At 37.1% G+C, this 144,179-nt stretch overlaps 2 pseudogenes across 1 annotated transcript; both read left to right on the plus strand.

Annotated features, from left to right (window-relative positions):
- The first annotated feature begins 19,133 nt into the window (after positions 1-19,133).
- LOC149154327 (uncharacterized) lies at positions 19,134-63,325 on the plus strand (annotated as a pseudogene). Its single transcript, XR_016263387.1, has 2 exons — positions 19,134-19,615; positions 63,039-63,325. The product of XR_016263387.1 is annotated as an uncharacterized LOC149154327 (transcript).
- Positions 63,326-73,703: 10,378 nt separating this feature from the next.
- Positions 73,704-76,204, plus strand: LOC149154328 (LOB domain-containing protein 1 pseudogene; annotated as a pseudogene).
- Positions 76,205-144,179: the final 67,975 nt, after the last annotated feature.

Consider the following 144,179-nt stretch of genomic DNA (forward strand, 5'->3'; position numbering starts at 1 on the left):
ACCACCACGTTCTACATTTGGCCTACCATTCACCCATATTACAGTGAACCATTTCTGTCACTTCATCTGCCTCACCAACCCAACATGGAGACCAACCAATGGGCCCCCCTGCCCTCAACAAAAACACCATACCTCCATATAGGTCACCATTTTCATGAGGCACCCATTTCTGTGTCTGTATATATAAACCACCTTCATATTATTTTGGCAAGTGTACAATTTTTTTTTTACGAAAAGGCTTCCCACCCATATTTTCATGTCTTTTTACACAACAACAGTTTCTAGTCACCCTTTTCCAGAGCTCACACATCATATACATTCATTTACCCTTTTCACACTAGTCAAAACATACTTACACCTACCTTGAAAATCCAACAGACTCTAGGGCCATCCATATCAACAAAAGTATTTTGACTGCCAGAATTTGCATAATAGCTCTGAGCTTAGGCCAGTTGACCATATCCATTCATATCGTCAACCTTCATTATAATTCCTTGTCCGACCCACACTATTACAGTTTGTTTTTACCTTATATTGATTCCGCGAATCAGCATGTCGGGTGGTTGATGCTTCTCTCCTATCGACTTCAACACTCATATTCCTGGATCGAGGAAGTACCTTGGATACTCCCCACTTGAAGGGATATCCTCGAGTGGAACAATGAAAATCACTATTTCCCACTGATGTCATTGGTCCCTCTGACATTTTGTAACAACCCTGGTGAAAATTCCATGTAATGAAACTTACTAAAGGAAAAATAATAACTACGACTGATGGGAAACTTATTCCAAGCTAAATGTTGGGCAAAATCATATTGATAGGGATCACTGGTGGTTGATTAATGGCTAAGGAAATTGGAAAAGGAAATTTCAAAGGCTTTTGAAAGGAAAAATAGCATTTTGGCACATTTATTTAAAAAACTAATGGAAATTAGGAGAAAATGGAGGTGAAAGGTCACAGGTCGCATGTGAGAAGGAAAATAATGGAAAATGAAGAAAATAGAGGCCTCATAAATACAAAGGCTTATGAGGATCAGTTCACAGACTTTTGTTAGTTCAGGTTTAGAGCTCTCTCTTTATTCTCTCTCTCATCTTCTTGGACACTTAGAGTTTTCTTGGATCAATCTTAGAGGAGTGTGGCATACTTGGAGTTTTGGAGAATGAAGGCAAAGGAAGAGAAGGAAAGTGTAAGAGGACATCGGGATCAATAGCTACAATGGGTTTTGATTGTAGGTACTGAGTTGTATGTCTATTTTCATCACTATTTTTGGCACTCATGGCATATACATGTGGTTTATTGGTCATGATTTGTCATTGGTATGCAGGTTTTATTAGATTGATAGTGGATTTTCTTAGCCTTTCCATTTCCTAGATAACCATGGTGTTGTGGGTTCATTTCTCTATTTTTCTGGTTGGTTCTCATGTTTCCTTTAGCTTGGGTTTAGTTACTAGTTACTAGAGCTTTGGTTGGAGAAACACTCTGAAGCCCTTTAACAACTTTGGTTGAGTTACTAGTCTTGGAGCCTTGTTTGGACAAACTCTCTCGAGCCCTTGGTTGGTTGAGTTAATAGTCCTGGAGCCTTGGTTGGACAAGCGCTCTAGAGCACAGAGGCAACTGTGGGTTGAGTTACTAGTCCTGGACCCTTGGTTGGAACAAACACTCTTGAGCCCTCGATGGCTTGGGTAGAGACCAATCCGGTGATGGTTTGTGATGTTTGACCATGAGGTGGAATCACTATTCTATGGGTTGAGGTGGTTTGGCCTCTGGAATTCTTAAATGGTTTTGATTGATGTGTTTCATGAGATCCCACATTCATGCTTGGAATATGGAACGGGAGTGACTGGCTGAAGAGAGATTTGGCTCAGCCATGTCTATGGTCAGGTGCTTTGTGAAAGTCCTGAACCCGGTTGGCCTTTCCATCATTAATATAAGGTTATTTCTCCTTGTTAATTCATGAGTATTATACTGGTTTAAATGTGGATTATATGGCTGTTGTTTCCTTGGTATTTATGTTGTTATTATGCTGGTTATGAACATGTATTATGATAGTGGCTATGTATGGCTCTCATCATGTTTTTACTTGTAAATGAATGAACAATGTATCTATGGCCTAATAGATGAAACTGCAACTAATGTCTTGAGGCATCAATGTTTCTTAGTGATTCTCAAATAAGTATGAGAATCCTATGCTCAGTTCCGTTGTTAAGACCTGTAGCTTTTATATTTGTGACATGTTTGATGAAATGACTGTAATGGCTAGTAGGGGTCTAGTCTAGTCCTTGTCAATGTTTTCGTAGATGTTGTTGGGCACAGGAATTGCATTTGAGAAAACTCCTCAACACTTAATTGTCAACCCGAGGGTTTCGTAAAATTAGAGACGAAGCACAGGCAATGCCAGAAATGGTATGAACTTTTCCTCTCTCTAATCCTACTTCTTAAAGGGAATGCTTTGCATAATCAGACATAAAACAATTGGAAAGGTTATTGACACCAAAGCAACTCTAATGCTAGAATGTAAAGGACAATTTGCAAGTAAATCAAGTAAAGAAATTCCACACAACAGAAACAATCTTAAATGCTATAATGAAATTCTATGTTCATCTTCAGATGGACGGCTAAGAGTTTGACAAGTGGGCCCTTCTATAATTTTGTCTTCCTTCTGATCTTCCTTCAACACAAAAAACCTGTCCTTGTACTGTTGCAATCTTCTTGCACTAGTGTAGGTACAGTATCTCTGTGGAAAAGTATACATGACCTTCCTTACTAAAGACTTATTTCTTAGTGAAGGTTCTCTAAGCCTCAGGGCTTAGAGCACTCTGTTTCTATGACAAGGGACTAGCTCTTTCATCGAGGCAGAGCTTCCTCCACCCAGTTTCCAAATTACTTTTGAAAGGACTGAAAGATGTGTTGAAAAAAGATTGCAATTGTAAATGAAATTCTGAAGTAAATTATCTATGAAAAAGGAAATGCTTCAATTCATTAAACCTTGCAAAGGAAATAAACTTCATGAAATAAAAGCACTTCAAAAGAATCAAATGGTAGTCTAATTGTTTTACATGTGTTAACTAACTTTAGTAATCCATTCAAAAACGCGTATGTTCTTTGCAAGTATAATATGTTCATGGTAATTTTATGCAACTGCTTCTAGATCCTCTAAAGATGTACTTTTAATACTGAAGATAGTTACTAAGTTAATGATTCATTCACTTGCGTAATAACTGGAAATAATATGCAGAGAAGTGATTCACTGTTCACTGTAAATGAATTATTAAACCAAAGTGCAGGCAACATCATGAACTGGTGCAGGAAAGAGTTCCTTGCACAATCCGATCAAAAACGAGTTAAAACAGAGATTAAGAGTAAATGAATTGCAAGAAAGATAACTCATAAACAAAGTAAACATAGCTAACTCTTAAACCATGGATTCATTTCACACGTTAGCTACAAAAGATATCTTAAATGAGAACTTGAGATATAAAGATTCAAACTATAGCATCACGCAACTGCAAAAGAAATATCCACACCTTCTTTCTGAATAATGAAAGTGAGAGGGGCAAACGAGCTGGGTTGGCTAGGCCCTAGCCGACCAGCTCGTTTCCCTTCTAAGGAATGAAAAATATTAGCACTTCAAATATACATCAAATATAAATTAGACACTGTGTATGAAAATCATGGCAGTTCTCTTGTATTACTTAATTCGGAAAATATACATAACAGAGCAGTCCAGCCCCAGAGCTGAGGCGATAACTAGATTACATAAAACAAAATTACAATCGATGGTTCCTACCTAGCCTCCTCCTACCTATAATCTATATCATATATATCCTTTTGGCTCTAGCCATTTTCACTAATTACATACATTTATTGTTTAGGCCTTTCGGCCGAACAGACTTAGAAACCGAAATTACAAACTTGGCCAACAGTTATAATACACATGAATTTCGCTTGGCCGTAACCCAACTTTGGAAAATAGTCCCTGATTACGTGCCACATGTTATGCTGCTTCAGTTCATCAGTAGCTAGACTCAGATTCAAGGATCGAGACCCGTCCTCATGGAAGATTTGGCTTCTCGGAAATCTCAGACAGTCTTCGTGGCAGTGCAGGAATCTACCTGCACTAGTCACACTCATTCATAATTAATACTAAGTTCCATGATTATTCTAGGAAATTGATATGAGTTACAAGAGGTATGTAAATAGGCATGAAATCCATATAAAATGATTAATAAAGTGTTATAATAAATCTTAATACAAAATATGAGCATGTGTAGGAATGGGTAACTATCTTGTACTAGTGCAGGGAAGAAGGGTCTTTTGTTGAGATAAAACAGAGGTTGATTTTGATGAAAATGGGGTAGAAAATAGGGAAATTTAGGTACCAACATCCTCCCATCCCTAAGTTGTTGTGTGTCCTCACACAACATTTTACCTTTGGAGAAAACCTTAAAAAATGAATGGCTAGCTCCTCAATCCTAAACTTCAATGTTTATTCCTGCCTTTACTATCTTTGGCTTCTTATCTCAAGCTTTTCGCAGCTGCTTAGTCACCTTCTTGAGGCATCTATAGCATTTGGAACACTACAAGAAAAAAGGTCATTGGTGAGGGTCATGCCTGTGACGGACCTTTAAGGTCCGTCACCAATGTCACATATGGTGACGGTCTTTAAAAAAGCGTTGTTGTAAGTGTATATAGTGATGGTCCTTTAAGGTTTGTCACTAAAGCCATTTTGAATGACACTTTTGGTGAGGGTCCTTAAAGCCTCGTCGCTAATTCTCTTTTTGGTGACACTTTTGGTGAGGGTCGTTAAAGGCCCATCACTAATTCTATCTTTGGTGACACTTCTAGTGATGATTTTTTATTGACTGTCACCAATGATCTTTTTGGTTACTTTTGGTGTTGGTCAATAAATGTTCGTCATCATTGATCATTCCAATGAGTTTTTGATGAAGCTTCATGCCTGTGACAGACCTTTAAGTTCTGTCACCAATGTTGCATATAGTGACGGTCTTTAGAAAATCATTGTTGTAAGTGTATATAATGATGGTCCTTTAAGGTTTGTCACCAAAGCCATTTTTAATGACACTTTTGGTGAGGGTCGTTAAAGGCCTGTCACTAATTCTCTCTTTGGTGACACTTTTGATGAGGGTCGTTAAAGGCCCACCACTAATTCTCTCTTTGGTGACACTTCTAGTGACGATCTTTTATTGACCCTCACCAATTCTCTTTTTGGTTACTTTTGGTGACAGTCAAAAAATGTTCATCATCATTGATCATTCCAACGAGTTTTTGATGACGTTATGTACGTGTTACTATATTTTTTGTCAAAAGATAACGATTTAAGACCATTGTTGTTGAGTATTTTTCATTATGTGTCCAAGATCATAGTGGTTATAATAGTTAGTCAATTTGTTAAGAAGTAATTAGTTTTTATCACTTCCCTCAAGTCATAAGAATATAGTTTTCCAATGAATCAGCACATGATTCATCTCTATTAGGTTTATTATCTAGAAAATTTCCTTTAAATAAAGTTCCAATAGTGTGTGTAGGAACCATATTATTTAATACATAATAAAGCTCTGTCAATTCTCTTAATGAGAGAGACCTAGCACTCCTCAACACTCATGGAACACCTTAACATGCTTTGGAACAATACACTAACATTCCTTGGCACCTCGCATGTCTTGGAACATCTTTGTACCTAGAACATCTTGCCATGAGTAGGACACCCAAGCACATGTTGGCATGCCCTAACATAGCATATCACTCCCCTATCATGTTTTGGCATGCCCTGTAGTCCCTAACATGCCCTGGAACACCTTGGCATAATATTGCATTGACAAACATTAGCACTTGGCACACATTGGCATTTGGCATGTATTGGAACATATTATTAGTGTGCCTAGCATGCCCCTTTTGAAAAAGATAAAGTCCCGACTTATTAACCCTCTTATGTGTTCATTTCCTTACATTTTAGCTTGGTTATTCCTTTTATTGCCTTGAAACTCCTTGACGCATATTGGCATACTCTGGCACCATGCACATCCTAGCATGTCTTAGCACCTGTCATGCATTGGCACTATTTGGCACATGTTAGCACACTCCAGAACTACCCAACACACTCTAGCACTTCTTGACATTCCCTGATATTCCCTGGCATACCTTACCCGTGCTTAGCATACCTTGTCACTCCCTCCTTAGCATGAAAAATAGCACTCATTGACACTCCCCGACACACTCTCACATTCATTCACTTCCATGCATTTTAACCTAGTGTTCCCTTGTGTTGTCCTAGTACTCCCTAACACTCCTCAACATGCATTGGCACTCTCTAGAACACCTTAGCACTCTTTGATATGCTCTTCCACTTCATAGCATGCATCACACTCCCTATTGGTACTTGGCACATGTTGGCACTTGGCAAGTCTTAGCATGTTTGGCATGCATTGAGATGACCTGGTATGCTTTGACATGGTTTAATATTAAATTTATTTGAGATCAATTATTGGAAACTAGATGAGAAGAAATAGAGGAAGATTTTGCACTTAGAATGCATTGACACTTGCCACTTGGCACCTATTGGCACCTATTGGCATCTAGTGTTGGTGTGCCTAGCATGCCCCTCATGGAAAAGGTAAATTGATGACTTATTAACCCTATTATGTGCTCATTTCCTTGTAGTTTAACTTGTTCCTCCCTTTTGTTGCCTTGATAGTCCCTGGCATGCATTGTCACACCCTTGTACATCTTGGCATGCCTTAGCACTTGGCACATATTAGCTTGTTTGACATGTCTTCGTATTATCTAGCACATGTTAGCATGCCCTAGCATTCCCTAACACACCTTGGCAGTCATGATCTCACAACTAGAATTACATTTTTCCATGACTTGGGAACCTTACATTCACTAGAACACCTTGGCACTCCCTAGTTGTCATGCCCTCTATTATCCTCCATAATGTCCCAGGCTGATGAGGAGATCGACAAAGGTAACCACAGACCAAGATTTTAGTTTGGTAGCTAGCCCTACCAAACCAGAGAGGGCTCTCTCTATGAAATTACAACCAAGAGATGACTGGAATGTAAAGTATTTTAGGCTAGATAGCTAGGCTCAATTGGGTTTTGGAAAATTTAAGGTTTTCTTGCTGGATATGGGAGAAAAAACAGGTAGCTAGGTGAGAGGATTAAAGAGTTACAACAACAAAGATATAAAGGAGAAAGGTATCATTAATTTTGTGATGGATCTTAGGGTTTTTTCAGTGTAGTGTAGTGTTTAGAAGAAGCAAAAGGTCTTAATGAGCATGAAACATGAATTCATTAAGCAAGAAATAAAGTAATGCATAATGATTTTTCCATCTAAACAAAGCTTTATGCAAAGAATTTTGTTTATAAACTGTAAGGAGAACCATTGAAGAATTGATGATTGGAAAGAGAAGATGAATATCTTTCATATAAATCTATAATAGAGAAAAAATAACATCACAAATTTACTGCACATCAATTCCTAGATAATAGTTGCAAACTATGTCCTTCGATTTCCAGAAAATGTCCAAGTATAAGCTACAATAGTTCACTCCTCTGAAATCCAACCCGTTCTATCATTGAGAAACTGATACATAAATATCAAAACAACATATCCCCACTCTCAGGGGTTGAATCCATGACTCTAGGAACTGTTCCATGAGGTGTTCTACACAAACCCTAATGTCTAGGGAAGTTAAAAACAACTTCTACAATTAACTTTGACTCCAACCTCTCTCATAAATGAGGTCAAAATTATATCAAAACAGCTTACAAAGACTAACCACCCAGTATTTACATTTACTTTTATCCATCACATTCATCTACTTCACCCTTTTGACTTTTATCAAAGTCAAACTAGGAATTACAAAAAATTACAGAGTGAAAATTTTACAAAAATCTCAGAAATTTCCAAGTGTGTAGCGAGCTGTTGGAGGCCATTTGTGAGTGTCTTTCTGAAGTCCAAATCCATATCTGAAGCCTTTTCTGGAAATATGGGAGAGTGTAGATGTCTTTAGAGTATTTGTGCACTCAAAAGGACCCATTTTTGGCTGAGATATGGCCATTCTCCCAAGGTGTCTCCAGGTGCATAGCGAAATGGAAAAAGAGGGGCAGAAAGGTGATTTTTGGCCTCTTTTTTGCAAATTTCTCAGAAACTGAGCCACAAACTAGGAAATTGGGAAAATGGGTTTTGATAGGGGGTCATAATATTTCCAACAATGCTGAGTTTCCATCATTTTCAGCCTTGAGGAAGAAGCGCAACGTGAGTTCGTTGTGCTCCTAAACAGAAAATTGCCAAAAAATTGCAAGTCTGCACCAAAACACAAAAATTTCTCCAAATCCTCCCAAAATTTGTCTAGAGATGCCTGATGAGGTATGTTTTGAAATAATGGATGCATCAACAAGAAAATTTAACTTACCATTCTCCTCTTGCCTAATTACGGTTTCCTTGGTTTTTCCTTCAACTGCTTGATTTTGACCTTAGCAACCTGATTCCTTGTGTAATAATGGATGTCCATTTTATTTTGTAACTTTTTATCCTTGTTGGCCTTGAAAAGGAGCTTCTCAAGGTGTCAAATGAATTTTTCAAGCCAAAACTCATTGTCTTCATTTATTTCCATGGCAATCCTCTCTTCAAAGGTCAATTCTTCCATTAGTGGCTTTTGTTCTCTTTCCCTTTGAAGTGCCTTCCTAAGACCCATTGTCCTTGGACTCTTCCTTGCCACATGTCCTTCATGATGCTTAGTGTCCTCATGGTCCACCATTGCCTTGCCTTTCATCTCTTGTTTCTTGGCTTTGAATTGCTCTTTCTCCATGACTAGCTATTTTTCCTTAAGTTGATTTTTTTCTTTCTCAAGGAATGAAATGATGAATTTGGCCCTTTCCAAATTGTCATTGAGCTCCATGATCTCAAAATCCTTTTCTTTGATGACTTGTTGCGGTTTTTGATGCTCATCATGTGCCTCCAAGTCAACTAGGTCAAAGTCATGCTCAATGGGCTCCTCATCATGCAAAGAATCCTCATGATGTGATGGTGATCCCTATTCTGCTGAAGTAGTAGGCTTGGCCCCTTCCTCAATTTGAGGATAAAACACAAGTCTTTTTCCTCTCTGATATGTCTTGGCCACCTCAGGCCTAGGTGCCTTGGAAACCTCATCATGATTTCCTGATGACCCCACCTCCATGGGTTGTACTGACATGGTTTGGTGGTGGCTTGGTGAAGTGGTTATATGCGTTTTCAAGGCTACCTCAATGAAGGTGTCCCATGTCATGTTATTATCTTTCAATTGATGGAGTACTATAACCTTTATCAGACTATGGTGAAATAGGCTGGGATAATGCACTTTCCCTTTCTATTTCATCTTTTCAGACATTTTGGTTAGGCTCCTATACAAGTAGCTGGACAAATTTAGAGACTTGTAGCTATAAAGTGCATGAGCAGTCTTATGTGGTATTGATATAGCATATAAAATCTTCCCTCACATGTGAAGAACTTCATGACAACCTTCATCAATGGTGCATATCTCTCCAACAAGTATCTGAATGGGAAAACATGTGAGTGAGCTCCTTTGTATTGTGATTTCAAGTAGGGTTTGTACTCTTCTAGGTCTAGTTTCATGCCTTTGAACCAATTTTCACCATGGTTTGGTATGCATGTAGCTTGAGATATGGCATCCATTGAAAACATGAAATCATTCCCTGCAATGGTGATCTTTTCTTCCTTCAAGGTGAGGGAAAATATACCTGTGAGATGCTCATGGTAACCTACTTCCTACACTCTTTGACAAAACCCTAAACAATTGACATCTTCAAAGCATTTCATGACAAATGGGGAGGAGGTGATTTCATTGCAATTAGAGGGCTCAAACCTCAGTATCTTTCCCCCTTGTTGTACTTCCTCTTCTCTGATGGTGATGAGTGAGGCTCCATACTTCAAACCCTAGGTGAAAGGCAAGCAAAAACAGTGAAATTTGTTGTTGTGAGGGAATGAGGTGGTATGATGGACTTAGTAGTTGCCTAAATTTGTAAGGAAATTTAGGATGGTAGGGGTTGATGTCAGTGAGTAGGGGAAAAAGGAATTTTGGGAAATGAGTGAGGGGAGGGGGTGGAAAAGGCCAAAACACAGGCCTATCCTAGAAAGAGATAGGGTAGATTAGGGTTTAGAGGAAAATGATAGAAAATGAGAGGATAAGGCTTTGTGATGGATGGAAATGGCGTATTAGCTGCAAATAGAGGTGTAGGGACAAGGAATTTAGGCTTTAGGGCAACAACTCATCATTTGAGTATCAAAACCATGAAAATAATGTAAACCCTAGAAGAATAAGTATTTGATCATTTGCTTGACATATGAGGCAAAGGAGGGCATGATAATGATTAAAATTACTTGTTATAGAGCCTAGAGGATGAAATGACTGAAGAGGAGCTTTGAAAAAAAAATTGGTGGTCAAACAAGTGATGTCTAGGTGCGTAGCGAAGGCTCTCTGTGCACAACGAGAGTCATTTTTTTCCAGTGAGGGATATGGAATCACAATTTTTTGCAAAGGAAAGGGAGGAGCTTGATGCCAGGGTGGTAGAAAAGTGCAAATGAGTGTGAATGAGCTCCTCCATGTGCTTTTATAATTTTCTTTTGGTGTCTAAGTGATTAATGAGGTAGGATGGACCACCTGACCAATTCACTTTCTTTTTTAGTTTTGTAGCCTTAGGACCTCTTCTTATAACTTTAGAACCTTACAAACATCATTACATCTAAAAACATAAATTAGATTTGAAATCAATTGTTCTTGAACAACTTTAGCTATTGCTACTCCTCATTTCCTGGATTTATACATGAAATGACTAATTTTGTGACCTTAACCCTATTGACCTAATGGTGACACTGAGCTAAATGGAGACCATGATGATGTGACTGAAGTGATATTAATGATATTTTCATGATGGTAGTCTGAACTGAGTGATGAAAGTGACTGGCATATGAAATTCTTGAGAGAATGGAAATAGCCCTAGACACACACTCTTATTCATTCATTTCCATGTATTTGAAACTTTTGATCCTTTTTGTTTCGTTGGCACTCCATAACACTCTGTAGCATGCATTTGAACACCCTAGCACTTGGCACATCTTGGCATGTTGCCTTGGCCTCTAGCATACCTTAGCACTACCTACCATACCTTGTTACTCCCTTAGCACACCTGTATCTCACTGACACTTCCTATCACAAACTCTTATTTGTTCATTTTCATGCACTAATTTGACCTAGTGCTCCCTTGAGTTTCCCTGGCACTCCCTAACATGTCCTAACACATGTTGACACACCCTAGCACCTAGCACATCTTGGTTTCATGTTTCTAGCAATCTAGCATGACTTAGCACAACCTCGCATATCATGTCACTCTCTCCTTAGCACACTTGGAACTCGCTGACACTCCCTGTCATACACTCTTATTCATTCATTTCCATGCATTTTGACCTAGTTCTCCCTTATGTTTCTCTGGCACTCCCTAACACTCCTTAGCACACATTGGCACACCTTGGCACTTGGCACATCTTGGTATGCTTCCCTAGCACTCTAGCATGCCTTGGCATCAATGCATAGCATACCTTGTCACTCCCTCCTTAGCACACTTGGAACTCGATGATTGTAATGTTCTGAACTAGGAAAAATAGTGCTATGCAAAGTGGACAATAAAAATAACACCTTAAAATTAAATCAAACCATCAAACCACAAAATTGTCTGGCATGTGTTAGCATGCCTTTTCATTCCTTAGCGCGCCCTAGCACTCTTTAGCTATCATGCCCTCACAACTACCCTTACATTTTTCGCAACATGGGAACCCAACAAAATCCTACCTCAAATATAACAAAAACTTAGCTATAACAACAACTTGAGCAAGTTACAATTACTACAACTAGACTAGGCCTTGTTCACCTAAGAACTTCCTATAACTCATCTTAGGCTACTCATGTATAATTTCAACTTATCCAACTTAACAAGTTATGAATACAAGGCTCACGTCCAACCGTGGTCGTAAAATTAAACATTAACTAAGCAACAAATTTTACATCTTGACATGCGATAACATCTGGCATGCCTAATAATCCCTTCGCACTATGTAGCACATGTTAGCATGCCCTACATTTCTTGGCATGCTTTGGCACTCCCTAGCACTCCCTGACACTTATCACACCTCGTACTTGCTAGATAAAACTCTCTATCACACTCTTATTCACTAATTTCCATGCATTTGAAACTATTGTTCCCTTGTGTTTCCCTGCAACTTGGCCATAACACTCCCTAACATGTGTTGGCGCCACACCCTGGCGCCTGGAACTTCTTGGCATGCCTTAGCACTTGGCATGTCTTAGCATGCCTAAAATGCCTTAAAAGTTTCTAGCATGTGCTAGTACTTCCTGGCATTCCCTAGAACACCTTGGCAGTCCCTAGCTGTCATGCCCTCATAGATAGCCTTACTTTTTTTGCGACATGGGAACCCAACCAAGGCATTGACAAAACAATGTTGTGCCCAACTCAAATTCTCCCTCTGTCTGAAACTACTTTTTACATGCCTTATCAAAACCATAGGCTTGCCTCCTACAAGTCCTATTTTGAAATTATCCTAACACACTTCGTCCTTGGGGCACCTGGAATTCATTGACACTCCTTGGCACATTGCACTCTTATTTGTTCATTTCCAAGAATTTTGACCTAGTTCTCCCTTGTGATGCCTTGGCATTGGCTAGCATACCTTTTCACTCCCTCCTTAGCACACCTGGAACTCGCTAAGAATTCATTTCCATGCATTTGAAATGATTTCTCCCTTGTGTTTCCCTAGCACTTTGCCCTCACACTCCCTAGCATGCATGGATAAAATATTTACAAAATTTGCCCATATCCTACTATCTAGGGTTTGGTTTTTGACTAACTAAAAATGTGATAACTGAAGAGCTAATCATGGGATATGATACAAAAATCGTCAAACTTAATTATCAAAATAGATTTTAGGTCAACCAAACAAGTTGGAGGTCAACCAAGTCGAATTTCAAAAAGTTCTAAAACCCTGTCAGCAATTGTGGCCTAGCGAAATTATGAACAATGGGTCTCAAAGTCCCACCTATAACTCCAATAAAGTAACTGTTGTGTAAAAAATGAGAGAGTCTTTTGTTTTTGGGTATGTTATGAACAAAATCCTCCTCCCGGTTTCAAAAATACTTTCCAATTTGTTTAGCATCCAAGCTTGAAGTTGGTCACACAGAAACACAACAAATCCTAGCAAAAGCGCAACAAATAGTTCACTTGAAATTTTGATGACTTGAATGAAGTTTTGAGTCTTTCTGAAGACCTATGAAGAAACTTGGAGATGTCCACTACACCATGGAGCCTTTAAACCATGCAAAAACATTATGTTAGCCTCTTCAAACTTGATTCCAAAACTGACTATCCAGAAGCGCAATGAAAAGAGCAGGATGGAAGACAAACTCATATATCTTTAACCATAAAACTTGTGAAAAAATGGAAGGAGGTTATTGTTATTTGTTCCATGTTTAACAAAAACCTCCTTTGGTTTTCCAGAATTCATCTCCATTTGGTCATAAATATCTTTTGAAAATGATGATAAAAACATAGTCAAAAGCGCAACAACTCTCTTATAGAAATTGTATTTTGGGCATATCTCCCAAACGGTAAATCCAAATGGGCTGAAATGTTTACAAAAAGTTAATATAATCATAATTCATCTCCACAAAAAATTTCAGCCCAATTAGAGTCACAAATCGTGAGAAAATCCCAAAATGGCTGTAGATGATGATGGCTCATTTCTCGAAAATCATGCATCATTTTGAGCTGAAATTGAGTGGGTGTTTTCATTTCATCCCCATTCATCTCCTATAAAAATTGCATGGAAAATGGGTGTGAGGTTTAAGAGATATGACGAGAACATGGTGACTAGGTAAAAGCGCAGTGCAAAAGAGCAGCAACTTAGGGGAAGGGAATGAGAGGGAAGGGAGGTAGGAAACATTATGGGAAAAATATGGGGGATACATATCTGTGTTAGGAAAATAATAGAAGTGGAATTTCTCAAAAATAGTGAGAAAAGGGGGGGAAAAGGTCAAAACACATACCCAGGGTAAAAGCGCAACAAATTTATAGGGTTCTTGGTAGAATAGGGAAATGAAAGGATTTTGATGAGGGGAATGATGGAGAATGGTCAGTGAAGGATGATGAAGGAGGTATAAGCTTAAAATGAATTCCTTTGACTCCTGAATGAAGTTATGAACCATGTAAAAGGGAAAGCGCAACAAAAACCCTAGTAGTAGAATTTTGACTCAATCTCTGAGGAAAGAAGGTGCAAGTATGATTGATAGTGTTTGACTGACCATGATTAATCAAAAGACTCATAAAATATGGAGATGACCTACCATGATGATTACTTTATAACTTGGCATCAATGGGATTGTTTACTCCTGGTTCCTTAAACTTGAAAAAGAAGAAACATGCCCGGTCAGGACTTAGGAGTTAGGACCTCAGAATGCTGACCATTCCTCACATGTTCTGGGCATATCTCTTTTCTAGTTGCTGGTGTAAAAGGAAGTAGCATGGAAACACCATACTAGCATGTCTTCAGTGAACAGGTTTGCAGTATTTTCTAAACTAGCCACAACCCAAGTATGAATTAATTTGCAGCAAGCCTTTAGGCTGAAATAGAGGTTGTTAAAGTAGCTAAAAAACCTCTTTCCAAATCTGTAATTTTATTACCATTATGAAAAATCCTTTACTCTAAAGCAAGGGAAGAAGCCCTTGCAGCTTTCCTTGTCATAATACTAACAACCTTCAATCTCATTGGAATGACTTGGAGGTCAACGATCCATGTGTGGGGTGCCTTCTAAGACTAATATGGTCTCTTTTCCATTATCAAAACTTTCATTAATTATTTTAAACACCATATTAGCTACTTATGCATCCACAATTAATTTTCTTTTATTTACCTTAGTGTGGGTTGTAACATACATATACAATATAGCTACTGCTTCTATAAAGAATTTTCTTGATTTTAGTTTTGGATATAATATGTTAATTTAGTTGTAGGATGAATCACATGATTCAAATTCTGATAAACATGCAACACTAGCTACCTCAGAATACATAAAGTTAAGCCATTGTACTAGTCTATAATCAGCTATAAGAGAATATAAGATAACAGTTATTGAGAGATTATCCAAAATGTGAAACACGCCTATTGTAGATAATTCTATAAGAAGGTTTGTTTACTAGCTTCATTAAGATTTTTTCTTCCTACACCTTGTACTGGCATAGAGAATATTAATTTCATTTTCCATGTAAAAGCTACAAGGTATAATGAACAATTCTGGAGGTGAAGCTACTGTTTGGCTATTGTTTGTATATCCAACATACAAACAATGGCCAGAATACAAACAATACCTAAATAGTAGCTTGACATCCAAAATTGTTCATTATTCATATATCATCGCGTTCCTATGTCGCTCAAGGGATTCCTCCAACAATATTTTGAAAGGATCTCTTGCTCCATCGTCTTTCTTTTCTTCTGCCATGGGAGCTCTTCGGGGTTTGCGAGGTTGGTCTTGCAAAGGTTCAACCAGTTCAAGCCCTAACTCCTTATACCCTGGCCTCATTGGTAACATGCAAAGAGAAAAAATACAGAAAGAGCAAACTGCTTTAATACCACTAATCCATACTTATGCAGGAATGCGACAAAATACAGATAAAAACATAAACACAAAGATGTAGTAGAAATAAATCTTCACTTCATTAATATCAAAGAATTGAAATATGCTTATAGATAGAATAGAAATAAAATAGCTCGAGCGATGGTATCTTATATCTGAGAAGAGATGTGGCAGATACATCCCTCTGAACTGTGTTACAATGAGGCTTAAGGGCCTTTTTATTATTGAACAACAAGAGAAAGCCCTAAACAACCAAAACCCCAACCCTAGGAGATGGAACACCAAGCATTTGTGGGCCCCGTTGGGGTTAGTTGGGTAGCCAACTTCCTAGGGTCATTATAATTTCGTCATATTATCTCTGTTTGGTGGAGACGATACCTCATCAGAAATATCTCTCTGAGTACTAAAGGATTTACGACCTATGAAGATGAGCTTGTTGTAGACCTCAAAAAAACTCCGTTTAGGGGGTCAAAATTGCTCAGGAAGTTCAGGACCCAAAAAACTGCTAAAAATAGTAAATGCTGCTAGAAATAATGAAACTGGTGAAATTGACTGGAGGTCTAGGTGGAATAGGCAGGTGACCACCAATATCCACCTAGATCAGGCCACCATCAGCAAGTAGGTCAAGTGTTGTCTTGTTCAGGATAGACTGGTTGTCAAAGGACTAACACCAAGCCCTAGTTGTATTCCTTGTATCAATGTGATTGTAAAGGGTCATGATCCCTGGTATGGGAGCTCTAGCCTATTGTATTATAGTTTGTAATATAATGAAGAAGGGTTTGAAAAAGTTAAAAATTGTCATGTGCATTAGTTGATTCCCTGATGTGTGTATATTTCATCGTGCATTAAAGTAGATGTGTTGTGGCACTTGAGTGTGTTTGCATCAAAGATTCTAAGACCAAACCCAAATTATCATTTGTCGTGGAAATTCAACACATGCCTTTTTCACCTAAGAACTACATGTAACTCATCTAAGGCTACTCATGTCCAATATCAAATCATCCCACTTAACAAGTTACCAAGACAAGGCTCACATCCAACATTGGCAGTAAAACAACTAAGCAACACAATTTACATCTTGACATGCCTTATCACCTGACACGTCTTAGAATGTCTTGGAACTATGTGACAAGTGTTAGAATCCCCTGCATTCCTTGGCATGATTTGGCACTCCCTAGCACACACTACCACTCCTTGACATGCCTTGACACTCTAGCATGCCTTAGCACTGCCTAGCATATAACCTTGTCACTCCCACCTTAGCACACCTGGAACTCAATGACACTCCCTATCACACACTCTTTCTCATTCATTTCCATGCATTTTGAACTAGTTCTCCCTTGTGTTTCCATGACACTCCCTAACACTCCTTGGCACACATTGACACACCCTAGCACTTGGCACATCTTGGCATGCCGCCCTGACACTCTAGCATTCCTTGTCACTCCCTCATTAGCACACCTTGAACTCGATGACACTCCCTGTTACACACTCTTATTCATTCATTTCCATGCATTTGAAACCAATGCTCCCTCATGTTTCCCTGGAACTCCCAAACACTCCCTAGTCTTCTTTGTCACACCTTGGCACCTGACACATCTTGGCATGTTGCCCTGGACTCTAGCAAGCCTTAGCACCACCTAGCATACCTTCTCACTCCCTCCTTAGCACACTTGGAACTTAGTGACACTTCTTGTCACAAATTGTTATTTATTCATTTCCATGCATTAATTTGACCTAGTTCTCCCTTTTGTTTCCCTGACACTCCCTAACACTTCCTAACATGCGTTGGCACAACCTGGCACCTAACTATTGGATGTATGTCTTACACTAACATGGCAACTCAATTTTTTGCCTTACCCGTTCGATTAGACTCCAATAGTAACCAAAGGATCATGTCTTAGGAGTCTTCAATGCCTAAAAAAATGCTCGACATAATACTCAAGAATTTGTTGTTATTCACTAAAGAAGGAGGCTAGTTGTGTTTGTGTCTCTTCCTTTAACAAATATGTCCACTAACCATGTGACATGACCTATTATCACCACATTAAGAATAGTTTGACTAGGTGGCAAAAGGGCCAAGGGGCTCCTTACTCATGTTGTAAGGGGCAACACCCTATAATTCTAGTAGTTGCTAAAAAGACACCCCTTTTATCTAAATCCTTTGCACTTGCATTATAATCTGCAAGTGTAGTTTCATACAAATTAGTGTGCTATCATACCACGAGAAAGTTTATGAAGGCTCTTTATCATAAAATAAGATTTCATTGCATTTGTTTCACAAAAAGAAAAACACTTCAACATGAACAAGAATCCAAGAAGAATGAAACTTTGTGGCCTCAGGAAGATGTTTTCCTAACAAGATTGCATTCCATCTAATATTAGCAAGGGTCACTAGCAACCCAAAGACTTTGCCAAGGCCCATGTAGATTTGGCCAAGGGACAAAACTAGAACACGTGTTTTAGGGTTTTAATTCATCTACAATGGGAGCACCATGAGTTCTAAACTCTCAAGTATATTAATATTCTATTTACAAGTATGTCCCCCATCATTAGTGATTATACAAAAAAGACTCTCTATGGCCTTACCATCGATTTTCATAGGGTTCACCACAAGGAGACCTAGGTTTTTCTTTTGACAAAATAGTTTGTTCAAATAACGATCAAGGATAAGATTAAAATAAAGCCACATGCAATACATATTAGGCTCATGTTTCATGAACATTAAAGAACAACCCCATTTTCAATCTCACCACCAATATTTAGGTGATTGAATTATTAACATAAAAATGAGACCAATTGAATCAATTTATAAACTTGTTCCAAAATAATATTATTAGGGTTTAGCTAACATGTATGTAAGCTTGAACCACCACTATGGAAACTAAACCCTTAGATGCTAGTTTAGGTACATAATAACATTTATTTGAAATGAACAATGGTCAATAATTGGTTTCTAGAAAATTTTAGTAGAAATAAAATAATATTGATTTAAATTAAGTTGAAGTCATAGTAACAATTGATTTCTCCAAAATTGTAGGGATCAAAGTTCCAATAAAATTTTGAAGTAAATCCAAAGTATCTCATACTTAGACCAGGATGCACTTTTTCAATTTTTATGGGATAGTATTTATTTCAGTGTATTATTTTAACCCATTTATATGAGTAGGATAAAAAGCTATTGAAATGCCTCTTTCTCGATAAATTTTAATCCAGTTTTACATTATTGGAGTGATGAATTTTGTTTGTGTGTCATAGTAGCTGATTCATTATTCGTGCAACATCATTTCAGGCTAACTAAACGCTGGGTAACTAATACCTTAGGGTCACACCAAAAACCAAAGTGATGGAGGGAAAACAAAAGCTTAAATCTTCATCCTCAATTCGGTCATTAATTTCATCTCTGAGCAAAATGTAGTCACTGGAAAAATGTCGACAGAGGTTCCTGTTCATCACCAGAGCTCGACATCATCAAGCAGAGACTTATCATCGCCATCTTCAATGGATCCCTTGCTTCTCATCCTGAAGCTTCCTTATAGTGCTCTTAGAGTACCCCGCATGTGCCTGAAGGTGCCCTCAACGATGACTGTCTTCTCCCTCGTCTTGGCCACCTATTTCTTGGTGGTCTTCAGCTTCATCTATGATGTCATCGTCGAGCCACCGGGCATTGGGAGCGTGCAGGGTCCTGTCACATGAACATAAAACCGGTTGTCTTCCTATCTGGAAGAGTGAAAGGGCAATATATTATCGAAGGGCTCTCGTCGGGGTTTATGTTCTTGCTTCGTGGGGTGGGGATAATTTTGCTGGACTTTTCCCTAGACAAACACAGAGCGAGGAGCATCAAGGTCTCTTTTGCGGTGGCCAGGGTTTCTTCTTTGGCGATCGCTTATATCATGAGTAAGTTATTCGTTCGCATCAAAATTCCATATTATTTATGTTAATTGGGGTTATGAATAGTGAATCTAGACGTTTTAGGTCCATTGCTAGTTTAGTAGAACATGTGTATTGTTTTTTTGATTTTATGTTTAGTGTAATAGTTTGCACGGCCATTTCTATTTCTAAAATTAAGTGGAACTAGCAAGGTGATCTCTATAGGATTGTAGACTCAAGCATTGAAAAACATATCAATGAGATCACGTTTCCTCAGCAGCTCGTAATACAAATGAAAAAGAAAAAGATATTTCCCTTTACAGCAAGCCATTATTCCATTATGCCTCCTCTTACTTCAGACTTTATCTCATAGTAATCTGATTTGGAAGGCCAAGTCAAAGATGGACAGATGCAAGCATTCTGAGTAAGACAAGTACAAATACATTAAACTCAACAGATTGGCAGTTGCCTGGAAAGACGGAACATTTTTATCGATTCTACATGGATAGGCAGTGATTTCAACCATATTTAACCATACAATAACTGCTATTTTAAATTCGACAGAACCAAATTGAGATAAATGAGAGCTCCATACGTATTTATGTAAAATAGAGAAACCAAACAGCCAATTAGGATAGAAGCTTGGGGTTTTTTGTATGCTGTCTGAGTTAACTATGTATTACATGCCCAAGAAATGATGAATGGCAAGAACAATTTAAAATAGGGCCCACTGAGACAATGTTTGGTCAAGCATGCACTCTCTCCGGCTGCTTTCCTTCGTCTTTTAACTGCTCATCCTTGATGTAGATGAACGAAACCTATGAATTTTCTTTCCCCGTCAAGGCCAACCTATGATTAATTTTAAATATATTCCTCTTGTATGGGCTTAATCTCAAACAGCAAGAACAAATGACAGCGGAATTGGCCAAATAGATATACCAAGCTAGAACAGACCTTTTTAATTCTACAAACTGATGTGGTCAGATTAATGACGGCAGTTAACATGCTATTTCAAGGAAACAATTTTAAATTACTTTAGAATAGAAAGTGTGCATTTCCATTCACAAAAGAAGGAAGTATTCCACTTGCAAATATAACCTTAACCAGCATGCAAGTAGGATCACAGAATTTATCAGAGTCATGAGACATTGCATTCAGCCATTTCAACAAACAGTCAGCTTACAACTTATATCTCCTGGGTACACAGCATGTTATAGTATTTTTAGTGTTGTATCCTCATATATCCTTCTCTCAAAACAGCATACAATTGCTAGTGTTGAAGGTTATTATCTAGATGAGCATTTTCATCAACCACGTGAAATATTTCATAGACTAATTTGCTGATTTCTTTATATATCTTGAAAAAATAATCATACATAAATCAGCAACCAGAATAAAGGCCCAACACTCGAAGAAACTTGCAGTTAGGACAGAAGGGCACACTTTGTCACACAAAATAGAGGTAAACTTTTCTGTGTGAGGGTGAAAGGCCCCAACACTTCAGATGTACAACAATGTCAAGGTGCATGCTGTGCTGAAGAACAAATGATTTTATTTTGAAGATTTGGCAACTGAGACAAGTTCCAGATCTGTTGTCCAGGAAAAATTGAGTCAAAGAGTGAAATTGATGGCTGAAGAAGTGACCAGTGTTGTGTATCAATGGGCAAATGGGGTTTAGGGTGCCCAATGAGGGAAATTGCCCTGCTGAAAAGGGACATGCACACTAGTTGAGGAGTTCTAATGTAGCACAATCCTACCTTTGATAGTTAAGTGAACACAAAAATCTCCTTCACGTTCCCTTGCCATAATGGATAAGAAAACAGATCACGGAAGCTATGAGCTATCAGAAAACATTTCAAAATGAAATTTCACCATGCATACAGAGAAAAGACAAAAAATAAATAGTTTCTAATGATAGTTTTCAGAAATAATAGAACAGTTTTACCAGAATAAAGAAGCTCCATAACCAATATTGCAGAGCTTTCAGATCAGAAAATGGACAAATTGTAGCAACATGTCAGCCTCCATGGCACCCTTCAAAGACCAGCGACACAGCTTTATCAACTCTGGTTTTTAGATTCTTCAACAACCATTACTTGAATAAGGGGGCTGCCTAAACAGCCCAGTGGAGCCCCAATGGCTAGTTTTCTTTGATAGAGGGTAGCGGAGCCAAGCTTGTTCTAGAAGCTGGACCCTCTTAATGAATAATCACAGAAATTACATGAAAAAGCAAATTCACCCTCTTAGTCTTTCTTACAAAGACTCAAAATTATTATTTTGATAGGGCCCAAATGAGATGTGCACCCTTTCTTAGCTTAGCTGGAATACATTACACTGAAAACATTTCATGTGGGGTCCATAAAAGTGTGCCCAACCCCTTGCTTCTAATGTTGAAGCTTATTAGATTTGCATGAAAATGGTGGGGTCCCCAAAAATACACCTCTCAACCTTAAGATAAAATGCATCACATTGCATAATTTTTGTGGGTCCCAGGATTTGTGCACCCTCTCCTTGGCTAGTATGGTTGAAATATATTTTACAGTATGCATCATGTAAGGTCTATGAGGGGTGCCCCCTTCTTTAACTTAGTGAACTAATCACATATCTGAAGAAATGCCCTTGTGAACCCAATCCCAAGTGTGTGGAAACAGAGTCAAGTCTCATTTCATTGGAGCATTAAGGTTTTATAGTTTCATTTGATGCTTTGAGTTTGGTTGATGAGTGTGAGATGCTATATCACTGGCTCCTTTTTATTGTGATGGGGTTTACTAGGAGATACCACTTTTATTTTCACGGTACAAAATTCTTATGTGGTATACTCCTCATTGGCACACATGTGGAGGCAAGTTATTATTATTTTTAAAAATTTTGGTGGGGCCATCACCTCATATAAGTATGGAGATTGAAATACCATATGCGCATATTAATGATTATATGCAGCCATCTTCATGAGATGAACTCAACGTGGGTTTATAAGCCTAAGGAGGGCGCATTGATAAAGGCATTAGTTAATTAGTTTATAAAGTTGTCCCCTTCATACATATAATTTCCAGCTACTTTCCTATGTGCTTGGGAAAGGCACATATGTTGAGGAAAGAGAAGTATATTTTATTGTGGTTGACCCGATTCACATGAAGCCTCTTTGTATTATGGTCTTCTTCTTCACATGCATGATGGGGTATGATGAAGCCAACCATGTAATATGCAAAGCATTGTTTGACAAAGTCATGGGTCCTTAAAACCAATGTTATTAGAACCGATTGAACCAACCAATCTGATTTTTTTCAATCCCTCATTGGTCCAACTAGTGACACAGAACTAGAAAACGTCGATTTAGTATCAAACCAAACTTTTTCACTTAACCAACTCATTCTATATGAAATCATCTGGTCCCATACAATGCAACTAAGGACCCTTAGAACAAAAATTTTTATTTTTCAAAATCAATAATTTATGAGTGGGGTAATCTAATATTGAACCCTAGATCCATACTAATGCTATCTATCTAATTAATGGTTATTCATCAATTCAATTGTACTAGAATTCCGCAACATTAAATTATCAATCCAAAATTGTAAACTTGTAAAGTGTAATGTAAAGTATAGGTTGGGATTTCGCTTCTAATCTAATCTAATAAAAATTGATATTGAAAATGGATGGTATATATTAAAAGCAATTGGCAACTAGCTATCTCAATATAATCATGATTCTAAAAGACTTATAGATCTCCATAACCGTATGGAGAATTTTTATAATTTTAACAACAAACTTCTTCAAAATTCTGGATTATGATTGTTTGTAGCTTCAAAGAATAATTTCTATTCACTCGGAAGATCTATGTGATTACCCTTCATTATGTTGACACACATAGAGAATTTTGATAATTTTAACAACAAACTTCTTCAAAATTTTGGATTATGATTGTCTATGGCTCCAAATAATAATTTCTATTCACTCGGAAGATATGTGTGATTAGCATTCATTATGTTGACACACATAGGCAAATCAAATTCACACTGCTAAGTCAATTCAAAACACACTGCAAGCAATAAATTGTAAACCTAAGAAAAGAGTATTATCTCTATGAACATAGTATTATTTAAAAATATTCTCTAGTTATAAAAGCTATTGAAACTACTTGTAAAACAAAGTATTATCTCTATGAACATAGCAGATTGGAAACTAAAAAAAATAAGCTCATTTAAATAAGAGGCGGCGTGCATCCCGACATAGGGGGCCCTCCTAGTTGGGTTGCAAGCGCTAGAGAAACTTCAGAACATGTGACTGTTAATTTAAACCACGCCATAAACACACATTTATGTAGAGAGAAGATCTAACTCCAATGGATCAAGACGATAAAAATGGCATAAAATACATTCAATGAAAGCTTAACTTGTTCCTACTCAAAGGAACTACGATATTTATAGAGTTTAATAATAGCAACAAACTCAGAGTTTCATTGTTGTGATTCAAAACAGAGTAACGATGACTCGGAAATTCGTGGATCTTGGAGATTGAAAATTGATCACCGTGAGCATGAATTTCTCATCTTATCAAATTTTTTCCATAATACCCTGCCCTCAATCATTTTCTATGATTCCACAATGCTCTGCAACGATGCCACACAAACTTGTTACGTGATTTGCCACCTCTTGCCTTGTTGACTGAGGCATTGAATACATTCTGGTGGTGACACGATTGCCTTCTGGCTGCGCCTAATAGGTGGATAACCTTCTCAAGACATTTTTCCATGTCCTCCATCCTTTGATTTCATTGGATTGTTTCTCGAAGTATGCCAACCTATGATTTTGCTACAAAACTAGAGAGCAGCTACAGAATATGTCAATTTCTGCAACTTTACATTTTAACTTGCTTTTACGGAGAAACATACAAAACAATAGAAAAATGGACATATTACATTTATAAATCCTTGCTTGTAACCTTTGTAGCTCAGGTAGAATTTGCATGCATAGATGATATCATTAAAGTATGAAAAGGGATAGTTATGATGGCTTTCTAAAGATAAAATGGTCAAAACTAGGTCAGCAAAGTGACAAAAAGAGCTAATTCTTTGACCTCATCATTCCCCCACGTTGAAGATCTTGCATGTCATCATGCATTAGCAAAATTGCAAAATTTTGTACTTCAACTTGTCAAAACATTGTTTCAGAGGCCTGGATAAGGATATCCAAGTTGCTTTGAGTTCTCCTCTTCCTCATGGAAATTGAACACCTTATGAGGATTTTAGCCTTCAAATCCTTGATCTTGGAATGTAGTTTCCTGATGGATTTCTTAAGTTTTGAATTATTGTTATACCAATAATACATTATTTTCAGTGTCTTTTGATTTTGCACTTTGAGAACTTCATTCTCATTCTTGATGTGTCTTTTCAAGTCTTCTAGTTCTATGATCTCTTGTTTCAATGCTTCTATTACGTCTTTTTCCTCAAAGACATCAAATGGTGGATTATATATGGTGTTGATTGATGTAGCTCAGACAGGTGTTCTAGCCTCAAGTGGTGTCAGTGAGGCTAGGAACACAAGAGTAGAAAATATCTCCAAGCCAAAATAAATTACTTATCACTGCTTCTGTCCTGAATCTACAGATAGGTACTCAAAACTCCTCAGTGAATCCTCAGGCATGCCCTTCATTGATGCATTTCGAATACCAAATATCTTTGACACAACAATGACAACATCATCACCAAACTTAGTAACCCTTTCATAGGAATCATTGTCTCCAGCAACACATAATGAAGCCTGGTCGAAAGAAAATAATGATCGATGTTAAACATATTCTCTTGCTATAATTTGCTGCGTTTAAATTCCCCAAGAGATGCACGGCCATCTCTGTTTTTGATACATCTCCCATGAAATTAAGTGGAACTAGCAAGGTGATCTCTATAGGATTGTAGACTCAAGCATTGAAAAACATATCAATGAGATCATGTTTCCTCAGCAGCTCGTAATATGAATGACAAATGAAAAAGAAATAGATATTTCCCTTTACAACAAGCCACTATTCCATTCTGTCTCCTCTTACTTCAGACTTTATCTCACAGTAATCGGATTTGGAAGGCCAAATCAGAGATGGAAAGATGCAAACATTCTGAGCAAGACAAGTACAAATACATTAAACTCAACATATTGGTAGTTGCTTGGAAAGTACAGAGAACATTTTTTCGATTCTGCATGGAGAGGCAGTGATTTCAACCATATTTAACCATACAATAACTGCTATGTTAAATTCGATAGAACCAAATTGAGATAAATGAGAGCTCGATACGTATTTATGTAAAATAGAGAAACCAAACAACTAATCAGGATAGAAGCTTGGGGTTTTTGTTGTATGGTTCATTTTTATTTTGGTTATGGATTATTACTTATCTTTTTGTATGCCTATTCTAACATTACAATTCATAAATTTTAGAATTTTTAATTCTATAAGTCATCTTTTTCTCACGAGTTTTTGGGCTTGTGGATGTGCATACATGTGTGCATGATGTTACTTGGATAGCTAAGTTAAAAAATAGTGCTAAATTGCCAATTAACTTATAAGTGGTCTCGAGAATCTTTTCCTCTATTTGATCCTTTCCTAAGTATCATTTCTGTCGTAGTTCAAACCTCTACTTTTACAACAACAATTTTTCAAACACGAGACCAAACATTAATGTTTGTTTTGAATACATTTTCCCAAAAACCTGAAGTATAATATTATAATGCACCAGTCTCAGAAATTGAAATGTTGTGGCTGAAATTCATTCTCGAAGAAAAATACCCCCTTTTTAGATCTTAGGAAAAATGACCACGTAAGAAAGAAAATATCATAAAGGAGAAATGCAATAAAATATATTTCAACCCTTAAGCTTCAAATGCCATTATTTATCCCCAAAAGGGTGAGAATGCAACGTGAAAGCTAATAATGAGAGATGGATGTCAAAGCAAGCGTCCTCCATCGCTCAGAACGTTAACTTAATGGTTACTGGTAGATAGCCATTTTCTATGGACACAAGAAGAATTAAGTAGTTTGGTGATTTGTTGCAGACACTTATTCTTTAAGATTTATTTAACCACTTATGATGCTTCATTTTATTTGGCTTTCTATCTGGTCCACTTTGTATTATATAATTAGTTTGAACCTTGCAATCCAGAAAGGCAGCTTGAAGTTTCCAACCCAGGAATCACCACCTTAAGAAACTTTCAGTGGCATGACATGTATGGATTGATCCCTTCATCTATGGCCTAGGAAAGCGTATTAATACATCCTCGTGAAATTAAACTGAATGTTTTCAATGGGTATACTTCTGTTTTACTTAAGTTATCCTATTTGTGCCTCTGAGATGATGAATGATATATTCGAATTTTTATTTCAGAGATGTACTTTTCAATGTTATCAATCTATACAAACTTTGCATTATGTTGAGTATGCATCTTTTCAGACCATTCTCCTTGAGTTTCATTTACAGCAAAAAGGGACACCATGAATGCTAATTTGTTCATAGTCATGAAAGCACACAACTCCATTTGTTTGCCCCTATTTGCACTTTTTTATTTATGAGTAACCAAATTATGTCATATTTAAGTATAAAGATGCACACAATGCACTGTACCACTCAAATCATTATCAATATTTGATATTTTGAGATATGTGATATTCAGTAGTAAGCCAAGGGATTTTGAGAATATAAATTTTGGATGCCCAACACATACTATGTTTTTTTTTTACTGAAATTGGAGGATTTTGATATTAGTAAAATCTGTGTTGAGATGGCACAATAGAGATACAAAGAGTATGAGCTAAATCAAAGAAAGCTAGTCCAAAAATTTCGGTTCATAGAGAGTGATAATCTTGTCTAATGTAGGAGGATACAAGTTATCAAAAAATGATTTATAGTATAATCCTTGCAGTATATGCATAGATTAAAAATTACAATGCACTTCATTTAGGACCTATGATTGGAGAAAATTGTTGAGCTGTATTATCATCCTGGAATTCTGTTTTAGCGGGAGTGTTTTAAGTCAGGGAGGAACAAAGTTGCAGAGGCTGAAGAAGCTATTTTGGAGTGGGTTAGAGGAGAATGTTCCTGAATTTCTACTAGTCACACAAGTTAGAGGCCTTTGATTTGAGAGCAAAGAGCCTCAAATTTGTCATGAACATGGTGGATAAGATGCAAGTGTTGAATGGGAATGTCTAACAGCGTCTTGATCTGGGACTCCAAGCATGAAATCCAGATTTGAAGAAGGCAATGGGAGGACTTGAGGTCTTTGAAGTCACCAGCGTAATGTTGTTGGGCCGACTCAGACTATCTTAGCTTGGTGAGCCATGAGACCTGAGGTGGCAGAGAGGAGGACTTCAGAAAATGTAGGGAGATCAATGACAAGGGAGAAGCTTTGATTTCCTGGAGGGGAAAGAGCCAAAATAGAGGATGTCGCAGTAAACAACAAGATACTGACTTTTGAAGGGTGCCATAATTTTCTTTCCCATTAGGTTAGAAGCTCTCATTCTAAAATGATGGCACATCTAAACAAGGGGACCCTCATTCTAAAATGACGGCACATTCAAACTATGGGATCCTCCATTAATGAGAAAATCCAGTGAAGAGCCAAGGGAATGCATGAGAAAGGTATAGGTGGGAGACTATGATGGGACAAGGTAATCACACCTGATAGGAGATAATGGAAGCACATGGAGCAACGGTGATGAAGGGTATCCATGTGTGAGCCGTGGGAAGAGGCAAAGAATGAGGAGAGATCCATGAAGGGATTGAGAGGGTGGAGCGACATCCATTGACAATTAAATCCCCTTCTTTTTCTTGTAGAGCCAAATTGTCTTGGAAATCAACTTTATTATTGTTTATCTAAAGGACATGAAAAAATGAGAATCGAGGAAATGATGGAAGAACTGCATGAATTCACTGGAAGACTGAATTCAAATTGGCACTTGAGGGAGAAGAGAGCACCTGGACCTATTGAATTGTGTTGTTGGAGTCTCCAACAATGGTGAGCTTTTGGATGGTGTGGGCTGCCTAGTCTTTACGGCACACAGAGAGTCAAAATTTTCTTTTCACTCCCCTCATTTTTAGTAATTTTGTGGAATTATTTTGGGTAGTGCAAAACATGGTCCATTAGACTAGACTCATAGATAATCCTAAAAATTAACTGTAACACTTAATAATTCGCAGAAAACCATAACGTCAAATTGCACCCAATAACCAAAATAAAAATGAAAAGGAGATAAAGGATCCAATTCCATTTTGAAAAAGAAAAACACCTTGTATGAAGTTAGGTTCTACTGTAATTTCTAAAACTTATGTGGCAAAACTCATCAAAGTTCAAAGAACAATAATCCTGTAATTAAATTTAAAAATGAAGAAACCTCTTCATATTTTGGTTGCGAATACGACGGCCTGCAACCTTGGCTCTCATCCATCATTATTGAAGAGACTGGCTCTGATGTTTGCTACACCCCTTGACTCTCTTAGATAGTTGAACTACCAATACTTTGGTCAAGATTGAAATGGTTAAATCAATTATTAATATACAGATTGTCATTTGTTATGTTGTCCTCCAGGCCTGTGATTTTTCCATCTGTGAATTTTGCATCATTATCCTTTATGAGCTTCAATAGAATTTTCCATTTAAACTCAATGTTGTTTAAAAACTTAGCTTCATTATGCAAATCCTCTTTGTTCAACTCCATTCATTTTCAATCCCCTACATTCTTTGGTTGTTTTCTCCACCTTTTATAACCTTAGGCCACCTCACATGATATAGTCTCTTCTTGGCGGTTGTATCAAGGATGTGATGCCACCATGGCTTGGTGAGCTAACAAGTTTGAAGGAATTGTATATTTAACATGAATAGAGGTGCCAGTATTCCCATACATCCACATGTGTCACACATTCCCTTATTTTCTTTCAACATGGAGCGGTATGAATTCTCACTTAAATTTTCTTTAGTCCCAAATGATCTTAGTAGTTACATATCTGGTTCCTCATTTTATTGTACCATCTTGTTACATAGGAAAACCTTGTTAAAATAATCTTTGCAACAAGACACTTAATTTTCTTTGAGAGATTTTGAATACTCCAATCTCTGATACCCCATTTATCTAAAACCCAACTACTAGAGGGTAAAGTCTCTTTCAATATTGAGTGTATCATTTCCTTATTCAGTACTTAAGTTAGTCCTTGAATTAGAGCCTCAAATTCAGCTTTTGTTTGATATGCCCATGCAGAAAGAAAAAATTATACTATCATTGTGTTGCATTATTACCTCATTATTTCCAAATCTTCCTACTTGGACCCTAACTGCCCCATCAAGATTTAGTATGAACCAACTCTTAGGAGGTACCTCTCTAGGTAAGGGGTTTAGTTTGGTGGAAAGTTGTATCAAGTTGTGGATGCATGTCTATATGTGCTCCTATTTTGACTATTTTTAATTTTCTTTTCTTTCTTGACAAACTTTGTGGTTTTTTTGTGTACTTTGGTTTTAGTTTATTTCTACTATGTATGATTTTCACAAAATTGGGAAGATCTGTGATACGACAAAATATGATTGAATGGTAAGATAATCTATTTCACATATGGATTATTACTTATCTTTTTTTATGCCTATTCTAACATTTGGTGAGAATTTTTTGCTTGTCGCATTAAAGAGGCAAAGTTCTGATCTGCATATGCTAAGTCTCTAAACTTATGGAATTGATAATCTATGTAATTAAAGAGGAAAATAAAAAGTGTAGAAAGTGAATAAAAATTGTAGCCATTATGTGTGTACTTATATCATTGTTTCATAGTTCCATGCATTATGCAAAATATATAAATAGATGGTTTCTCTTCAGACAACCAATCTCATGATTTTGCCTTCTTGAGTAGCCAATCATGAAAAACTTTGCAAAATAATGCTACATTGCGTGACAAGTTTCATTTGAAGTTTAACTCTTAGTTGCATTATGAGTAGACATTGTTGGGCCCCTGGCCAAGTTTTCCAGTCACTGTCTTTGACAGTATCTTCTCAAAATGTATAAAAATTGTTTTAAGAGACTACATCAGAAATTAGAGCATATTATATTGGTTGCCTATAGAATATTCATAATTGTGCTTCTATTTGTATCAAACAGAGTGTTATGTTCTTCATTCATTTCAGATATTCGGCAGATAGTTGAAGTATAGTAAAATTTATTGACACTGAATTGTTTTTGGAGCAAATTTCATTTGGATATATCTTTGTGCCTCAACAGTTTTCATGCAAATTTATTGATAAAATTGTGATTATTGAAGCACAGAATTTTCAAGATACGTAGATCCCTTGTAATTCTAGCACCTATTTCAAGATATAGTTATTACATGAGTTTGATAACTTTTCAACTATATTAACTTGGACTAGATTGTGTCCTACATGAGTTACACTGCTTTTTGCTTACTATTTTTTCTCTTAAATAAATGAATATCCTTCTATATAAGTTTGGTGATTACAGGCTCTGCTCTGGTTTGTTGTTGAGAAAATAGATTTTATTTTCATTTTGGCGCGGTTGATGATTGTTTGTAATCGCGATTACTGGAAGTTGAGACCATTTTGTGGATTTGTCTTAGCTTCTAGTGGAAATTAGACAAGGAGTGTTTGGATTGGATTGAAGGAGATTAACATGAAGTAAGGAGTTACGAGCAAAGCTGATATGAAAACACATAAATTTTATTTTTATATTTTAAGGATTTCTTCCAGCAATGATTCTAAAAAATTGGGAACGACTCAGAATCCATCTTTAAAATGCTAAAGTTTGAAGTCTTACCCATTTCAAAGGTATTTGTGATGTGTTTCCTTTGGTTCATCATGGCTACACAGTATGTCAACGTTTTAACTCCCAGCAATTGCAAGCTTCTCAATGGGTAATGTTCCTCTTTATCTTTTTCTACTCATTGCATGTTGTAGCAAGTTCATTTTTAGGGGGGGAACAAAAAAATTGTATCACAATTACACATAATTACATTCATGCCCAACAGAGGGTTTTACAAAGACCTTTATTCCGTATTATCACTAGTTTACCTATCAAATACCACTGCCTAAAAGATTCTAACCATTTGAACACAAACCATTAGTTCCTTGAGGGTGTAGACAGATTGGAAAAGTCTAGTTAGACACATGAGCTATGCTATGAGGTCAAAACCTAAGGGAGTAGGGTGGGTGCATCCCCATAAGGTGGCTCTGAGTTGCTGGCAAGGGCCATGATACAAAAAACTCATTTATTTTTTACTAGACATGCCAAGGTCTAATCCTTAGGTTCCTTTGCTTCAAGAATTCCTAGATGAAATGTATAGATTCCTTTCAAATGGCCCTTTCTTCAACTACCATCACCTTAACCAATGTGTTAGCACCAAATTTCTATTCAAAGCTTCATATTATTTAATTTCTTCAGGTATCATTGACAGACATTTAGAACTACAAGCCCCTTTGTGTCTAGCAAGAGTCTCAAAAACTCATGAAAGTGGTTTCCTCTACGCACTATGTTTCAAACTAGATCAATGACTGCACTATATATATTTTAGATGTCTTTGTTGTTCTTTTCAAAATAGGCTAGTAAAATAGAGGTAGGCAACAATATTTTTTCTCCACCCAAAACAATGATAACTGTGCTTCCTATGCAATTTATTATGGTTGGTGGAGGAAAGTAGGCCTCTTGCCATAAATAAGAGAGCCTTGATTTAACATGACTAGAGGTGCCAGTATTCCCATACATCCACATGTGTCACACATTTTCTTATTTTCTTCCAACATGGAGTGGTATGAATTCTCACTTAAATTTTCTTTAGTCCGAAATGATCTCCGTAGTTACACTATCTAGTTCCTCATCTTATTGAACCATCTTCTTACGTAGGAAAACCTTATTACAGGAATCTTTGCAACAAAACACATAATTCTCTTAACAAAACAAAACAAACCAAAATTAGTACTTGAAAGGTAGAACTTGAGAATGGCAAGATATTTGATCTGGATCTAGAGACACAATAAACCGTGGAAATAAAATGATGGTATTGATGAGTCTTCCTGGGAAATAAGCTCTAACTGTTAGACCACTACCCAAATTCTAGTTATCTGCAATGGAAATAGTGACTCTAGCTTTATTTGTATGAATATTGACTTTGGCCATTTTCCTATTCGTTTCCTATGAATGATTTTGATTTTCAAACTCCAACTAGTTTGTTAAATTAATTAAAGCTTTGATGATAGACTTATAGTTTTCAAAGCTCTTTCCTAAATCTATTTTCTTGAGAAAAATTGTCTTTTTACTTTAGGTACTTTAGATTGCTACTGTGTGTCATATGATATGATATAATTACCTAGATAAATAGACAGAAGCGTTGTACAACATAGTATTTTTTAAATCTAAAGAAACAATATTTCCAAGTACAAAGTTTATTAATTAAGAACATCTTTGAGACTTCTTTGCTAACTTATGATTATATTTCGGTAGGGGATTTTGTGTACACTAGTATTGTGTCATCTCTTTGGTTTCTGTTAGGTAACAATGGTTAATAAGGAATGTGTTCTTGAGCAATAGGTAGACATCTTATTCTACTATCGACAGGAAACTCCATGGTTTTCATGCATGGCAACAAAAACATAGATGTCAGTGGGATATCCAAAGTCCGTGTTAGACGAATTTAATACTAGTGATGATTTTGATTCCTTGTCAGATAAAGAATGTCACAAGTCAAATTGAAGTAAACAAAAGTAGCTCAAGAATGAAGGTAAAGCTATCGCTTTATGTCCAAGTCAATTTCTTTTATTTGTTGGTTGCTATCATGTTTTGAGTGTGGACTTGTGAAATTCCAAATTGCATGTTGGTTTATGTAAAGGGGAAATATATATATATATATATATATATATATATATATAGATATATATATATATATATATATATATATATATATATATCATATGTCATTCATGGTTTCTGGAGATTCATGCTACATTTGCACATAAGTTTATATATCATTCAGATATCTAAACACCAAACAACAACAATATTGAGATTTTTTTTTCACTTAACCTATAACATATTGCATCTATCTTCATCAATGTTCTTCTTCCATATGCTATCCACTTATGACATTTCCATTGCAATATTTGGTGCATTTTCTACTTATAGGTCATTTATAGATTATAAATGTTTTCAGAGTTTCACTTCTAATTGAGTATTCAACTGAACATATTGATTCTCTTATACATAACTATTTTTCCCTCCACCCACTTTTCATAACTTCCATAACCATTAGGTAGGGACCTGCAACTTCGATGTTGCTTTGCTTGTTTAGTAAAATATTGTTGAGACTTTAATTTATTGAAAGTTGTAGAATTTACAATTTATGAAGTTTCAAGGTCTAATTTTTAAAAGTCTAATTCTTTAGAGGGTGCTAGCTCAATGGAAGAGCACCTACTTTACAAGCAGGAGGTTGGTGGTTCGATTCCATCGTTCCCTGACATCCATATGGAATTACGACATTAAATTTTTGGTGATGGAAGCTCTTTTGACCATCACCAACAAGCTTTGGTGACATTTTTCGACCCTCACCAAAATATGAAATGGTGACGGTCAATGAACGCCACCATATATACACATCAATAGTGATGACCCACAAAAGTCTGTTACCATAAATCTTTTTTGTTGATATGAAATGGCGATGATCATTGTCCGTCATTATAGTCATTATTCGTGACGGACTCTGAATGTCACCACATCACCTATACTTCCGGCAATACGGTTTTTGGTGATGTTCAACGAACGTCACCATATATATGCACCAATAGTGACGGTCACTATCCATCATTATAATCAATATTTGTGACGAACCTTGAATGTCACCATAACACCTATACTTTTGGCGATGTTTAGTTTTTGGTGACGGAGGCTATGCTCCGTCACCATTGCTCATATGAAATGGTGACGGTCGCTATCCGTCATTATAGATCATTATTGGTGATGGACTTTGAATGTCACTACAACACCTATAATTATGGCGACGGCACCTTTGGTGACGTTTATATTTTGGTGACAGAGGCTATGGTCTATCACCATTGCTCATATGAAATGGTGATGGTCGCTATCCATCATTATAAATCATTATTAGTGACGAACTTTGAATATCACTACAACACCTATACTTTTGGCGATGCCACCTTTCGTGACATTCAGTTTTTGGTGACGAAGGCTCTTTTGACCGTCACCAATGAGCTTATGGTGACATTTTTGTCCCCTCACCAATGTCCTCTTTTCTTGTAGTGGAAGCCCGATACTTCCATACCTTTACTTGCTGCTTCTGCCTATTTACTTCTGCAAGTAACTCCAGCTTGCTCTATTTCTGCCAACTGTGCTCTTTCATGACTTGGTTCAAAGCCTCCAAGTCATGGACTTGTTGCTCAAGATCTACTATTCTGCTATTTAGGAAAAGAGTGGAGCGTGTTGTGCTAAGATCTTCAGGTGTGAATGTCTTTTCTGCCACATACTCGAAACAAGTCCCATCATCATCAAGGTCAACGCTGTCGAAAGTCTGCTCTATGACATCGTTAAGGATTTCTATACTTAGGGTTTTCTTGTTACTGAGGGTTTTGATGCCCTCACCAATATCCATGCCTTGTGCACTCAATTCCCCAGGGCTCTTAACACCTTGTTCTCCTAGCTTCTCAGGGGATTCAACACCCTATCTTTCCAAATCAGTAGGGGTTTCAGTTCCTTGCTCTTCTACAACTACAGGGACTTCAGTACCCTGTCCTTCGAACACCGCATGGTCTTCAATACCTTGACCTTCAAAAATCATAGGGTCTTTAGTACCCTGCTCCTCAAAACCATTAAGGGTCTCTATGTCTGGTTCGCTGAAATTATCAAGACCCTCTACATGTTGTTCCTCTTCATCCTCCTCTGCTTGGACTTCACCAGTATGCGGTGTCGACATCGTCTTTCTGCTCCTTAGCCTGCTGACAAATGTTGACAATAGGATTTCGTCTTATGTATTCTCCTCATCTTCCACAGTGTGTGCCACTACATCTGCAAGCACCGAGAGATTATAAACTATGGGGGAAAATTGGGGTGTTTCATCAATTACGATTGGAGAACTTTATTGGATGATACCTTGGGTGACAGTCTTCGTCCTCACCGAGGTTTTGGTCTTCCTCTTCTTTTCCACTGGTGGAGTGTTCTCAATGGTCCTCTTCTCTTCTTGAACTAGTGGACTTTTACCTTGCTGCTTGGCAGGAGACAATGTCCCCGCCTTTCTCTTCTTACCTATACTTGTGGTAGCAGACTCTTTTGCACCCCTCGCTCGGAATTCTTTCAGAAATGCTCCCCTCGTTATCCCCTTTTCTTCTAACTTCTTCTTGAACAACATCGTAATAAGCCCATGATGGCAGAGCTTGTTTGCAACCTGGCTTGCACTTCCACTCTGCATGTTTTTTTCCATCTTCTCGAGGCTCCTGAGCAAGAAGTGAAGAAAATTAATCAATTTTCCTGCCTCAAAATCCAATAGCAATCGAAGGTGTTATACAAATGCCAAGGTATAACATCCTTCTCTAGTTACAAACTTATGCAATATAAACAGTAGGTCTCGCCACTTCCTGACCATGGCAGTCTGTGGAAGTCACTTTCTCCAATCGACCTTAATTTTCTTGTCGCCCACGAACTAGTGGCAAAACTTCTTCGCGAGCCACTCCTTTTTAAACCAGCACTCTCCTATAAGTGGCAAGCCTGTGGCTTGTGTAAAGAACTCCTCTGTAATTTTAAATTTTAAGGAACCGACCCTGACTCAGCCTTCTTTGAACGTCCTTGCAAACTCCAATGCCACCACCATGTTGAACCTGTCAAACTTCTATAGAAATGGCAGGAACCCAGATTCTTGCAATAATGCAAGACTGCTCCTATACTCAATAGTTTATTCAATTTCCTGCAAAGACAGTGGTTTACTCCTCACAAGTGCCATTTTGAACCACACTCCACTTCGCTCTGTTCACACCCTCGAAGGAATTTCTGAGTGACTCCAACGTTCACCGAGAGTTTTATGTCGGAGGTTCATTGCCCTCTGTCTTTTCAAACCCACTCACTCGACTATGATGGAACAGCCCCCCCATATCAGGTGTTGATTCGTGTCAGCCCACTATGGATGAATTGTAATGATTGGATGCAATGGAGATATAGGCAACGGTGGCGCAACGACTATAATGATTAGATTACGGGTAGGGTAATAATGGTCAAGCAATGTGGAATTATTTCAAGGAGGGCGTACAGGTTATCAGACAATAGTACCATCCCACAATCAACATCATAATTCAATCATACATACTTCAGCGCTTATTAAAAGATTAGATTTCAAACCTTACACATCTTGTACTTTAAAGGTTTGTTCATAGATTAGTAAATAATGAAACAAAGAATAAATTAAAACATGGAATGAGATAACATATTAACACATGTGCAGAGAAGTACAAGCCCATAAATATCCCCGATAAACCACTCCAGGAATGTGTAAATTTCTTTTATATTCAACTGTGTTTCTGCACCAAACCTACTTGCACTGCTATGATTGCACTGCGCTGTGCTTGCACAAGAGACTTTTACCAAACAAAGAATCTGATAGGACATACTTCTATAGCTAGACTTAAAAAAATTTTGCCTCATTATACAAGAAAATATTATTTGCCATCCTTTGGTGTTTCTTGAACATGCCTTCTGGATTGACTGCATCAAATTCTGCAATCAATTTATGAAGAAATAAAGAAGTGGGAAAGGGGTAAAAATTTTAGAATGGGAAGGAATATTTCAACAGGGATTTCAGAGACAATATCACCAAGAGGGATAAATGAAATGGGATGTGGAAAAAAATTCAAGGAAAAAGAGGGATTTTACGAAATTGGGTAAGGGTAGTTTCTCGGAAGAAAGGGAAAGGTAATTCATTGGGGAATTTAGAAAAGAAACTAGTAGGAAATTTCGAAATGAGATGAGCTTCTTGGTAGTGAAGAAGCACTTTTTCTAGATTCTTGAGGGCTTCCTGAAATGAATCACCAAACACAGAAAAATCATCCATATAGATTTCTACGCATTCAAGGTCAGAAAAAAATAGCCAAGACTGCCCTTTGGAAGGTAGCTGGGCCATTACATAGCCCAAAGGGAAGCACTCGATAAGCAGATGTACCCCATGGACATGTAAGAGTGGTTTTATCTTTATCCTCGGGTGCTATCTGTATCTGGTTAAATCCGTTAAAGCCGTCTAGAAAAGAAAAGTAATTCTTACCAACAAGGGTATTGAGTACCTGGTCGATGAAAGGAAGGGGGAAGTAATCTTTGAGAGTGGATTTATTAAATTCTCTGTAGTCAATACAAATGCGCCATCTCACATCTTTTTTTGGGAGTAATACTAATGGAGAGACCCACTGACTGTCAGAAATGGGATAGATAAAATCAACATCTAAGAGTTGTTGCAATTCTTCCTTTACAATGTCTCTCTGAACTGGGTTTATTCACCTTTGGGGTTGTTAGACAGGTCAAGCTCCATCCTGAATATAGATATGGTGTGTACAAGTTTTAGGAGGGATGCCTTTCATATCTTCATAACCCCATGCAAAGGCATCAAGATGGTTTCACAACAAATTCACAAGCTTCTCTCATTCAGAAGGATCCAAGTCTGAACTGATATACAAGGATTTACCTAGACTAATCTCAATAAGAATAGTTTCACGCTCGAGAGTACACAAAGGTGTCACTAGAGATGGTGATGATAGAGGTAGAGAGTCGAATCCTTCCTGAAAATATAGACTAAAAATTTGACTCAATGACTCGAAATTAGCCATGGTGTCTAGATTGTTTAGGAAGTCTTGAATCTCACCCTCTTATGAGGACTTAGCATTCTGATGTATCAAGGAAATAGGTTGAGTCTCCTCATCACTATTGTAGTCTAACCATAAAGTGTCTTAGAGCTCCTGAATAGATCTAGCAGGTGGATATAAGGTGGCTTTCTTTTTGGAATCTCCATGGGAAATATACATATCACCAGAACGACATCCGATATAATCATCGGCCGTATCAAGCCATGGTCATTCCAAGATCAAGGGATGCCCTCCCACATGGTTCTTTGGCTGAAGCACAATGAAATTGGTAGGATATTCCCAAGAATCTAGCGAAACAACCACATCATCCAACACCCCTTCCAACTTGATTTTAGATCGATCTGCCAGTTCAAGCACAGTGGGAGTAGGATGACTATGGACCAATCCAAGTTGATCCATGGTTTGCTTGGTCATAACATTAGTGGCTTCCCCTAGTTCTATAAGTACATTGGAGACAAGGACATCACCTATCTGAAAAGAGATAACATGGTTTCCGGAGTCGGTATATTTTTCCATGTGCATACATCCCGTCATTAACTTTTCTTCTCTACCAACAAATTGAATGGATTGGGGTTCCAATCTTCTCCTTCTTGGCTTCTTGAGACATAGTTCCCTAATTATTTTTGTATAAATGGGGATCTCTTTGATAGCTTGGAGCAAAGGTACCCTTATGAAAAGGTTCCTAAGCTCATAGGTCAGGCTAGATTCTAGAATGGGGTTTCTCTTCTCCACAACTAACCTCTTTGGATACGTTGGTCGATTGGAAGAAGATGACAAGGGCTTAGAATGGTGTCATCTTTTTCAGAATGTTTAGGAATTTCCTCCTCTCCTTTCTCATTGATAACCACCATGGGCTGCTTTTGATTTTCTGAGGTTACTACCTTCCCTGATCTTGATTGGAGATCATTGACTCCAACTGGCATAGTCTGAAATCTTAATGAAGAAAGCGGGGTCATAGAATTGATCATTTGTACCACTTTATTATTGGGGTTGGGTAAAGGTTGAGCAGGTAGCTGAGAAGGTTGAAACGGTGGAGGTAATAGTAATGGTGGTATATGTTGACTCAGTTGAGGTAATGATCATTGAGGCATTAGGTAAGGTGCATATGTAGGAGGGTATGACTGCATAGGTGCATGACAGGAATTATGTGAATGGTTTACCTCTCTCCATCCTTGTTGCCAAGGGTGGGAGGGTTGTCCATATTCATATTGATTCCCATGCTGCCAATGCTAAGAGTGACCAGTGTTAGGATATGAATATGAATGTGCATTATAACCAAAAAAATGTGGTGGAGATTCAGGAACCATACTTGCACTTACTTGAGGCCAATTCCTTCATGCTCCCATAGCATGCAATGATTCAGCTTCAGGTTGTCCCCCTTCAAATACAGCTTTCAACCTAGGTATAGAGAGACATTTATCCATAGCATGGTTATCTGCACAAATTGCACATTTATTAGTTTTTTTAATATCTAGAGGACATTCTCTTAAAGGATGATTTCTTCTACATTTAGGACAGAAAATAGACAATATCTCTTACTCTTCTACAAGTTTTTTCTGAAACTTCAAAGAGTCTATTTATTTACTAACACTATTCATTATTTCAATTTTCATATTGTCCATTTTGTTTTCTAATCCAATAATCATAGCATCAATAGATTTGGTTTTTCTATTTTTATTCTGAATTCCTTTACTGGATCTATATTGGTTGCTCAAGAATTTCTTGCACAAGTCACAGATCTAATCAAAAGTCTTTTGAGCAATATCCCCTTATCCTAACAGATTTAAATTATTTCTAGCATCATCAGTGAGCCCACGTAAGAACTAGGCTCCGATGGTACTTGGATCAAATTTGTGCTTTGACCTTTGAAGGATATACAAGAATCTCTCCAAGTAGTCCTCTAAAGTCTCATCATCATTTTGCACAATAGTAAAGATTTCATCTTGAATATCTCTAGTTTTACAATATTACTAATATTTTGACAAGAACATTCTCTTCATTTACTCCCAAGAAGATATAGTGTTTCCTCCTAGTCCAATGAACCAGCGGAGTGCTGCGTCCTTGAGAGTTGCAGGAAATAACTTTAACTTCTGGGCATCAGATGAATAATCATAACTTCTACACAAAATATCAAACTCGAATAAGAAAGATTCTGGGTCTTCATGTACCTTACCATAAAAATGAGGAAGAGATGATGGTGAAATATTTTTCATTTGTACTTATGTATCAATATCCACAATCGGGAATCCGAAAGTGGACTGTTCCTCATTTACCTGATTTTCACCACTCCCTTCTGAATGGTCTTCCATATCTTCCATTGTTGTTCTTCCCCCTGAACCACTCTCAACAGGCTAATAAGGCTGACTATGGATTCCAACAGTCCCCTTCTTCAACTTTATGGGTTATGTCACACCTGAACCACTACTACCAGGGCCTAGGTGGACTATTCTTGCGTGATGAGTGTGAGTTTGTCTAGACTTTCTGCCTGCAAAAGAAGGCCCAATATGAGTTCTGGTTTCGGACTTGTCAGTGTTTCTTTGACCCCTAGTGGGCTTCAGACCCCTATCTCTTTTAGGCATTCATTTCAAAAGAATAACAAAATGAATTTCAAATAAAAATTGCAATTTTCAAAAAATAAATCAACACTTATAAATTCCTTCAAATAATAGAAGCACACTGGAGGGAAAAAATAATAGCAGACTTACCCCTATTGCAAAAAATGGAAAATTCTTACCAATTCAAATTGCCTCCTCGGCAACGGCGCCAAAATGTTGGGTGCAAGAATTGCATTTGAGCAAACTCCTCAACACTTAATTGTCAACCCGAGGGTTTCGTAAACTTAGAGACGAAGCACAGGAAATGACAGAAATGGTATGAACTTTTCCTATCTCTAATCCTACTTCTTAAAGGGAATGCTTTACAGAATTAGATAGAAAACAATCGGAAAGGTAATTGACACCAAAGCAACTCTAATGCTGGAATGCAAAGGACAATTTGCAAGTAAATCAAGTAAAAAATATCCACACAACAGAAACAATCTTAAATGTTATAATGAAATGCTATGTTCATCTTCAGATGCATGGCTAACAGTCTGAGAAGTGGGCCCTTGCAGAATTCTATCTTCCTTCTGATCTTCCTTCCACACAAACAACCTGTCCTTGTACTGTTGCAATCTGCTTGCACTAGTGTGGGTACAATATCTGTATGTAAAAGTATATGTGACCTTCCTTAATGAAGACTTATGTCTTAGTGAAGGTGATCTAAGCCTTAGGGCTTAGAGCACTCTGTTTCTGTGACAAGAGACCAACTCTTGAACCGAGGCAAAGCTTCCTTCACCCAATTTCCAAATTACTTTCGAAAGGACTGAAATATGTGCTAAAAAAGAATTGCAACTATAAATGAAATTCTGAAGTAAATTATCTGTGAAAAAGGAAATGCTTCAATTCATTAAACCTTGCAAAGGAAATAAACTTCATGAAATAAAAGCACTTCAAAAGAATCAAACAGTAGTCTAAGTGTTTTGCATGTGTTAACTAACTTTAGTAATCCATTAAAAATGCCTATGTTCTTTGCAAGTATAACATGTTCATGATAATTTTATGCAACTACTTCGAGATCCTCTAAAGATGTACTTTTAATACTGAAGATAGTTACTAAGTTAATGATTCATTCACTTTTGCAATAACTGGAAATAATATGTAGAGAAGTGATTCATTGTTCATTGTAAATGAATGATTAAAACAAAGTGCGGGCAATAGCATGCATTGGTGCAGGAAAGAGTTACCTACACGATCCGATAAAAAACAAGTTAAAACAAAGATTGTGAGTAAAGGAAATGCAAGAAAGATAACTCATAAACAAAGTAAGCACAACTAACTATCAAACCACAGATCCATTTCACACGTTAGCTACAAAAGATATCTTAAATGAGAACTTGAAAGATAAAGATTAAAACCATAACATCACACAGCTGCAAAAGAAATATCCACACCTTCTTTTTGAATAATGAAAGCGAGAGGGGTAAACAAGTTGGGTTGGCTGGGCCCTAGCCAACCAGCTCGTTCCCCTTCTAAGGAACGAAAAAGCTCAGCACTTCAAATATACATCAAAGATAAATTAGATGTTGTGTATGCAAATCATGGCAGTTCTCTTGTATTACTCGATTCAACAAATATACATAACAGAGCAGTCCAGCCCCAGAGCTGAGGCGATAACCAGAGTAGATAAAACAAAATTACAATTGATGTTTCCTCCCTATCCTCCTCTAACCTGTAATCTATATCTTATATATCCTTTCGACTCTAGCCATTTTCAATAATTACAGACATTTCTTGTTCAGGCCTTTCGGTCGAACAAACTTAGAAACCTAAATTACAAACTTGGCTAGCAGTTATAATATAGATGAATTTTTCTTGGCCGTAACGTAACTTTGGAGAATATTCCCTGATTGCGCACCACTTGTTATCCCGCTTCAGTTCATCAGTAGCTAGACATGGAGTCAAGGATCGAGATCCGTCCTCATGGAAGATTTGGCTTCTCGAAAATCGCGAACAATCTTCGTGGCAGTGCAGGAATCTACCTGCACTAGTCACACTCATTCATAATTAATACTAAGTTCCATGATTACTCTAGGAAATTAATATGAGTTATAAGAGGTATGTAAATAGGCATGGAATCCATATAAAATGATTAATAAAGTGTTGTAATAAATATTAATATAAAATATGAGCATGTGCAGGAATGGGTAACTATCTTGTACTAGTGCACAAAAGAAGGCTCTTTTATTGAGATAAAACAAAGGTTGATTTTGATGGAAATGGGGTAGAAAATAGGGAAATTTAGGGTACCAACAGATGTATCATTGTTCCATTGTGAAATTTCATTTCTGAAGGTGTCATTGAGTTTTGGTAGTGACCTAGGCTCTTGGCCTGAAAAAGTGGCACAAATCGTGGAGTTGTAGACACAAGGCAGGGGAAACAATTCCCCAGAAACTCCTTTTCCTTGATGTTAGAGCGTTGAGCCTCCTGGACGCTTGATGGTCCATATCAAGGGACCGTCTAGGGGTTTGATGCATTAAAAATTTAGTTGGTCTTAGAGGCTACTTACCTAAGTGGTTGGGATGGCGCTTGGGAGTTCTGTTGCTGATATAGAAGACCTGTGTGATATTTTCGGCCAGTTCCACTTCCTTAACTAATACATACAAAGTCAAACCATATCATAGTAACTTCTCATCACATGTTTACCATGGTTGGATGGTTACTTTGGTAGATGTGGTAGGAGGGTGTTACAGAGTGGTATCAGAGCCATGTTCACCCTCAGAATGGATGGGTTGTGTGTTAGTCACACACTCATGTTAGTTTCATATGTGTTTCTTCTATTGTAAGATCATGTGCTTATTGCATTTGTATGTTATGGGTTATGTTGCAGTGAGGTTGCCAGGTGAAGTCAATGGTGTTGTTGTGGATTGTGTCATCATGAGTGTGGAGTGTGTCATCACGAGTTGATGGTTGATTATACATTGTTTATGCACACTAGTATTCACATGTGGTCAAGTGCACAGTGATGTGGTGGTTGTTGTCATGTGTGAGGTCATGGTATGTGTAGTTGATATGGTCATGTATTGATGACTAGCCTCTAGCTAGAATGATGGTTATATGCTTATATGATTATGTGTTATATTTCTATATGTTTCCATGATTATGTTATACATGCATTGCCCTAATTTATTGATCCTGTAGACGAGGCATCCTCCCAAAATTATGCTAAAGTAAGTTGGTTTATTATGATTTGGTTTAGTTGACATGATATACCTTGCAGGAATAATATGCAGGATGACTAGAAAGATGGTAGAATACAGTTCCAAAGACTCTTTCTATGGATCAGATGAGCAGTGTGGTGTTGGGCATTCTTTTGATTTGGTAGACACACTGAGAAGCTTAAAGGCAGAAATAAGGAGTTGTAAGGCAGATAATGACAAAATCACATACATGCACAAGAGAAACACACAGAGGTAAATGTAGTGATAATTGAGAGTTTGTCAGAGTTGTAGTGACTGGGACCCCTTCAGATCAACCATGAGCAAGAGGAAAAACGTAATGGAGCATATGGAAATAGGTCTCCTAGTCGGTACAGGTCAAATAGAGATGACATGATCAAAGATGGAAGGTCCTTGGATACTCCAGCTAGGAGCGGTGATGGATGCAGGTACTATTCTAATTATGGTTTTGGCAGGCATTATGATCGACATCATTATCACCCTTAGAGGATAAGTGACATGGGATATTTTCCACATGAGTTTAAGAAAGAAAATCCACCTATATTTGATGGAGAGATGGAGAAATCAAAGGATGGAGAGGCATAGTTTCTTGGTATGAGGAAGTTATTTAGGTTACATGATTATTCAAAGAAAATGAAAGACATAGTAGGTACATTCAGTCTCAAAGGAAAAGCAAATATTTGGTGAGAATATGTGAATAATCTCAGAGCTATTCATGAGGAGGACTTGAATTGGAATGAGTTCAAGAGGCTATTCAAGAAGAAGTACCTATTAGAGAGATACTTTGAGGATAGTTCTAAGAGCTAAAGATGGGATCAATGACAGATGAGGAGTACATTAGAAGGCACTTGGAGCTATTGAGGTATGTGCCCTACCTCAAGGAGGAGAAGGCCAAGATTAAAAGATTCACTAGTGGAATACCGATTTCATTCAAATACAGGATTGAGCTTGATGAGCCTAGATCATTAGAGGAGTTCATCTGACAGCTAAAGCATTGCTATGAGTAATCGAAGTACAAATGTAAGACTAAGTCGGAATGGAAAGGCAATGCAAAGAACAAAGGAAAATGGGACAAGAAGCGAGCAAGACCTCGGGGTACAGGTAATAAAGAGAATGCATCATTGTCTAAGAATTTCAATGTATTTGACATAATATAGGGACTTCGATCTAAGGATCAGAATAAGTATCTCGTGTAGTGTTGGAATTGTGGAGGAGAGCATCGTAGGAGAGATTGTCCAAGAGTCAATGTGGTAGAATGTAGATCTATAGTGCTCAAAAGGCACAGAAAGTGGGCGATATTAGGTAGAGTATTCCTAGGATCTATGCACCACTGGATAACATACAAGAAAACCATCAAGCATCTATCATTGAGATGGATGGTAGGCTTTGTGATCAAGTTGATTCTATTTTTATTGACCCTGGATCTAATTATAGTTATGTTAATCCTGACCTAGTGGATAAGTGTGGTTTGAATAAAGAAGTGCATGCAGAGTCTTGGTTAGTTTAGCTGGATACTAGTATAAAGAAGCCAGTTCATCACTGGGTATGAGCTTGTATATTTGATTTGAATAGTATGCCTACCTCAACAAATTTGAATGTATTACCATTGGGATCATACAACATGTTATTGGGGATGGATTGGTTGTACCTTCATGGAACCCAGGTAGATTTTTATGACAAATCCATTGAGTGCTTGGATGACAATGGGGAAAAAAGAGTCTTGCGGGGTAAGAAGAAAGCAACATCAGTTAAAATGGTGAAAGCTATGCAGGCCAAGCCTAGTCACAGGAAAGGGTGTGTGTTATTTGCAATGCACATTTCTAGTGATAAACATAAGGAAGTTGAATATGTAGATATTTTGAATAGGTACCCAGTTCTACAACAGTTTCAGAATGTATTTCCTGCAAACATTTCAAAGTTTCCACCTCATAGGGAAGTAGAAAGAAACATTAGTTAGAATGGTGACAGCTATGCAGGCCAAGCCTAGTCACAGGAAAGGGTGCATGTTATTTGTAGTGCACATTTCTAGTGATAAACATAAGGAACTTGAATATGTAGATCTTTTGAATAGGTACCCAGTTCTACAACAGTTTCAGAATGTATTGCCTGCAAACATTTCAGAGTTTCCACCTCACAGGGAAGTAGACTTTTCTACTGAGTTGGTTCCAGGGGCATCTCCCACATCAAAGGAACTTTACAGGGTGAGTACACTTGATTTGGTAGAGTTGAAGCTGTAGTTGAAGGAAATGCTTGACAAGGGGTACATTAGGCCAAGTGTATCTCCATGGGGTGCATTGACATTTTTTGTGAAGAAGAAGGATGGTACTCTCAAGCTATGCATTGAATACATGAAATTGAACAAAGTGACCATCAAGAACATGTATCTATTATCGAGGATTAATGACTTGTTCGATCAGTTGAAGGGAGAAGCAGTGTTCTCGAAGACTGATCTGAGATATGGATATCATCAGGTACGAATTAAAGAATATGACATCTACAAGATATCTTTCCAGACCAGGTATGGACATTATGAGTTTGTTGAAGTTCCATTTGTTTTAACTAATGATCCAAATACCTTTATGTGCGTGATGAATAGTATGTTGCATCCGTATTTGGACAAGTTTCCTATTGTGTTCATTGATGATATATTGGTATATTCAAAAAGTTAAGAAGAGCATGTTAAGAATTTAGCAATAGTGTTGCGATTATTGAGAGAGCATCAGTTGTATTCGAAGCTTAGAAAGTGAAGTTTCTTTCAGACTGAGGTACACTACTTCGGACATGTGGTTTCCAAGGATGGCATAGCAATGGACCCAGAAAGGTAAGAGCTAGCATGGAGTGGGAAGCTACCAAGAATGTGGATGAGGTGAGATCTTTCACGGGGTTATAAAGTTATTAGAGGAGGTTCGTCAGGAAATTCTTGTCAATTTCTTATCTTATCACATAATTGCAGAGGAAAGGTAAGAGTTTTGAATGGACAGAGGAGTGTGCAGCCAGTTTTGAGTAGCTCAAGCAACTGTTTACACATGCACCCATTTTAAAGATTGCAGATGCAGACAAAGAATTTATAGTATGTACATATGGTTTCAAGGGAGGACTTAATGGAGTCCTTATGCAGGATGGAAAAGTGGTATGCTACGAGTCACAGAAACTGAATGAGCATGAGTAGACTACCTAACACATGATCTTGAGTTGCCATTGATCATACAAGCATTGAAGATGTGGAGGAACTATCTTTTGGGATGGAGGTTTGTATTGATGATCGATCACAATGGGTTGAGGTGTCTATTTGACCAACCAAATCTAAATGGAAAGGAGGCTCGGTGGTTGACCATGATCAGTGGGTTTGATTTTTAGATCAGGTATATCAAAGGTAAAGAGAATAGGGTGGTAGATTCTCTTAGTAGGCAGATACAAGTAAATAACATAGCAGCTATGAGATCCTACCGGATATATTTATGGGATAGGATCTTGTAGGTAGGTCAGCAGGATGTCAGGTATATGGAGATTATGCGCAGGTTGCAGCAGAGTTTAGTTAGAGGTACAGGTACAGGTATAAGTGGTGGTACAGGTACATGTATAGGTAGTGGTATAAGTACCTGTAAAGGTAGTGGTACAATTATAGGTATACATGCAGGTGCATAAGATATGGACTATTGTCTTACGACAGATGGATTGGTCAGGTTTAGAGACAAGATATATGTGCCAGATAGTAGTGAGCTCACGAAGGTGATCTTGAGGGAGTTTCATGTGAAACCATATTCAGGTCACCCAAGTTATCAGAAGAAGCTCACAACAATGAATAATTTTACTATAGGCCAAATTTGAAGGGAGATGCAACAAAGTTTGTGGTTAGGTGCCTTGATTGTGAGAAGGTGATTGCAGATTGTAAGCATCCAGGTGGACTACTACAACTGAATCTGATTCTAGAGTGGAAATGGGAGGAAATTGTCATGTAATTTATCATAGTTTTTCTGAGGATAGTGAGACAACATGATTCCATCATGGTTGTGGTGGACATGTTGACAAAGGTAATGCACTTCATTAAGTTGAAAGCTACATTCTCAGTGAGGGAGGTAGCATAGGTCTTCATCAGGGATGTGGTAAGATTGCATGGAGTTCCGAAGAATATTGTGTTAGACAAGGATGCGAAGTTTAATTACAAGTTTTGGAAGGAGTTATTTGCAGGTTTGGGCACAAATGTGGCCTTCAGTATAACTTATCATCTGTAGGCAAATGGACAGACTTAGAGGGTCAAAAAATTGTTGGAGGACATGTTGAGGATGTATATGATGCATCAACAACAAAAGTGGGAAGAGTATCTCCCATTGGTAGAGTTCACTTACAAAAATGGGTATCAAGAATCTTTAAAGATGAGTCTGTTTGAGGCATTGTATGGGTGGAGTTGCAATACTCCCATCAGTTGGAGTGATCTAGTTAATAGGGTGTTGATTTGACTGAACATGTTGGCAAACATGGAGTAGGAAATGCAGGCAATCAAGAAGAATTTGAAAGAAGCACAGGATAGGAAGAAGAGCTATGCATATTGAAACAGGGTGTTCAAGGATTTTCAGGTTGGGGAACAGGTTTACTTTTGCATCAAACCAAAGGAGATATCCTTGCGAATTGGATCATGTGCCAAGATGGCACCCCATTTTGTGCACCTTTAAGGATTATTGAGAGGATTGGGCTAGTAGCCTATCGACTTGCACTTCCTCGATGGTTAAAGTCCATGATGTTTTCCATGTCTCATTGCTTAAGAAGTATATTAAAGATGTTGATCATGTGATTGACTAGTCTGTAGTGTGGGTGGAGGCAAAAGGAGAATTCCATCTGGAACCATAGTTCATTTTGCAGAGAAATATGCTCATTCTCTGGAACCGACCAATTGAGCACGTTAAGGTTAGATGGAATCACTTTGTGCCCAATGAAGCTACATGGGAGATGGTGGATCATATGCGGGTTATCTATCCTTCCTTATTCACTGGTTGAGTGAATGGTTTGTTATATATCTTTGTTATATGTTTTTGGTACATGTTTTGGTGATGTTTTATATATGTATAGATGTATATGGATGTAAATACCACCATGAGATATGTTATAAAGTTCCAATAAGAAGTATGGGTGTCATGTCATTATGACGTTATACTTGTTGTGTTATCATGTTGGTTTACTTCTTAGGAGGATGATCATTATAAATACTGCAACGAGCTAAGTTATAAAGATCCATGGGCATTATGTTTTTCTTATAACAACCTTATTAGTTGTAGGTGTTGTTGAACACCAAGGATGGTGTTCCCCCAAGGGCGAGGGTTCTGTAACAACCCCGGTGAAAATTCCATGTAATAAACATTAATAAAGGAAAAATAATAACCACGATTGATGCGACACTTATTCCAAGCTAGATGTTTGGAAAAAGAATAGCGATGAGTATAACTAGTGGTTGATTAATGGCTAAGAAAATTGGAAATGGAAATGGAAAAGGCTTTGGAAAGGAAAAATGGAATTTTGGCACATTTATTTATGAAAATAATGGAAATTAGGAGACAATGGAGGTGAAAGGTCACAGGTTGCATGCGAAGAGGAAAATGAAGTAAAATAATGGAAAATGAAGAAAATAGAGGTGTCATTAATAAAAAGGATTCTAAGGATCAATTCACATACTTTTATCAGTTCATTTTTGGAGCTCTCTCCATATTCTCTTTCTCTCATACTCTTGGACACTTAGAGTTTTCTTGGAGCACTCTTGCAGGAGTGTGACATACTTGGAGGTTTGGAGCAAGAAGGAAAAGGAAGAGTAGGAAATTGTAAGAGGACATCAAGATCAACAACTACAACAGGTTTTTCTTGTAGGTATTGAGTTTCTTGCATGTTTTTCTCACTAGTTTTGGCATGTATGGCATATGCATGTGGTTTATTGGTCATGATCTATCATTTGCATGGAGCTTTTCCAAGAGTGATAGTGTATTTTCCTAACCTTGCCATTTCCTAGATAGCCATGCTGTTGTGGGTTCATTTCATTGTTTTTTGGTTGGTTCTCATGTTTCCTTTAGCTTGGGTTGAGTTACTAGTTCCTGAAGCCTTGGTTGGACAAATGCTCTATAGCCTTGTAAGAGCTTGGGTTCAATTACTAGTCCTAGAGCCTTGGTTGGACAAATGCTCTGGAGCCCTTGGTGGGTTGAGTTACTAGTCCTGGAGCCTTGGTTAGACAAACACTCTGGAGCCCCGAGGCAACTATGGGTTGAGTTATAAGTCTTGAAGCCTTGGTTGGAAGAAACATTCTAGAGCCCCGGAAGGCTTGGGCAGAGACCAATCTGGTGATGGTCTGGAATGTTCGACCGCAAGGTGGAATAACCGTTTGATGGGTTGAGATGGTTTGGCCTCTAGAAGCTGTGGATGGTTTTTATTTATTTTTTTTATGAGATCCCACGTTCATGCTTGGAATATGGTAGAGGGGTGACTGGCTGAAGAGAGATTTAACTCAGCCATGTCTATTGTCGGGTGGTTCGTGGAAGTCTCAAACCTGGTTGGAATTTGCATCATTAATATGAGGTTATTTCTCCTTGATAATTCATGAGCATTATACTGGTTTATATGTGGATTATATGGGTGTTTTTTATCAGGTATTTATGTAGTTATTATGCTGGTTATGAACATGTATTATGGCAATGGATATCTATGGATCTCATCATGTTTTTACTTGGAAATGAATGAACAATGTATTTATGGCCTAATAGATGAAATTGGAGCTAATATGTTGAGGCATCAATGCTTCTTAGCGATTCTCAGATAAGTATGAGACTCTTATGCTCAGTTCCCCTATTAAGACTTGTAGATTTTATGTTTGTGACATATTTGACAAAATGCTTTTCATGGCTAGTAGGGGTCCAATCTAGTCCTTGTCGATGTTTTTGTAGATTTATCATTATTATGCTGTTAGATTTCATTTCTAAAGGTGTCATTGAGTTTTGGGAAGTGACCTGGGATCTAGGCCTAAAAAAGCAGCACAAATCCCAAAGTCATAGGCACAACACAGGGGAAAAAAGTCAGTGGACGCTCACTTTCCCTTTCTATACGAGTTTCTAGAGCCTCTTGGATGGATGTTGGTCCATATGAAGGGAGCATATAGGGGTTTCATTGATTAAAACTTCAATTGGTCTCAGGGGATAGTTACTTGAGTGGTTGGGATGGCTCTTGGGAGTTTTGTTGCTGATGTGGAAGGCTTGTGTGATGTGTTCCGTTGGTTTCACTTCCTTAACTACCACATAGGGAGTTGAATCATATTATAGTAATTTTTTGTCACATGTTTATCCTAGTTGGTCGGTTACTTGGGTAGATGTGGGAGGAGGGTATTACAGAGTGGTATCAAAGGATGGTTTACCCCAAGGACTAGATGGGTTGTGTGTTGGTCTTGCATTCATGTTGGTTTCATATGTATTTCTTGTGTTGTAAGACCATGTGCTTGTTTCATTTGGATGGTATGGATTATGGTTGTAGTGAGGTCGCCATGAGAAGTTGATGGTGTTATTGTGGACTGTGTCTTCATGAGTGTATGGTTGATTATCCATTGTTTATGCACATTAGTATTCCCATGTGGTCAAGTGTATAGTGATGTGGTGGTTATTTTCATGCATGAGGTAATGGTGTGTGTAGTTGATATGGGCATGCATTGATAACTAGACTCTAGCTAGAATGATGGTTATATGGTTATATGATTATGTGTTATATTTATATATGTTTTCAAGATTATGTTATACATGTATTACGTTGATTTTTTTATCCTGTAGGCGAGGTATCATCCCCAAATTATGCTAAGGTATGTTGGTTTATTGTCTTTTGGTTTAGCTGACATAATATGCCTTGCAGGAAGAATATTAAATATGACTAGCAAGATGGTAGACTACAGCTCCCGAGAGTCTCCCTATGGATCATATGAGTAGCGTGGTGTTAAATTACACAATGGGAATCATTATTTCACACCGATGTCATTGGTCCCCATGACATTCGACACTAACACAAGTTTTCATGTCAAGGTGGTTCCATACTTAATGATCATTGTAGTTATTTCCTTTATTCGAAGACCCCCACATCACTAAGAACCTCATTCAATAGTGCTTACATCATGATATGGGGGAGGTAATCAAAGTCAAAGACTGATGCATACCTCAATACCTCATTCAGTAGTGCTTCACCTTTCTTATACATGAGGGAACCAGATTGAGGTTATTTTTCAAAGAAATTGCCCTTAAGGAAATAAGCCATTATCATCATCAACTATCAGCATGTCAACAACCACATTATTGACTGGACAAAACCATTTCCTGTACGATCGTAATAATTTGTCACTAGTCATCATAACAAGCATGGGACATGCCTGCCTTGTATAAACACATTTTACTTTTTAGGTTTTTTTCATAGCATGGTTATCCTTTATACTCAGTCAATGGGTTCTTTCATAACAAGTTATCCTCTCTCTCAAGAAGTTGATCAAATTCTCCATTAGATCATAAAAACCTAAGTTATTTCGGCTATACGTTTGATCCTAGCCTCATACATCAGGGGGAAATTTTTAACACAAAAAAAATCATACACATGTTTGCAAAATTGAGAAGATGCTAAAAGTTATCCAGTAGAATGCACAAGTTGAGATTTTCCAGCTGAAGACATTATGAAGTTCAAAAAATTTAATTTGTCATAAGGTCCAAAGTTTATGAAGTTTAAAAATTGAAGTTTATGCGACTATTTATTCGATGGTCGCACACTGTTCGATATTTCCTTCAAAATTCGTGTGGTCGATAAAATGGTTGACTCAGCAAAATCGAGACCACTTCCCAAACATGGAGGTGATTCCATAACAGGATATCCATAAAGGACAACCAAATTCGAGTTTCCCTGAAGATATGCAGCCCTAAATGAAATCATCTTGTCCTACTCATATGCTATTATCATTCATGAACCAAGAGAGGGAAGATGGATTAAAAAATTCTACATAAACAGGCCATGGGAGAACCAAAACATGAGACAATGTTGTGCTAGCCAAATTGCTATAAGAGAAACCCAATATTTCATTATTGAAGCAAAGAATGTAAGAGCACTAGCATGTTGGCCATATTGCTTCTAATTAACCCATAATCTTAGTGAGAGGAGAAGAGTCCACCATTGAGAGAGTGTTCATACTTCTTTAAGAGAGAGGAGAAGATTGCAAAGAGATTGAGGAAAGGAACCTCCTTGCTGAGGATTTTTTAGCACCATAGCTCAAAGAATTCTCTTCAAGCTTTTAGTATTCATCTATTGTATTCAACTTCTACTATCAACAACCAATAAAGGGAGTTTTTTGCATCATTTTGTTGACTTCTTTGCTCCTTTGAGCATTGTTTGTGTATTTATCTCTTTGTTTTAATTCATGTTCGCATATGCATTATTTTTACTATTTACAATGCTTTGTTTATCAAAGTTTGTTCACTAACAACACCAAATTTGTCTCAGTTCCTTTGCAGATAACAAACAGCTACTCAAGAGGTGTCTTTTGGTACACCATTTCTACAAAAACACTACGAAAACCCTTGTTCCACTACTCAGACCGCAATTCATGTCCTCTTCTAGATGCACTAAACCTCTTATGCGGGGCTATATTCTATTTGTTACATGCATCTTGGGGCATTTTTCACTTCTTATCTCTTTTTCCTTTATTATTTGCATTACCTTTCCAACCCATCTTAGTCTCATATCTATGCTTTGATTGCTCATAACAATGCTTTAGCTTCTAGATGGACTCCTTCAATGATCTAGGCTCATCAAACTCAATCCTATCCTTGAATTCTAGCAGAAACCCAATGATGAATCTCTGAATCTTGGCCTTCTCCTCACTAAGGTAAGGCACATATATAAGCAACTCCAAAAATCTGCTAGAGTATTCCTCATCAGTCATAGATCCCATTTTCTTCTCATAGAATTAATTTTCCTTGTCATCATAGTATCTCTCTCTTAGATACTTCTTCTTGAATAGTCTCTCAAACTCACTCGAAGTCAAATCCTCTTCATGAATACCTTTGACATTCTTTACATCTTCCAACTAAATATATACTTTACCTTTAAGATTGAATGTATCTATTATGGCCTTCATGTTTGTTGAGTAATCATGCAACCTGAAGAACTTATTCATTCCAAGAAAATATGTTTTTACATCCTATGGCTTATTCATTTCCCCATCAAATGTAGGTGGATTTTTTTCTTAAATTCATCCGTTAAATATCCCCTGTCACTCCTCTTCTAAGGGTGACGGTGATGATGACCATGATACTTGTCTGAACCAGAACTAGAGTAAATTCCATGTCCATTGCCTCGTCTATTAGGTGTATCCAAGAATCTTCCATCTCTCGCCGTGTCATCTCTATCCACCTATGCCCACCATGTGACCTGCTACAATATGCTCCATTTGTCCTATCCTCCTATTCGTGACTAATTCTACATGGTCCCTATCTTTGCAAGTCTCACAAGCTTTGAAGAATCGCTGCATTAACCTCTACTTGTTTCTCTTCTGCACTAGAAAGTCACTCTTGTGATTAAATGATTTGGTCATTATCTTCTTTGCAAATCCTTATTTCTACCTTCAAACTGCTCTAAATGTCTTCTGTGTCAAGAGAGGTTCCCTCAACATGCTACTCATCTGGTCTATAGGGAGAATCTTGTGAGTTGTAGTCTACCATCTTGCTAGTAATATTTGATATTCTCTTCGTGGAAGGTATATCATGTCATCTAAACTAAATCATAAACAAACCAACGTGCTTCATTGTAGTTTAGGGGAGGGTAGCGTGTCTACAAGATCAACCGAATTAGCGAAATACATGTATAAACATAATCATATCAATATTTAATCATTATTCCACTCATTATCTAGTCATCAATACATGACCATATAAAACAGATACCATGAACTCATGCATGACTGATGAGGCTCATCAATGGGTAAATTATATGGACCTTAATACACCTCCAGCTTACTAAAATCAACTTTTCTCATAATTATTTACATGTTTTAATTATATTTTTCTCAATGAGGATAGTAAAGATGAGGTGTCATGTCTAGTGGTCTAATGTGCATTCATTGCATCTTTTGGAGCAAATTTTGGCTAATTAAGGTGCAAGAATTCAAGTGAAGACAAGCAAGAGTGATTCCAGGATATAGGATCTCTTTCCTTAACTCCTCACTCACTCAAAGATTCCTCAATCAAATCTCATCAGCTCGGAGTTGCAAGCAGCAGAGTCATGAGTTTCATTGGCAGCCAAGCGAGTGACAGTTAAAGACCAGTTGATCTCGAGATTGGGAGCCAAGCCTCCCTAAATTTAAGGACATTGATGGTAACTTCTGTTGTATAAATCAAGAGGCCTAGAGACTCATTAGGATTCAGATTTTTTTTGCAAGATAGATAAGAAGCATTTTCGAGTTGAAGCATTATAACCAACCACTCTTGTGTATTTATGATATTTTAATGAAAATCAGCAGCATTCCCTTGATCCAACAAGGGCTCCTCTTGTTGTATATGTATGCTTAGGTTATACTCATAGTTAGTTGCTAAACCGATTTCGGTGTTGTTAATTTGCAAATATTGGTAGGGTTAATTAGTTTGCTTCCATTTGTAGATAGCTCTAACAGTCGCATCGTAGTGACAAGAAGATATTCCAAAAGGCTAAAAGAAAGTGGTTTTCACCTCATTTCTCCCTTTCAGGGATCATGGCTTGAGGAACACTTCCCATACAACCCAAAAAGACAGAAGTCTTACTTTTTGCATAATCTAGGGTTTCCTGCTAATTAGGTCATTATCTTTTAGTTTCATAGGATGAGATGCAATTGCTATTTGTGATCTCTTATGTTTTTCATTGATTTCATATCACTTTTATATGGGTTTCAAGCACTTACATGCATGAACTTAGCAAATAAATGGCGATGACTCCATTTTCTTCTATTTTGAATAAACCCTTCTTATTTTTAGATGAACTTATGTATAAATGCCAACAATAATGTGTGTTGTTGCATGAGTTTCTACATTGCAGGGAGACCTCATCTCATCAGCCCCATCTAAGCCATATCTACCCATGATTGCCAAAATTCACTAAGGTCTCAATCCAAATTCTTGTTTTATGAGGAAAACTTGTTATTTTCATTGAGTAAATCCAACCATCTTAAAGCCTTGGCTTGATTTCTGAGTAAGTTCCTACCACTCCCATGCCTTATTCCCTCCTTTTTCACCTTTTCCAAGCTCCATCCCACCTCCTAGACCACCCCCTAAGCTTTCGGCCTGTTCCCATAGTAAAACAAGGGATCCTGTAGGTGAACTAGTACATCTTGTACACATCCTGTAGGAAAACCTGCAGCATCATGTTTTAAGCCAGAATTGAGGAAACTCATCACCAAAGGCAGGATTATGCCCCTACTTAACCTCCAAGGCATCAAAAACATTGTACTCCTCTTCCTCCACACATGCCCCTCCTACCAAAGAGCCAAGAAATATTAGAATTTACATTTTTCAACCAAAAAGATAAAAAAATAATTCTTTCTATTTATTCATGCACAGAGTAGTTAGTACTCTCTAGATAAGATTTCATGATTAGACTAGTTAAAACATCACATGTTAAAGTAGGGTTATTTTGCAAGCAAGGTATGTTAGCAAGTAGATAGAGGATTTCATGTTATTTTGCAAGCATTTTTTTAGTTTTCATTCTTGCAATAGTCAACATTTCTTTTCTCCCAATTAGAGTAAATTTTCCCCCTCCAAGTTGGTAATCAGACTTCTTCTAGTAAATAGATGGTTGGTTTGAGAAACCCTAGTGGTTGATCACCCCATCTTAGTGGTAGCATGAGTTTCTACATTGTAGGGAGACCTCATCTCATCAGCCCCATCTAAGCCATATCTACCCATGATTGCCAAAAGTCACTAAGGTCTCAATCCAAATTCTTGTTTTATGAGGAAAACTTGTTATTTTCATTGAGTAAATCCAACCATCCTAAAGCCTTGGCTTGAGTTCTGAGTAAGTTCCTACCACTCCCATGCCTTATTACCTCCTTTTTCACCTTTTCCAAGCTCCATCCCACCTCCTAGACCACTCCCTAAGCTTTTGGCTTGTTCCCGTAGTAAAATAGGGGATCCTGTAGGTGAACTAGTACATCGTGTACACATCCTGTAGGAAAACCTGTAGCATCATGTTTTAAATCAGAATTAAGGAAACTCATCACCAAAGCCAGGATTATGCCCCTAATTAACCTCCAAGGCATCATAAACATTGTACTCCTCTTCCTCCACACCTGCCCCTCCTGCCAAAGAACTAAGAAATATTAGCATTTACATTTTTCAACCAACAAGATAAAAAAATAATTCTTTACATTTATTCATGCACAGAGTAGTTAGTACTCTCTAGATAAGATTTCATGATTAGACTAGTTAAAACCTCACGTGTTAAAGTAGGGTTATTTTGCAAGCAAGGTATGTTAACAAGTAGATAGAGGATTTCATGTTACTTTGCAAGCATTCTTTTAGTCTTTCATTCTTGCAATAGTCAACATTTCTTTTCTCCCAATTAGAGTAAATTTCCCCCCTCCAAGTTGGTAATCATACTTCTTCTAGTCAATAGAAGGTTGGTTTGAGAAACCCTAGTGGTTGATCACCCCATCTTAGTAGTGACAAAGAGACCAATTACATCTATTTGTGTATAGAACACTGTCACCTTCAAGTTTGTATGAACCTCGAGTTGATGAAGTAATGTCGATAGCCCCAGAAGTTGCAGCATCCTTGCTGCAATATTGGTTCTCATCAATGACAACTATCATGATGGTGTTATTGTTGGATGTGATCATCATGAGTGCATGTCAGTTGTGCATTGGTCACTCATGATGACCACATCCAACAATATCACTGTCAACTTGTCATATGGCGACACCACTACAACTATGACCAATGACTTGCATATGCAAAAATCACATATACCACAAGTATAAGGAAACAAATATGTAATTGACATGCATGCATGACCAACACACACCACCCATCCAGTCCAAGGGCTGAACCATGCTCTAATACCACTCTGTAACACCCTCCTCCCACATTTACCCAAGTTAACCTATTCACTAATATAAACATGTTACGAGAGGATACTATGATATGATTCAAGTTCCCATATACAGTTAAGGAAGTGGAATTGTCAAAACACAACCAATATGAATTTCTACACATGTTACAAAACCTTTAGAAGCCAACCAACCCTCCTAGGTCACCAGTCCCTAAGGTAACGTGACATTTTATTGACCTAGAGCCTCAGTCTCTCCCATGACATGGGAATTCATGCGAATGGGACCCTCTAGTCACTCGCACATCAAGGGCATACCAGCAACTAGGGACATTTTTAGCTAGTTTTGAGTCAACGACCTCGGATTCTATGTGACTTTTTTAGGGCTAGGCCCAGAACTTCATGAAACTTCCAGAAATGAAAATATAACATCGAAACAATGATACTAATGAAAATACTTGAACAAAGAATTGATTTGACCCCTACTAACCATGACAACCATTTCATCAGACATGTCACAAATATGCATTCTACAAGTCATAACAACATATTTGAGCATAAGAGTCTCCTACTTATATCAAAATCGATAAGAAGCATTGACGCCTTATCACATTATCTGAATTAACATCTATTAGGTCATATATTCATTGTTCATTCATTTACAAGTCAAAACATGATGGGATCCATATATCATCACTGTCACAAAACATACTCATAACTAGCATATAAATAATAGAAATAACAAGGGTATAACAACCATAAAATCCACATATGAACAAGTATATTTACCCATCAAATACAAGAGGAAATAAGGTCTTATTAACATATACAAAATGAAACCAAGTCTGGAACTTCCACATGCCACCTTATCATAGCTTGGCTGAACCAAATCTTTCTTTCACCCAATCACCCTCATTCCATATTCCAAGCATGAATATGGGATCTCATGGAACAAATCCAAAAAACCCAAACCAAGGTTTCCAGAGATAAAACCACCTTAACCCTCACCCACCTTAACCCTCAACCAATGATTCCACCTCATGGTTGGACAACTATAACCATCACCATATTGGTCTCTACCCAAGTTTCCCAGGGCTCCAAATCGTTTGTTCCAACCAAGGCTTCTAGGAATAGTAACTCAAAGCCGCAATTGTTCTTGGGATTCTAGAGTGTTTTTCCAACAAGGGCTTCCAAGACTAGTAACTCAATCCACCAAGGGCTTCCAGTGTGTTTTTCCAATGAAGGATTGAAGGACTAGTAACTCAAACCAAGTGGTTACATGGATTCGAGAGCGTTTGTCCAACAAAGGCTCCAGGAACAAGTAACTCAACCCACATCCATAAGGAACATGAGAACCAACAAGAAAAGGAGAGGAAAGAAACCCACAATACCATGGTTATCTAGAAAATGGAAAGGCTAGGAAAATACACTATCAATCGAGACATTCCTCTAATTCAATGAAAGACCATAACCAAGAAACCACATGCATGTGTCATGAATGCAAAAACTGGCAAGGAAATCATACATGTAACTCGGTACCTCGAAGAAAAACATATTGTAGCTACAAATCGTGATGTCCTCTTGTGATTTACTCCTCTTCGTTTGCCTTATTGCTTCAAATCCCAAGTATTCCACACTCCTCCAAGGGTGCTCCAAGAAAAATCGAAGTGTCCAAGAGTATGACAGAGAGAGTAGAATGGAGAGCTCCAAGCTTAAACTAACAAAAGTCTAACAACTAATACTCATAAGCCTTTTTATTAATGAGGCCTCTTTTTTCTTCAATTTCCATTATTTCTTTCATTTTCCTCCTCACATGCAACTTGCGACCTTTCACCTTCCTTTTCTCCTAATTTCCATTCTTTTCATAATTAAAATGCCAATTAATGCCACTTTTCCTTTACAAAGCCTTTCCCATTTCCTTTGCCAATTTCCATAGCCATTGATCAATCACAAGTGATCCCAATCACTATTTTTTTGCCCAACATTTATCTTGGAATACATGTCCCATGACAATGGTAATTATTTTTCCTTTATTGGCTTTATTACATGGATTTTTTACTATGATTGTTACAGGTTATTGCTTTTTTTCTCCTAGTATTCTATAGTCTCAAGTTTACCATCAATATTATTGTAATGAAAAAAATTATGGATGTGAGTTAGAATCATGGGGATCTGACAACATTTTTCACCATATATATATATATATATTAGTGGTTTACTATGGAACATAGATATATCTATGATTTACATACTGTGAAAAGTTGCATGCATTAATGAGAATTACTATATATGTAGACCACTACATGCTACTTATATTCCCTTTTTCTATACTCTAAATTCTTTATTCATGATTCATTCTTTTGACAAACACTGACATGCTAAATATCACTAGTTAATATGCACTTCAAAATCAAATGTTCCTCATAACAAAACAACTATAATAAACTTTTTACTTATATAAGAACTTACAAATATAGTAGGAACAAGCATGCTCCTCCCAACTAGTCAATTGCAACCACACCAATTCCCACAAGCTTTAGTCTTCTCTACTATTAGTAACTTATCTTCATCATAAAATATTTTTGCTCATCCAACACAGAGACTCTAGAAACATCTTACTTTTTCATTGTATATCATTTTTCATTCTTTGTACCTAGGATTTTTATAGGTATTTTTCTTTCTTAGCCACCAACATTCTGTTTCTCTCAAGCTATGCTACCTCTTCCCCCAACCAGCATAACATTTATATCTAGTTACACTCTCTCTTTGGTGGTGATCATTCCTCTTGGAATCTTAGGGAATCATGCAAGCTATAATTGTGACAACTGTCACCTTTAATTATCCACTAGTCGGGGCTCAAACGACTTAAAAAGTTAATAACAATAGAGAAGCTTGACTATTCACTTGTTGGTTCCTGTAATATTAAAAAAAACAACATTTTATATATAACTACAAATAAATATTTACACTTGTCATTCAACTATTCAAATTTAGTCTTGGGTCATTGACAATTGTTTCTAACTTAAATAGTTACAAGTGAAAATAATGTGATAAGTTCTGATAAAAGTGATTGCAATAAGGGTATTCCACTAACATGAACATGCTTAGGGAAAAGCTAATAGAGAATTTTTGAAAAACTATCATGTACTTATAGAATAAGGTCAACTAGTTATTCATTCCCAAAGGAATCAAAGAGTTGTCAAAATATAGAGAATTAAAAAGCAATGAGATGATATATTACTATTCTTCTTACACACGTGTCAAACTTCACCAATTGTGATTGATTGTAGAAAAACTATACACAAGTTTGGGAAAATTATAGGCATTGTTTGAAAAACTTTAATGCAGAAGGTGAGGCTTAAATGAAACCTAGAAGAAGCTCATACATTTGCAGTATGAACAAATATACTATTAGCTAATTAGAATCATTTGAGCAATATAGATAATTACTAGTAAAAAAGGTTTATGAGCTAGAATGTTTAGCTGCAAAGGAAAGCTACACTTGACTTGACAAGCAGTCAATGTGTTTGGTTGGAGCTTGATGGCCCCTTTGTTTTGATGATGGGCATGATGGTGATAAGTTAGAAAACATTATAATCATAGTTTCAACACCAATTTTTAGGACTAAAAGGATATCTATAGGAAATGCAATTGTAGAAAAAGGTATGGATACTTACAATTAAATCTAAGTAAAGCAATCTCTATTTTTGAGAAGACAAAGCTATAGAGGATCACCACTAATTTCATGGATATGTGGAGGATTGAGAATACTATAATAACAACACTAACTATGTGATAACAATCTCAATGTTTGAATGGGTTTCTAAACCTACGGGTGAATGCATATAAATGTATAAATGTAAAGTGTTGATTAATAATTTGTTCTTAATTGATGAAGTGTTTTTCGAATTACAAATTAACATAAAACACCCTACGAACTATATATGGATGAACTCTTTAATACGGTTACAATGACGTATTTGTTGGTATTAGAGATAAAAGAAATGATACCACTTCTTTAAATAGTTTTGATTATTTTAACAATATATAACAATAATATCTATTTTGTTTTCAATGGAATTTCCGTTCATGTTACTATAATAATATGTGATCTTTCTAATATATAATAACTTATGGTAATTCTCATCGATATGTTTGGAGTTCTAACTACTAATAATAAGATTACTTAGGGATAAAACTAGGTCTATTCCTCTGGTCTTTGAAAACTCAAAACATCGAAGATTAAAACATAGAATATATGTAACAAAACTGATTAATCATTTTCTCCATTAACTATGTTGAAACACGTTTAGCTTACGAACTGTTGCAGTCCAAAGACATTGAATGAAATTTCTTTCCGTAAATCTCGTCGTTAACACACCATCGAATTTTTCTCTCATATTTTTATGCCTCACCCTATATTTATCGATTACAAGTCATTCCGTCAATGAAATAAGGAAGCCCACATGAAACTTCATGTCAGCAAATTTTCAAAACTTGACAAGCTGCAGTTCTTCTTCACTACACTCTCGTCTTCATCACAATTTCATTGTATGACACAAAGAAATGAACTTCTCGTCGATGTGATGTAATTGAAGTGGAATGCAGTGAACCCAATTATTTTGCAGCAATTGAAATGGAATGCAGTGAACCTGAAATGTGAAATGGTTCACTCAACACCGGCGTGTAGTTTTTCTCCCTATTTGAATTCTATTATGAACAATAAAATAATTGTTTGGTCCAACAGGTATATGTAACAGCCTTCACCGCTCATCCAATAACCATCATCACTATCCATTCAATCGACGGAAAAGGGAGGCGGCGGGAAACATCTATTCAAAATTCAGTGGACGACAATGATGCAGTGGGCATTCAACTTGGCGCAGAGAGCGATGACGTCAAGGAAAGCAGAAAACTGTCAACTACCAACGTTGCTGGGTTACTTCGATGAGATTTATGGTTTGATTATTAGAGGCTATCGAGTGGTCCATAAACTTTGTGTCTCAGGCTATTTCTTTAGAATAATGAATTTTTAAATCATAAATTTGATTGGAATAAATTTAGAACAGTCAGAGTGATAAATTTGATAGAAATTTCCATTATGATTTTTTTTTTGGCATGAAAAAGACTGTAATTTTCATTCTTTCAAGAAGATTTCAAAATCACAATTTCTAAAGACACTCGTACATTCCAGTTAACATGACAGGTTTTAGTCTCACCAAATATGATCTAGAGTTTAAATTTTGTATAAAGATTCGTATGATATCTTTAGGTGTTTTCCTTCACTAGCTGAGTAAGGTTTATGGATGCTGGAATAAAGCAGTGTTGAAAGTGGTATAATGTGAAAATGCAGAAGTGAATTAAGCAGAGCATCAAAAAGTGAAAACACAATTAAATATTATAATAGCGGAAACAAACCACCCATAAGAAAAAAAATAAGAAGTACAACACAAATAACAAGAAGAAATACAACATCAAGATAGAAAGACACCATATTGATTTATCCAAAAAAATCATTCATAACATGTTATTTTTGTGATAAAATTATGAGAGTAAAAATTGGGAGAAGATTAACAAGTGGACAAAGAGCCTAGAAACTTTACGAAGATTCCAATTCATCGAAGAAGAGCTAAATGAAATGTAGAATAATGAGACATGGGAACTTGTTACATGTCCGAAAGATGAAAAGGTAGAATAATGAGACATGGGAACTTGTTACATGTCCGAAAGATGAAAAGGCAATTGGAGCAAAGTGCTTCTTTAGAAAAATGTTTAATGTGAATGATAAAGTAATAAGAAATAAATAAATATTGATTTGTAAATTATATGTTCTAGTGGAACATATCGATTTATTCTAAATACTAGAAGCCATTATAATTTTTTTTTCATTTGTGTGTTTGGAGAAGTTCAAAATCTTTTAAATCGATGTCAAGTAGTCATTCCCAATAGAGATATAAAAAAAAAAAAGATATGTATTGGAAAATCAAAATTGTTTTTATTATCATAAAATGAGGATAATATGTGAAAAATTGAGGAAATAACTTTATGGGATAAAGAAAGCTCTTATATCTTGGTATTCAAGACTTTATAAATATACACAACAACAAGGCCTCAAAAGAGGAACCATGGAAAGAAAGTTAGACGTAAAGCTGTAAAATGAAAATCAATTAATTGTTGAGGTTTATGCACATGACATCATTCTTAGAGGTAGGGTGTTCTAGGAGTTTGCAAAGGAGATGAAAAAGGAATCTGGGATTCTTTCTTTGTTCACATATTTCTCAATTCAAAAAACACATTCATTTCCCACACCAAGTACATCAAGGAAATGTTAAATGACTTTAGAGTGCAAGATTGTGCACCAGTAGGTACACCCATTGTCACGATTTGTAAATTGAGAAACTACTCTAAATCTATAGAGAAAAATAACATTTTATATCAATCAATGATTAGAAACACGTTATATATGTTGACATCAAGGTTGGATACTATGCAAGTAGTAGAATTGGTAGCATGGTTTCAAGATGCACTAGAATGAAATCATATAAAAGAAGTGAAAAGAATATGCAAATATATAAAGTGCATCTTGGGTTTCAACTTGTTGTACTCAACACTTGAGGATCTTACACTAACATCTTATACAAATGCAGGTTGTGTAGGAAGCGTTGATGATAAGAAAAGTATAAGTGGATGACCATTTCTTCTAGCAAGTAGTCTAGTGTCCCGGTTGAGAAAGAAACAACCTTTAGTTTCTCTATTAATACTAGAGGCTAATTATATGGTAGTAGCAGGAAGTTGCACACAATATCTTTAATCGAGGGAATTATGAGGTCTAAAATGGGCAACCTATGAAGAATAATGAAACAAGATTTATGTTTTCTTAAAGAAAATAAAGAATAATACTTTTCATTATAATAATTTTTACTTATCTCCTTATAGTTTTACTCAAGTTTTATGTGTGAGAACTTTCTGGATGTATAATTAGATTTTGCATGTACTGAGTATCCACTCTATATTATTTTGAGTAGACTCATATGGAGAAAAAATGAAAATACATGGAAAAAATGTATTTTCATTTTTTCAAAGTGCGGGTCTACTCAAAAGTATGCAATCGGAACTCATTGGATACACAATCTAATTTTGCACGCAACGAGTTCCCGCACATGAAATTTGAGTAAACCTATAATGAAATAATATGAAAATATGATAAAAAATGTAGTTTTCTTCTATTTCCACCAAAACTACTTACATTTGGGGATGAAATCATCATCTTGAATCATATTGCTTCTTTTAAAGTTCGATTTTTTAGTAAATTTATCATTTTGAGGATAATTTTTTATCTCAAAATTGCCCTAAAGTGATGAAGCAGACATTGAGAGTTATTAAGGTAGAATCATCCAATCTCAATACCTTGTGAAAATACAAGTGCAATAAATAGTTCAAAGAACCCCTTTATTCACTCAGGACGAAACCATATTCCAATCAAGTATCACTTCTTAAGAGAACAAATAGTAGAGAAACATGATATGTTGGAATATATTACCACCAAAGAACATATCGCATATATTTTCACAAGAGACACTTAAATTTCTCAAACCACAATTTAGATTAAGACCCATCTCATCTAGGCATTAACTAATTAAGGTGGAGAACAAGTTTATAGAGAGAGTAACTTTTCCATTGATGTGAAAGGGGACGAGTTATAGACAAGGGTAGTATTGCAGCAAGGGGGAGAATTCCTTCTATTCATGGTGGCTTATGTGTTTTTCTATATGATGATAAAGGGGGACATTGTTGAACACATTTTTATTAATGTGAAATAAGATATGGCATAATTAATATGATCATTCATGTAAAAGAAGAATTCATACAAGCGAGAATTTAAGGGAATGGCAAGAGACAAAGTTAATTGATATAAGCCACAAGATTAATAATGATCGTGATTTCCATTAGTCTAATAAAGAATTTATTCACATGCAAAATAATCTCTCTCCTATATGTATTGCAATTGGAAAAACCATGTGTGTCCAGGACCACAGCCTCATAAACTATCATTGCTATATTCCACTTTTATCTTAGGTAACTCCCCATTTTATAGAAGGAAGAGATCTCATTCCTTGATTCTAGAACATATGGAAAAGTTGGGAATAAACATATATTCATTATTTTAATAAAAATCGATATGCACTTTTGAATTGACATAAATTATCATGAATGGTGTCCAAGGGATATAAATTAAGTAATAATTGGAGGGAGAGGTGTGTGAATGAAAATGCAATATCCTTTAATATAAAAGAGAACATTTGAAGAGGAGACATAAATGAGTGAATATTCAGTATCATTAATAGAAAAAGAGAGTTGTTAAAACAAGAATATATCTGAAGAAGTATTGAGTAGATTTTGTGAGAGAATTTTGAATGTTCTTCATTTTTGAAGAATTTATGATCAATAAAGTAGAAGTTGTAACTTTAACGTTATTGCCATTTAAATGAAGAGATTGGTGTCTCTTGTTAAGTTGATTCTTAGAGATGGTAATTGGTGTTTTTAGTAGGTTGGTTTCCATGCATAATTTTAATAGTAGGTCATTTCCTATGAATATTTGCAACAATAGGTTGGTCCCTACAAAGGGTTATAAAGAGTAGCTTATTTTTGTGGTTTTCTGCCAAAATTGTTTCACATATACCTTGGTTTTCTGTTCTAGAGTTGACTTTTATTATCTGTGATTGATTTATTGTTATGATTGAATTTAAATAAGTAAAATATGTTCTTATATTGATTCACCCCTCCTTTTAGTATAAGTGTGTGTTACACACAAATTGCCAAAGAAGTTGTGATGGTAAAGGAAAAAACCAAGGATCAATCAATATTTTGTTCCCAACATATTGACTTGATATCTCAATAATATACCATGTATGACATCATTGTTAATTCTCCTTTAGCAACAAATAAACCTCCTCAACCTAACTTAGGATCACATGCCATTGACATTATTGCTTTTATCTTTAGTTAAATTGTGAGTAAGTGAGATGCAGAATTATGTAAAATGGTTATTTCATCAAATCTTGTAGCTATTGTTATCACTACTAAAAATAATATGGAACCTTATCATACCTATGAGATGCACTTGATACAATGCATGTCACTAAAGAATCCTCAACTGCTTGGAGGAAAAGAGAAGAAAAATAAGTAGAAAAATACTTCAAAAGGTCTGCAAGGGGCTCAAAAAACTGAAGCACAAATTGGTCAAAGCACCAATAAGAAAAAGAGGAAGAAAAAGATTCCTTTTAGGATTTTTTAGGGATACCATCCTACTCAACAATGCTCAATAATGGATCATATTAATCAATTCTTCACTTAGTAAGATGTTTTCTAGCATATACTGTGACCAACTCATTTCCTTCCCATCAATAGAATCAATAAATGGTTTCACAATACCCCATTTCTTCTTTTAGGGGAATGGCGTGTTATTATCAACATGTAGGAGCATGAAATGAAATACTTTTCATGTGGAATGAGACATTCCCTTTAATTGCATGAACTAAGATCTATGAGTCACCTGAGTGTTCTTCTTCTTCCATGGATATTGTGATTTATACTCAACTCAATGACCCTCTCTTAATAAATTGGCCACCAAAAACTATCATATGCAATCCAAAGGGTGATCATTTCTTGTCAACTCATAGTCCCAACACATGAGCTACCCATAATTACAATATTGTGAAGGGCATGGCCCGAGCACTCTATCAAAAGTTTGTATTAGAGGTATTAGAAAGCTAGCCCACATAGTGCAAAGCCTTGTTGACTTAAACCAGTGGAGCACAACCCTCATAAATGGATCTCATTAATTTTCAAATAATGAAAATTGGTAGTCATTCTTTATCATTACATTTATTTCTAGATCGAAGTTTAGGTTGTTGGTACACTTATCTGTTGCATGTATGTGGATGAAGGAGCTTCCACTTGTATTATTTCTTCATCACACTAGTGGGATATGAGATCCCCAACATTTTTTCATCCCAAAACCACTTTGAAAACTTTCATGACCACACTTTCGAACCAAAAGAAGCACTCCCAACACTTCCCATTTAGCTCACGGGGAAATCATCTCTCTTGACGTTGAAGTAGCCAATTCCTAGTAGACTAGAAATTTATATTTAGGTGAAATTGGTTATATTCCACGATAAATGTCATTTTATTGGTCCTTCATATCCAATTCTCTCTTCAAGATGGAAAAATCATCATGATTGATCAACTTTCTTTGCATTATAGATAGGATTAACACTATTTTCACTCTTTTTATATTTTTTATTGATTATCCTCCTTGATGACGTTCCTCCTTACGCCATGAAGGTTGTTTTTGGAATATTTATAAAATAATTTCTCATTTAAGTAACCCTTGTTCCCCCCTTTGATACCTCTACTCTTGTTGCTCTTGTTAACATTGTCTATTTTGTCACCAATGGATTGCTTAGGCCTTCTGATCCTTGTGTTGTGTCTATGTCATCTAGTTCGTAAAAGGAATATAATGAAAAGAAGGAAATTCGAGAGACACATAGAGAAATATAATTGAAAGACCATTAATATAGTGAGAACCCAACTTCGATTAATAAATACAACAGAAAAATATTATAGAACACAAAATTGGTTAGAACGGTGGTTGTTATTTATGAAGAGAGAGTGATGGGTGTTACAAACATCACAAAATATGTTACAAGGGGCCTAAAAAAGGCAAATTTCACATAAAGAAATAAATTTATAGGTCCAAATCCCTAACACCTAGAAGGTGAAGTGCCAAAAGTTTTATGGGCTCTGACATGGCTAGTTTTCTCCCTAGGAGCATAATTTTTTTATATAATCTATATTTCAGGAATATAGTAGATTGTTGCAATGAACTATCTAAAGATTACTACTTTCAAATAGGGTCGTCACATTACATGGCCACCCTTTTCCCCTAAATTTTAAAAGAATATTTATCTCTTATGGCCTCAAAATGATTCCAAAAACTTAGGAACAAAAATGCTATAGAAAAAATTCAATGAAGATAGAGAACCTTTGATATAGTGGAAGAGATAGGTGGCTACTAATACCCACCTAGACCAATCCTTCCACCTTTTCAGGTAATGGTTTCAATTGAGTGAAGTCCCCTCATCAAATGGGAAAATTTCTGTTGAATTTCCATTGGTAAGTCACTTTCCTCAAAGAAGAAATTTGTTTGATTTAACACCCGATAGAGTTGTTATGGTATTGGTGGGTATATTTTATCTTGCTATCCATGATCTGATCTACCATATCATATTCAATATATATATATATATATATATATATATATATATATATATATATATATATGGAATTTACCTAATGGCCTCTCGGGTGTCCAAAAAAGGTTGAAAATATGTTCCAAAGAAATCCATGTTAAATACGTGGTGTATGTGAAGGAAAGGGGGAATAATAAATTCAAAATATTTTTCATCCATACCCTTCATAATTGTGAAAGGCCTATATGAATGTGGTTTGAGCTTCCTATCGGGGGATGTGAGTTTCTTTTTCTATAAATTCAAAAAAAACCTTATCACCAACCTAAAACTTGTGGGCAACCTGTGCTAGTCATGTCGCTATTTGTACTAAGTATTGGCATTCTTCAAGGCATCATGATCCCATTGTTGGAGGTGTTAGATTCATTCAAAAAATTTGGCTTTTCTATTTTCCTTGACCCGTGCATGGGAGCACTCTTATTGAAGATGAAGTGGGAATAACAATAATTGGAACCCCAAAACAAATGTGAGAAACATTGTAGCCAATAGAGCTATCGAGGAGTTTGTTATAGCTAAGCTAAATGTATGGAAGGACTTCACCACACATACATGGATTCTTGCAGTTGTACATGTGTATCTACAAGTTTCCTTGTGATCAAACCATCGATTTTTTTCGTCATATTTATGCTCCAACCTAAATTTGTGGAGTTGAACTCAGTTTGTTGTGGATGACATGAGTGTTTCCAAGATGCAATTTTTCAAAATTTTAGAAATTGAATTGATTTGGAATACTTTTATCGGTGTTTAAATTTATGGAGGTGTCATCTATACACTCATAATATAGACCAGCAATATGAAAGCAAGTAGTATCACCAATTCCAGCCAATGTTTGGAATTGATTTGCAATAATCCACCAGTATTCTTAATTCCCCTTCCATATCCTTCTTAATTTTTATCATACAACCAAAATAAAACAACACCTGTGAAATGTATTATTGTCATAAATGAAGTGGAGTGGGGGTGAAACCAAAGGTTTTGCGGTTACCCGAAATTGTTCTCTGTACGTCTTCGCGCACACCTTCTAATTTTTCCATGTTTTAGGTCAGTTATAATATTAAATTGATAAATTGGTGTGAAAGTAACAGCCATTTGTGAGAGCCTTCACTCTCCGTGAAAAAGCAAAGCAGCAAGTGGAACATGGCGAGAAGCGAGAACCATCCATTCATCCAACGACTAAAAGCAGGACGCGGCTGGGATACGGCGAGAGGCAATGTATTCAAAATCATGATGACCAAAATCAAAAGTTCTACCTTCTAAGAACTTTATGGTTATTCTCCCATTTTTTTATCTCTGACCTTTCAAATGTACAGTGGGAACGCACATGTCAATTAACGGTGGCGACCGAACTCGTGAAGTAACGACATTAACCTGAATGGATTCGGACCATCTAAACTTTAATGAATCTATCTTCAAAAATTGGAATAGAACTTTCTATATTCCATCTATAATGTTGCATCTGGACATTTTGCCTCCCGAATTTTTTGTAGCATCCACGGAAGTTGGTGAGGTTTACAAGGATGGGAAAACCACCATGACCATACTGATGGTCAGATTCAAACGTTGAAAGTCCACCCTCTATTTTGGAGCGCACAGTTATGCTAGAGCTTACTCAATGCGCCCTTGCTTTTGCATACCGATATGGATTCGGATTCGAAACTACCAGATCTGTTGCTATTGGGATCATGGTCTCCCGGAAGCCATCGTCTACGCGATCAGGCTTAGCCTTGGAAAATATACAGTTTTGGTTTTTTTTTTTCACTTAATTAAATTTAAAATTTTAATATATTTAAAGTTAATTGGACGTCTTTTATATATATATATATACATATATTTTATAGATAAAAAAAACTGCTTTATATTATCATAATTTCAAGAACAAAATATATCATGTCATACCAATCAAAGTATCAGGCTTGAAAGCTAACATGAGTCTTGCTCTGAACAAGATTAAGTTTGTGAAGATGTCGAGACAACCTGTGTTGTTGGTTATTTCTCATACAAAAGGTGTAAAAAATGAGAATTTACGAGAAATACACATTATGAGGTGGGTTGGGAGGAATCAGTGGCAGTGCAGCAAAGAACGCAACTCACTGATGCTTATGGTAGTCACTATGCTCCACTCGAGTTTCCAAAGTCCAGAGGTGGTCATTTGTTCACCAGAGTTGTCGCCTAAGGCCGTTTATGGAATCCAGGAGCTCAATCTGGGTGTGTTGGAGGTCATTGATGTAGTCATTGATGTAGGCCACCAATTCGTTTTGATCATGATAACGTTGTTCCCTTAGAATCTCCATGCTCAGATGGAGATTATTCAATTGTGCCGCAATGGAGTCCAAGGTGGTTGGAACCTCTATGTGGCTCGGGGAGCAGCGTGGGGACATGGCTGCCTGAGCATCAGAATGGCGGCTCTCGGTTGATTCTGAGCCCGAGCTAGGCACACCCTGCTATGGGCGATTTTCCATGCAGTTACGAGCTCCTCCTCTATGATTGTGACTTCTCTGTCTAGTCATACAGTCTATGACACCTCCACTAGTGGCATCGCTGCAGGGACGAATCTCGCTGCCCCGTGGAACCCGCCACACAAGCCTGATATGAACCAAGCATAAAAGCACATTTCTTACCACCCCGACACCAAGGAGCCCAAACCTGCTAGTGCAATTTTCCTATCTCTCTCCATTGTCTACGGGCGAACTCGGGGGCGCATTACAAGTCTTTGAAGTGGACAAGCCGCTATAGGGAAAGAACCAGGACCCCATTTCTCTGGTGCACTGCCTCTCCAGAGGAGCAACCCCTTTCTAGAGATAGAGCCAGAGTGAGGAAGGGGAAACGAACGCACACCACCCACACTCTCCAACCCCGAAACTATATCCCTCTTAGCGTCGGCTGCTCCAATTCTCCACTTGATCCCACAGTCAGATTGATTGCAAGTTCTAGTCCCCCGCACAGTCGCCTGAGCGCGTCCTGCACTGTCGCCTGAAGCCTTAGCTTGAGCCATGACGCTAATACCTCACTACTCTGTCATGCCCATCACTCCCTCCTCATCGCCCAACAACTGCAAATGGCCATCCTCCTACCTGCGCTGCACATTAATTATCACTCGCGATAGTCTAGCCCAAGTCCCAATGGGCCTTTAAGGCAATCGTGGTGTGCGTGGAGGCCCAACTGGGTCCACACTCCAATGCACCACCACTACTCCCGTAGATTGGACACCCCCATCGGGGAATAAATGTAATTATATAGTTATATTAAAATACAATTTAATTATGTGTTTTAATATTTGTTTTTTTTAAATCTAAAATTGGGTGGGGGAGAAGGAGGAACAGGTCTACTCTTTAAAATTTTATTTTTATGATAAAAATGAAAGGAAAGAAGCACTCCAAGATCACTATAGCTAGCTTGACTTCGCAGATGTTTATGAAATAAGAAAGGATGTGAGTAAGAGTAGAACAATCTAAAAGAAAATGTTTTTGGTCTTCCACCCTCTAAATATCACAAAGGTGAGAAATGCTTTTGTCCCACTGAATTTTGGGAATATCACTTTAAAGCTCATAAGAATTAGTTCTTTTCTTTGCAATGTTTATATCCTTGCAACATAAGTTAAAATTATAAATTTTGATAATGTAAAATTATATCAAAAAATTTAAAATTATAAATGTGATACTATAAAAATATATAAATTAATTTTACGTGTTTTATTAATATATATTTTTAAAATTAATTTTATTATTAAAATCATAAATTTAAACTATAAAATATATATAATCTAGTTACATATTTAAAAATGAAATTACAATTTTTATAACATATATCAACCATAAAAGGGAAAAGACATCACCGTAAAAGGTGAAAAAACACCACCTAGCATCCAATCCAATGATAGCACCTTCGTTATCGATGCAATATTTGTCATTAATGACAATTTTATCATGATGACTTAGGAAGGTTCGTCGTCTTCCGCGTATACGTCGTTCACCGGCCATTTCACCGAAAGTTTAGCAATACCGTCGGGAAGCAATCGCAATATAACCAATGTTAGGCAGGTGCTCTTACAACGGATTTCGTTGGCTATGAGGACGAGGTACTCCACTTCTTCTGCCGCACAAATGTCGTCCACACCTGCATGCGCCGCTTGCAAAATCCAGAGAAAAAAGTGTTCAGAAGAATGCGTCCTCGCGCCATATTTTCCTCCAGACAGTACCGACGAGTTCGTCCTGCTACATAGAGTTTTCGGTAATGGCCACATCATCAAACTACTCAAGGTTCGTTCCATTGCCCTAAAGCGGTTTTGGTATTTATCTTTGATATGTGAGGAATACAGCACGGTAGACAATATGTAAATGTTAATTTCACAGAGAAGCATTCACAAAAGCCAGCTAATGGTCCGTCCATAGGAAGTAATAAACAAAAGCCCTATAATGATCCATAGGAAGTAATAAACAAAAGCCATATAATGATCCACAGGAAGCAATGAATGGCCTATGATCAAGCGTCCTCGGGACGGATCTCTTTGAAGTCCCATCCGCTAGGTCGAATCTCTCCAGATCCCATGCATTTGATATTGATATTTGTTATCTTTTTCAGAGGTTGTAAGATTCATAAGTCTATATGAGGAATTATGATAATGAATATTCATTATTTTCATATAGTTCAGGAGGTTGTAAGATATACTATTCTGTCTATAGAAGAGGAATTCTGCAAAGTTTACATTTACCAATCTTTTTTAAGTTTATTTTAAAAATGTTTTATAAAAGTCGATTTTAAATGGGGGAGAAGGACTAACTTCCCCGAGGTAAACATTTCTTCTATAAGCCTGTCTGAAAATAAAATTCAACCTCAAAATTTCGATTTTGATTTTTTATATGCTTCATAAATCTGTATTAAAAAATATGTTTGTTAATTTTTTGTATGTATGAATTTCTTTTCTAAATATAAAACAATTCTAGATTTTAGATAACAATTTAATAAAAAAAAATTAATTGATTTATATAATATATGCATTGATATATTTGATTTAATATGGTCATTATATCAATTTAATATGGTCATTTGGGATACAACTAAATTAGAATTTTTTTTTGTTATTGAGGATACAATTAAATTAATTTTTTTAAGGTTTTTTTTTTTTTTTTTATATATATGTATATGAGGTTTATATGGATATTGAAATGTAGTTTTTTAAGGTATTTATTGAAAAACGAAAGTGTTACCATCTTGTTTATATTGAAAAAATTGAAATATTATAAGATTTTTACTATTAAATAGTGAAGAAATTACAAATATAAAAAGTATTTATAAAGAAATTTATAAATCTTTTACTATCAATTAAGTTGGTCTTCTGATCAATAAAAAGGCCGTTGGTGTTAATGAAGAGATTGCTAGTATTAATCGAGGTGGGAAAGATAAAAAATATTCTGCACAACTGGCTAAGCCAAATTTAACTGTTATAAAATAATGCCATGTATATTAGATATTAATTAAATTATTTGAATTATAATTGAAATTGAATTTTTTTGCTATCAGTGTTTGTATTGTAGATTATATATATAAATAAAATATAAATATTAATTTAATTGATTTAGGATTATTCTATACTAAATTACAGAATGTCTCTAAATATAATAAATTAAATTATATATATACATGAGAGATAAAAGATTGATAGGAAACTTGTTTCTTTATGATATTTATCTTTATCATTTATTCCTAATGTTATTCATTGTCATTTATTTTTATATTTTTTTTTATAATAAAAACTAAAATGTACTTACATTACCTATTAAACTATAAACTTTTAATTATTTATTTATTTAAATTTTAAATTTATTTCATATAAAATTTTATGTTGAATTACAATTTTGATGTATGATCCTAATTTACACTTCCTCATCCACATATATATTACAATTTTATAATTAAAACATAGAATTGCGAAACAAATCTATATTTATTGTTTCTCACATTCCACTTTCATATTTTAATTTATTCACGCCTATTTTACATTTTCATAACTCTTATTGTCAATCTCTTAATTTGCAAATCCATACTAAATTTTTCAACAATTATTTTGTATAGAATATTGCATAGACTAAATAATGATCGTGTTCCTGAAACCTGTTATGTAAACAAGAATGAAATTCAAGGACCAGACAGCTGTGTAAATCCACTTTCATCTTCACGGCTTCAAGATGTGCGTTGAGTGTAGCTCTCAGATTTTGTAAAAGCTATGTGTGATGGGTTGATGGTGTGAGGATGCATTGCGGTGTTACAGGGTCTTCCGGCAGAGAAGAGACATGATGCAGTAAGAAGCATGGTGTACGAAGCAAGGGAAAGAGTCCGAGATCCTGTCCATGGCTGTGTAGGAGTAATCAATGATCTCCAGAATAAAGTGTCAGAACTGCAATCACAATTGGCTTCCACACAAGAAGAGGTAACCAGCGTTACTCAGCAACATGCCAATCTCTTAACCATCATCTCTGGTTATAATGAAGTCTCAGAATCCAACTTCTACATCCCGTCACTTCAAGAGACTGAAAACGCCTGCATGGACGGGCCTATCGTGGACGACGTATATCCTCTGCAATTGTGGGAGCCACTCTGGACATAAAATAAGAATATTTCGATCTGGCTTAATTTGAGAATAAATATATGCTAATAAGGGAAAACTCTTGATCTTCTGCTTGACCCCAAAGTCGATTCTCCTAACTGATGCAGAAATATGATCGATAGCTAAAGTTTTCTTAATTTTTATTTAGTTCAATGCTAACTGAAACTTCAGATCACTGAATCTGTGACTCGATCTGAGTTTTTATTTCAGAAGTTATATAGCCAGAATTTCTTCAATCGTTTTAAAGTTATAAAAATATCAGTTTTTAAGTATCTGTAGCTTTAATATTTAAGCGTAAATCGAGCATGGATTGGATACATTTCCTAGCCATACATTACATCGCATTGCTGGTGGGAAACATGATGTAGGCTGAAGTGGGCAAGCGAAGTTTCCCAATCTAGCGAAGTTTGTGTATCAAAGTGCTTGCTTCAGCATTGTTTCATTCAGTACTTACACGTCATATATGTGTTATGATTAATTTTCTTGCCCAGATAAAGATTTGAATGTTTTTTAAAAATAAGTTGAATTTATATTTATTATTTAAAATTTAGTATTGGTGAGATTATATCATGGTTATATCTAAAAATAATATTAGAATAGGATGGGGAAATGAACTAATGACTTAAGATCTAGTGGTGTCTTAACAGTGCACCTGATCATAATCTACCCAAGACCGTAGGGACTACTAGAAGTCCTCTTATGCTCACATCAAGTGAGCATTGGAAAATTTCTTCTCCTATTAGTTACTCACTTTCTCTCGGTCAGGAAATCCCCATCCCTTGCTATTGTTAGAGTTTTATGGCCAAGGGCCCCTCTGGAATGATCCAACATAAAATACACTACATTGTTCATGGAGTTCTATTGTCAAGGTGTCTTTTATGACTTGCACCAATGAGGTAATGGAGGTGTCTCATAGGGATGCAATGTCACCACAATAGCCTTGTTCTTGGGCTCTTTCCTTCATCATTTCACTTATATCACAATATTTAGTTCCCATTAGATACCCTAAAAAATTTCCACTAATAAATTTTAATATAATAAATTTTAATTTCCAGAAGTAAACAATGATAAGTGTTCATGCATAAAAACTTTTGATTGCAAAATTTACAACATCCTCTCAAGTGATGTCAAAAATATTTTACATATTAATTCTCTCACTTTTAGTTGATTTTAAATAGATGAAAATAAAACTATCATTGCATTATATATTTGTATCACAATCATTCTAAGTTGTTCATAATGTAATGAAACATTTATTCCAACAACCAAAAGGGTAAGAGTTACATAACCAATTTCTCCCTTAACATACATATCTCTAAATTCATCAGTAATTAGTTTCAACTTTCTTTTGTAGAATGAGAGATTCATGCCACTGATTTCATTACTCAACAATTCCTTAAGGATACTAGAAGTTATTTCCTTTCATCACATTCATTTATGAACTCAAGCACCAATAATACAAGCATTTATGACCTGAATGCACCAAGCATATTACCATCATGATTTATAAAATCAAGTCTATGAACAAATCATATCATAGAAATTCATGGATGCATCACAAATATTCTCTTAATATTTACACACTAAATGCTTATTTCCTTTGTCCAAACTCACTAGGTATTAATGACAAACTTGCTTTCATATATCAACAATTCCACACAATTCCTGCATTGAATAAGAAAAATCAATCCTTCAACAACATGTTCTTTATCAACAAACTCAACATTATATGATGGAATCACTTGCCTTGATCTTAGAAACTTTTGGGCCAATACTCATGGACTCATGAATATAATGCATTCCCTACATTTACTTCATACCTCCTCCATTTTCATCCAACCCAGCATATTTTATCTCAAGAGTGTATTATTCATTCATTTAATTTTGGTTCACCATGGAAACTAAGTGCATGCACATGTTATCAATATTTTACTATATCTTTATGTGCTAAGAATTTTCTTCCTTAACCATACCCATTCTTAGACTTCACACAAGACATGCATTAACTTGAATAAATAAAAGATATGAAATTCAACTAAAAATAATTCCTACCCAATTCCCTTAAACTTTTAGCTTCACTTGTTGGTTTCCCTACTTACATGGCTACCATAAATGTGCTTTCTTAGCTGAAATCTTTTGAAGGAGTCCAATTGTCCTTAGATATGATTTTCTTGACCCACAACTGCTATCATTATCTTCATCATTCATAATTGTTCACCCTTAATAGAATTTATGTGAGGTCATGTCACTACCCTAGCATATATGATGTTGCAACAATCAACAACCATTGAAACAATGTCAATCTCACAAGTTATTCATAACATTATCTTTTCATTTGCTCACATATAAGTTTCCATGAGTATTTAAAATGGACACTTACTCTATGTATCAAATTCATGCATTTGAACAATGTCTTCAATCATGCACCAAAACATGTACATATTGGTATGCATGTGTCATACTTCCACATATTTCATGCCATCCATACACACATCAATTGTTGTCAATTAATTTATGAATGAGCTATAACATCTCGATTCAACATCCAATTCAATATTATTAAATTTTAATTTCAGTATGTCAATCATATATTTATACATTTGCAATAAATCAAATCTTTTCACTCTTATGGTGTTTTGTAATTCAATGTACAACTTGATTTTACATATCCAAAATCCTTGCTCTACATTTATTGTAGCAATAACACTTATTATACTATCATATGCACATACTTTAATTATAATATTTTCTAAGGTATACAAAAACCTTAAAATTCCAAAATCTTTATAAATAATTCAAGAAGAATCCACCCATGCACATTCATATACAAGTATATTACCTTATCTATGTATCAATAGTTACTAAATTTTTATAGTTCTATCAAGGACCTTTCAATGAGTTATTAATTATATTAGAGATCCTTTGGGTATTATTCCTTATTTCTCTTTACCTCACAACCAAATGTTAGTAACTCATCCTTCTTAATTTCTCCAGACACCAACCAACTCATGAAAATCTCTACTTCCACTTCTAAATATTCTTTCTTCTTATTTCTCCCTGCTATACCAACCTCTAATGCACTTATGTATGCTTTTTTCATTGAATTAGTCTCTTTGAAATAAACTATTTGCATGTTGTAATGCTTCTTGTAAGGCCAATAAGGACGTTTGTGCTCCTTTTTTGCAGCCCCAACAATTCAAAGTACTCATCTTTGATTTAATCCTTTTTCTATTTTTGGTTGCTTTCCCATGTTTTCGAAGATTGAACAGGCTATCGTTATTTTGTTGTTGGTGAGGAAATTCATGGAGCAATTGTTCTCCACCACAACCACAACATTTCAAGGGCTTTCCTTCTTCCAAACAATATGCATTTTTACCTTAGTATCTCACTACTTATGGAACTATTTTTCTTTTTGAATGATGTCAACAAGTGTCTTGAGTTCCTCAAACATTATCCTACCTTGAGATGGTGTTGGTAATCCATTGAGAAAATATTTTATTTTGATCCATTCATCTTTGATAAATAACAAATATTTTAATACTGTTATCAACTTATTAGCATAGTAATGCAAGGTAAGATGTACCATTCCCAGTTCACATAATTATTTGATATTATAATTATGGTAACTCTATATATCTACAATAGTTGGTACATGTTACAACAACTCTTACGTGTATGATTTTTTTTTTTTAAATAACATTTTAGCTTTGTCTAATCTTCTTGTTCTTTTTCTACTCCTTCATTATCTACTTTTCAACTCTAAATTTTTTCCTTCAAACTCTTCATTGTATCAATAAGGTTAGGAAATGTTCCATCTTCTCTTCCCTTTTCCTGAGATGGGATCATTTTAGTACTAAGTTGTACTTTTTTATTGGACATCCTTCTCTTTCCTTTCACTATTGGAAAGTCTTCTTATATACTAAAGTAATAATCAACCATTAGTACCATTAAAATCATCAGAACTAAGCATGTCTATTACCTTTACTTCATTTTCTCAAGGCCTATAATATCCTACATGTTTATCTTGCCACATTAAACTCAAGTGCGTCTTCAAGTAACATCAATGTATTCATATAAAAAACAAAATAATTTCACATAAATACACATGCATGCATAGATATTAACTTAAGACTTATCTTCTTTCTTATACTTGATCCTATCTAGGTTTAGTGTTGGTGATGCAGGAGCATCCAGCTTAGGGAGGTCATGGCTGGGAGTTTGTCTCTTCTAACAGTTTGAGTTTTCGTTAGTTTCATTCTCATTTAAATTTCTAGGAATGGTTGTCTCAACCACTATTAGTGTTTGCTTACGTGTTCTTTTTATTTTTATTTTTGTTTTATTTAAAGTTTACTTTTAGTTTACAAATCAAGAAAAGACAGTTATTCAGAAACAACTTAATGTAACTACTGGCAGTTTGATAACTGTCTAGTGTTCTCTACAAAACGAAAAAAGGAAACAACTGTTGTAATATTTTTTTACCATTGTAAAACTGAATGAAGAAAATGCACAGAAGCATTCTAAAGAACAAACACATCTAAATCCATTCATATTACAACTTTAGCATCTTTTCTATGAAATACAATTAAATTCATTTTCTTTTCCATAAGAATAATGATGACAGACAATGAACAATAAGCACCGAAGTGAGGAGAGCACCCAAACAAGTCAACAGCATAATAGAGCAAGCTTACGAGAGAAGCAAGAGAGCCACAGTCAGAGGAATACCAAAGAAAACAAAGCTACAGGTACAGAATTGAATGGATAACAATTTTCCTTGCAACTTTTTTTTATCAACCGAATCACTGTATAAACATATATATATGTCAGAGCCAAACATCCACAGTCCAATATTCAGAACCCAGCAATAAAGCAGAGTTGACCGTGTCAAAACAAAATCACTGCAAGGTCACCATAGGACCATCTCATTACAACCATAATTAAAAACAGCGGAACCATAAATATACAGTGGAGCTACAAGCACAGTCAGGCCAAGAAATCACAGAGCCGAATCCAAACCATGAAAATAGTCTCATAAACCCTATGAATAGAAAAACCCTCAAACAAACAAGTAGAGAACTTTCAAGGAGCGACCCTACCTAGTTCAAGTGTAGGAGTCAGGGTGCGAGGTCCACAAATGGAGCCCAGACATGCACCTACATGGCCAACAAGTAGGCCATTAGAAACAATGAAATGAAACCATAAACACAGGGTTGAAACTAGAGGAAAGGACCAACAAAACTTACCTAAGAAAGTCAAGCTCGTGTGAACCAGAGGAGAGAAACCACAAACAAAGGTTACAGTCGTAGAGTGCTCACTGCCCACAAGGAGCAAGAGCTGTCAACACAGGATGAAAACGAGGAGAAATAGACCAACATGGAGAGAAAACTTACGTATGGTTAATTGCCAAATGAGAGCCGAGAGCCGAGCCACTCTGCAATCGCAACCTGTGGCAAGAACCAAGCAAACAATCAAATGGAAGAGCAAGTGCATTGAAACCAATAGCATATAACAAAATTCTATAGCCGAAAATGTAACTAGAGCCGAGCCAAATAGAAACCAGAGACTGAGACCAAGGGTTCCAGACCCAGAGTAGAGAAAACGAGCACAGAACAGGCAACATTGACAGCATATGCATGAGGAGACCCTCAGAGAAATGCATGTCTAGGCACGACAAAACTAAAATGTTGTAAAACAACCAGAGGCAGAACCCTTGTTTCGCAGAACAACAGAGCAAAATGAACTAGAGACCTTACCTCACAAACAGCAAAGTGGAACAACAGTGAAATGAACCGACCAAGGGTTCTAGCCTCCAGGGATTTGGTAAGAGGCGGGAAGGAATGAGGCCCAAGGCCAAGACACCTATCCTCCAAGCATTAATACCAAGGTACAGTGCCATAAAGTCAACAAACTACACAATTAACAACAAAACAATCAATGGTTAAATATCTTTACAAAAGTGTAAAGGGTTGGTCCCATCAAATTTTGGTATTAGAGCAAGATCAGTTAACTGTTTTTCTTTATAAAATGGAAGCTGGAAGAAGAGGTCATGGTAGATCTATTGGAAGAGTAGTAGATGAAGGATTGAGAGAAGAGGTTAGGATCCTGAATGCCCATTCGGTAGAAGTAGAAGAAGGAAGGAGAAGGGATCCAGAAGTAGGGGACGATAGTGATGAAGAAGATGTAGTTATGACAGATGGATCAGATGAAGAAGGACCTGAAATCAAATTTTTAAGGTTAGTTTTGCTGGTTAGCTGTAAGCCAAAGCCCGAAATTCTGAACTATGATGGTAGTTTGTCCACGGAAGTGCTCTAGGACTGGATTAGTGAGTTAGACAAATACTTTGAATGTGAAGAGATCAGCGAAGATAGGAGAGTTAAATTCGCTACCACCAAGTTGAAAGGATAGGCGGCCTTATGGTGGGACAGTGTCCAAGCGAAGAGGAGAAGATTGAATAAGTTACCCATTAAAAAGTGGACCAAAATGGTTGCCAAGATGAAGGGTAAGTTTTTTCCCAAAGATTACTAGATTGCTCTGTATCGGCAGGTGAAAAAATTGAAGCAGAGAGGAATGACGGTGAAAGAATATACTGAATAATTCTATCGGGTGAATCTGGAAGCCAGTTATACTAAAGACACCGCAGAAAAGACAACAAGGTTTGTAAATGGCCAAGGCTGGAGATATTGGACAAGGTAAGTATTCTTTCTGCAAAAACCATAGAGGAAGCATACCAGAGTACCTTAAAGGAAGAAGAAAATATCGCAAGGAAGCATAATGCCAGGAGATGACGAGGAACTGATAGAGGAAAAGGACAATCCTTTGGCAGAGGAAGGACTACCAACAACAGTGAAGAGGGAAGTAGTTCAAAGACCTCAGGGACAACAGAAAAGGAAGGTAGCACTAGGGGAGGAAGGCCATACCAGAGAGGAAGGGGAAATGGTAGGGGTAGAGGAGCTGCCTACCAGTGTTACAAGTGCCACAAGTGGGGGCACAGGTCCTTTGAGTGTCCTGAAGGAGAACAGGCTGGTCAAAGAGGAGCATATGTTGCTCAGACAAAGGAAGCAGAGGCACTGCCTCAAGAGGTAGAGAATGTACTGGAGACAGGAGAGACCTTAGTCTTGAACAAGGTAGTTGAAACTGGCAAATGAGACAGCTGAACAAACCCAAAGAAAGGCATTATCACGAACTGTGTGCAAGTCACATGGAAAATGTTGCAAACTGATTATAGATAGTGGAATCACTAATAATTTGGTTGCAAAAGAGATGGTGGAGAAATTGGGTTTGAAAAGGTTGAAGCACCCAACGCCCTATAAGGTGTCATGGTTATAGGAGGGTGACCAATTGCTAGTTGATGAGCAGTGTGAGGTGGAGTTCCACATTGGCAAGTATAGGGACAAAGTGATTTGTGACCTCATCCCGATGGACATGTCTCATATTCTGCTAGGTAGACCATGGCAGTATGACCGAAAAGTTGTTCATGATGAGAAAAAAAACTATTACAAGTTTGTCAAGGATAGGATTAAGCATATGCTAGTACCCATCAAGTAAGAAGAAACAACAAAAACTAGTGGGACAAAAGTACTGCTGGTGGGTGGAAAAGAATTTCTAAAACATATTGAAGATGATGAGGTAAAGTATGCTATTGTAAGGAGACTAAGAGCAGTGTGGTTGCACACTGAAATTTTTGACTTACCTGAAGAAATCCAGGAAATGTTGTAGGAATTCAGTGACATTGTGGTGGATGATTTACCGGATAAGTTACCACCAAAGCAGAGTATTAATCATCACATAGATTTCATCCCTAGAGCTAGTTTACCGAATAAAGCTGCTTACCGGATGAGTCCCAAGGACAATGAATAGATCAGGAAGCAGGTACAGGAATTGTTGGACAAAGGCTTGATATGGGAAAGTCTAAGTCCCTATGCAGTTCCAACAGTTTTAGCTCCCAAGAAAGGAGGCAAGTGGCAGATGTGTATAGATTCACAAGCAATAAACAAAATTACGATCAAGTACAGGTTTCCATTGCCATGAATGGATGACATGATGGACTGCTTGAGTGGGGCAGCATATTTTTTGAAGATAGATATGAAGAGCAGATACCACCAGATTAGAATCAGAGAAGGGGATGAATGGAAAACAACTTTCAAAACTAATGAAGGGTTGTATGAATGGCTGGTGATGCCATTTGGGTTGAGTAATGTCCCTAGTAATTTCATGCGCCTGATGAATGAGATGTTGAGGAGTTCATTAGGAAATTTGTGATTGTGTATCTTGACAATATACTAATTTTCAGCAAGACCAAGGAAGAACATTTTCGACACGTTCGATATGTTCTAGAGAAGTTGTAGCAAAACAAGTTGCTGATAAATTTGAAAAAAGTACTTTCCTTCAGAAGGAGTTAGTCTATTTGGGTTTTGTGATTGCAGAAAATGAGTTGAGGATGGACCCAGAAAAAGTTGCAACTATACTTAGTTGGCCATCCCCTAAGAGTCTATTTAAAGTTCTGAGTTTTCATGGGTTAGCAAGTTTCTATCACAAGTTTATAAGGAATTTTAGTGGAATCCGTGCACCTATGTTGGATACCATCAAAAAGGCAAGTCAACCTTTTCAGTGGACTGAAGCTGCAGAGAAGAGCTTCTAGATATTGAAGAAGAAGATCACTGAGAGGCCAATTTTGGGGTTGCTTGATTTCAAAAACTTTTTCCAAGTTCATTGTGATGGCAGCGGTACAACCATTGGAGCCCTACTCAGCCAGGAAGACAAACTAGTAGCCTATTTCAGCGAAAAATTAAATGAAAGCAGGCAAAAGTATATGTCTTATGACAAGGAGTTTTATGCCATCATCGAAGCCTTGAAGAATTGGAGACATTATCTATTGGGTAATGAGTTTGTCTTGTTTTCTGATAATTATGCATTATAGTATGTTATGTAGCAACATAAGCTGAATCACAAACATGAAAAATGGGTGGAGTACTTGCAGAGTTTTACATTCGTATTGAAGCATATCAGTGGTCAAGTGAACAAGGTAGAAGATGCACTAAGCAAAAGAGTTGTACTCTTACATGAGAGCATGATACAAGTGTTAGGATTTGAACACATGAAGGACTTGTATCAAACAGATGTAGACTTCAAGGAGGCTTATGAAGCCTGTCAGAATCCTTTACTGAGGAACAATAGTCCATGGATGGATTATAACTTGTAGGAGGAGTTGTTATTCAAGGGAGGATAGTTGTGTGTTCCAGAATGTTTGATGAGGGAGAACATCATCTGAGAAAAACATAGTGGAGGTCTAGCTGGACATTTCGGCAATGATAAGACCTTGGATCAGCTCAGTCATTTCTATTACTCACTGAAGATGTGAAGAGACATGAAGCGGTATGTGACTAGGTGTAAGATATGTCAGTTGGCGAAAGGGCACAGTCAGAACACGGGGTTGTATACACCCATGCCTATTCCAAACAGACTATGGGATTCAGTTAGTCTGGACTTTGTCTTAGTTCTGCCCAAAACATAGTAGGGTTTTGATTCCATCATGGTGGGGGTGGACCGATTCTCGAAGATGGCACACTTCATCCCTTGCAGAAAAACTAGTGACGCTACCCATGTAGCACACTTGTTTTTCACTGAAGTCATCAAACTAAATGGCTTACCCAACTCCATTATTTCTGACAAGGATGTGAAATTTACAGGAAATTTCTGGCGCACCTTGTGGAAAAAGTTGGACATGAAGTTAAATTTCAGCTCTGCTTATCACCCACAGACTGATTGGCAGACAGAGGTAGTGAATAGAAGCTTAGGAAACCTACTGCAGAGTCTAGTTGGGGAAAATTCACGAATGTGGGATCGTGTACTTGCTCAAGCAGTGTTTGCTTATAGCGATTCATCGAATCGAAGCACAGGAAATAGTCCTTTTCAAATCTTGTATGGAATGCATCCTCGAGGAGTGCATGAGTTACGAGATTTGGGATAGTTGGAAAGAAGAAGTGTTGACGGGCAAGACATTGCAAGAGAAATTAATGACCTACATGAGCAGGTGAAGATGAAATTACAGGACAACAGTCAAAGGTACAAATAGAAAGCAGATTTGAAACGATGGGAAGTACAATTTAATGTAGGGGATTAGGCTCTAGCGGATCTGTGCAAAGAAAGATTCCCTAAGGGCGAATACAATAAGCTGAAATTCAAAAAAAATGGACCTTGTAAAATTCTGCATAAGTTTTCTGCAAATTCCTATGAGCTGCAATTGCCTCCAGGTATTGGAATATCACCCATCTTTAATGTGGCAGATTTATTCCCATACACTAATAGTCTAGAAGAGGACAGTTTGGCACAGCCAAAGCGGGATACCCAGGGAGAGAGTAGTTCATGGATGAGACAAATGCCTTTAGCTCAGCCACTTGAAATCGAAGGAATCCTTGATACACAGGTGGCCAGGTAGACTCAGAGAAAGGAGTACCTACAGTACCTCATCAAGTGGAAGAACCACCCTATTGAGGACAGTTTGTGGCTTGATGTAGGACAAATAAAACGTGCAGGGTATTCTATAGAGGAGCTCATGGATCGGAGCCATGAATATTCACCTACCCCAGGAGCCTGATGCAGGAGCATCCAGCTCAGGGAGGTCATGGCTGGGAGTTTGTCTCCTCTAATAGTTTGAGTTTTCATTAGTTTCATTCTCATTTAAATTTCTAGGAATGGTTGTCTCAGCCACTGTTAGTGTTTGCTTACATGTTCTTTTTATTTTCTTTTAAGTTTTATTTAAACTTTAGTTTTAGTTTACAAATGAAGAAAAGATAGTTATTCAGAAACAACTTAATGTAACTACTGGCAGTTTGATAACTGTCTAGTGTTCTCTACAAAACGACAAAGGGAAACAACTATTGTAATCTTTTTTTGACCATCATAGAACTGAATGAAGAAAATGCACAAAAGCATTCTGAAGAACAAACACATATAAAACCATTCATATTAAAAACATATTTCATTAAATATGGAATTAAATAATGGATCTAGAATTTCAAAATAACCAAGAAACACAATTCTAGTGATGTCCTTGTAATAAAAATTTTCTAATTTTCATGAAATATGTGTTATTACAGCTTTAGCATCTTTTCTACGAAATACAATTAAATTCATTTTCTTTTCCATAAGCATAATGATGACATACAGTGAATAGTAAGCATCGAAGCAAGGAGAACACCGAAAAAAGTCAGCAGCATAACAGAGCAAGCTTACGGGAGAAACAAGAGAGCCACTGTTGGAGGAATACCCAAGAAAACAAAGCTATAGGTATAGAATCAAATGCATAACCTTGCAAATTTTTTTTTATCAACCGAATCACTATATAAACACACACACACACACACAGATATATATATATATATATATATATATATATATATATATATATATATATATATATATATATATATATCTATATATATATATATATATATATATATATATATATATATATATATATATATATGTCAGATCCAAACATCCACAATCCAATATTCAGAGCCCAACAACAAAACAGAGTTGACATTCCAATAAAAAATCACTACGAGGTCACCACAGGTCTGTCTCATTACAACCATAATTAAAAATAGCAAAACCATAAATATACAGTGGAGCTACAGGCACAGTGAGGCCAAAACCACAGAGTCGAAGCCAAGCCACAACAATAGTCTCATAAACCCTACGAATAGCAAAACCCTCAAACAGACAAGCAAAGAACTTTCAAGGAGTGACCCTACCCAGTTTGAGCATAGGAGTCAGGGTGCGAGGTCCACAAACGGAGCCTAGTCATGCACCTACATGGCCAACAAGCAGGCCATCAGAAACAATGAAATGAAGCCATAAACACAGGGTTGAAAACAGAGGAAAGTACCAATAGAGCTTACCTGAGAAAGCCGAGCTCGTGCAAACCAAAGGAGAGAAACCACAAACAGAGGTCACGGTCGCAGAGTACTCACTGTCCAAAAGGAGCAAGAGCTATCAGTGCTGGAAGAAAACAAGGAGAAAAATACCAGGATGGAGAGAAAACTTACCTCTGGTTAATTGCCAAATGAGAGGTGAGAGCCGAGCCACTCTGCAACCGCAACCTGTGGAAAGAACCAAGAAAAAAATCAAATGGAGGAGCAAGTGCATTGAAACCAACAGCATATAACAAAATTCTACAGCCGAAAATGTAACTAGAGCTGAGCCAAATAGAAACCAGAGACTGAGACCGAGGGTTCCAGATCCAGAGCCGAGAAAATGAGCACAAAATATGCAACATTGACACCATACGTAGGAGGAGACCCTTAGAGAAATGCATGTCCAGGCATGACTAAACTAAATCACTGTAAAACACCCGTAGCCAGAACCCTTGTTTCACAGAACAGCAGAGCAAAACGAACCACAGACCTTACCTCACAAACAACAAAGTGAAACAACAATGAAATGAACCGTCCGAGGGTTTCGGGGGTTTGGTAAGAGGTGGGAAGGAACAAAGCCCAAGGCCAAGACACCTGTCCTCCAAGCATGAACACCAAGGTACAGTGCCATAAAGTCAACCAGCTACGCAATTAACAACAAAACAATCAACGGTTAAATATCTATATGGAAGTGTAAAGGGTTGGTCCCATCAGTTGGTCCTTACCTATGATACCACTTGTGATTCAATGTAACATACCTCCAATTTACACACATGATTTTTTTTGTCACTTCTACTTAATCCAAAATTGGCATGTTATTATTAGTAAATTTTAGCGAGGTTTGTTTGTTCACAAATATTCTTCTTTTATTTTATCTACTATTTTTATAAGATCCTTATCTATTATTATTTCTTGCTAATACTTGGCTATAAAAAATTGAGGTTCATGAGTTAACAAAATATTCCATGATTATAAATATTTAATATTCCTGTGTGTATATTTATGAGTGTGATTTCGATTTATAACATGGGTATAGAGGAAATCTTGCTATCATGATTCGTTTTCATTTTATTTTTAAAAACATATATATATATATATATATATATATATATATATATATATATATATCTAAGAAAAGGAATGAGAGTAGAGCTCTTAATCTTTGGTTCCACAACACTTAAACATCCTTGACTATCCATAATACCTCCATCATGATTTGGTATGATTTATTTTAAGAAATGGTTATATTGTCCTTTTATTTCACCATAGCATGCTTATGCCTCATACCAACCATGAGGCCCTAAAATATTAAGACATGCAAACCTCCACCATAATATATGGACTCTGCTATACTCATGACATTTCTGAGCCCCTACCCAAGTCACATTTGGAGTTCATGAGGGTGTGGGTCATATGCTACAATGTCATGCATTTAAAGCAATCATTCTAACCCATACATGTGATAGGGTCATGAATGGACAACTTAGATGATCTAATTCATTTGAATTGTTTTGATGGTGTGATGCTCCAAACCAATTCGACTAACAACCCTTCTAGACGTGTCATTTGATATTTCACTTTTTCTCCGTTGATAGAGAACTTATTGGTGATGAGTTAGGGTTTAAGCTTTGTAATTATACTTCTTTGGTCATTGATGGAACTTTATTTCCATAGTGGGTTTAGTTTTCATTGCTGTTAATTTGGCAGCTCAGTGACAAATTGCAAGCATGGGAATAGATATCTCTTTTCGAGAGGGTCAATTTTGACTATATAGGTGCTCAATTTGGACAAGGGAAAGTGTATTTTTGAAGAAAGGCCCACATGTGCACAAAAGGATAGGTCATGCCTAACAAGAAAATGGACACCCTTGGAAGCCTATAAATACAAGTGACCTTAGGCTCATTTAAATATCACCAAGCATCTTCTTCTTTTATTCTCTATTGATTGGTTAACACAAGTTTGAATATAGGTCATAGATATTGGTTCACACAAGACCAAAATTGCAAGGTACAAAGCTCGCATGTCTGTTTAGGGTTTTGGTTTGCAACTGCAAGATTAACACAAGAAAAATTCAATTACAACTGTAGGCACATAGGCTTATTCATGTGATTGGAAGATCTCAATCACACGCATACCTCTTCCTCCATGCAGTTGGGACCTAGAGTTACCATTAGAAATTTGACCGCAGTATATTGCAGACAAGAAACATTGTCTTTGATCAATATTGATGTTGGGAACATATTTTTGAATGTTTCTAGGTTAATTTTGCTGCATGATTTTGTATTGGCTAATTGTAATATGGTAAATATTTTATCAAAACCTAATAAATTAAGAATTTTGAAGGCTTTTCCCCATAATGGTCTTTTCCCTAGTCATTGAAAAAAATTATGGTGTCTCTTTTGATGTGTTAATTGTATCCTTTGTCATTGCATTTACTATTCTATCTTCAATTACTGTTGGTGATTGCAAATATTAATTGTTTTGAAAAATTACTAATTGAATAATTGAATTGGGCTAAAGTAATTGAATCAACATAAAGCAGTGTGAAATTTATCACGGTATCAGAGTTAAGGTGAAGGACAAGCCTAGAAGATGAAAAGAATTGAAGAAATCATCGTTGGAAAGTTAAAGGTGCCTATCTAATCAAGTAAAGGCGTCTTCCTCCTTCTTCAAAGAAAATGAGAATTTGGGTGACTCATCTAACTTTACCACTTGGAAGATTAGGTTGGAGATCATAAACGAAAACAATTATCTTTTGGAATACATTCAAGGAAAGGTACACGAGCCTCTAGAGAATGCTTCCACTACTACCAAGAACAAGTACAAGAAAGGTGACTTAAAAGCAAAGAAAATTATAAATGATGGTTTACAAGATAATTTACTTGTTTATGTTTGGAATTTTAAGAAGTCTAAGGACATGTATGATATCCTAGTTGGAATGTATGAAGCCAACAATCTGAATGAAATATTCCCCTTGAAAGTTTGATTCAAAATATGAATATGAATAAAGGAAAATCTTTGCAATCATACATTATGAGGATATTGCATCTTAAAGATCAATTTCAAAGAGTTGGAAAAACTACACCTCATAGGTAATTCATGATGGCAACCATTAGAGATATCCCTCCTATTTGGGAAACCTTCATTACTACTATAACTATGAACAATAGTTTCCTATCATTTGATGAGATCATTGGAAATCTCCCTCAAGAAGAATTTAAGATGATATCAAGAGGCAGGATACAAAAGCTTAAAGAAGGAGAGCCAGCTACATTCTTCACTCATAAAAATAAGAAGAAAGGAAAAATAGGTCCATCAAATTCAAGGAAGCCTCCTCCATGAAATTCAAAAAGAAGGAATGAAAACAAAACATACATTGAATGTTACAATTGTCACAAGAAAGGTCACTATGCTCAATATTTGTTGAGAAGAATAATAGTCCACTACAACACTAGAAGAAACAATAATAGGTTCAATCATCGTAGAAGAAGAGATTACCAGAGAAATGATCGTAATGGAGACATGAAATTAGAAGAGATGCTCCAAGTGATCATGAAGAATAACATTGTCCTCAAAATAAGTCAAGATATTCAAGCTTTGAAAGTAATGTTGCTAATCAATTTGAATATATCCTTATTTATGCACTCACTACCTCCTCTCCTCTGGATTCGTGGGATAGTTGGTTGGTTGATAGTATGAAAAATCATCATTTATATAGGTATAAGGAAGTTCTCTCTAATTTGGTAGAGAGGAAGTCAAATTTGAAAATTATTGTTGGAGATAACTCCACTCATCCCATTAAAGGTTTTGGGTCTGTCAAATTTCATTTGGATTCTCAAGAATCTATTTTTATCCATGATGTAATGTATAAGTTAGGGTTAGAGAATAATTTGGTATCAATAGGTACTTTGGAAAAGAAAGGGATGAGGGTTGCCTTCAACAAGGGAAAGGTTCATACTTGGCATGTTGGATACTTTATGAGAGATGCATTGACATTGGGATCGAGATTTGAATGACTCTATAGAGTCACTGGTAGACCTCTTTTGGCATTGATCCATGATGCTAATCATCTAAGCAAGATATGGAACCAAAAAATGCTCTTCTGAAATTCAAGAAATTATTCTCCAGGATTCCTTTTTTTCAAGCCCATCATGATGACGTATGTCTAGGTTGTGCCAGTAGAAAGAATATAAGGGGGCCATTTCCCTCTAGCAAGAATAAGACAAATGAAATCGTCCAACTCATTTATTCATACAGATGTGCATCAATAACTGTACATTCTATTGGTGGTCATCTCTACTACATCACCTTCATTGACGATTTCTGAAGGAAGATGTGGATATATTATTTGAAGCACAAGGTTGAAGCCTTCTAAATTTTTGAGTTCAAAACTTTAGTTGAAAATCAAATAAGGAAGAAAATTAGGATATTCAGGTCTAAGAATAGTGGAGAGTACATTTTGAATGAGTTCATTGATATTTTTAGGAAGGAAGCTACTAAGAAAGAGACGATTTTTCACTATAATCCAAAACAAAATGGAGTGGCTAAAATAAATAACAGGTCTATTGTAGAAGCCACTTGTGCCATGCTCCATGATCAAAAGTTGTCAAAGTTCCTTTAGGGAAAAGAAATGAATTCTTATATATATGTTCAAAACAGGGCGCCTCATGAAGCATTAGAGAACAAGAACTTTGATGAAGTATTCACAGGTATCAAGCCCGATGTTGGCCATCTTTATATATTCGTCTACCCTGTATATTTTGATGTTCCAAAGGATAATAAAAGCATGTTGGAAGCCATGAGAATAAAATGTACGTTTATTGGATATTTTGAAGATTCTAAATCATTTAGAATATATATTCCTAGTCAAAGGAAGGTTTAAATTATCAAGGATGTAATGTTTGGTCAAGATTCTACCCTTGGGAAAGCAAGGGACATTCCTCTGCCTCCTTCTCATGAGAAGAAGAATGATAATATGGATATTTTATATGGTACTTCCATGCTTGAATATGAGAGATACATTGGTGATGATCCCATGGATCCCATGGACCCCTTACATCCTCATCCATGTGATCCTCCTACTAGGAAGATGCCACTTTGGCTTCTTGAGAAATAAAAGATGATTATTCCTATTAGAAAATCACTTAAATAAAGAAAAAATCCATGGACATACCAAGGATATGTTGAAGCTATGAGAACTATGATTGAAGTCGCACCTCCCACCTTTGAAGAAGTTGTGAAAGAAATTTTTTGGAAGGATGTTATGGCTGAAGAATATGAATCAATTATGTAGAATGACATATGGGATGTTGTGCCGAGACCAAAGGGGAAATATTTGGTGACTTTAAAATGGCTATTGAAGTTCATATAAGGAATATATGGAAGAATTGACAAAATATAAAGCAAGGTTGGTAGCCTAAGGATTCTTCCAGAAAGAGGGAGAAGATTATGAAAATATATTTACACTCATGGCTCAATATACAACCATTCATTTAATAGTTTCTCTTGCTGCAAGTCAAGGATGGACCATCCATTAGATGGATGTGAAGATATTGTTCCTTCATGGCATGTTAGAGGAATAAGTCTACGTTAAGAAGCCACAAGGATTTGAGGTAGAGGATTGAAAGAAACATGTTTGTAGGTTGAAGAGGGCATTGTATGGTTTGAAGAAAACTCTAGAGCATGGTACACCTACATACACAATTACTTGGTGAAGATGGGATTTACAAGAGAAAATGTTGATTTGAACCTCTACTTCAAGGTTGTTTAAGGTATGTCATTGATTTTTGTTTTATATATTGATGATCTATTCTTGATAGGTAGTGAGCCCCTAATGATCGAGTGTAAGAGGGAGTTAGCCTCTGAATTGAAGATAAAGAACCTTAGACACATGAACTACTTTCTAGGCCTTTAGGTGTGGAAAAGGCTTGGTGACATTTTCCTTTCACAAAGAAAATATGTCATGAAGTTGTTGGAGAGATTTGGAATGATAGAATGCAAGTCCACACCCACATCGATGGAATGAATTTCAAGAAGTTATGTGGAGAAGCTACAGGACCTGATTTGGTGAATCCATCCAAGTATAGACATTTGATTGGGGCTCTAATGTTCCTGGTGAAAACCCATCAACACATATGCTATGGAGGGAACATGTTGAGTCAATTCATGACCGAGCCTCTCCATGAGCATTGGGTCGTTACCAAACAGATTTTGATATAATTGCATGGGATGATCACCCCTGGTTTGAGATATTCTACTGAAGAAGTTTGACTTCATGGATATACCCACGTTGACTACGTAGGAAAGATTATCGACATGAAGAGTAGTTTTGGATGTTGTTTTAGCCTTGGATCTGCAATGATATATTGGATGGGTAGGAAGGGGAATTCCATAGCACTACGTATCATCGAGGAAGAGTACATTTCCCCTAGTGTGTATAGTTGCAAAGAAGTTTGGTTAAGGAAGCCTTTGGAGAATTATTTGAGCAGATCCTAAACACTGCAATGATATATTCTAGAAATAAGAGTAGGATCCAATTGGTAGAGAATATCATATTTCATGACAAGTACAAGCACATAGATATGCAATATAATTACATTTGAGACATTGTGCAAAGAGGCGCTGGTAGACTCCATCATATATCAATAGATGAGCATATTGTGGATATTCTCACTAAAGATTTACTGAAAGGGAAGTTCTTGGTATTTACAAAATAACTTAGATTGATGGATGTGACCCCTCCTCATAAGGGGCATCATTGATCAAGGGCACTGAGCCAACTCCGTCCCCTTGTTTGAGCTCCCAAGGTAATGAATTGAGATAGAGGACTCCTTGGTTTGAGGGATTTCTAGACAATAGGCTATCACACCTATTTGTTACATTAAGGTGGAAGATGTTTCTCCCTTAACTTGGTATATGTAGAGTACACCCTAGTTCGAATCATACGCACATGTTGGGCCTGTTGGGATTACCACTCCCCATTTGGACAACGAGTTTAGAGAGAGCTTGGGCATGTGTGATCCTTACCCGAGTATATCACCCAAGCTAATTATGATGAATGTGTTCTACCATATGACTCTTAAGGGTCATTGATGGGAAGATCAATGGGAAATAGGATGGATGAGATATTCTATTGATCGACATAGGGTGGAATATGTTTACTCCAATATGTTATAACTCCTATTTCTTAACATAGGGTGGAAGATTTTTTCTCCCCTATGAGATGACATGAGGCGATAGTGTCCTATTGATGGTGATGGACCCACCAACATTCATGGGATCTCATTAGTATGAAGTCCTAACTAGACTACATAATGTTTGGTGTAGGAGTCCCATCCACTATGATGGCCCGATTGCCATTATCTTAAAGATATGCCTTAGCTCTTGATTTTCAGTACATGAAATTCATATACTTAGTCTTCAAATAGCAAGGTTCATGTGCTTGTTGAGTGCTTAGTGCCACTTGTGTCAAAGTTCTTTCACTGCGGAGGGAGAGGGTGAGAGTGAGTCTCAAGTCAAAAGGGAATAGTCCCAACTTAGTTAGAGACACACCACCTAACAACATATGCATAGATTTGGGTGGACTAGTCCACATGGATGTCAAAGTCACATACACAAGGTGAACAGATAACATGTACAACACCCTACAGAAGAGTCCACATGAGTGCGACTAACAAGTCTACAAGAATGAGTCTATCGAGTGTCCAACAGAGTAGTTCACATGAGCAGGACAAAAATAACAACTGATACAACAAATTTCTAACAACATATGCACTAAAACAACTGAAATAGTTCAACTATCTTAGTACAAGTTAAAGAAACATGCATTATAAGTGTCCAAAGAATAGTCTTACAAACAAATACAATACATGTGTGAGAACGTGATGGCCTATTAACAAGCTTCTGAATTAAGTGAAAGTTCCAAGACACATCCATACACCACACTTCAGTAACCCCGATAGCAGGGAATTGGAGCCACTGCTCACTCCTAAAAGAAAAGACTACAAATTCTCAAGGCTATGTGGGAGGAGCCAAGGTGAAAATTCCTTTTCATGTACAAATGAGGGGTATATATAGCCAAGGGTGAAACAGACCCTTGTGATAGTTGGAATTCCCTTGTGGTTATTCAACTTACATGACTCTTTGACTTCATCCATGGGTCTCTTGGACTTCCATGTTACATTATATTGATTACACAGTTGTGACCCAAAGTAGTGGTGTGGCTGAGGTGACTCATGATACAACTTGACATGACACTATTGGTATGCACATGATGGTTGTGTTGTTCATTTCAAGCTATTGTGCTGCTGAGTGATGAGTGTGCCCATGGTGTACCATAACTTCACCTTCGCATGGAAAAGTGCATGGAGTCTTCAATGGTCTTGGTGTTCGCTTGATGGTTCATGCATGTGAATGTGTCTGCTTTGCTTGCTACTTGGTATGTTTCATGTGTTTTCCCAACCGAAAGCACGTCTTCTAGCATGCCCACCTTGTTCATCTCGTTCATTGACACACCATGTGCCATCCATGTACCTGTATCTTCAATCACTCATGACAAGACAACATCAAATCTAGAAATCCCCTAGTCTACCATGATGCATCATCTTTCGTTTTCGGGTGCAGGTGACCGAGAGAGAGGACAAGGCTCTAAAACTACGCAAAGGACATTTTAGGCTGGAATGTGAGGCTCCAAGGCATTATCAAGAAAGCCTGTGCAGAGGTCACTTAGATGATGGCTTGAGTATTCTGGGACAATAGTGACAATCTGTAGGATCTGGCTCAGCTAGGAGGTTGAATTGTGGAATTTTACCATGAAGGCAGTGCGGGTAGCAGGGGGTATGTGCAGTGAAAATTGTGCAGATTCTCAAAGGAGGCAGGGAGTAGGCTACAGGAGCTTGCTAGACAAAAATACATAGAACTAGGAGGCAGTCATATAGGACATGTCTGTGAATTTTCTGGGCTGAGCGGGGTGTCGGGTGGGTAGTGGACAGTCCAAGATAACTGTGCAATTTTCAAGAGGAGTACTAGGTTGAATGGCAGGGGGGCTAACTGACAAAACTATACAATTTTAGAGTTAGTGTAGTGAGAGACAATGGGTTCCTATTGCTCATGTCTACACAATTTCTTTAGTCAGTGGAGGTGGGCATGCTGACAGCTTCTACCCAATTTTTGGGAGGAGTGAAGTCCAGTGTCACTTCCTAGTCAGATTCTCTAGTTAACTAGTGGGAGGCTTGATGGACAGGGTTGCAGGTAGCATAGATTGAGATAACTTCTTGGGAAACTTATGCATTGTTCTAGGTGACAGTGACTTGAGTTGATTCCATAATTGTGCAGTGTAGACTGCTTAGAGGGCAACCTCAAGCTCTGTGCAATTTTGGGAAACAGTGCTTGGTCACTGAGGGCTAAGACTCCGTAGTACAACACAGTGGAGATCAGGCTGATGGAGGGTGGTTTGGTTGACAGAATTTTGGAAAAAATGGCTAAGTCTGTGAGCGAGTTAACTTGTGAATACATGACCTTGCAAATATACACTCAACATGACTCGACGACAAGACACCTCAAACCAGCAAGACAACATATCTCAGTGTGATTGACTACAAGACTGTCTAATGGTGAAAGCGATAAGTGTGACACTTCAGATAGACCTTCGGATGACCATGTTGACATTTTCACGACAGTGCTTACAACATTGTGTGTGAGTGTGATAGATGTTTACATAGTGAACAAAAATCCTACACAAACCTTCAACATCATGAGAACAAGGCGGCGAGAATGATATAGTGATCAACATGATAAAGATTACAGTTGGTTAAAGAAGTGAAAAGGAAGCAAGATATGTAGAGGAAACAAACGAAATTACTTTTTGGTGTTTTCATAGAAGCATGTTACCATATATAGCATGATATGACAATGACAAGAACTATTTCAAACTCAACTAAGAGACGTACTTTGAAAGGTTTTCTTTACTTACAGTACTTACACTCAAGATGATCATGCATCTGATGGCGCTTGCATGCGGTCTTCACCTTTACCATCACTTAGTCTCTTGGTCCTTCTACTCAACTCCTTGGGGATGATCTTAGCATGTGTTGGTAGTTTTAATCGATAATTAATCCTCCTAGTATTTAATTGTCAATCCGAGACTCGTAAACATGAGTTGTACTGCTTCTATGGCCCAGCTTAAATGTAGAGTATATGAAGTCGATAGGTTTATAAACCTCACCTTATAAAAGTTCAGGTCCAGACTTGAGATCAACACCCAATGACAGAGGGTTTTAGATCTACGGCTCGCGGGACTTCGATTAACACAAGGTTTAATAACAGGCCAAACCCTCGCTATTGACTGTGGCACATTACATTGAAAATGGAATCAACAGTGTAGAATGAATGCGGGACTTCAATCCTAGATCAAGAATTCATGCACTTCTAACCCCGTAGTCACTCATACATGGTAAAGAAAGATTAAATGCGATCACACCGAACAATAGAACTCTGAGTTTTAAGCCAAACTGGAAATTCAAAAATACACAGAGAAACTATATAGGGACACGACTCCTCCAGGAATGACCAATTACACAACACAAATACATGGAGTTATGTTTTCTGCAACTTAATCATATATGGCTAAAACAAGCCAAATCAGTCAAAATCCCCTTACAATGATCTAAAACTTACATAAGTACTAGTTCATTTATCAACCAGAGCCTAAATAAAACAATTGAACTGACTAATCTTGTCTATTCTACATGAGCTTCTGCTTGAGAATCTCCACTACATTTAACTACCTGAATTTATTACATGGTAATCCAAATCCTAGATTCTAGTTCAAATCCTAACTAGAAAGCTTTGTAAATTGATAGCTAGAGGACCTCACTCCTTTGCTTGTATTTTTTTTTTTTTTTTTGGAATAATACGAAGCCTTTTGTCTTAAAGCCTCATGCTCCTGCATCAGGATCCCGAGGACAAAATTCTTCATGGGCTTGTGTCCATGAGCTCTTCTACAGAACTGCCCAACTTCTATAGCATGGCATCTGTCACCCAGGTAGCATTAGCAATTGGTTGATCTTTGCACTTGACCAAATACTGAAAATACTCCTGTCCCCTTGTCTTTTACAACAGTTTCTTGTCTAGAATCCTTTCTGGCTGCAATTCCTTTGTTGTAGGTAACTGTTTTACCCAATCAATTTCTTGTTTCTCTTTCTCTTCTGTTGTGTGATCTGCATTTTCACCTTCATACCTGTACAAATCAACAACATTGAAAATTGGAGATATTCCAATACCAAGTGGTAATTTAATTTCATATGCATTTGCAGAAAATTTCCTTAATATTTTGAATGGTCCAATTTTCTTGAACTTTAACTTGTTATACTCTCTTTTTGAAAATATTTCCTTCCTTAGGTGTGCTAAAACGAAGTCTCCAACTTCAAAGTTAACTTCTCTCCTTCTCAAGTCTACTATGCTCTTGTACTTTATGTTGTTGTCCTATAACTGTTGTTTTACTTGTTCATGTATTGCTTGCATCTCTAAAGAAAAATATTTCCGTTCAACACTTCTCATCTCGGCTTTTCACATATTTCTTAATTCAGACACTCCTCTTGGGTGCATTCCGTAAATTATATGGAATGGACTCTGCCCTGTACTCCTGCTAGGAGAGTCATTATATGCATATTCAACCTGTGCCAATACTTGATTCCTTTGTTTTGGATGTTCACCTATAAGACTTCTCAGAAGATTACCCAAGCTTCTATTTACAACTTTAGTCTATCCATCCATCCAAGGATGATAAGCAGAACTGAAACTCAGTTTAGTACCAAGCTTCTTCCACAATGTCCTCCAAAAATTTCCAACAAATTTGGAGTCTCTTTTTGAAACAATACTCTTGGGTAACCCATGCAATATTACAATCTATTTAAAAAACAGATTAGCAATATGAGTAGCTTCACTAGTTTTATAACATGGAATAAAATGTGCCATTTTTGAAAATCTGTCAACCACAACATAAATTGAATCATTTCCTTTTTGAGTCTTTGGTAGACCCAAAACAAAATTCATGCTTACCATATCCCAAGGTCTATTTGGAATACGTAATGGAACATAAAACCCTTCGTTTTGGCTTCTTCCTTTTGCATACTGAGAGACTTTACAATTTTTTACATAGTTCTCCACTTTAGTCCTCATTTTTGGCTAGAAATAAAATCTATTCAACTGCTCATAAGTCTTGTCTACACGAAAATGTCCTGCAATTCCACCACTATGTTTCTCTTTGGTTAAATTTTCCCTCATAGAACAATTTGGTATGCACAACTGATTTCTTTTAAACAACAACCCATCTTGCAAGAAATAATCAAGCCACTTACTTTTGTCTGACAAAACAGGATTTGTACAAGCTTCAAATGCCTCTTTATAATCCAAGTCCTTTTCATATAATTCCTTAAGCAAATCAAAACCGAACACTTGAATTTGACTTTCTTGAAGTAGTATGTTTCTTCTACTTAAGGCATCTGCTACTTTATTTGATTGGCTATTTATATGCTTCAAGAAAAAATTAAAAACTTGAAGATACTCTACCCATTTGGTGTGTTTCTGATTATGCTTTGGCTGTTGCATAATATACTATAATGAATGGTTGTCTGAATAAAGTATAAACTCTTTAAACATCAGGTAATGTCTCCACTTCTTCAATGATTGCACAACTGCGTAAAATTCTTTAGCATAAGAAGAATATTTCTTCTTTGATTCATTCAGTTTCTCACTGAAATAAGATACAGGTCTATCCTCCTAACTTAAAACCGCTCCAATGGCATCTCCACTAACATCACACTTCACTTGAAAAGGTTTATTAAAATCAAGCAAAATCAAAATAGGTTTTTCAGTGATCTTCCTTTTCGACAGTTGGAAGTTCTTTTCTACTTCAGCATTCCATTTAAATGGTTTTCTATCTTTCTTTATAGTGTTGATAATAGAAGCATTGATATTACTAAAGTTCTTTCTGAATTTTCTATAAAAACTAGCAAGACCACGGAAAATTCTTACTTCAAAAACACTTTTTGGTGAAGTCCACTTTGCGATTGCCTTGATCTTCTCTAGATCCATATTTAATCCATCATCAGAAACAACAAAACCCAAATACATCAATTCTTCCTTCATGAATGAACACTTCTTTAGATTTAGTAGTAACTTCTCTTGCTGCAACCTTTGTAAGACATAATTCAGATGTCTCAAGTGTTCCTCCTTAGACCTGCTGTAAACTAATATATCGTCTAGATATACTATTACAAATTTACCAATAAATTCCTTCAAAACTTTATTCATAAGCCTCATGAACATACTAAGTGAATTTTACAACCCAAAAGGCATTACCATCCATTCATATGATCCTTCATTTGTTTTAAAGGCAGTTTTCCATTCAACACCTTCTCTAATCCTTATTTGATGATACCCACTCTTTAAATCTAGCTTTATAAGATATCTTGCTTCACCAAAACAATCCATCAAATCTTCAAATCTAGGTAAACAAAATATATACTTGATGGTTATTTTATTGATTTCTCTTGAATCAGTTCACATTCTCCAGCCTCCATCTTTCTTTGGGCTCAACACTGTTGGCACTGCACAAGGACTCAAACTCTCTCTCATCAGTCCTTTATCTAACAGTTCCTGAACTTTTTTTCTGATTTCTTCATTCTCTGTGGGAGTCATCCCGTAAGCTGCTTTATTAGGTATATTTTCTCCTGGAATCAAATCTATGTGATGACTGATTTTTCTAATGGGTGGTAACTCATCAGGCAGATCATTTACAATAATATCACAATAGCTGTCTAGAATCTCTTGTATTTCAATTGGTAAATCAGAAGCTTTAGTGGAAGTAATTATTACCTTGGGCTTGCAAATCAATGCAAAATTCACCTCATTTTCTTCAATCTAATGCAATTGTTCTTTTTCACTTAGCGATAGAGTCTTCAGATCGAACTTTCTTGATGCATCCTCTTCTTCCATAGGCAGTAATGTATGATTGACACCATCTTTACCAAATTTGTATGTGTTTCTTTTACCATCATGCATAGCTCCTCTGTCATATTGCCAAGGTCTTCCAAGAAATATGTGACATACATCCATAGGCATCACATCACATAAAATGTTATCTTTATACTTCCCCAACTGTAACTCCACTTCACATTGTTCATTCACTGACAACTATTGTCCCTATTGTAGCCATGACACCTTGTAAGGTGTTGAATGTGTCCTTGTCTTCAATTTCATCTTCTCCACCACTTTCGTAGAGACCAAATTATTAGTGCTACCACTATCAATTATCATTTGACAACATTTTCCTTGAACCTTGCACACAGTCATGAACAAAGCCTTCCTTTGTGTTGGTTCAACAACTTCCTTTGTTGGCTTTAGCAATACCTTGTTAACTACCAAAGATTCTCCTCCCTCTGGTATATTTTCTTCTTCTTTCATCGTTGCTACTTCCTCTTTAGTCTAAGCAACAATTGCATTTCTCTGAGGTTTTCTTGCATTTTATGGTCACTCATAGGCTCAGTGTCCTAGCTTGTTACATCTATAACATATAACTTCTCTTCCTCTACCTCTGCCTCCTCTTCCACTAGAAAAACTCCCTTTTCCACTTGCATCACCTCTTGTTGGTGTATGCTAACTTGAGCTGTTGCTGGCTCCATCTCTAGGTGTTGTAGACCTTCCTCTACCACCTTGACTTCCCCTTCCTCGGAAAGTACCTCTATTTCTGGCAGACTGCTTCCTCATGAGTTTTTCTTCAGCCTTCAGTACCATCTGATAAGCCTCTTCTACTGTTTTAGGAGACAATACACTTATCTCATCTTGAATGTCCATTCTAAGACCATTCACATATCTTGCCACCTTCTCATCTGTATCTTGAATTTTTCTAGCTCTTATGCTCACCTTGTAGAACTCCTCTGTGTATTCTTTCACTGTCAAAGACCTTTGTCTAATATTCTACATCTATTTAAATAAGGTCTATTGATAATTACTTGGCAAAAACTTACTCCTGAACTTTGCCACCATTCTACTCCAATTTTTAATTGGTTGTTTACCAATTCTCTTCCTTTCTGCCTGCACTCCATCCCACCAAGACAACCAACTTCACCTTCTTTTCATCCTCTGTTTGTTCATAATCAAAGAATTTCTCCATGTCATTAATCCAGTCTATTAGCTCCTCAAGATTTAGTCCTCCTGCATAAATTGAGACCTTAGTTCTAGATCTAGATGTGGATCTCAACACTGACTTAAAGAATCTCATCTTAGGAGTAACTTCTACAGGTTCCTCTTCTTCTGTAGCTTCAGCTTCAGGCTCACTGGCATCTCCAGCATCTACATCTCTCCCTCTTTCCATTGCTTCTAATCTAGCTTGCATCTGTTACATCGCTTCCATCACTTCAGCATTTGCAACTAGTCTTCCTCTTCTACCACATCCTCTTCCAACACTGAAAGTCATGTTAGATTTCTTTCTTTGATCCTTGAGATCTTGTTCACTGTCTTTAAACTGCTCTGATACCACTAATGGTGGCTGGGGTGTAGGCATAAGAGACAAACGTTCAAAACCGAAAACTATTTCTTCCCATCTTAGTGGAATTTCTTCTTGGATTTCCCTCGGAGTCTTGGTCATTTACCTTCAAATTTAGATACTCTGCTAAATTAGCAGAACCACTAATTTAGCTGCAATCACTAAATTCCTTGAAAACCATCTAAACATCGCATATCGCAATAGCAAGCCACTGGGAAAGGTTCCTTTACTTTTTAACATTGTGATGCAATATTTATCAGTGTGCTTCGTATCGCATGTCACGTTTCACAACTCTGTGAGGCCATGGTCACTTCACTTATGACTGATGTGATGTGAGATCCATCCAATGGTCAGCATTCATCGATGATTCGACGGTTACTATGTTGTCGCACAAAGATCTATGCGGCATTACGCCTCACAGAGCCGATAGGTTTATAAACCTCACTTTATAAAAGTTCAAGTCTGGACTTGAGATCAACGCCCAATGACAAAGGTTCTTAGATCTACGGCTCGGTAGACATCGATTAACACAAGGTTTAATAACAGGCCAAACCCCTGTTGTTGATTGTGGCACATTACGTTGAAAATGGAATCAACGGTGTAGAATGAGTGCGGGACTTCAGTCCTAGATCAAGAATTCATGCACTTCTAACCCTATAGTCACTCATACATGGTAAAGAAAGATTAAATGCGATCACACCGAACAATAGAACTCTGAGTTTTAAGCCAAACTAGAAATTCAAAAATACATAGAGACACTGCGGAAGGACACGACTCCTCTGGGATTGAACAATTACACAACACAAATACACGGAGTTATGTTTTCTGTAACTTAATCATATATGGCTCAAACAAGCCGAATCAGTGAAAATCCCCTTACAATGATTCGGAACTTACATAAGTACTGGTTCATTTAACAACCAGACCCTAAATCAAAGGATAGAACTAACTAATCCTATCTACTCTGCATGAGATTCTGCTCGAGAATCTCCACTACATCTAACTACTTGAGTTTATTACATCGTAATCCAAATCCTAGATTTTAGTTCAAATCCTAACTAGAAAGCTTTGTAAATTGACAGCTAAAGGACCCTACTCCTTTTCTTGTAATTTTTTTTGTATTTTTTGGAATAATATGAAGCATTTTGTCTTAAAGCCTCATGCTCCTACATTATATGGAAGCAGGTAGTAGAGTGTGACACCATCAGCTAACTTGACCTTCAAGGGTGAGGAAGAAAACAATACAAGACACATCTTCACATTCAATTTCATAATATTCACAGAACATAAGAAAAATAAATGCATGCTTGCAAATGGACGTATCACCCTCACCATCAAACTTGAGTTGAGACAAGTCATGGAGAGACTCATCGAGGATTGAAAGTTATCCATGGTATAGGTTAGAAAAACACCTTGGCAGTATGATTTGAGGATAAGAGATTCAAAACAAACTCAAAGGGCTCAACTTGACATATGACCCTCCTTCTAATTCCATTTTGTTGACGGTGCCAGAAATACATCAACTGAGGGGGTATCCCCAAAGTGAAGTCCCAATTAGACCTCACACCATTTTGAATAGGAGCCCCATCTGGGATATCTACCCAAATTCCATATATTCTTACAAATTTTCCTTGGCTCTAACTGTCAGCAAGAGAGAGGAGTGCAAATGTGCCTCAAAAAGAAAGGGGTTGTGCCTAGTGATTGTTCGCTTGTATGTGTGTCAAAGTCCTTTTACTACGGAGGGGGGAGAGAAGTGAGCCTCTAAGAGAGAGGTAATAGTACCACCCTAGTAGAGACACACATAAACAAGAAGAATCCATTCAACATCCAACAGAATAGTCCACAAAGATGTGAAGGTCATTATGACCAATACAACAAGGAAGTTGTGTCTAATATCTAGTGAAATAGTCCATGAGGATAATAACCATTACAATAGATTCTCACTATGATAAGTACCAAAATAATTTAAATAGATCAAGTACTTTAGCATAGATGAAAGAAGAAATGGATTACAAATGTCCACCAAATAGTCTTACAAATATTCATAATCCATGCATGAGCAACGTGTTGGCCATAAGGCTTCTGTTATTAAGTAAATGTTCCAAGACACATATTTACAATGAACATGACTAGCTCCAATAGTTGAGCATTGGAGGCATTCCTTGCTTCCCAACTAAACTAGCTTTTGTATCTAGTTCCTTGTGGGAGGAGCCAAGGTGAAAATTCCTTTGCTCATACAATGAGGGTGTACATATAACCAATGAGGTGATGCTTCACCTTCCTTGCAGATCTTTGACTACGATGATGATTGTTTGACTTCCTATGACATTTTGACTTTTGCATGACTCTTCATATTTTTAATGTGTCCTTTGGACTGCGACTTTACAATATATTTTCCAACATAGAATTACATAATCCACAAATGATGTGGCAGATGATTACTCATGAGAGGACATGACATGACACTGATGACATGGACTCCATGATGATGTGGTAGTGCAAACCTATCCTTCTTGCTTCTTCTTTATTTCTATGTTCAATAACAAATGTGTCCAATGCTTCATCTTCATGAGAGATATGCTATGTTCTTCATATCTACCCTCGAATGGTTTGTGAATTAGATGGAGTCTTGATGCAGTCCTAATCTTTGGTCTCTTTCTATAACCCAATGTTCCTTCATCTTCTTGTCTGGTGATCATTTTATCTCCTCAGTTCCTTAGGTGTCATATAACATGTACTCCTTCTCCATCTCCTTCTTCATCATCTCTCCATAGCACAATATGGTTCCTACATCTGCAATCCACTCATGAAAAGATGGAATTAATTCTAGAAAGCCCTAATATAAGATGTTGCATGATGATTTGTTGATTGAGCTGGAACTGGGTGGTAGTTCGAGGGAGAGGGTTAGTGATTTTGCAATTGCACAAATCTGACAGTAAAGGGTTAGTCTTGATCCTTGAGACTACACAATGTGCAGTTCACGTTTGGACTGAGCCAAAAGGTTGTGTAGTTGGGGAGCTCATGGAGGTAGGCTGAGGGCCTGAACAATGTTTTTTCCAATTACACAGTTCTGGAAGACAGAAGACCGAAAGTGATTGTACAATTGCATATTTTAAGAGCTAAAGGCTAAGGCTTGACTCTTGAGACTACACAATGCACAGTTTAGGTGGGACTGTGTAGGAAGATTGCGTAGTTGTGAAGTTCAATGAGTCATGGTAGAGGATTTTGCACTATTTCTATCAAATGTGCAATTCTGGAAGGTAGCACAGACTAGGTGATTTCTGAGTTGTGTAGTTCAAGAGCTCAGGGTTTGATCTTGAGCTCAAATATTGTGCAATGTGCAGTTGGGGGAGGTTAGAGGGATGGATTGTGCAATTCTGGGGGTCAAGGTCCAGCCTTGATCATTAGAACTGCACTATGCACAATCTTGGGAGGCTATAAATGTGCATTGCACAATGTCAAGGGACAAGGTTTTAGATTGAGGGTTGGTGCTATGCAATGTGTAGTTGAAGAGGGCCGGATGAGGCTAGGTTGTAGGGAATTTTTTAGAAAATGGCTAAGTGTGGAATCAATGAGACTGATGTGAAAATTTATATGACTTGACTGTGATCACATACTTAGAAAACTTGGTGACATAACAACATAGATCATCTAGAACATGCAAAAACATATTTCCCTCAATGCGACAACTTTGTGATGACTTTACGACAAGTGTGACACTAGTTATAGACTTTGCAACGACAATGACGACACTTGTGTGACAGTGCTTAAAACATTAGGAATGAGTGTGACAGGTATTTACATGGTAATATCAAATCATTTTCATGAATATAAACCCTTGAAACAACCAAAATGAGCTTATACATATTGAGCGGCAACTAAATGCGTAAAGACGACATTGACTATATGTAGAGAAAACGGAGAGCAACACTAACGATATGCGAATGATAGCAAAAGTGACACATGCCATAGAAAAGATAATGTGAAGAATAAACTAATTAAATTGAAATAAAGCAAGAGCTATAGTCGAAATCATTAAAATGACACTTGCGAAAACAAAGGTGCGGAAAAGAGACAATTTGAAAAACTCACCAAAATAGAATTACAAACAAAACCAAAAGTGAGAGGTTGTCAATGACAGTGCACACTGACTGTCAACATGGGTTGAGCATTGCATAAATAATGTCTTGAAATATTTTTCTTATGCTTATTCAAGCTTGCGTAGAAGCATGCATTCATGAACTCATTTCAAACTGAGCATGTGTGAGAAAGTGACTTCGATCGATCAAGAAGTGACCATGCAATGATCGATCACAAGATGCATAGTAGGCTCCAAAATTCAAGTATAGGCAAACTTTTGGAGGGTGTTTTTTGCAACGACAATACTTCCTCAAAAGGTGTGGGAAACTTTTGCTAAATTATGATTAATATTGTTAAATTCTATGTAATCTCTTTTATTATTATCAATTTAATAATCTAGGAGTTTGATTTGAAGCCAAAATTGGATCATCTGATTCACTATTCATGGTTATGGAAGGATGCCATACTTGGATTTATTTATATTTGAATTTAATAAAAAGTTAGAGTGGATGAGAAGGGATTTTAAGTGTATAAAACTCGCAGAAGCTTATTGCATCCATTCCTTGTGTTTCTTGTGTAAATATTTCCCAATTGTTGATTTTTTTTTAATGATTTTATTCGATTTCAAAGGTTTCATAAGGGCGTTCTACATTTTTTTATTTAACTTTGTTTAACCCTTGTGTGAATCACCCTCAAATCCTTGTCAAATTGTTAGTTTTGTTCATGCAATTGAGTTAGAGGTAAGTGACGTAGTGTGGGTCTTATTAGTCCCTACCCAAAGGGGCTGGCAGGGACTATAGAAATCGGTTTTACCGATAAGCATTAGTCCGACACTCAAACCAATTATTGTTTTTCCATTTTAATCAAAGTTTGTTTATATTAATGAAATATTTTTTCTTTTTAACCAAGGAGCGAAATCAAATATTTCTCTTTTTAACCAATCAAAGGATTCAAAGAATTCATCATCTTATTTTGCCTCATATTGAGGCCAAAGCAATTTAAATGAACCATTTTTCATTTTGAAACTTGGACTAATGAGTAAAGTATTCATATAAATGTTCATATGGATTATTGCTGGTTTAATGTTAACATTAATTCATAGACATTAAATATTAGTGACATGTATATCAGATATCGGAGTTTCATAATATTGAGTCATAATATTTTTTTATTTTAAATATATATTTTTGACGTGTCTAGAGAATGATTGCCATGTCAAAATTGTGGTTTGCATGAGAACCATACTTGATGATTGTTGACAACAGCAAGTAAGGACAAGTACGGGCGGCTAATTTATTGATCTTGGAGGGTATTACCAGCTCATGGTCCTGGTGATCATGCTATCTGCTGTTTCCCTATTCCTTTATGCTAAGCATCATTATTTGAATTCTCTTCTCTTCTATAGACAATTGAAAGCTCTGTTCCAGAAACACAACTAGAAGACAACACCTGTTGGGTTGTGTTATTCTTTCCATGACTAGCCCATGTAGTGAACTGGGGGGTTAGAGGGGGGGTGGAGCCATCCCTTTGTCGCACTGATTGCACAACGGGGGGGTCACAAGGGGGGTGGCGGCCCCCTCTGTCTGGGGGGTTTGAGTGAGGTGGGTAGCTCCCCTCTATGGGTTCCAGGGTAGCGGCCCAGGAATTTTTTTTTTGGACCCTATATTAGGTTGGGTAGACCTACTTATGGTTTTGTGCATGATTTTCGCACATGGTTTTGGATGCGATGGTTTTCGGTCCATGGTTTTGGACGCGATGGTTTTCGGTCCATGGTATTGGATGCTTCGGCATGTATAAATATGTATTGTAACATTGAAAGGAATATAATGAAAAATCAAGCTGGTAGTCCTGGTTTTGGGATTGAGGGGAAAATCTCTATGTATATGTGTTTTATGTGTTATGCTCTCACATTGTTTATTTTATGTGTTTTAGAATTCATATGTAGGTAATTTTTGTACGGGGTTAAAACCTACATTTGGTATTAGAACTATTTTGGCTTCAAAGGGATGCCTTTGTTGCTAAGGGGTTTCACTCGAGCCTATGGTAGACCTTGTTCAGTGGGAGATCTATGGGATCGATTCTAGTGGTGAAGGAATATGGCGAGTAGTGGAAAGATAGAGATCGAGAAATTTAACGGTCAGAGTTTTGAGTTGTGGAAACTCAAGATGGAGGATCTTTTGGTGGATAAAGATTAGTGAATCGTGGTAGATTTTGACACTAAACTAATGGGAGTGTCTGATGAAGAATGGAAGAAGTTGGATCAGAAGGCAAAGAGAACAATACGATTGTGTATCTCATATTCAGTATTGCTAAATGTATCAGGGGAAGCTATGATGAAGGCTTTGTGGGACAAGTTAGGGACTTTGCACCAATCCAAGTCTCTGGTGAATAAACTGTTCCTATGGAAAAAGCTATATAATCTAAGGATGAAAGATGGAGACTCGGTGACAGAGCATTTGAATGTGTTTAATACTATAGTAAGTCAGTTATCATCTGTTGATATCAAAATTTCAGATGAAGGTAAGTGCATTAGTTTCTTGTGTTCTCTACTAGATTCATGGGATAGTGTAGTTATTGCAATAGGTAGAAATGTAACTGCCTTGCAGTTTGATGAAATAGTCTCATCCTTGTTGACGGAAGAGATGAGATGGAAAAAATATGGAGAGATAGAATGGTGATGCCTTGTCTATATGAGGATGGTCCCATAACATAAACAAAAATAAGTCATCAAGTGGGAGATCTAAATCTAGAGAGAGATCTAAATCTCTAAGAAAACCTGTAAAGGTGGTATGGTGGAAATGTCGAAAGGAGGAGCACTACAAAAGGGAATGTAAATCTAAAGCTCCTGATAAAGGAAAGGGATCTGATGATGCTCCTTATGCAGAGGCGAAAACCACCTCAGATGAAGGTGGGGATGTGTACTTGGCTTATTCAAGTACACATGTACATCATGAGGCATGGTTGATTGACTCAGGTGCATCCTTTCACTTCACTCCCCATATAGAGTGGTTCTGCGAGTATGAGAAATATGATGGTGGTGATGTCTTGGGAGATGACAGGAAGGCTAGAATCGTTGGTCATGGAAACGTAAAGTTGAAGTTGCAAGGTGGAAGGGTTAGAACACTTCTGAGTTTTCTGCATATTCCTGCATTAGCCAAAAATTTGATTTTTGTAAGAAAGCTGGATGATGCAGGTGTAAAAATAATGTTCGATAAGGATAACTACAAGATGGTTTGCGGGGCATTAGTATTGATGCGGTGAGTTCGAATTGGAACTCTGTACAAGCTGCAAGGTAGCATTATTGTTGATGGGTACAACAGTTTTGTGGTTCCTGAAAGTGGAGCAGAAGATCTAGTGGTCTTTGGAGAAAAGACCATGCTGTGGCATCAAAGGCTTGGACATATTGGAGAGAAGGGCCTTCAAATACTTCATGGTAAAGGTATGGTAGAAAGTATGAGTAATATCTCTCTGGATTTTGATTTCTGTGAAAATTGTGTAAATGGGAAGTAGAATCGGGTGAGTTTCCCCTCTAGTAGTAAGAGGGAAAAACATATATTAGAGCTTGTGCACAGTGATGTGTTTGGACCTGTGAAGGTTCCATCACTAGGTAAGTCTGTGTACTATGTATCATTTATCGATGACTTCTCAAGGAATACATGGATATATTTCCCTAAGAAGAAATATGAAGTCTTTGACAGGTTTAAAGAATTTAATGCTCTGGTGGAAAACCAAATAGAGAAGAAGATAAAGGTGTCGGGACAGATAACGGTGGAGAGTTTTGTAGTAAGGAATTTGAAGAATTTTGTAAGAAGTGTGGTATAGCACGGTAGAAGACTACTCCATATAGACCTCAACAAAATGGAGTTGCAAAAAGAATGAATAAGACGTTGATGGAAAGGGCAAGAAGTATGCTCGGTGGTGCTGGGTTAGGACAGGAATTGTGGGCTGAGGTGGTGGATATAGCATGTTACCTGGTCAATAGATCACCTTCATCAGCATTGGAGGATAAGACTCCACAAGATGTATGGACTGGTAAGAAACCCTCTCTTTCACATCTGAGGGTATTTGGATATGATGCATATGTACATGTTCCAAAGGAGAAATGAACCAAGTTGGATAGTAAATCTGAAAGGTGCATCTTTATTGGGTATAAGGATGGTTTAAAGGGTTATAAGATTTGGAACCTAGTAAAAAGGAAGGTTGTGTATAGCCGAGATGTGGTGTTCAGAGAGGTGAAAGATGTTATTAAACATGAAGCCCAACCAAAGGAACATAAGAACATAGAGTTTGAGCTAAAGGAGGAAGAATCAGACTCTACAACAGAGGAGGAATCAGAAGATGAAGAGCCACAAACTCCGGGTGTGAGAAGACCAGTTCGAGAAAGAAGGCAACTAGAAAGGTATAGTCCATCCGCTTTCTGTTTAAATTTCGCTTTATCTATTACTGATGATAATCCTAGAACTGTGAAAGAAACAATAGATTCAGAGGATGGAAAACTCTGGAAAGAGGCCATGGTTGATGAAATGATATCTTTCCGCAAAAATGAGGCTTGGGATCTGGTGGAGTTGCCAGCTAGAAGGAAACCCATTGGCAGCAAATGGGTGTTCAAGATTAAGACAAATGAAGAAGGAAAGGTGGAGAAATACAAAGCTCAGTTGGTAGCGAAATGTTATTCCCAAGTGCCGAGAATTGATTTTGGTGATATTTTTTCTCATGTTGCCAAGGTAGCTTCTATTGGATTTCTTTTATTTATTGCTACTACTTTTGATTTTGAGGTAGAACGAATGGATGTGAAGACAACATTTCTTCACAGGGATCTGGAAGAGGAGATATACATGAAGCAACCTGAAGGCTTTGTGGTGAAGGGTAAGAAAGAACTGGTATGAAATTTAAAGAAGTCTCTGTATGGGTTAAAACAGTCACCAAGGATGTGGTATCAGAAATTTGATACATTTATATGGGGACTTGACTTCACCAGAAGAAAAGCAGATCACTGTGTGTATTTTGAATTAATTGGTGACCGTGTTATTTATCTGGTCTTGTATGTGGATGATATGTTGCTGGATGGAAATGAAAAAGAAATTATCCAGGATTTGAAGACCCAATTGTCCTCCAAATTTGACAGGAAAGATCTTGGTGCTGCAAACTATATTTTGGGCATGGAAATTAAAAGAGATCGGGCAAAGAAGAAGTTTTGGTTAAACAAGAGGAAGTATGTCGAGACAATATTGCATAGGTTTAATATGCAGGATAGTAAACTGGTGAAGGTTCCTATTCCTGTAGGTGTAAAATTATCTGCTGAACAATGTCCCAAGACACAAGAAGAGGAAGAGGATATGTTCCGTGTTCTATATGCAAGTGCAGTCAGTAGCCTGATGTATGCGATGGTCTATACTAGACTAGACATTACACATGCAGTGGGAATATTGAGCAAGCTTATGTCAAAACCAGGGAAGGAGCATTGGACAATAGTGAAGTGGGTTTTTACGTATTTGTGTGGCACTAGTGATTATGGTTTTTACTACCAAGGAAGACCAGGATTGGATAGAGTTTTGGATATCCATGGCTTTTCTGATATGGACTAGGCTGGAGATCTAGATCAGAGAAGATCTACAAGTGGGTATGTGTTTAAGTTATTTGGAGGTGCAGTCAGTTGGATGAGTAAGAAACAATCTGTAGTGGCACTATCAACTACAGAGGCAGAATACATGGCAGCCACTCATGCAAGAAAGGAAGCAGTTTGGCTACAGAGATTGTGTTCAAGTATGGAGTTAGTACAGGGAGTTATAAGGATAGACTGTGATAGCCAAAGTGCAATTTTCTTGGCAAAGAACCCTGCTTACCATTCAAAGACAAACCACATTGATGTTCAATATGACCTTGTGAGGGATATGATAGAAGACAAAAATGTGTTTCTGGTAAAGGTGGACACTTTCAAGAATACTGTAGATGCATTGACAAAATCTGTGAGCTCTAAGAATTTCTCTTGGTGTAGAGAAACAGTGGGTGTTGTAGGGCTGGATAAATGACTAAGCTCTATTGTGGCCCCATGTGGAAAGAAAACAGCAAGTGGGAGAATGTTGGTTTGTGTTATTCTTTCCACGACTAGCCCACGTAGTGAACCAGGGGGTTAGAGGGGGGGCAGAGCCCTCCCTTGGTTGTGTTGATTGTGCAGCAGGGGGGTCACAAGGGGGGCGGTAGCCCCCCTTGTTCGGAGGGTTTGAAGGGGGTGGGTATCCCCCCTGTACGGGGTTGGGGACAGTGCCCAGGGAAATGTTTTTTTTGACCCTATATTAGGTTGGGTGGACCTACCTATGGTTTTATGCATGATTTTCGCACATGGTTTTGGACGCGATGGTTTTCGGTCCATGGTATTGGATGCTTCAGCATGTATAAATATGTATTGTAACATTGAAAGGAATATAATGAAAAGTCAATTTGGTAGTCCCAGTTTTGGGATCTAGGGGAAAATCTCTGTGTATATGTGTTTTATGTGTTATTCTTTCGCATTGTTTATTTTCCATGTTTTAGAATTTGTATGCAAGTAATTTCTATACGGGGTTAAAACCTACAACACCTCAAGTAGTCACGAGTTTGGTATGCTTACTATTCCTCTATTCGTATGAATCTTCATGTATGTCTTATTTTAGTAAATGAAGCTGACAGTTTTGTACAAAACCTTGTTGATCTTGCGGGACTGAGCACACATCTTAATCTCTTTCAGCAGGAGTTAGATTGAGGGAAGGTTGCCATTTTAATCGCAGCTTGCTTATCGTGGGCACTGTGATAAGGAAGCTCAAGTCTGTTTCTACCCTTTTCTCTTTTGTTTTTTAGTGTTGACGTTCGACATCATTCTATATAATATTAGGTTCCAATTTCCATTAAAAAAAAATAAATTCAGACATCAAGGATGAAGAACATTGGCATCATCTATGTTTCTGAAAATATTATGAATTGTTGACACTATTTATGGCTTCAAAGTCAGACGTTCTTCTAGTTTGTATTGACCAAAATTTTCAACTACTTTTGTTACAGTGGAAATAATAAAAGTAGGAATGGTCACATTCCATACCGAGATTCTAAACTCACCCGAATTCTTCAACATGCATTGGGAAATCAATGATATTTACGTTGAGTCCTGCATGGAGCCATGTTGAATAGTCACAGAATACTCTCTTCTTTGCTATTTGTGCAAAGGAATTTGTGACTAATGCACATGTCAATATAGTTATGTCAAATAAGGCATTAATGATGCACTTGCAAAAAGAAGTGGCCAGGCTTGAAAATAATTTCAAGCCCTCGGGCACTCTGCTCCTAGGAACTCTGCTCCCTCTTAACACACTGAGGCTTTGTTGAGGGAGAAATATATCCAGATTCAGAAGGTCTTCTTACATTGTTCATTAACTATTCTGTGATGTTCGCCATGTTTACTGTAAACCTAGCTAATCTACACTCTTTATTTAAACTAGTCAACTTTGTATCCATGTGGATAAAATTTAGTGATTCTTGCTCTGATGAGGGGTTTGATGTTGCCTAATATTCTAGATGGCCTAAGAGATCAAGAAGCTGACTCAACAAAGAGATGCTGCACAAAGCCAATTTGAGGACTTGCTTTGGAGCATTGCTAGCAGTCAAGGGTCAAGAAGATGGGTAACTAGTCTTTTTCATCTCTTGAGGTAGATGTAAGCTATTCTCAGCCTTTTTTAGGGATGCTAATCTTATTCATATTTCTATTTTTTGTAGTACTCAATTAATCCCAAACACACTCTTGCTCAGAAAATAAACTCTTATGAAGATGAATGTGTAGTGTTGGATGTGTCCAGCACAGGGCATGATATGGGTTTAGATGACTTGCAATTTCCTAAACTTCACAACTCTGACAATAGAATAGTGAGTCAATGTTGGGTCCCTATAATACCAGTGATTACCCCATTACTAGTGTAGTTATACCCCTTATTAATATTGTTGTGCCCCTATTGCCCCCATATTGTTATTACTGTGCCCCATAGAATCCCTCTATTGTTATTTTTGTGGCTTTATATTATTATTGTTAGGTCCGCTGGATTATATTGTGACTCCTTAGACTCCTATATATAGAAAGGAGGTTTTGTCATTTGAATCATCCAAGAATTATTCATTTATGTAATGTAAAGGAGGTTTCCCCCTCGAAGAGGCTGAATTCAAAGGTGTTGATCTATCTTTTCTATCTTTTCTTGAGCTAGTTTCATAACATTTAGTATCAGAGCTTTGGATTCTAGGGTTTCGCTGCTCCAAACAGGTCATCGTGGCATTTTCGCTATAACTTTTTTCTAAGACATTTCAGAAGTTGCAAAAAAACCCATTTGAGAAGAAATTGTGCTGAACCTTGGGTCTGAATTTCATAGCTTTTTGCACTATATTTGCGGAGATATGATCTGAGGAAGTTGGTATTTTTGCAGACTCCTGAATTACATTCCAAAAAGGTGACCTGGGGAAAATTGTCATAACTTTCTCTCTGGGGATCAGATTGAAATTTCGTAAGAAGGTATAGAAAGAGGATAGACTACAGTTTCTTGTATCCATTTTTCATATCCAAAGGTCAAAACAGTGACTCGTGGCACATCGTACAAGTTCACTCTACTGAACTAGTCTATAATCAAGTCACTGTGGGCGATTTCGCATAACTCTTCCTTGGAGAATCCAATTTGGGTCAGACTTGTGGCTTGAAAAGAGGACACAGAGGGCTACTGCAGGTCACAAATTCAGAACTAGATGATTAGAAAGTACAGAGATACATCAGAGGCAATATCGAGCTCCTACAAAGTGAAAAAAGGTGTGTAGATTTTCTTAAATTTTTGCTTAAGCTTGGTTTGAAAATTTATTTTGAAGGAATTCAAAGGGCATAATAGAGCATTATTATTGGTAACTGATGCCCCAAGGAAAGAAAATGCAAACACCTAGTAAGGAACCTGAAAGCTCTAGCATGACTCATGAAGAAGAAGAAGAAATGCTATATGATATATCAAAATTACAAGAACAAGTGCAACAAGTGTCACTTGCACAAAAAACAACAGAATCTAGGATGGATGGTTTAAGGAAATATGTAGAAGCTAAGATGGATGGTTTAAAGAAAGGTGTAGAAGCTAAGATGGATTGTTTAAAGAAAGGCGTAGAAGCTAAAATTGATGGCATGGATGATAAGATGGAAGAATTGAAGATAAATATGAATAAGTTGCTACAAGAAATGATCACTAAGGGTGAAAGGGTACTAAAGGAAACTCATGATGAGAACAAAATAAATGTTAATCATGATTCCATAGACTCTAATGTTGGATCGAAGACTTACCATATTCCAAAAATCGATATGAGGAAGTTTTATGGCAAGGATCCTGCCACATGGATATTACAGATGGAGCGATTCTTTGATCTCAATAATGTGCAAAACACACAAAAGGTACATATGGCAACTTTATATTTGGAACCAAATCTGTTTGTATGGTATCAATGGCTTTGCTCTCGTAAACAAATTATCACTTGGGCAATTTTTACGGAAGAATTAATAGCACATTATGAGGATACAAAAAGCAACACTTTTATTAGCCAATTGATAAGTCTCAAACAAAAGGGTTCAATAATGGAGCACATTGAGGAGTTCCAAAAATTGAACATAAGGGTAAAAGATATTCCAGAGGAGCATAGGATTGATGTGTTCATAGGGTCTTTAAAGGATAATATCCAACATGATTTTCACCTTTGGGAACTTGATTCATTAGAGGAGGCATTTAGGTTAGCAAAAAAAATGGAAAGAAAAATTATGGCAACCAGGAAGCACACCACTCACAACTATAAAAACGGAAGTGTTGTTGCCCCTAGTCTTCCACAACCGATAAGGTTGACACCACAATAATTGGAAGAAAAAAGAGCAAAAGGGCTTTGTTACAGTTGTGATAGCAAATACACTAAAGGTCATAAGTGTGCTGAGAATAAATTATTCTACATAGATTGTGAAAAGGAAGAAGAAAAGGAGCAAGAAAGGTCAAAAGAAGAGGATATACTCCAGGAACGAAGCCTAGATGAAGAAAAAATAAATCTGACCATATCTTGTAATGCATTGGTGGGAATTACCACTCCTCAAACCATCAAGATAGAAGGACAAATCAAGAAGAAAAAGGTAATAGTGTTGATTGATTCAGGAAGCACCCACAATTTTATTCATTGTAAGGTAGCGAAAGAATTGAATTGCTTCCTATATCTAGCACCAGAGTGTCAAGTGATGATTGCAAATGGATGAACAATAAATTGCTCTGGAAAGTGCCATAATATCAAGCTATCCATGGGATAATATGTATTGACTAGCCCAATGCTTTCCATTCCAATGGGAGGTGCTGATGTTGTACTAGGAGTCCAATGGCTACAATCCTTGTGTACAATATCTTTTAATTTTCAAGAACTTTTCATCAAATTTTCTACGGAAGGAAAGGAAGTTGAATTAAGGGGTATTACAGGGAAACCAGGAAAGATAATCAGCTCTAATGGTATGACAAAGCTTCTAAAAAAGGAGCAAAGAGGTGTAATTGCACAATTATGTTCGCTAGATGTTTCCACATCGGAATCATCTATTTCTCCAGATCTCCAAAAAGTTCTGGACAATCATTCCAACGTATTTGAGACTCCCAAAGGTCTCCCACCTATGCATGATCATGATCATCCTATTCATCTGATTCCAGGAAGTGTTCCTCCAAACATCAGGCCGTACAGATATCCCTATGTCCAAAAGAGTGAAATTGAACGTATGGTTGCAGAAATGCTAGAGGATGGTATAATTCAACTGAGTCAAAGTTCTTTCTCTGCTCCAGTAGTATTGGTGCACAAGAAGGATGGGTCATGGCGCATGTGTCTGGATTATAGGGAGCTCAACAAGCTCACTATTAAAGATAAGTTCCCCATTCCTGTCATTGATGAATTACTGGATGAATTGCATGAATCAATTTACTTCACCAAGTTGGATCTTCGTTCAGGATATCATCAAATTAGAATGAAGACTGAAGACATTCCGAAAACAACATTTAGAACTCATGAGGGTCATTATGAATTTTTGGTCATGCCTTTTGGCCTTACCAATGCACCTTCAACATTTCAAGGTTTGATGAATTCAATTTTCAAACCATTCCTTAGAAAATTTGTGTTAGTATTTTTTGATGATATACTAATCTACAGCAAGTCTTGGAAGGATCATGTTGAACATGTTAATAGGGTGCTACAACTATTGGAGGAGAAACAATTATATGCAAAAAGATCCAAATGTTTCTTTGTAGTCTAGGAGGTGGAATATCTGGGTCATATTGTATCTCATGAACGAGTTAAGGTAGACCCTAGCAAAATTAAAGCCATTAAGGAATGGAAAATCCCCACATCCATAAAGCATTTGCGAGGATTTCTCGGGTTGACAGGGTATTATCACAAGTTTGTTAAGAATTATGGGAGAATAGTAGCACCTCTAACAACATTATTGAAGAAAGATGCATTTTCATGGACTCCGGAAGCAACAAAGGCCTTTGAACATCTTAAAGAGGCAATGTGCCAAGCACCGGTCTTAGCTACACCGGACTTCACAAAAACCTTTATTGTGGAATGTGATGCTTCAGGAAATGGAATTGGTGCTGTTCTAATGCAAGATGAAAGACCCATTGCTTTTGAAAGTCGTCCAATCAAAGGAAAGTTTTTAAGCAAAGCTATTTATGAAAAGGAAATGTTGGCAATACTCCATGCACTTAAGAAATGGCAACCCTACCTAATGGGAAGACGCTTCAAGGTAAAAAAGGATCATGATAGCTTTAAATACCTTTTAGAACAAAGATTATCCTCTGAAGAGCAACAAAAGTGGGTCACAAAGATGTTGGATTATGACTTTGAAATCATCTACAAAAAAGGGAAGCAAAATGTGGTGGCAGATGCACTCTCAAGAAAGGATGAGGATGTGGAAGCATTGTTGTGCACCATTTCTATTATCCAACCAGATTGGATAAACGAAGCAAGGGAGGAATGGAAGAATGACGAAGAAGTGTGGGCACTTATTCGAAAGTTACAACAAGATTCCAGTACGTCTGATACATTTAGCTGGCAAAATGATTCGTTATGGTACAAAGATCGCTTATACCTCTGTAAGAATTCCCAGCTAAAACAAAAGATTCTTATGGAATTGCACACTTCTCCCTTAGGAGGGCACTCAGGATTTTTAAAAACTTACCAGCAGGTTAAGAAGGAATTTTTTTGGGATGGCCTTAAATCAGATATTCAAAAGTTTGTGGCGGAATGTTTGGTTTGCCAACAAAATAAAGTTGAAACAATTAAGACACTGGGTCTATTACAACCTTTATCCATTCCAAGCCAATGTTGGGAGGAGATTTCAATGCATTTTATCACAGGTTTACCCAAGTCTGAGGGAAAGAGTGTCATCATCGTGGTAGTTGACAGACTTACCAAGTATGCACACTTTTGTGCATTATCACATCCATTTAAAGCCAGTATAGTTTCTACTGCATTTATGGAAACAATTCAAAAGCTACATGGAAACCCAAAGATTATTGTAAGTGATAGAGATCCCATTTTCACTGGAAATTTTTGGACAGAATTATTTTCTTGTCTTGGTACTCAGTTAGCTCATAGCTCATCTTATCATCCTCAATCTGATGGGAAAACTGAGATAGTAAACAAATGTTTGGAAGGATATCTTTGTTGCTTTGTATCTGATAAACAGACACAATGGGTCAAATGGTTGCCTCTGGCTGAATGGTGGTATAACACTTCCTTCCATACAACAAAAAAAATGACCCCATTTATGGCACTTTATGGGTATCAACCACCATCCATCACATCATATTTAAGAGAAAATTGTAAGGTTCAGGTAGTGAAACATCACATCGAACATCAAAAACAAGTCCTCCAACTCTTAAAGGATAACCTCGTGTTGGCACAGAATAGAATGAAACAACAGGCAAATCAACATCGCAGTGAAAGAAGTTTTGATGTAGGTGATTGGGTATTCCTACTACTAAAACCATATAAGCAAGTGTCCCTCAAGCAAGCTAAGAAGGATAATAAATTATCACCAAAGTATTATGGTCCATACAAGGTGTTGCAAAAGATTGGTACTATGGCATACAAATTGGAGCTTCCTACAGCTTCATGATTGCACCAAGTTTTCCATGTTTCATGTTTAAATAAGGTTATAGGTGACAAGCTCCCTATTCAAACAATATTGCCAGAACTTGACGAGGAAGGAAAAATTATATTGGAACCGGAAGCAGTCACAGAAACAAGAACTCGACAACTACGAAATCAATCAATTTCAGAGTATCTTATCAAGTGGAAGAACTTATCTGCTGAAGATTCCACATGGGAGGATGAGAATTTTATGAAGAAGTATCCAGAACTACTCAAGCGTTGAGGACAACACTTTTTTGAAGGAGAGGGGCATGTTGGTTCCCTATAATACTAGTGATTACCCCATTACTATTGTAGTTATACCCCTTATTAATATTGTTGTGCCCCTATTGCCCCCATATTGTTATTACTGTGCCCCATAGAATCCCTGTATTGTTATTTTTGTGGCTTTATATTATTATTGTTAGGTCGGCTGGATTATATTGTGACTCCTTACACTCCTATATATAGAAAGGAGGTTTTGTCATTTGAATCATCCAAGAATTGTTCATTTATGTAATGTAAAGGAGGTTGCCCCCTCGAAGAGGCTGAATTCTAAGGCGTTGATCTATCTTTTCTATCTTTTCTTGAGCTGGTTTCATAACAGTCCGACAAGTAGTGAAATTTTTTATCAGCAAAGCATTCAAAAACATCAAGAAGAAGCTCTTTTACAGTCAAGAATTTCAACAATCCTCAGCCTCCACACCTGAGAAGCATCCTGTTAGGGAGTCCACCTCAAGTCCCCTACTGTTGGTTCAAGAAATTAGAAAGTTGGAGTATCTGCAGGAGGAGCTTGGTAGGGATGCTAGTAGAGCTTTGGTAGCCCTTCAAAAAGAAGTCCAGTGCCTTGATATCGCTCAATCAGGTAAACCGAAGAATGATATAGCGTCGTCTATGACAGAGTTTAGAGGAGAAATTCGAGTGTTGTGTTCGAAGGAAGAAAATTCAAGCCCAGAAGAAACTGCTTCCAGAAGCCTAGTAGATACAACACTCAAGGAAGAGATTTCAAGATTGAATGGCTCAGGGGATCTCCACAAATTAACTGATACTGATGCAACAATTGCTGCATTGGAAGAGAAACTTCAGAATGTTCAACAGTCCATTGAAAATCTTGTACTTCGTATTTAATTAGATTCCTCTGGCTCATATTAAATTGGGCTTATTTAAGATGGCTCTCTAACTTCCAGTTCATAGAAATTGCCACCTGAGTGTAAATGAACAAAAACTTTTGTTGATTAGAGATCCGCTCAAAGATCTGGAAACCCTGCATAAAAGCTATTTATTTTGTCATTTCATACAAAATTAAATTCTGAGCATTAGTATACGAAGGTGTTGTGAAGGTATTCGATTCCTTTGGGAAAAGAAATCCATTCTAAGACCAACTTGAGATGTGATTGAGCGTATTGCTAAATCGAGGATGGACTGATTTGGTACCATAGGAACTAGTCTATGTTCCGAGTCAGGTTTGAAATGGGGGTTTGATCGAAAGTTTGCATAGAAGTTTTGTTCTAGACTTCTCTAATCTATTCACACCAGAGACAAGTGCGATGTAGAGTTACGATCCAGCTCAGTTTTGGGTTCCTTAGATGCATTATCATTTGAAGTAAGGCGTGGTAGAGAAATTTTATACTAAACCCATCACTCATTTGACCAGACCGCATTAGATTTAAGGACCAGAACCATCACCCTTCTGACCAGACCGCATTATATTTCTGTTAATCTTGATTTCATCGACCTGGGCGGACTGGTGGAGTAGAGAGCATTATGAGTGTCAGTGATGGAGTGCTTCCCATTTCATCAATCAGTTGAAGAGGTGATGAAGGAATCCGATCTTTCATCGCTGGATATCATTAGCTCTAGCAAAGATTGCAGGATACATAGAATTCAAGAGAAGATCAGTGATCCAAACTTGTACAATCACCTTCCTCCTGGCCTTTGGAATTTGAAAAACAGAGAATGTAAATAATTGAACTCTGGGACAAGTGTTACATCTCCTTAATTCACAGAACTCATTTTTTCCTACTATTCAAAAGCGATCCCTCAGATGCAATATACATGAAGGTAGAAAGCGGTGGCTCTTTTTATCCAAGAAAATTAAAAACTATAATATAAATTCAGTGTTCTGCTATTTTTCAAGTTGCGAGATTCATTTTTCAATAAACTGATTGATTTTATACTGAGTGACTCATGTTTCAATAAACTGATTTATTTTAACTTAGTGAAACATGAAGGGAGTACAAAAATAAATTGTAAAACTAAATCTAGTAAGCCCATTGAATTCTCTCTGTAATAGTGATGGTTGAAGCCTCCTCGTTCTTGGATCTCTGAGAAAACAAGATGGAAAGGATGCACAAAGCTATGCTACATCAGAGAGCTTTACAAGCCCAAAGATATATGGGCCAGAATGATATCAACGTATTAATACCAACATGGATGCCAATTATTCTAACTTCGGCCCTGGAATAATCCCTCATATGTTCGAGCAAAATTGTGGCTCAACAATTACTGAATCCAGTTCAAGTTCAGAACTGGCTACATTCTGGTTAAATCCTCAATCAATCCAACTTAATCGGGAAGTGTTTGACCATAGTTCCTATCTCAAGAAGATTCCCCAGAGGCATGAACAAATTCTGGTTGATGATCATTCAAACAACTGCATGAGTACTATCAATACGGGCTCTCCAAAACAGGCATGTAACTGCATTAGTTGCTCACAATTACTGCATTTCGTTGCTCATAATCAATATACCTCCTATGGTGCAAACTTGCATATTTACAATGGGATAGTGGCCTCTCTAGTACTTCTGTGTTAAATGCAGTTGAATAGTCATATAAGACAAGGAAACCCATTTGCAGTATTAGCCAAAAGTGATAATTCAATCGGTTTTTCTGCATCTAGCTCATCTGAGGTGGAAAATTATGAGTCAGCCTGGATGAATGCCTTCAGTTCAGAAAGTAACAACTTGGGAGCCTATGGAATGAAAATAATGAACAACATGCTCACTGCAAACCCCAAGACAATCATGCTCAAATTAAAGGCAGAGCTTGTAGTTCTAATTCTATGGTGTTCCCTGTCCCAATTTAGCTAAAGCATCATCTGTTGATTGAGCTCCCGCTTCACTACCAGGAGCAGAGCAAGCCAATACAAAGTTTGTTTGTGAAGACTCATTTCCGGATGCCCCCCATCCATGCTTTGTTGCATGACCAGAGAAGTGAATACCGTGCCCACTGAATCCAAGCAAATTAGCATGATGCAATGTTAATTGGTGTGCTTGAATGTTAACTATATGCTTGAGGCTTACACACTATGTTATGGAGAAGGGTTACACGTTATGTTATGAAGATGCAGCAATGAGGACATCTATGTTATGAAGATGGAGCATTGAGCCGCAACAATCAGAACATGTGATCTTCATGTGAGAGCCCACATGGTCTATCATGTTTCATGTTGTTTATTGTATACCTCTTTAATGACTATAAACTCTGTTGTGTTACTTAATACGTGCTTAATTAAGTATACCCTCAAGACCATGTAATTAATATGATTATTATATTGACTTTTATGGGTAATACATGCAGGGCTGAGATGGCTTTCAAACTGGCTATATCTACATTCGTTCACCACCCGCTCGACGCCTTTCAAGTGGATGGAATAGTGAGCCCACATATAGACCTCTTAGGATCTCATCAATTTAATGGGAGTATGGAGCAATATTGAGACGCTAAATACGATGCCTATATTAACGAGCAGTATAAGCCACAGTTTTTTCGACGATAAATTTATTCTTCTGTGCACACTTCGGGGATGTATTCGACCGAAGACCTCCATATAGAATGTGTCACGCCCCTACACCTGCGGTAGTCTTCCAACCACTTGTAGCAAGGTGTGGCACCACCGAACGCTTTCTTTTCACCAATACTAACATTCGTGGACTACGCCTACTTTCACATTAACATTACTTAGCTTGTGTTTCGCAACCAAGTAAACATGCAATTATCCTTTATACTTAATGAAGCCCATACTCATTCATTATCATCATGCAATTATAACAAGAACATCAACAATTGCAACAAGTATAAAGGGGAGGGGCAACTCCCGAACAAGTCTACCCGACAATATATTATAATCAATCTTTCTTCAATAATACAATACAAGTATGCTTGGCAGACTCCAAGCCAATACTTAGAATATTTTACAACACAGGCGACCAGCCTTTACAAAGTGTATGTGCACGTCTTGCACGAGAGTGGGTGCTCCCACGAGTCACCAAGACACTCTACCAAAACCCGTCACAATCTGCACTTTAGAACGGACCCTTGGGCGCACCTCGTCCACCCTACAACCGGCCTTTACCACAAACCAACTTGCGCACTAGAACTGCGCATGAGATATGCGCATCCACAAGAGGAATGCACACTCTACTCTTGCTCCTCCTTAGAAGTGCGAGCTCTCCAAGTGCGAGTTGTTGGCTTTCAAAATGACTCCAATGCAGGTTTATTTATATGCGTTGTAACATAGTTTTATGGTGGGCGGTGGCACTCCAGCCGACCCCCAAAATACAATCAAGACACCCCTGCGTGCGCCCATACATGTGTCGGCCTAGCCACACATCCTTCCCATGCTCACAAGGTATAAATCCTCCATTCGCTCCACGCATTTGTTAAGTGTCGTAAACTGTCCACCGTTTCGTCGCATGTAGCTCGTATGTTCGTCACTTTTCCTCTGCAACATTATCGCATGTGTGCCCGTCGTGCGCCCGTCGTGTGCCCGCGCGCCCTCCCGCGCCCTCGTGCACGGTGACTTCGCCCGGTGCCCATCGCACAATCGCCCGGAGGCCTTACATCCTCCTCCACCTGAAATCGTTGTCATCCTCGACAACATACCATCCTGATATCCACCAAGATCATCACCACCCATGATGTCAACTCCTCCACATAAGGCAAACATCCCTGCAACATATGTAGAACTCCATCTCCATCATGTCTCACCTTAGTGACCAACTGCCACCAAGATAACCATACCAAGGTATGCACCTCAACGGTATGTCCTTCATCAGATATCATCTCGATCCATGAGCATCGACCCCTCTGCCACAAACTCCATTGCAACATCTCGTGTCGACCTCATCATGTGTCTCCATGTGAACCTCTGTCATGATACTCCAACAAAATGCTAACATATCTCTGCACACTTCGCGACCCCATGTCTGAACTAGTTGGGTAGCTAATCCAACTGTCACGCCCAATTCATGAGAGTGAACATCCTCATGCCATCATCAGTTGTTCCTCAAACATCTGCCACATTCTTGACTGATCAAGAATCTATCTCCATAATCCATGCTCAGGTCAATGGAAACTCCATCCATCTGCAACATGTAACGATGCTTGATGCCAAGCCATCCCTGCACCATCAGTCATACCTGCTCCATATGTCTAAGGACTCACTGCCATGAGCAGCTAACAATGAGTCCCATCTTCTTATCCATCTAAGAAGATGTAGAGGGAGTAGAGCCTGACGGCTCTCCCTCACTAATCAACTCAATCCATCTGTCAGGATCCTCAATCTCCATCCTTTGTAGATAAGCAACCTGGTCTTCCTTCTGGACATCCGGCCTCACATATACCTCCTCATCATCATCATCATCATCCTCCACCAACTCTAGCCTTCTTGTCAAATCCAAGATGCTATCTGAAAGTGATCTAATTACCAATGACTGCTCGGCAAGCTTTTTCTCAATAGTAGACAACCGCTTGTTCAACTTCTCCTTATCCTCCATTTGCATCACTCCCAATTTACAATCAGGCCTTGTCACACCAATGGTTGGCACACCAATGGGTACATATTCCCCTCCATCATAAATGTAGAGCTTCCTCAAATGTGGAACAATCATAGCATCAAATTGTTTCATGAATTCCATCCCCAATACAGCTTCATAGTCATCAATCCGCACTATAGTGAAGTCCACCTTCCCGGTCCATTCACCAAGTGTAGTGTCCACCCTTTCAGCTATACCAAGAATGTCAATAGGAGGAGAATTCACTGTCTTCATTTGTGCCCTTGCTGGTACAAATTTCAGCCCAATTCTTCTCGCAGTATCTTCACCCATGAAGTTGTGAGACCACCTCCATAGTAGCAGAAGCACCAAGTATCTGCATCATCCCCACAGAAGCACCTTCATTCTTCACATCAGATTGTGCAATAGCAGCCACCTTTGGTTTAGAAGGACAATTCTTCACCGTGTGTGGTCCAGCACATATCCAACACTTCAAGGCTTTCTTCGTCTTCGAACTATCATCCGATTTCGAAGCATCTTTCTTCTTCTTCTCTTTCGGCTTGTCGGTCTTCTTTTTCCTATCATCAGAAGTCTCATCATAATGCTCCACCAACCTGTCAACAACAGCAAAAGCTTCTTCAAGTGTCCTAATCTTCTGCCTCTTCATTTCATTGCATGTCCAAGGCTTCAACCCAATAATGAAGTTGAACACCTTGTCCCTCTCCGCCATGTCAGGAAGTTCCAGAGCTGCACTTGCAAACTCTCGCTGATATGCTTGTAGGCTCCCGGTCTACTTTATGTACTTAATCTTTGTCCTTGCTTCCCACGTTTCATCCTGAGGACTGAAATGAGTCTGCAAAGCCTTCTTCATGTCATCCCACGAAGTAATGTCATTAGCACTGCCATTGGCAATCTGGTCCATCCTTCTTCACCACCACATCTTAGCATCCTTTGTTAAGAACTGAGCAGCTACCTTGACCCTTGTCTCATCATCAGATAGACCCAACCGTTCCAAGTATTGCTCCATGTCCCATAGAAAGTTGCCAAGATTTTTTGCATTCCTTGTGCCATCATAAGATTCCGGTTCCTTGACCTTCACATGAGGTACTCCTCCACCTGAGTTATGCCTCATGGCCTTCTTTAACACTACTATCTCATCCTTGGCTTCGTCAAGGGTTTTTTTCAAGTTCACGATCTCTGCAAGACCCTGATCCCTTGCTTCTTCAACCTCCTTGACCCTTACTTCAAGTTGTGTACACATAAGATCAATGTACTCATACTGTGTCCAGAGTTCATCATGTTGTGTTCGGAGTTCATCGAGCTCTTCCTTCATCTTCAAATTGGCCTCTTGTTCTTTAGCGAGCAAGTCCATCTTCTTATCCCAAGAAGTCTCCATAGCCTCCATCTTTTCCAACACCTTTTCAATGAAACCAATAGTAGTACCCTTCACAACGTGACTAGAACCAGCCAGAGATTCGACTGCCATCTCCAACAGCTTCTTCCTCCTCTGCAGTCTAGTTTCGACCATCCAACAGCTTCACCAAGTCACCTGTAATTAGAACCAACCCTTGTTCCATTTGTGTGAAACGGTTTCCTTCACCTGCAAGCACCCTTTCCACTGTCACGAGCAACCCTGCTCACCGGCTTCAACCCGAAGTCTTGTTCCCACTTGTCAAGTGTACACCGGCTTCAACGCTTCAACACCTGAACCTGTTCACAAGCTTCAAACCTTCACGAGAAACCCTGCTCTGATACCACCTTCACTTCGGTGAAGGTGTGTAGCAGCTTACACCTTCAATACCCGGATCAGCTGCTTTGATACCACCTGTCACGATAGTGCAGTGGGATCAACACTTCATCATCAACTCGAACACGAGCTCTGATACCACCTGTCACGCCCCTACACCTGCAGTAGTCTTCCAACCGCTTGTAGCAAGGTGCGACACCACCGAACGCTTTCTTTTCACCAATACTAACATTCGTGGACTACGCCTACTTTCACATTAACATTACTTAGCTTGTGTTTCGCAACCAAGTAAACATGCAATTATCCTTTATACTTAATGAAGCCCATACTCATTCATTATCATCATGCAATTATAACAAGAACATCAACAATTGCAACAAGTATAAAGGGGAGGGGCAACTCCCGAACAAGTCTGCCCGACAATATATTATAATCAGTCTTTCTTCAATAATATAATACAAGTATGCTTGGCAGACTCCAAGCCAATACTTAGAATATTTTACAACACAGGCAACCAGCCTTTACAAAGTGTATGTGCACGTCTTGCACGAGAGTGGGTGCTCCCACGAGTCACCAAGACACTCTACCAAAACCTGTCACAATCTGCACTTTAGAACGACCCCTTGGGCACACCTCATCCACCCTACAACTGACCTTTACCACAACCCAACCTGCGCACTAGAACTGCACATGAGATATGCATATCCACAAGAGGAATGCACACTCTACTCTTGCTCCTCCTTAGAAGTGCGAGCTCTACAAGTGCGAGTTGTTGGCTTTCAAAACGACTCCAACGCAGGTTTATTTATATGCGTTGTAACATAGTTTTATGGTGGGCAGTGGCACTCCAGCTGACCCCCAAAATACAATCAAGTCACCCCTGCGTGCGCCCATACATGTGTCGGCCTAGCCACACATCCTTCCCACGCTCACAAGGTATAAATCCTCCATTCGCTCGACACATTTGTTAAGTGTCGTAAATTGTCCACCCTTTCGTCGCATGTAGCTCGTATGTTCGTCGCTTTTCCTCCGCAACATTGTCGCATGTGCGCCCGTCGTGCGCCCGTCGTGTGTCCGCGTGCCCGCCCGCACCCTCGTGCACGATGACTTCGCCCGGTGCCCGTCGCACAATCGCCCGGAGGCCTTACAGAATGAGTTGCGGCCTTCTTTTGCTAAGAAATAGATAAGTGATGGGTGCTCGAAGCTAGCTTATTGAAGTTGTAATATGTGCATATTGAAGCTATAGTACACTGCATTTTATGACAGACTTCCTAATAAACATATTAACAGCCGCGTAATACAAATCTCTATTACTAATTGTGTAAGAGTTAGTATTAGTTTCCAGTTCGAGGTTAGGTAATCAACAAAAGCGTCCATTTTGAATAAATTTGTACCTCAAGTTTAGGTAATCAAAAAAAGCATCCATTTTGAATAAAATTATACTTCAAATGCTTATTTGAAAGAGAACACATCCTTATTGTTTGATAAGCTAGTTGATCGATCTGCCATGAACCAGAACAAAAATGTCTTTCCTCCACCGCTAGGGGATTTGAATGGCAGCAACTGTCTAATTTTACTGGACTCGTTCCTACCACTGGAAATATCTTGGTCAAGGTTTGAAGTAAGGCAACGAGTTTTAACATGTTTTCCTCATAATTGTACTTAGTTTTCAGAGGCCACATTCACTGTTTAAAGTTTGTTTCATGTGCGAGGGCCTCAGTAATATTAATTACCTGGACTAAAACCATATAGCATAAAGGACATTCCCATAAGAACAATCTTGCTTCGAGTGAAATAGCGCTCTCAGTGAGCCTCCAAGTCTTTTTGCGCATATTTTGATTTCCACTCAGACGAGTTTTGGGATTCTCTTGGTCCCAGGTTATGTGATAACCTATTTCAAATCGATATAGATATGCATGTTGGTTTGTAGGAAAAACAATTAAGCTACACTCTGCCTTGTCCGGGATTTAGGTGAACTTCATCTGATTTTGATTATATTTCTCCTATAGGGCCGAGATTGGTTTCAACACTATAGGTACATTGTATAGCATGGAACCAACAACCACGGAATCATCAACCACATTTCAAATATATATAAGCTGTCAAAATACACAGTTCGTTACCTGCACACTAGTAACATTAGTTCAATTCAATGGGAGAAGGCAATAAAATCACTATGCAATATGACTATAAGAGACCAAAGCGCAATCAATAAAGTGCAGAACCCTGTCAAGAAAATCTCGACAGGCATAAACCAGACGAATCAATTCGCCAGGGTCAACCCTGGGACTACTACTTCCAGCCATCGGATCAAAGCCTGAGACCATCTCAAAAGCAAGCGGATTTAACCTACTATTCATAATCAAGAAGAAGAATTTTTGGAATTGATCCGGGATTGACTTCGAGTGAACAGAGATAGCTTGGACCTATTAACCTAAACTGAATCAGATCCAATCTAGGCTACCTCAAACTTGTGGGCAGATAAACTAGATCCGCCGCTGGTGAATCTGGAACTTTATTCTAAAAGTGCTTACTAAGCGCGGCAGGGACTTGTTGCTTGCAAGTCCCCTTGTTAAACATCAAATCGATAGGAACCAATAGCAATTTGGTCAGCCTCTCGTCATAGATAGAAACATGAATATTTATCCGAGGTATAAAGACATAGATTTATTAAGTTCAAGAGAGTCCTTTAATTACTGGGGACTGCAATGGTGGGAAGAATTTAGGTCATAGATATCTATCCTAGCATTTATTTTCACTGAATGTTACCGAAGGATCCAAAACTCACACGAGAAAACTTTGTGATCAAGAGTTACCATTGACAAAGGCATAATTTGTTAAGTTTCATGAACATTTTCATCCCAAAGGTCAAATAAAGGGGAGAAGGTCAAAGCACCAAGACAAAGTTTTATCACCGGGACAGGATTCTAGAGAGTGGCAATTAACGAAAGAAATTATATCTCGGAAATAATCCATCCCAAAAATTTCGATGGCATTCCATTTGTGCACTAAAATAGAACATTGCGGGCTGAGGTTTTGGTCACGAGTATGGACATATAGTCCATATATAGAAGTGCAAGTGTTTTTAGGCTATATTGGTTTCGGTTATGGTGCTTCTTGCGCCTTGGAACCATAGCATTGGTTTTTAATAAGATATCCTCACCTATTACCGTTTCACCATATATGATACACTGTATTATATTTGTAAAAGTCGAATGCCACATACGTTGAGACTTTGTGAATATTCTTTTTGGGGGTTTAACTCTATATTTGGTTTGCATGTATAAATATTATCTTGAATACAATGCGATGGTTTTATAAAGAGGGCTTGAACATGATGTTTTTATTATGTGAAAGATATTGTCCCACACAGCTAATTTATATTACAATACACCTATATCTTGGGACTTGGTCCCATGTCTTGGCTATCACGGTTATATTACTAATTGGGGGCTCTAACTCTAAATTTTACCTGGTATATATAAAAGAAATTAAATGAAGCCTCAGGGTTACAATGTTAGTGGTATATGGGTAGGATGATATGTTCAAATGATGTTAGTGGTATATGGGTAGGATGATATGTTCAAATGATTTTTCTAGAGGTTGAAGACGTTTTTTTTTTTTTGCAGTAGTGATCTACCATTTTGGTCTCCATTGTTGATTCAATCCAAGGTATAAAACGTTATATATAATGGTGTGAAGTTTGCATAATATGGTTGTTAGTTTAAGTATGTGGATTACATGAGGAGATCCTAGCATGAGTTTTGAAACAAGTGAAGTGATTGTTGTTTTTGAATCAGGATCGAGAAAGAAGAAAAACTATAAACAACAGATTTGCACAAGAAGGAGAACTTGGAGATTGTAGTAGTATGTAACTAAAGAGATTGAATGACATGTAATGAGTTTTTTTTTTTTTTTTAATTAATTTAAAGGAAATAATTGAAGTAGGTAAGAGAAAAATGAAAAGATATCGTGGTAGAAAGTTGTAGTGAGAGAATTGTGATAGAGGAGAAAATAGAAAGTAAAGCTCTCAAAGTATAGTGAAGGAAATAGTAGAAGTTCTTAGTAGAAGAAGAGTGTCAGCAGAGTGTTGAATCTAGTGAAGAGTGAGGAATACCTAAGAATTAGGTTCTAGGAGACAAAACTAGTGATACAAAAAGATCAAACTCAAGAGGAATGCTTGATGAGGTATTGATTAATAGTGTTGAAGATTGGCTACATAAAAAAGGCTTAATTGTAGCTCATAGTGGGCATGGAGGAGCTCATAGAAGAGAAGACGAAGATGAATATAAATAATCAATGGAAGAATTCAAGAAAAAGTTAGAACAAGAAGAAAGGGGATACCCGAACAATTGATAGGAAGAAGAATATGTGATGAAAAGTGTGACAAAGAAATGGTTGAGATGAGGGCATAATTCAACACCATTAGAAATTTGATATATGAGGAATCATAAAAGAATTGATACTTGGATTGTATGTAGTAAAAATGGTAAAGTGGACTGTTAAGGAATTATTCACTGAAAAGTTAATGCAAAGAGTAGAGATAGAGGAAGCACTCAAAGAAGTTGAGTATGAGACACATGAATCCATTTTTAAAGCAAAAAAAGGGCCAATTCTTTGAGAAGAATATGATGACAATGAGATGAAGATGTGCTCAAATCAATGCAATGTAAGGATGCTAGAGGAATCTTCAGAGACTGAAGGGCCTCATGGTTTTAGTTTTAATTATTTGTTTGTGTGTATCTATAGATGCCAACGACAATGGAGCTAAACAAATACCAGATATGGTGGAAGAAGAAAAATTTCCACAAAGGAAGAACTTTTCATATGAAGAATAACTAGGTTAGCAAATATTGAAATAACTATCACAAGAAAGAGATTTTTTTCATTGGTTCATGAGAATAGTGTAGAAGATGGTTGTGAAAGATCTCAAGTTGAAACACTTCAAGAGATGAAGAGTAAACTCAAAGTTATAGTTGGTTGGTTGTATTCTATTTTGCTAATAGTTTATTTTATAATTTTTTAGGGGATTGTATCAAATATTAGAAACAATTAGAAATTAGGAAGAGAAATGAAAACATATATTTTGGAGTATTTCTCATTGAATCATGCGAAGGTGGTGGAAGAGGAGTTGATAAGAGGAACTCAACTCAAATCATTGCAATGAGGTTAGAAAAGGATATGACGAATCAAGAACAAGAACCTATTATGGAGGAATAGGAGGCATTAATGTCTCGTACAACCTAGAAAGGAAAAAGGATGATTTATGATGAAAATTATGAAAAATGCAGAATGGATCAAATCAATGAAAAGAATGATGCCAAACAAGAAGTTGTTGTATGCAATAGTGATAATCATGTCAAACATAGTGAGGGAGTTACTATAAATGTGATAAAAGTTGAAGAAGAAGCTATGCGTATGGTGAGATAGGAACCCATACATTTATTAAAGGTAGTCATAGAAAGGAATGATGTATATTGGAAATTGAGATTGAGGATGAGAAGCAATGCTTAGAGGCATTTTTCGAAAATTCTGATGAAGAACTAGAGTTGCTGGAAGAATTGTTATCACAGAATAAAGCTAAAAATTGACATATTAAGGTAATGATTTTACATTTATAACATTCATTTTTAATAATTAAATGTAAATATACGTTGATAGAAAGTGTTAATGGTGCTGGAAACTGCCACCATATAGTGGGTCTGCCTGATATAAAGTCCCAACTACACTTCACACAGTTCAGGATAGGAACCCCATCTAAAATACAGGCTTGAGTGCCATTTACACTTAGATATTTTCCTTGGTTGTAATTAACACATAATAGAGAATACATAAACTTTGAGATAAGAAAGTAAGTAGTCCCTATGAAACATATAATTGCAATGTATACAAGGTTCTTCCATGGATGAAGTATTAAGAGTGAGTCTTTACGAGAAATGTAATACTACCATTGTAGAAACGACACACATGAGCATAGAAATAATCATTATTTAATGTGCAAAATAGTTCACAAAGTAATAATGATCATGAAAGAAAATAACAATGTACATTCAACAAGGTTTATACCAAATCCAATGAGCTAGTCCATTTTCTTTAGTACATATGAATCCAAAAATATACCACAAACATTAAAATAATAGTCTTAGAACATCAAAAATACATGCATGAAAGTGTGTCAGCTCTGAGAGCTTTAAATATTAAGTGAAAGTTTCAGGATACAAAATTACAATGATGAATCACTAGCCCCAATAGTGGAACATTGAGGCACTATTTGCTCCTCAAAATAATGATGAGATTCTCTTATGCTAAGCTTGAGAAGCCAAGGTGAAAAGTCCTTTCCTTGATATATGAGGCTTTATTTATAATGAATGGGGTGAATCTTGACCTCCCGTGTGACTCTTAACCTCCCTCATGAATCTTGACCTCCCATATGACTGCTGACCTTCTACATGACCTTTGAGCTCTTACACAACTATTAGAACTTATAGTGACTATCAATGTTCCATGCGTGACCCTTGGGTTTCCACATATATTTAAATTTTTCTTGTTTTTGAAAATACGTAATTACATTTTACCAACAATTTGGCGAAAATCATGAGACAAAACAACAATCTTGTGTTGACACTTTGAAGAGCTACAATTTGGTGATTGTGACATGAGACTTCATTGTAATATATTAATGACAAGTTCTTCTCTTTGTTTATATGTCTTTAATTCTTCATGATAGATCTGACTTGTACTCAATATTCACCCTCCAAAGAGTCTGGACAAGTATTGGAACCTTCTAATTCAACATGAGTTTCCATTTCTCTATTGTGGTCCAATATCTCTTTGCTCCTACACGATAACAACTTTGTGTCTCATCTCCATAAGTATCCTTCTTATAACATCTTCTTGTTGACCTTGTTCATAATTATCTTTCATTGATAGGATGATAGCACCTGCAAATGAAATTCACTGAAGAGAAGACAAAATAAATCCCAAACTCACCTATTCTATCACTATGATGGGATAGTGTGCAAGTATTGAGAGAGAGGCCATATTGGGCATAGTTTGTAGAGCCAGGATGCAAGGGTGATAGGAATGGGAACTAGAAGTGCACAATGCACAATGATAAGAGAGAGAGAGAGAGAGAGAGAGAGAGAGGTTATGTTTTTCACAATGGACAAGTTTAGGAGATAAGAGTGACAAGCTTGGGCATTGTGACTATGCAATGCATAGTGACCAAAGAGGAAGCTCAAGGGATTGTACATGTTTCCACTAAAGGGGCCTAGGGATGGCCCTACTGTCCATTGAGAATGTGTAGTGCATAATTCAAGGCAAGGTTAATACAAAGTTCTATAGTGTTCAAGTGTAAGCAACAAGGTTGAGTGATTGTGATTTGAGGTTGCTCAATGTAGAGTAAATGAGGATGTCCTCAAGATTGGAACAATGTATAGGTCTAGATGGTAAGGGTTTCATCAATGAGGCTTAGGAATGTGAAATGCAACCATCACTTGGATGAAAAATGAATGTTCTCATGAGTTGTGCAAGATTTGAGGATAGAGATAAACTCCAAAATTGACTATGTATGAGATAAATGAGGCAAGAGAGTAAGATTAAGAGTAAGAGGATATAACAGGAGTTGAACATGATGATAGACACATTTACAACCAATAACATTACAAAAATATGCATAATACCCAAATCCAACATGCATTCGTTGAAGCGACAATAAAATGACACTTATCTGCAATTGTGATAGTTAGAGAGAAGGTATTTTCAGCACAAGTGTCAACTACAAACAAGTATGTGCTACAATATGGGAGAGTGTCTAGCACATGTTCTTCTGATAGATAACATCATATAGTGCAATAGAGTGACCTAGAACTACCTCTAAAAGGCGTGCCAATGTTATCTTAGGATATGTGAAAGCAACACATGAATGTATGAAAAAGAGAAAAAGAAGCACTTGCAAAATATAAAACAAGCAAAATGACACATGCAAGAGAAAAATGAAGTAAAAATGACACTTGTAAACCCAAAAGTGATAGTTGAGAAACTAACCTCAAAGATGGCAGATTTGCATCCAAGAATGCTCATTATGGTGTAAGACTGAAAAAAGCTCCAAAGAAAATGAATGTGAAAATGTGTTGTGGACTAGAATCTTTATATAGGGAGATCATACATGCAATTAGGGTTAGGATTTATTAGTGTGCTTAGCTTATATTAGGAAACTAGTAGTCAAGAGTGAATTGAATGCCACTAAGAGGTGTGACAGTATTGACATAAAGAAGTACACTCTCACTCACAACGAGTGTGTAATCACTATCTATATAGGATGCCTTGACATTGTCACTAGGAATTATGAAATTATTGTTAGTAAGAGATATGCAATCACTATTGGAAAAGTCTATACAGTCACTATGAATAAGAATTATGTAGTGACTACGAGCAAAGATTTTAGAGTCATTGTCAGAAAAGATTTCATAGTTACTGTGAGAAAGGATTTTGCAGTCACTGTGGGGAAGGATTGTGTATTATCTGTGAGCAAGGGTTGAGAAACAATGTCACTATGAAGTGCGATTATCCTATCTTGGAAAGTGTGTTTGTGAAGACATCAAGAGCTGGGCATATGAAAGCAAGTGGTTTGACACTTCAAATTCCAAAAGGAGTATTTTGACACTTAGACAACATGACCTAACATGACCTTAATATCTTAAAATGAAAGATGACATGATAATGTGGAAGTTCCATAATTTGAAGGCAGGGAAAATTTTGGAGGGGAGTTGTAGCAAATAAAAGAAAAAGTAAACAAGGATTTGTTTTTGAAGATAATAACAAGTTGCTAAGAAAACATCTTCTACAAGATAATAAAATTTCAATACTTTTTGAGTCTGAGGAAATGTTAAATCAACATAATTATTTAGCAGACAAGGAATGACATATTTATTTGAAGTAAGTAAAGAAACAAGTTGATCCCTATGATTTATTTTTTAGGAAAACAAATACTTTGGGAATTTGTGAATGAAAGAGAACTGAAAAGTTGACAGTTGAGTGGAAGAGGATTCTTCAAGGTGATAAGAGATATGACATAGGGACTCTAAGGAACGGCTTGTATAATTTTTTATTTGATGAAAAGGATAACTTTTTACCAACTAATAGGTATCAAAGAGGCAGATTGAAGATGACAAGCAGACAAGAAAGAAATATTGAAGAAAACCAGAAATAATATGAAAGAATTAGAGATAAGAGATAATTTATTTGGCTTGAAAATGATTTAGATTGAAGGGTTTTAAGATGGATGATGTAGGAGTGCACTAATGCAACTATGGGAGAAAATATAACATGAAAAACATGTTCTCTCTTATACATATTAGTAGCGCGAACATCAAAGGAACCGGAAGAAGGAGATGAATGAAAAGTACAATTTTGTTCTAAATTTTAATTTTAAATGTTAATTGTATTTCTTAGAATATTTTTGGAGATATGCCATTACTTATGTATATGGATATGATAATAAAATTCTTGAATATGGAGGTAATCAATCACTCTTGTTGAACCAAGAACATGAGGCTTGGAATGAACAAATGAGAGTTTCAACAAATCCTACACATGGCATTGTTGAGGAAGAGGATAATTGTTAGAAATGCAAAACTGTAGCATGTAAACAAATATTGTTTTAAATATAAAGAGGAAGTGATGTCCAAATAATTTCTTGGGAAAGTGAAATTGGAGGAAAGTTGAATATAATGAACCATTGGCAAGTTTCAAGAGGCCATGAACAATTTTTTAAAACAATAGAGAAATATATAAAGAATTGGATTTATATTTTCACACCGAGTGAGGAAAGAATTGTCTTCAAGTATAAAAGGGTTGTTGGCATTATAGTGTGACCATTGATGTCAACAAGGAATTGGTATTGTATGTTGAGAAGTGTAAAAAGAAAGTCACAATTTAATTTTTCCTTGGCCAAATTGAGAAAATGTGAATTTCCACATCAACAAACAACGTTGAGGTATTTAACTGAGGTGTCATGGACCTTGTCACTCAGTTAGCTCAGTAAATTCGAGTTGAAGGCTTGGAGTTAAAATATGCATTTGTCATTGCTAATTTGTAAAAATCCAATATTTCATTTATTTATAGTTGTATCTAGTTAAACTAGTTCTAATTGTTGATAGAACTAGTTGGTGGTCAGTTGTGCAGTGGGACAAAATTCTAACGCGGTGATAATCCAGTTAACTGACCAATCAACCAAAAATAACTAGTGCATGAAGAGAATTCAAGTTCTGCAGCTATGTTGGAGATTCCAAGGTAGTGTAACAACAATTGTAGACTAGTTTTGAGTGTAAATGTGTTGCAGACAATCAAAGATCCAACCTTTGTAAATTTCTCAATCAATTGGAGGAAATTCCTAAAAAATAGGGGACTAATTCATTAGGATTTGTGCAAGGAAATAGAGCCTCAAGAAGATGCATAAATTGACTAAGTTTCGGTCAAAGCTTCTCATTAAGAAAAGAGAAAGGTTATTCACTTGTAGGTTGAGCACAAAGTGAGCAAGAAATTCTAATACATTCTCTATTCATCTGATTAATGCAATGAGGATTAAGGGTTTTTTAACAGTTGGTTTCCCCTAGATAAATTCATGTACATGTGTATGTGATTTATGCATGCTTGTGAATGTTGTTCTAATTTTTGAATTCATTTTTGTAAAGAAGTAGTGTATAATTGGATCTCTTGATTTAGATTAAATTTCTTGGGAAGTTACAATTCTATCACCATATTTATACATGCTATCAAATTTTGATTCACATTAGAACAAGAATTTGCAAGTTGTTTCTTAGGACGTTCGAATTTGCAGCTTCATTGTAGCGGTATTTCCTCAGAGTTTGGATAATGGCCTTCAATGGACTGAGATTAGAGTATGCCTTGGAAAGCGGCTCAAATTTCATTGCCTAGAAGAATCTCATGGAGGAACTGCTTGATGACAATGGATTATTGGATTCTATCAAGAAAGACATTCCAAAATAGGATCAACTAATGCCTACAACCTAGCCCAATGGAAGAAAGATGTGGTCAAGGTTAGGAGGATAATCTTGTAGGGAGTGTGAGACCAATTTTTCTCAAATATCCAGAGAAAATAAAATCATTTTGTAATGTGTGAGGCACTGATAGACATATTTGAGAATATTAGTGACCATTGAAAATTGGCCTCAAAGACAAACTTCGGAACATGAAGATGAAGATTAATGATATTATTTCATAGTATCTCGCTAAATTTATAGAACTTTGCGATGAGGTTGGAAGGCTTGGTGTGAGTGCTGTAGAAGATGACTTGGTGAGCCTATCTCTTCTAGGCCTTCCCAAAAGCTGGCATAGCTACCAAGACTCAGTGAATGGGAGGGAGAAATTACTAAATTGGGAACAATTATGGTCTGATTTGGTACAAGAATAAATCAGGTGAAATACCAGATATGGAAGTTCATCAAAGGGAGAGGATGAAGAAAATTTTGCATTGGTTGGGAAGGGAAAGAAGGGAAAAGGGAAGAAATTTCAAACCAAACTAGAATCTAGCCAAGGGGGTATGAAGAAATACTTGTGCAAAATAAAATACTTCAATTGTCATGAATTCAAGAACTATGCTACATAGTGTTCACACAAAAATTCTAGGATGAACTCAAGAGGAGTAACAGGTGAAGCATTGGCTTCAAAAATTGAGCTAGACTTTAGCCTAATCACATGTATGGCCAGAACTATGATGGAGAGTGTGTGGTACTTGGATTCGGGTGCCTCATTCGACATGACAAGGTGTAGAGATTTTTTTAGTGACATGGAGGAGAAAGATCTCATATCCATATTGAACTTGGGGACAACGGAAGTTACAATCATATAGGGATTGGTACAGTAACCTTTAAGAGGGAGCCAGGATCCCCTCTTCACCCCAAAGATGTCATTTTTGTTCTAGGACTAAATAAGAATCTCATCTATCAAGATGTTTTGGAAGACCACGACTATGATGTAATCTTTAGTAATGGTAAATCCTTTCTGAGACACATAATTACTAGGTAGGTGAAACATATCGGGGTTCATGTACATAAGCTATATAAATGTGATCTGGAAGATGGTGATGCATTAAGCAGTAAGGCAGAGAAAGTGTAGATTCACGATGTTGGTGAACTTTGGCACAAGAGATTGGTCCATTTTCATCGTGGCACCTTAAAATTTATGCAACAAATAACCACTCACCACCCTAAAGTATAAATTGAGCAAGAGGATATTTATAAGGTGTCTACCTTGGGGAAGTATGTAAAATCCACATTCCATGATTAGGACAACAAAGAAAATGTAGCCTTGGAGAGATTCCACTCTAATGTTTGTGGACCCTTCTTGACAGCCTCCATTTCTAGACATAACTAATATGTTATTTTGATTGGTGGTTTCTCAAGGAAGTGCTAGATCTTCTTCACGTGAAATAAATATGAGACATCCGAGAAGGTGAAGGCTCTTAGGGGCAATAATGAAGGTGAGTATGCTTTGAATGAACTCAAGGAATTTTTTGATAAAGGGGGATTTCGAAGAAAAATGACAACCCCCCATAACCCATACCAGAATGGGGTAGTTGAGAGAAAGAAGCAGAGCATTGTGGGAGCTACGAGATCTATGCTACAAGACCAAGGCCTATAAATTCATTTGTGGGAAGAGGCATGTAACAAAACACTCTACTTATACAACTCGAGTCCTAATCAGATTCTTGGTATGATTACACCAGAGGAAGCTTTCTTGGGAAGAAAGTTGTGTGTGTCTCACTTAAGAAGTTTTGGAGCCTCTGTGTACTACCATGTCTCCAAAGATTCTAGGAAAAAAAATTATCCAACAACATAGTTGGGAGTTTTGGTGAGTTACACCAAAAGTCCCCATAATTACCCGGTGTACTTACCTCCCCTCATAATGATAATTGTGCGAAGGAATGAAAATTTTGATGAGGAGAAAATGATGAGATGCTCTCTTGAGAGGGAGCTTCAAATCAAACTAGAAGAGGAGATTTTAGCTCCAAATGATGAGCCTTAGGAAGTTGTTGAGCAACCACAAATGGAGGATCAAAGAGGAGGCAGAGTGGAGACATTCACTTAAGTAGAACCATCCAAAGAAGGTAGAAAAATAACTTGGGAAAATGATAGATTGGTATAGGATGCGAGGGAGAATGTGGGAGCTCCTTCAAATTTGTTCAAGAAAAGGAGGCAAACTAGGAGGTACACTAGCTACATGGCTATGATGATTGAGCTTGTAGAGACTAAGAGATCCTCTTTTGAGGAAGTAGATGAGAAACCAGTTTGGGTTGATGCAATGGTGGAAGAATATGAATCCATCATGAAGAATAGTATTTGGGAAGTGGTCCCAATACTAGAAGATAAATTAGTTGTGGGTTCAAGATGGATCTTCAAGGTTAAGAATATGGAAGACGAAAGCATAGAGAACTATAAGGCCATATTTGTGGCCAAAGGATTCTATTAAGTTGAGGAAATTGACTATGAGGAAACCTTTTCTCGTGTAGAAAGGTTTTCATCCATTAAATAAATTCTTGCACTTGCTATGCAAATGGGTTGGAAAACTCACGAAATGGATGTAAAAACAACATATGTCAATGTTGTTATAGAGGAGGAAGTGTACATTAGGAAACCATAATGTTTTGATACATTTTATCGAGAGTCTCATGTGTTCAGACTCAAATGATCATTGTATGGTCTCAAACAAGCACCCATAGCTTGGCACACTCAGATCAATAGTTATCTCACTGGATCGAGCCTCACCAAAAGTGAAGCCGATGGAAACCTCTACCATATTTTAATAGAATGTAAATTTCTTATCATTTTTTTAAATGTTGACAATTTAATATTGATAGGTGATGAGAAGCCGATGAGCTCTTGTAAAGAGGACACTATAAGGGAATTCAAGATGAAAGACATTGGTCTCATGCACTATTTCCAAAGGATGGAAGTATGGAAAAGTGATGGGAAATTATTTGTATCTCAAGGAAAGTATGCCACTGAGATACTACAGAGATTTCTCATGGAGAGTTTTAAGCCCATCGAGACACATCTAGCTACCAACTGGAGGAAGGAGACTGCCACTTCAGCTTAAGAGGTTGAAGCTACCATTTACAGGAAGCTAGTGGGTTCACTGATGTATGTTGTTAACACATGACTAAATATTTATTATGTAGTCAACCGACTAATGCAAGCTATTGTTAGCCTGAAAAAATTGTATTGGAAGGCAACAAAGCCTATCCTACGGTACCTCAGAGGCACTACCTAGTACAGATTATGGTACAAACGAACAAAGGGAGTGAACGTATGTGGCTTCACAAATGTTGATTGGGTAGGGAGTCCATTTTACTGAAAGATTACATCAGGTGGAATTCCAGTGTTGGTTCTGCAATAATTTTCTAGTACAACGAGAAGCAGGGGTTTTTGGCGCTCATCTCATTAGCAGATGAATACAAGGTTGCAAGTCAAGAAACATGTGAGGCGATCTGGATGAGAAAGATACTTGTGGGACTATTTTGTTAAGAGATAGACGAAAATGTGATCTATTGTGATAATCAGAGTTGCATTAAGCTCTTTGATAATCCAATATTTCACGACCATCCAAGCATATAGATACCCATTATCATAATTTACAGGACTATGTGTAGAGGAGGATAATATTACTAAAATACATTCTGACAGAGGAATAAGATGTTGACATCTTGACAAAGCCTTTGTCAAGAGGGAAGTTCGAATTCCTTGGATGTAGGATAGGGGTGGTTGATAATCCCTTTCTTGCTAAGAGGGAGTGTAGAGAAGTGTAGCAAGAAAGTCTCAATTTGACTTTACCTTAGTGAGAAATTGAGAAAATTCAAATTTCCACATCAACAGACAACTTGGAGGTAGTTAACTTAGCTGACATGGTTATTTTCGCTTAGTTAACCTAGTAAATTTGAGTTAGAGGGCTTGGAGTTTAGTTATGCATGTGTGATTACTAATTTGTAGCAACCCAGTTCATTTATTTCTAGTTGTATTCAGTTAAACTAGTTCTAACTGTTGATATATCTAGTTGGAGTTCATTTGTACAGTGGGACAACAGTATAACTAAGTGATGATATATTTAATTGACCAGTCAACCAAAAATAGGTAGTTCATACAGAGAATTCAAGTTCCCGAGATGTGGTGGATATTCCAATGCATTGTGACATTAGTTGTAAACTAGTTTTGAGTGTATAAGTGTTGCATGAAATTAGAGACCCAAACTTGGGAATTTCACAACCAATTGGAGGAAAATTCCTACAAAAATAAAGGCCTAATTCCTGAAGATTTTCAAAAGGAAACAGGGGCTCAACGAGATGCAGAAATTGACTAATTTTGGGTTAAAGCTTCTCATTGAGTAGAGAGAAAGGTTATTCAGTTGCAGGTACAGGTTAGAGTGAGTAAGCAATTGTAATAACTTCTCCATTCATCTAATTAATGCAAACAATATCATGGGTTTTTTATGAGTTAGTTTCCCCTAGATAAATCTGCGTACTTGTGTATGCCATTGATGCATGTTTTTGAATGTTGTTGTAAATTGTGGATTAATTTCCACAAAGAAATAGAGTAGAATTGTGTCTCTTGATTTAGATTAAATTTCCTGAGTAGTTGCAATTCTATCACCATATTTCTATACTTTATATCTTATTATTGATGTCAACTTGATGTTATTAGCTCTCATGATTTTT

Source organism: Pinus tabuliformis, chromosome 9 (genome assembly GCF_031772625.1).
Source record: "Pinus tabuliformis cultivar Carrire ecotype Pingquan chromosome 9, CPIR1, whole genome shotgun sequence".
Taxonomy (NCBI): domain Eukaryota; kingdom Viridiplantae; phylum Streptophyta; class Pinopsida; order Pinales; family Pinaceae; genus Pinus; species Pinus tabuliformis.